The 139146-nt window shown below is 40.6% G+C and overlaps 14 protein-coding genes and 1 long non-coding RNA gene across 27 annotated transcripts; 9 read left to right on the plus strand and 6 right to left on the minus strand.

Moving 5' to 3' along the window:
- Window positions 1–4816: 4816 nt before the first annotated feature.
- tbcd (tubulin folding cofactor D) lies at window positions 4817–30747 on the minus strand. 2 transcript variants are annotated; one of them, XM_085454384.1, is made up of 39 exons: window positions 30049–30747; window positions 29905–29955; window positions 29695–29792; window positions 29470–29571; window positions 29210–29356; window positions 28462–28517; window positions 26609–26741; window positions 25940–25985; window positions 25312–25444; window positions 25077–25219; window positions 24917–24977; window positions 24690–24764; window positions 24491–24585; window positions 19809–19965; window positions 15911–15968; window positions 15794–15823; window positions 15358–15443; window positions 13960–14040; window positions 13787–13860; window positions 13528–13645; window positions 11984–12044; window positions 11866–11888; window positions 11746–11777; window positions 11596–11658; window positions 11436–11512; window positions 11071–11152; window positions 10850–10968; window positions 10661–10752; window positions 10178–10318; window positions 9250–9333; window positions 8853–9011; window positions 8544–8682; window positions 6542–6663; window positions 6370–6447; window positions 6193–6279; window positions 6017–6104; window positions 5199–5308; window positions 5035–5119; window positions 4817–4945 (listed from the first exon to the last, which is right to left on the minus strand). In XM_085454384.1, the coding sequence occupies exons 1-39, from the start codon at window positions 30233–30235 to the stop codon at window positions 4925–4927; spliced, it is 3594 nt and encodes a 1197-aa protein (XP_085310510.1). In that variant the 5' UTR covers window positions 30236–30747; the 3' UTR covers window positions 4817–4924. The 2 variants fall into 2 exon arrangements, with proteins under 2 accessions (XP_085310510.1, XP_085310509.1); XM_085454383.1 differs by having other exon boundaries at window positions 4817–4948.
- On the plus strand, window positions 20492–24446 carry znf750 (zinc finger protein 750). Its single transcript, XM_085454386.1, has 3 exons — window positions 20492–20667; window positions 22177–23442; window positions 23549–24446. The coding sequence occupies exons 2-3, from the start codon at window positions 22184–22186 to the stop codon at window positions 24132–24134; spliced, it is 1845 nt and encodes a 614-aa protein (XP_085310512.1). The 5' UTR covers window positions 20492–20667; window positions 22177–22183; the 3' UTR covers window positions 24135–24446.
- Window positions 30748–30794: 47 nt separating the features above from the next.
- Window positions 30795–33387, minus strand: fn3krp (fructosamine 3 kinase related protein). Of its 2 annotated transcripts, none has more exons than XM_085454391.1 (6): window positions 33188–33387; window positions 32606–32757; window positions 32380–32471; window positions 32116–32198; window positions 31831–31953; window positions 30795–31728 (listed from the first exon to the last, which is right to left on the minus strand). In XM_085454391.1, the coding sequence occupies exons 1-6, from the start codon at window positions 33314–33316 to the stop codon at window positions 31390–31392; spliced, it is 918 nt and encodes a 305-aa protein (XP_085310517.1). In that variant the 5' UTR covers window positions 33317–33387; the 3' UTR covers window positions 30795–31389. The 2 variants fall into 2 exon arrangements, with proteins under 2 accessions (XP_085310517.1, XP_085310516.1); XM_085454390.1 differs by having other exon boundaries at window positions 32995–33355.
- Window positions 33376–39370, plus strand: arl16 (ADP-ribosylation factor-like 16). Of its 3 annotated transcripts, none has more exons than XM_085454394.1 (6): window positions 33376–33530; window positions 34956–35011; window positions 35091–35207; window positions 35304–35419; window positions 35576–35705; window positions 39307–39370. In XM_085454394.1, the coding sequence occupies exons 1-6, from the start codon at window positions 33455–33457 to the stop codon at window positions 39325–39327; spliced, it is 516 nt and encodes a 171-aa protein (XP_085310520.1). In that variant the 5' UTR covers window positions 33376–33454; the 3' UTR covers window positions 39328–39370. The 3 variants fall into 3 exon arrangements, with proteins under 3 accessions (XP_085310520.1, XP_085310518.1, XP_085310519.1); XM_085454392.1 differs by lacking the exon at window positions 39307–39370 and adding an exon at window positions 35904–37296 and having other exon boundaries at window positions 35576–35767; XM_085454393.1 differs by lacking the exon at window positions 39307–39370 and adding an exon at window positions 35904–37296.
- epn3a (epsin 3a) lies at window positions 37298–47463 on the minus strand. 3 transcript variants are annotated; one of them, XM_085454388.1, is made up of 11 exons: window positions 47182–47463; window positions 44736–45464; window positions 42930–43024; window positions 42278–42355; window positions 41706–41798; window positions 39875–39958; window positions 39645–39750; window positions 39295–39450; window positions 39099–39173; window positions 38770–39006; window positions 37298–38267 (listed from the first exon to the last, which is right to left on the minus strand). In XM_085454388.1, the coding sequence occupies exons 2-11, from the start codon at window positions 45301–45303 to the stop codon at window positions 37972–37974; spliced, it is 1788 nt and encodes a 595-aa protein (XP_085310514.1). In that variant the 5' UTR covers window positions 45304–45464; window positions 47182–47463; the 3' UTR covers window positions 37298–37971. The 3 variants fall into 3 exon arrangements, with proteins under 3 accessions (XP_085310514.1, XP_085310513.1, XP_085310515.1); XM_085454387.1 differs by having other exon boundaries at window positions 39621–39750; XM_085454389.1 differs by lacking the exon at window positions 42278–42355 and having other exon boundaries at window positions 39621–39750.
- Window positions 47464–51557: 4094 nt separating this feature from the next.
- On the plus strand, window positions 51558–52997 carry rasd2a (RASD family member 2a). Its single transcript, XM_085455449.1, has 2 exons — window positions 51558–52214; window positions 52326–52997. Exons 1-2 carry the CDS (start codon window positions 51677–51679, stop codon window positions 52841–52843), a joined length of 1056 nt encoding a protein of 351 aa, XP_085311575.1. The 5' UTR covers window positions 51558–51676; the 3' UTR covers window positions 52844–52997.
- Window positions 52998–54411: 1414 nt separating this feature from the next.
- On the minus strand, window positions 54412–58850 carry rsad1 (radical S-adenosyl methionine domain containing 1). The gene is made up of 9 exons (XM_085454396.1): window positions 58710–58850; window positions 58455–58588; window positions 58174–58378; window positions 57277–57642; window positions 55899–55962; window positions 55666–55813; window positions 55352–55406; window positions 55152–55255; window positions 54412–54916 (listed from the first exon to the last, which is right to left on the minus strand). Exons 1-9 carry the CDS (start codon window positions 58848–58850, stop codon window positions 54805–54807), a joined length of 1329 nt encoding a protein of 442 aa, XP_085310522.1. The 3' UTR covers window positions 54412–54804.
- LOC146711532 (GTPase IMAP family member 4) lies at window positions 58835–63623 on the plus strand. Its single transcript, XM_085454399.1, has 2 exons — window positions 58835–58940; window positions 62367–63623. The coding sequence occupies exons 1-2, from the start codon at window positions 58835–58837 to the stop codon at window positions 63389–63391; spliced, it is 1131 nt and encodes a 376-aa protein (XP_085310525.1). The 3' UTR covers window positions 63392–63623.
- Window positions 63624–63748: 125 nt separating this feature from the next.
- Window positions 63749–67554, plus strand: btr02 (bloodthirsty-related gene family, member 2). Of its 2 annotated transcripts, XM_085454397.1 has the most exons (7): window positions 63749–63935; window positions 65635–65907; window positions 66002–66079; window positions 66186–66428; window positions 66524–66650; window positions 66745–66771; window positions 67010–67554. In XM_085454397.1, the coding sequence occupies exons 2-7, from the start codon at window positions 65638–65640 to the stop codon at window positions 67552–67554; spliced, it is 1290 nt and encodes a 429-aa protein (XP_085310523.1). In that variant the 5' UTR covers window positions 63749–63935; window positions 65635–65637. The 2 variants fall into 2 exon arrangements, with proteins under 2 accessions (XP_085310523.1, XP_085310524.1); XM_085454398.1 differs by lacking the exon at window positions 63749–63935 and having other exon boundaries at window positions 63945–65907.
- Window positions 67555–69277: 1723 nt separating this feature from the next.
- Window positions 69278–70222, plus strand: cldnk (claudin k). The gene has a single exon (XM_085454400.1). The coding sequence runs from the start codon at window positions 69278–69280 to the stop codon at window positions 69923–69925; it is 648 nt and encodes a 215-aa protein (XP_085310526.1). The 3' UTR covers window positions 69926–70222.
- A 3721-nt stretch (window positions 70223–73943) lies between these two features.
- On the plus strand, window positions 73944–85474 carry hgs (hepatocyte growth factor-regulated tyrosine kinase substrate). Of its 6 annotated transcripts, none has more exons than XM_085454401.1 (20): window positions 73944–74130; window positions 76767–76851; window positions 77027–77102; window positions 77276–77368; window positions 78023–78146; window positions 78412–78464; window positions 78582–78650; window positions 78803–78927; window positions 81653–81767; window positions 82317–82415; window positions 82518–82613; window positions 82754–82792; window positions 82898–83062; window positions 83156–83369; window positions 83463–83635; window positions 83716–83856; window positions 84110–84293; window positions 84439–84575; window positions 84675–84857; window positions 85039–85474. In XM_085454401.1, the coding sequence occupies exons 1-20, from the start codon at window positions 74094–74096 to the stop codon at window positions 85150–85152; spliced, it is 2322 nt and encodes a 773-aa protein (XP_085310527.1). In that variant the 5' UTR covers window positions 73944–74093; the 3' UTR covers window positions 85153–85474. The 6 variants fall into 6 exon arrangements, with proteins under 6 accessions (XP_085310527.1, XP_085310529.1, XP_085310528.1 ...); XM_085454403.1 differs by having other exon boundaries at window positions 83159–83369; XM_085454402.1 differs by having other exon boundaries at window positions 81656–81767.
- Window positions 85475–86533: 1059 nt separating this feature from the next.
- On the minus strand, window positions 86534–88590 carry LOC146711536 (methyltransferase-like 26 B). The gene is made up of 8 exons (XM_085454409.1): window positions 88553–88590; window positions 87842–88408; window positions 87547–87749; window positions 87208–87370; window positions 87068–87127; window positions 86925–86992; window positions 86762–86840; window positions 86534–86680 (listed from the first exon to the last, which is right to left on the minus strand). Exons 3-8 carry the CDS (start codon window positions 87744–87746, stop codon window positions 86633–86635), a joined length of 618 nt encoding a protein of 205 aa, XP_085310535.1. The 5' UTR covers window positions 87747–87749; window positions 87842–88408; window positions 88553–88590; the 3' UTR covers window positions 86534–86632.
- A 52-nt stretch (window positions 88591–88642) lies between these two features.
- mrpl12 (mitochondrial ribosomal protein L12) lies at window positions 88643–93730 on the plus strand. The gene is made up of 5 exons (XM_085454407.1): window positions 88643–88833; window positions 91120–91318; window positions 91417–91491; window positions 91688–91825; window positions 92651–93730. Exons 1-5 carry the CDS (start codon window positions 88775–88777, stop codon window positions 92765–92767), a joined length of 588 nt encoding a protein of 195 aa, XP_085310533.1. The 5' UTR covers window positions 88643–88774; the 3' UTR covers window positions 92768–93730.
- A 3084-nt stretch (window positions 93731–96814) lies between these two features.
- On the plus strand, window positions 96815–103364 carry slc25a10a (solute carrier family 25 member 10a). Its single transcript, XM_085454410.1, has 11 exons — window positions 96815–97180; window positions 97711–97830; window positions 97923–98037; window positions 98132–98180; window positions 100016–100057; window positions 100161–100204; window positions 100373–100443; window positions 101440–101532; window positions 101613–101690; window positions 101869–101925; window positions 102038–103364. Exons 1-11 carry the CDS (start codon window positions 97091–97093, stop codon window positions 102137–102139), a joined length of 861 nt encoding a protein of 286 aa, XP_085310536.1. The 5' UTR covers window positions 96815–97090; the 3' UTR covers window positions 102140–103364.
- Window positions 103365–105168: 1804 nt separating this feature from the next.
- LOC146711539 (uncharacterized) lies at window positions 105169–107548 on the minus strand. The gene is made up of 2 exons (XR_014920174.1): window positions 106279–107548; window positions 105169–106144 (listed from the first exon to the last, which is right to left on the minus strand). It is a non-coding gene; the product is annotated as an uncharacterized LOC146711539 (long non-coding RNA).
- Window positions 107549–139146: the final 31598 nt, after the last annotated feature.

Raw genomic sequence — 139146 nt, forward strand, 5'->3', positions numbered from 1 at the left:
TCCTACGACCAAGCAGCTGGAAGCACTGTCATGGATGAGCTCATTTTGGCCGGCGTCCAAACAAGAGGCGAGCCAGACCCCTGAAGTTTGAGCTGTCTCCATGAAGTCACTCTTCAAGAGCACAGAGCATCAGCAGGACAACCTCTGAAGACATGCTCACAAACACAGAGAATAACTGAGGTTCATTCAAGGCCAGAACGATAACAGGAAGAGGAGTTACATCTGAACTGGAGCGGGGCTGAAACTGCTTGCTTCAAGACCAAGAACCACATGGAAAGTACTGGCAAAGGGAACCCCCAAGACAACAAAAAAACCACAGCTTCAACAGATGTGATCAGAATAAAGAGCAGAGACAGGGTTAAGATTTGTGGCACAGCTTCACCAACTTCCATGTTGCAGGAAGACGATAAGATCGCAACAAATTAAATCTCTAGCAGCACATGCAGTATATATAACAACTTCAGTGCCCTACCAGTGCACTTCAGCTTGCGGCCAGGAACAATGACCGACTCTAAACCGCAAGATCAAAGCCCATCGTTGTTAGTGCGTCAATGACCAATGTGCATGTTGGTCTTTGTGATTGTCTGTTTTGTATTTTTTCAAGCCCTGTAATTATCCTACTTAAAATGCTGCCTGTAATATGTTTTATGATTATGAAGAAGGCCATAAGCCGAAACTTTTTGGCCAGCCAATAAAACTGTTGTATGCACTAAATGTGTTAATGGGTCTACAGCTTCAATATAGAGTGAGAGAGCAAAAAAGCTTTTCTTTCAAGGCTAAATTTAGTCTTATCATCATACTCATAACCAAGCAACTATGAATACACAACAAATCTTATCGGACAGAAAAACCTTGACAATTCTAAGTGACGTTAAGTAAGCAAGCCTGAACTTCTTTAATCAAACAAACAGTGGATGGAGGACATCGCTCAGAAGGCAACAAGAAACTCTCAGCAGTCATTTGATATCATTTTAACCCAAACAACATATGTGACTCACAAGCTCCTGACCTGCACTTTTAGCCAATAAGAGAAGAATCGTAACTGTCCTTCACTGCTCACAGGTCAGATAAGTACAGTTGAACAATAAACAAACACAGTTCTTTGTGAGGATGCAAGTGCACAGAAATGCTGCACACGCACTATGAATAGTGAATGGGGAATCTGGGAGGTGCTGGAGCCAATAACAGCTGTCAGCCTCCTCCAGGTCAGCAGTGATAAGGAAGGAAGGCTAATTGGATGGTGCATGCTCTAACAAGGGCGGTCAGTATTCAGAAGACACGAGCCCGGGGAACTCTTTCACATGCTACTGAATAAGCTGGTCACACTTTAAAAAAAACCAAGAGTCTATTATACAAGCAAATAAATGAACATTTTATGGAAAAAAATCTATAAGATAATGTTTTCTAACTAACAAATGAGGGAATTAAAAATACCACCTTTCCGTTCCATTAGCCAAATTATCTACAAGCACATGTAAGCATTGTCGATATAAAAACACACCACCCATTAACCTGTGGTCTACAAAAAGGACACAGGCTTAGCAATTAAGCCACATTCCCAAACGTATCCAACTGCCTCCATATCCAAATGACTATAATTCCAAACAACGTGGTAATTTCCTCGGCAGAGAGCGCATGCCTGGTGTGCTGCTGATTATGGCTTTTTGAAAACGTATAAAGACGGTGGTTTCCTGGAGGGAGACCGCATCAGCTGTCATATTCATAATTATAGCATTTCTGCTATTTCTATCAATCTTATGATTATCGTATATCTGCTATTTCTATCAGTCATATAATTAGGTCTTCTGTCATTTCTACCTAAACTTTACTTCTGCAGTTTCCTAAAGTTTTCTTAAAGTTCACGATCCATGACTTTTATGACATTTGGGACAGCGTTTCTCCTTTTTTTCCGCAAGCAACACAGAATTTTTCTGATTGTGGAGGACGACGTGGCTGAGCACACAGTTTGGAGGATATTGCTGAACAGAAAGCAAAAATAAAGGAAGAAAAGCCTTTTTGTTTGTCAAGTCAATTTAGACTTGAGCACATGGAGGATTGTGGATATACCGGACAAAGGATGTTGACTATGGAGTTGCCAGGCAGGAGGAAAATAAGAAGTCCACAGAGGAGGTTCATGGATGAGGTGAAAGAAGACATGCAGTGGGTTGGGTTGATAGAAAAGGATGTTAGGGATAAGATAATCCAATGTGGCAACCCTTTAAGGAAGCAAGCGAAACAAGAAGAAGCAGCTTAGAAAATAAAAGAACTATCACTTCTAGTTAAGCAAATTCCATCTCAATGTATGCATTTATAATATATTAAAGGTTGTTCTGGAGGCTTGAACTTAAAGGAACACTACTTGTGACAGTGGCTTGATGAATTTAGGCCCTTTACAGCCTGGGCTTCACTAATGAAGCTGACTAACAAGCAGGAGGAGGGTTTTGCTCCCTCACCAGGTGGCCATATACACAAGGACCCAGCAGGAAAAACACCTGGGAATAATAAACTTTAGCACCATCTCAGGGCTGGGACACACTGAAAGCACAGTAAAAGCTTTATCCATAGAACATATAATAGATAGTTAAACTGCATAAATGCCAAAATTAGAGCCATGAATCTCCAGATTAAATGGCTTCTGCCGCGTGGTGGTTATGTGGTTATTAGGCCACTGATGGCAATAGTATAAATCAACAAGCAGAACTGCTTTATGGGACTACTGGATTTACAAGATTTTTTTTAAACCATTAAATATGACATTTAATATTCTATGTATTGTACTGCAGTAGTAATATAAAATCAATTACCCGTACTATGACGTCAGGTTCAATCCACGCCGCGCTGGCTAAGAGAAGTGCATGCTTGTACTGAAAGACATTTATATGCCGTCCAGTTCCTTTTACCCCAGAAAAGTACTGAGCAGGTCAAGAAACCAAATGAATAAACAAAAGGTTATCCAGAGGGCAATTAGCGTAACACTCGCCTCTGTGTTCACCACAGTTGAGTCATTGATTGTGAGAGGGGAAGTGAATTTTGATTATACATGCTTCTGTGATGTTGATAGCAATCACTGGATCATGAGGTAAATTAGAAACAAACTGTTTTCTTTAAGCCATAACAAGTGTTCAAACAGAGCCTGACATTACTGATGAGAGAAAAAAAAGCGCACAACGCCCTCACACCGTCCTCCTGCAGGGAACAGCGACACGACACACAGGAAAAGAAAAGAAAAAAGGGGGCTGAGGAGCGATCGAAATCTTATCTACGTTAGGGAAATTCTGCGATGATCTGGTGATGTTTATGTTTAACCATTTATGAGTAACTCTTTCAGGCAGACTACCAAACCACGTTACATACAGACACACCTACAAATCGCTTCATAATCATTAATCTAAGCAAACTGCATTGGATAAAATGTCTAATAATAACCTGAACAGCTGAAAGTGCACAGGAGCTCTTTCTTAATGTCGCACCAAACTGAATCGACGAGGAAGACGCCTCCCTCCCCTCTCCACTCCTCTAAAAAAAGGCCACCATTGTATGTGAAGAATTACCATGGATACTGCCGGCGCACTGTAAGCCTTTTAGAATTATTAGCATTCCTCTCTACCCTGAGCACTGTAGCAAAGCCGCTCTCTTTACGGTCAATCCGCCTTGAGAGAAACAACATTTCTTTCATTAGCAACTACAGGAATTTCCATCTGGCTGGGAATTAATTAAAGTCGAATTATGGGCCGCGGCAATATTGGCCTACTCAGACAAACTCAACAACGCCCGTGGAGGGTAAGAATGAATGTGGCCTTGTTAATGAGCAGGATACGAGGCACGGCCACTTGTCAGAGACACTAATTCAGAAGTTATTACTCACTCGTTATGAGACAAATCATGTCATATTTAATAGACCTATTTATAAATGAGCCGAAGTGACTGAACGGCTTTGGCACCATTATTGCTGATTCAAGAAACATATAAAGCTAATGGAAACAGCTGAAGCATGGCTTTCATATAAAATAACCTCAAACTTCATGTTATATTTCCTGATTTTGTCATGTTGATTTTCGATTACATAAACCACCACGAGGGGATTTTTTTTTCCAGTCATGGTTTTGTGCCGTGGAACTGCTGTTTAGAATATCATAGAGTTCATCCGTGAAAGAATAACTGGAAAAAATATGTCACTAATGATCTGGCAGCACTTGCTGAAATACACGGAGCCAAGCAAATCATAAAAAAACTTTTTTCTCTATCCATTTTAAACAGGTCAAAATACAGATCAGTTTCCACGAGAAAGGATAAATCTAGTTACATTAATCATATTATACACAGCACAAAAAAATGTAATGCAATATAGTGATTACCAGCTTAGGGAGTTTCTACACTGTGTGACTCGCAATCAGAAGCACGTAATTTGAAAATAATGCAACAATTCTATCTTTGTGAAGGAAGGTGTCGGACACAATGTGGCTACTATCAGCCTCTGATGACAAAGGCTCTGTACCACAGAGCACCAGGGAGGCTCTGCTATCAGGCCCCGATACTCCTCTAGCCCTTGGCACTTCCACCGATGCAGAAAAAGTAGGTCTGCGTAGGCCTCAGTGAGATTCCACGGTGTGTGCCAACATGGCTAAATGAAAACATCCCCCTGGAGTGTACGCAGACTACAGTTTAAGTTTCATCTATCTGTGTCATTCCAGGTGCAGATTACAAGTAAACAGCTCTACTGAAACCAAAGTGACATTAGGCTGTAACCAGAACGCACGCAAAGTGATAGAGATATAACCTTTATGCAGGTGTGTCTTAGTAATAACAACACAACAAATCAAGTAATTTCTTTTATACATTTATTGTATTTCGACTGTTTCCATGTGTTTTATTGGCAGTTAGAAGAGCTACCTGACATGGGGTGTTCTTCATTTCCTGTGAGTGATCAGGAAACCTGGACAGGGCCCTGCTGATTAAAGACAGCAGTTAGGATCAACTCAATTCAATTTGTTTGCCTTGTGCTCTAAACTCTCAATAATTACGCTAAATGGTTACCTTTGTAACTGGTTGTGGCCTGGGGACTCCTAACCAGTCGCAAAGCTGATTCCTATGTGGCCGAACTGTGGCGAGGTCGCTTTCCCTGGAAAGGAGCATGGCAACATTTTACATACTGCTTATAGTCAGTTTATTTAACAGCTGCCTCCAGTATGACTACTTACCAGTTAGTGTCACTTAGCAAAGTCATGGCATCATCCAACACCTCTGGATCAACAACATCATCGTAGGTCAGAAGCATCTCATACATCTGGCTGGCTGTGGTCTTTCTTATCTACAGTTGTGAGAAATACAAATTAGAACAAGAGTCAATAGCTATTCTAGCAATCAGCTATGCTTGATCCAAACATATAAACTGAGAACTAGACCTGATGACAATAATCATCACCCTGCATGTGTCCAAAGCCACATGCATATCAATTCATCCATTCATTAAAAGCGAGCACGTTATGCTCACATTTATTTTTATTCTTGGACTCTACTTGAGTAGCTTTGCATGATTCACAGTTCAAAAGGATTCATATATCTAATACTAATACAGTTCTGTTGATACACTGTCTGGAGGAAAAAAAGCTGTTTTAGCTCCTCTTGCTTTGAGGCCCCTTCCTTCTGATAGGTTGCCTCTCACAAACAAAAGCTTTGATCAGCAGGTGGGTGGGGCTTATGTGCTCACTGCCAGGGCTTTTCAGAGCAGAAGAAACTAGAAACTGTGTTTAGAGAAGTCTGAAAGCCAATTTTACACTCTATAACAGCGTGACAAAATAAGGAAAAGCACAATAGGTCCCCTTTAGTCCACTCAAAAATACAACGTGATGGGGCTCTAGTTTTCCTTAGAGCTGGCTATAAATATACAAAAAACATAAACAAAGCTGAATGTACAGTAATTAGGTGTTGAGATCTTTCCACCTGGATGAAACTGTTGATCAAAAAAACCCAACAATCCTGCTTCAAGGATAGCGGTGCACGCTCCAAGTAAACCTACCACAGGAAATGAATGGCAGAGCAGCAGCAGCAGCTGGGACAAAACCTTCTTTCTCACCTCACCTTGGAACTGGATCAGCCCACATAAACTGGGAAACACAAACCGGCATAGTCAACATACATTTAGCTTTAGCGATTTGCATCATGTGTGCATTTATCAGTGAGACAGAGACTTACACTGATATACATGCTCGCAGCTTGGAAATGTCTTTGGACTTCTTGAATTCTTTGCAAAGGGCCAAAAGGTCCACACAGAACGGATGACTAAGAAAACACAGGCAGAAAAAGTTTAGCTCTGACAAACATCCACATTTAGTTTAATACAAAGAAAGAAAAACAAATCACAGCACTCACTTCTCTTGCATGGTGAATATTTCGAAGCAGCTGTTAGCAAGAATCTGATTGAGCATCTTAAGAAAGGAAACGGACACTCTAAAAGGAAAAGAAAAGAGAATATATGCAGCTTTTACAAGTGTAATGTACTGAAAACAGGACAGATAAAAAAAAGCCTCACATCATCACGTACCTGTCATTGTGAAGATTGTCTCTGAAGATCCTCAGCAACGTTTCTCCAAATTGTCCCAGAGCAGCACTATCGCTCTGAATCAATTTCAGATGGTCAAACAGAGACTGGGAAGAGAAATGCACCTAAACAGAAACAGAAAAAACTAGTAAATATATATAAAAAAATAAATAAAGTGTTATTGTAAAACAGTATGATGTCACAGTGAAGATGAAGTCTGAGCTTTTTGTATATAAAACTACATCATTTTAACTGATCATACATAATAACACCCAAGTTTTGGCCACTGTAAGGTCCGTGTCTATAGTTTAATGCTTGTTCCAAATGGAAAAAAGTGTCTCACGGTGTTTAAGAGACAATAAATTCAATAAGACAGGACAGATTGACAACCCAAGAGTACGTGTACATGCAGTACAAAAACACTGCCGTGTTACGACTCTTTTCCTGTCATTCAAAGGCAAAGGTAGGAAATGTAAATAGAAAAAAACTGAGAAAAAACAGAAACCTGGACTATAATATTAAAATTACTGTGAAGTTATTGCTGAGCGAGTGCAAACTTGAGGAGCCTGGGAAAGAAAAGCATCAGATATTATCAGACCACAGCGAAGAAAGTGTCAAATCTTGACATTTGCAAGATAGCAACATAATATAGTTGCACAATGCCCTATAAACAGAGTTACTAAGAAACTCTTGGCTGAAAATCTCATCCACATTAATGCACATATATACACATAATAATAACAGTTTTTAATGTTTCAGTGGTTAATTTTCTGTTTTACGCCTCCAACTTTTTTCTGTTGTGTGGCTGCTCTTTTTCAGGGTCATGTGGGCCATCTACGTCCACACAATTCCTGGAAAGTTGGTAGATGCTTCATGTCTCTCTGGCCTGTGTGAATATGTGCCTGTGGTGTGAGAACAGTATTCTTGGCCCATGGATTGATGCAGTCTTGGCTCAGTTTCCTAAATGCAACCCTGTGCAAACATATCACTACTTCTCATCTCTGAGGATGTATCTGCAGTAAAAACCATTGGAAGACCAGGACGAGAGCTTGATTGCCTCTTGGGGAATATATTTAGGCCACCACTGGAAGACAAGTTTGACTTTACTGGCCCCACTGCTGCTATTACAAGCATTAAACTTATTTTCTTTAGTACATCTATAAACACTAAAAGCTAAGAAATAACCTAACTGGCTCCAATTTGTGTGTGCAAGTTCTCCTCCAAGTGATTGGTTTTAACAGGTTAGGTCATAACAGACGAAGGGGGGAAACTTGATCAACCCCAGCTGAGTCTCCCGACTGACGTTGAGTAAAATATTAGGACAGGAAATTAGCTAAACTCCAGATACAACCTATGGGATGTTCCCATTTTGAATCTGTAGGTAAGTCTGACTCACGCTTGGCCATAAAAAAGACAAGACGTAATCAGGTGGAGATGAGTAACATAGCTGGTATCAATGACTCGATGGACTGCCGTAAAGGCAGGTGTTATACGTCAGACACGAGATCAGAGTGCATCAGACTGATAGCTCCCCCTGCTGGTCTAAACTCAACCTGAGTATCAACACAAATCTTATTGTGTGTTGATCTTATTGTGGGATGTTTAATGCTGAAAAGTACATTTCTATAATAAGCCACTGCTTTATTCTACGCACAAATATCATTAAACATCTACTGGACTTCATTAAAAACACAAAAGCCCACAATAAGAGGTGCTAAATTTGTCCCTCTTTTCTGAGACGACTGAGTTCTTTAACATCTACCGGATGATGTCTTTCGAGTCTGTGTTAGCCAGTGCGATCCCCTTTGCTGTGGGAGCAGACTCAGGGTAGTGGACAGCCACAGAAGCAGGAAATCATTCCTACCGGTGATCAAACTTTACAGCTCAATAGGTGAAAATCTCTAAATCCCTCACTGCCAACCTTTTAGACGTTTACAGATTAAAACTATCACCCATCTGCACATAACAATGTAAAGATTTGACAATATTCAACTTCTCCACCTACTGTGGACTCTGTGATTCCTCCCACAGACACGGTGAGCCCCAGCAGAGTGTGGTACTGATACTCAAACAATCCCAGCAGCTGGGCGATATACTTGAAAGCGTGAGATGGAGCATTCCAGTTCAGAGTGGTTGTGGTCTCACTGAAACACAGAGCAAATGGGTCACAGATCAGCAAATAAAGCTGTCATCTACGAAACACTGTTAAACTGCATGTGCATGTGCCAAAACCGACCAAACACAAAAGGCTGGTTAAAATTATAGCAATTATTAAAGCTCCTAAAGCTACTGGTTAACTGTGGTAGTGACTCACATGGGGAAAATGCCCAACAGCTCCTCTCGGTGGGGAATGTGAGGTACTACAGGATCTGTGCTGTGAAGGAGGTAAAGGAAGATGGTGCCAGCGTGGGCTCTGTAGCGATCAATCTTCTCGGCAGATTGCTGGGCCAGGCAGCACATCATACATTTCACCCTACATACATTAGTGTGAAATAAAGACAATGAGCACTATCACTATTCTCTCACAGTTGTGTTTATACAAGTTTTGCTGCCATCAAGACTTAAGAAAAAAGATCTTGAACTACAAGAAGCTCAAAGGCAACATTGGATATAATTTATATGACAACAATAAACAGTAAAAGTAAAGTTGGAGAGCCTAGAACATACAGAAAAAACAGAACATATTTAAATAATTAAAGATTCGTACTCACATGTCTGCTGAAAGGATTTCTGGAGCACTGCTAGCCACCAGCATAGTCACATCTTTCAGACTAGTCATTGCCGCCTCTCTGACCCTGAGCAAGTGACACACACAGTATATTTAAATGGCATGGGCTTGAATAAACCCCACCACTTTCTATTAAATCTATCAATCTATTACTTTTTTTTAAGGTAATCTAAATGGACTGGAACTTATATAGTCGTTTTCTACTCCATCTGGGCACTCAAAGCGCTTTATACTACATGCCTGATTCACCCATTCACTCTTACTCATTCAATCACTTTTTTTTCTATGCTTAAGTGCTTTCTATCTAATGTTACACACATTCACCCTCTGATGGATTCATCAAGGGATCAAACCAGGGGATCAAACCACCAACCTTCCAGTCAGTATTTGAACTGCTCTACCTGCTGAGCTACAGCCGCATAAACAACAGAAGACCGTTGCAGTTTTACAGGATTCTGCAGTTTTACAGTCAAATTAGTTTCATGGCTAAAGGGCACAATTTGTTTATGTGAAATGCTGATCAGGGTGTTTATTCAAAACTTAAACACAAGCAACTTGTGAATTCTTGATTATATATGATGAAAATAAGGGAAGGGCTGTCTTCATTCAGTGTTATTACGAAAGAAAAAAAAAAGATTGCAGGTAAACAAGGAAGAAAAGCGATTCAAGAGAAAGAAGAAAATAACAAGATTACTAGACAGTGTAAAGCAAGCAGCCCATCCCATGTTGGAGACAAGTGACAAGCCTGGTGACATTCCAGGCGTGTCGGTAACCGTGGCCTGGAGCTACCTGTGACATGGGCACGTCCCTTTGTGGAGGGACAGAAGACCAGACGTCTCAATGGGGAAGAATTCTTCCTCCCCGAGGCGGTTAAAAGAACATATGTGCCTTTGAGGAGCAATTTCACTCACCAGGCCCCGACATCCCCTCTGCTGTCGGTGGTGTAATCGACCATACTGGAGAGGAGTGCGCCATACACCTCATCTACATTTGCAGAGCACAGGGTAGAGTCCGGAGAGCCTTCAGCACATGCGCCTGCTTTCACACTCACTCTGGTGGAGAAAATGAAAAACAGTTTGCAAATCAAAACATAATTTAAAAGGACAACGAGAAATATACACAAACCACAGCAAAGAAATTAAATTTGAATTTTGAGGAAAGATGCTATCGGAGAAATGGCCAGACATGCCCTTCAGGTCCTGCAGGTATAGTCGGCCAATTGTTTATTTTAGCACCACTGTCTACATATCCACGTGTTTAAACTAGCAGGCAAAGAGCCGAGGACAGACAAACAAACATAACAGTGCACAAATACACACCAAAGAAACAACAGGGTAGAAAAAAATGTAGATAGAAGATGAGAAGGCAATAAGCGTGTGCATATGAATACTCACTGAGCTACTGATGTGATTGCATCTCTCCTCGCCTCAGTAAAAGTCCCTTCCTTCTGGGTTTCAGCGCACAGCTGCCGAAGGCCTTCAATGATCTATCGCAAACACACAAACCAATTTATACCTAAAATGCAGAGACAGCTAGATGGAAAACAGCTTGAAAATGAAAGTGTGGACACACTTCAAACACACCTGCTTCAATTTGCCATGGATCATAAATTTTGGCAGACAGCCGAGGGCCAGGGCAGATCCGCAACGAGTGAGCATCTGTGGGTTGTTAAGCCCTTCAGTGTACTGAGACACCAGAGCATCTAAACATGTAAGGACACGGACATGTTACAGACATTAACCAAATCATACAGATGAAATCCATATTTGGTTATAGAATAATGAGAAAACCATAGCTAAGCTACCTTGCATTTGTGGGTCAGCCTGGCCTGGACTGGCCTGGTAGTACTCCTCACACAAGGCAGACAAGGCTGATACAAGTGCAGCCTGCAGACACAGGAAAGGGAAGGCCAGAGAGTAGAAAACAGAAAATAGTCCACAAATAAACAAATGGTGACAGTATTTGATTCCACAGCTTTGAAAATGACCAAACTAGTACACACTCTGGTGGAGCAACCACTTTACCTTATACTACAGATACCTGTGTTTTGCTCTATTGATTGGTTACAATAAACAGATATAACTGACGTATATAAATGAGCATCATCATTCTCACTGGTTCCTGGAATGACCTCAACATTAGAGAAGAATGAAAAGGCATTAAGCTTACCATAATGCCATCCTTTGCTCCACTAGAAACAAGATGAAGAGTCTTTATGGTGTCGTCTATAATCCACTGCCAGCCAGCTGTAACATAATACATACTGTTAGCTGTGATGTTGGAAAAAAAAAGAAAAGCAAAACCTCAGTGCTGTAAAGAACTGCCTTACTAATGATGGGGTCGTTCTTGAAAGGCATTTTGGACAGGGACAGCTTTTCTATAAGACTACAAACTGTGAAAAAATAAAAAACAAACAATCAGGAATCGTCAGCATGTCATGCAACTATTTTTTAAATTCCAACTTTGAATGTAAACTTACTTGCTGGTCTCATCAGCTCTCCACCAAAGCCCCTATGTAACAAAATAAACATAATTGTAATACGAGTAATATATTACTGATCTGCCATACTGCAAAGCTAAACAGATTATTTCAGCATACCTGTACTGTTTTCGGTCGTGTAGCTGAAAGTGGGCCAACAAATTTAAATGAGCAAGAAGAGCAAAGTTTGTTTAATTTGAAGTTAATCTTGAAACTATTTTTAAGTTCATGCACTTACCATTTGGTGAATGTTCTTTAAAGCATCCACACATTCTGGAGAAATCATGTCCACCACAGTCCTATGGGACAAATACAAGCCCGATTTTAATAGTGCCATCATTTAATGTGCCAAAGGCTTACAGGGCACTGTCAAAGCACGCTGCTAAAACAATTACATGGACACTTTGAAAACACATCAAATCGTTATGGGTTATCTATATTGATAAGGACTCAGTAATGTGTTAGTAACAAAAAAATGCCATATTCAGGGAGTCCATTTTACTGAAATTTGTATGGCCCGATGTGCTTCCATGCATGCCTGACAACATCAGGGCATGCTTCTAATGAGATGAAAGATAGAGTCCTGGGGGAATCTCGTCCCTGATTTCAATCAGGGCATCACTGAGATCTTGTACTACCTGGTGGCATCAGATTGACCAAAATATAATGTACCAAAGGTGCTCTACTGGATTTAGGTCAGGTGATTGTGGGGGCCAGTCAAGGGTATCATCGTCCTCCAGGAACTGCCTGGACACATGAGGTCGGACATTCTTGTCCACCAGGAGAATGCCAGGACCCAAAGCGCCAGTATAGGGTCTGGCAATGAGTCCAAGAATTTCATCCTGATACTTAATGGCAGTCAGTGTGCTGTTGGCTAGCCTGTAGAGGTCTGTGCATCCCTCCATAGATGTGTCTCCCCAAACCATCAATGACACACCACCATATACTGAATGATGTTACAGGAATCAATATTTTCCTTGGCTTCTCCAGATCCATTCACGTCTGTCATGTGTGCTCAGGGTGAACCTGCTCTAATCTGTGAAAAGCACACGGTCCTGCCAAATGTGGTATTTTATAGCAAATGCTAATTGGGCTACGAGCACGGGGTGCTACAGGCTGTAAGGCCCTTAGGCCAGCCTCATGAAGGCTTTTTCTCATTGTTTTGTCAGAGATATTCACACTAGTGGCCTGCTGGAGGTCATTTTATAGGGCTCTGGTAGTGCTCATTTTCTTCCTTCTTACACAAGCAGATAGGCGGAGCAGATATCAGTCCTGTTAAGGGGTTAACGACCTTCTACGACCCTGTCCAGCTCTCTTACAGTAACTGTCTGCCTCCTGGAAACTCCTCCATGCTCCTGAGACTGTGCTGGGTGATATAGTAAATCCTTTGCCAGTGGCACATATTGATGCGCCATCCTGGAGGACTACCAGTGAAACCTCTGCAAGGTCCAGTGAGGTATGGCCTCATGCTAGCAGTAGTGACACTTAAACTAGCAAAATGCAGAAGTGGTCTGTAAAACCATTCCTGTGTTGGGGGTTGTGTCATTGTTTCCCCTCTAGTGCACCTGTTGTTAATTTAATTAACACCAAAGCATGAGAATCAAACCAACAACCCCCTCTGCTACTTAAACGACCACTTTAATATGCCAGAAGTTTAACTGACTTAATGCTTTACTCTGATTAAAAAGTGTTTTTAACCCGTGTACATTAAGGTTTAAAAAGAAGTTTCAGTTCTAGACCAACCCTAGCTAATGCTACTTTTATTGTGTATATAAAGCCTACCTGTTGGTTTGAAGGCCCACTTTGTACAGAGCATGTGTGATCTGCCCGCAAGCCTGGATGGCTCCATGCCGGCCATGGAGATCAATACCCACGGCCATTTTCAACAGCTGCGGTAAAACTGAAACCGAGCAGGGAGGGGGAGTATAAAATTTCCACTCTTTATTTTTAATTGAAGGTTTCATTCAGTTTCATAAAGCATTTAGCAGTTGAACTAAAAGACAAACATTGACTGAGGAACAGGTAGGGTGACATTGTTTACCTGTTGCTGCCATATAATCAGGCACTTGAGGCGTCAAGTTGTGGAGAGCTTTAGTGGCAAGCTCTCGAATCATACTGCAAAATATATACACAAAGATAAATAGATAAATAAATAAGTGAAAACAAAACAGTGTCCTTTTCACATTTGGCAGCATTATTAATGCAAGTACTTACCCATCCCAGTGGTTGATCTTCATAGCTACTAAATGGTCGATCATGGATTTGGTGTACTCTGGGAAACCTGCTATATAGACACTTTGAGACAAGTAATAAAAAAATAACAACACACATAACAGTTTTATGCATGTTTTGGTAACCAATAGAATGCAAACATCAGTTTAGCCACACTTAAATCACATCTGCTATCACTGTGCTATGTTCCTTCCTCGTTCTGTATTCATTCATGCCCTGAGGCTAGCATCTTTATTCGTTTTCACCGCTTAAATGTTTACTAAGTTGGTGACACATTCCTGCCAAAGGTGCAGATTCTTGTAAAGGCTAAAGTTTTTCTGCACTGGCTTCAATATACACTTTATCAAATGTGTATGTGTATATACTGGGTTATAATATTAAGATTTTTGGTGCCGTTACAACTCAGTTACCTTAACCCAAGGTCATGTGATGATGTGATGATGGACTGTACACTTTATGTAAAAGGTTCATTTGAAGCGAGTGAAGAGTGGAGCCCATTGACATAGCAAAGATGAGGTGTGCTCGTGTTGTGGCAACTTGTCAATCACAAGGTAGCCACTCCCTGAAGCATGCCATGGTTTACTGTCTATTTCACTCTGAATAAGACTGCAGTGCACACAAAGACCAGTTTGCTGTACTGAAAAGGTCTTGAAACTGATTAATCAAGAAATAAGGAAAGTGTTTACTATAGTATAAAATGGAAAAAAGTGTAATTTTCTTATAGACATAATAAAGTGTGACCTTATTTTGTCATCAGTCAAAGAAGAATCCAAGATTATGACATTTCTGGACAGGTTTCTCTTTTTAGAGTGGGAGGCAGGGTCTATCTTCTAGAGCAGCGGTCCCCAACCCCCGGGCCTCGGACCGGTACCGGTCCGTGAGTCGTTTGGTACCGGGCCGCAAGAGTTGAGGCTCGGGTGTGAAATGTATGGTTTTCAGGGTTTTTATCGGTTTTCAGCGGTATTTTGTCATCGTTTTTATCATTAACTCTGTTTTCCTGGGTCTTTTCACGTGTGTTATGAATAAATCTTCTTTTTTTCGGTACCGGTACTAGTTTTATTTTGTTGTAATTATCCGCGACACCTTAAAGGCCGGTCCGTGACAATATTGTCGGGCATAAACCGGTCCGTGGCGCAAAAAAGGTTGGGGACCGCTGTTCCAGAGAGAGAGTACACAACCCACTTTTGGCCCGAATGATTTTTTTCTTGCTTGTCACTTATAGTGAGATAAGATATTTTTAATTAGGGACAACACACATAAACAGTAATGTTAGGAAAAACTGAGATTTAATTCTGTGCTGTGCCAGTGTGAAAAGAAAATGTATTACCTGTTTACAACATTTATTTTTTAGGCTACTGTGATTTGTGCAGTGTTTCTTACCTGATGTTCAGGTAGCAGTTGTTGAGATTACCAACTGCATAGTAGTCTGCTGTTGTTAAGATGTCAATACCATGAGGAAATGTCCCCTATTGAGACACAAGAAACCAAGAAAGTGCTGAGATGTTTCTACTGCATTTCATTAATTAAAGGTTGCTCATATTATTAAACACTGAGCTCATGATTATGAGATAGAAAACACACAGTTAGGTTCCAAATTCAAGAAACGATCTCACAGAGTTATTGCTCGAGGTCTACTTGCAAATCAAGCTTTTGCTGGTGCCCTGCAGCCATACTGGGAGGCTATTTCTTTACTTAAAAGGTTCTCACTAACAAGGCAAGTTTGAGCATGAGCTAGATATTTGGCAACAAATAAGCTTCAAATCACAGCGATTCTGTTAGTCACAATGTTCATGTAGTCAATACTGAGGTCACAAACCTGTCTGCCGACATTCTCCTGGAAGGCAGCCTGGGACAAAAAGAGACAAAATGAACTGCTGTCCTGTAACTGTATGTCTTAGTTAGGAAAGCATGGGATGTCGAAAAGAGAACTTACAGATGCAGCTCTGCGGCAGTTAACATTTCGATCAAACACAGCAGTGATCAGCAAAGCACTGCAGAAAGACACAAAGTATATGTTAAATACATTCAACCGCCACCAAACGTGTTGGAGAAGGTAATAACTTTTTCTTGTCACAGGGCGTTAAGTAAAGATGAATCAGCCTTCTTGTACTTTGTTTTTATAATTTTTCTGCTTGACGGATACTTCAATTTTAGAAAATTCTGTAGTTAACGCTTAAATACAGTTTTTATGCATATGGAATTAAAAATATACTAATATAAATGTTAGACTGCCCCATTCCTGTGAAATTAACCTCAATCTTCACCAACAGTGTACAGATTCTTATGAGCGCACAGATGAGTCAGATGCTAGGTTTCAATTACATCATTATTGCAAACTGTGATTGTGAACCACAGATTCTCAGCACAGACGGTAAACCATAATATGATTAAGCACGACTGCCTTCTGACCTAAATATCCCCACACCACGTTTAAGTGGGGGCCAACCTGTGACAGGCTGAGACTGACTGCTGTTGTCCTTTTTCCCTTCATGTACCCAGCTTCAGCAAGATCCCAGCATGGAGATTTACCAGCTGCCCAATTTGGCTATGCTAACTGCCCTCACCCTGAGGGTTTAGAAAACAAACTTCCTGGCTGAACTCTAGACATAAAGCTTACTCTAAATTACTTTTACCACTGCTACAATTAGTATATAGTTTATTTATTTAAGTTAGTAAGAATACAAGTGCATGAGTGTGCCCCCAAGCCACTGACAAAAGTGAGTTTTCTGTGAATGTCATCAAGCTTTGATGAATAGAGCAGGAACCAGCTTGTCTTAGCATTGCTGCCAAACGGCGACCGAAACCTACAACAGCAGGCGAAACCTGGCAGTCCTGTAGGCTAGAGAAAGGGAGGGTGTTGTCGCGACTGCTGATGATAATTTGCAGGGGTTCAAACTGACACTGCAGAGCTGGTCTGCACAGTCACAGGCCACAGGTCCATACATGCACACCAAGAAAAAGAGCTCAAGGATGAGATAAACCATTACTATTAACAAAGACTGAACACATGTCAATGGGTGATGTCGTACTTCTCTGCATGGTTGCTCATTAGATGGGAAAATCTCCCGATCTTGGTTTTTATTTTTAGAGCTAGTTCTGATTTTAAAGTGAGGCACATAAAACATTTTACTCAGCAAGTACCGTCTGTTAATGTTCATGTAAAAACAAACAAACAACGATTTCAGTACTTCTTGCCATGCCCGTATAAGCATGCTGCATGCAAATGAAGTCTTAACTAAATGCCTGCAGTTTTAACATAGCGGCTGCTGCAGCAACATGAGGGGAAAACATGCAGAAAGAAATGCACTTCTAATAGAGATAATGCAGTCTAAGGTAACAGAACATAAAAATCATTTTTATAAATTTGATGAGGATTGTAGGAAAAGACCAGATTTTGGTTCCTTGTTTTTCTAAAATAAATTTCCCTTCATGCTGCACCAGGGTTAAAAAATACTGAGATAAACCTTTCTGCACCAAACCTATAAACCTTCTGTTTTTCAGTCAAACACCAAAACAGAGCAAAATGTGCTCTTTAGCAGATATGCTAGATAATACTCCAAATGTCAACGTCCTGCAAACCAGGAATGCAGATCTTTAGATACTGGATCTCATTTCAAAACCGAAACGTAATATAAAAAGTTCTATGTAAAAAAAAAAAAAAAAGGACTATAGCCTTTATTTAGCATATAAAGCCCATGTTGTGCATTTGCTTTAAAAACAACAACAACAAAAAAGTACTTTTCCCACCCACTGCCTCAGACAATTGGAGCTTTACTGAATCTATTTGATTTTTACAACATAAAAATCCAAACTTGTAGCCTATTCTAAATTGAACACATGAAAACATTATCAAATGGCGATGTATGTTGCCTGTGTGGGGACATGCAAGACTGATATGACACAGAAAAACTGGTTTGAGGCAGTAAAAACACCTTGCAGTTTCTATGCAAATTGTAATGATAATGTCACTCCTAACAGCTGCAATCAAATGACTTGACTGATTACTTGACATGTCACGTGCACCGATCTCTTGATTTCAGCCGGTTCTTTGCAAAATTTCTATCCTCCATTTTCAACTGTATTATATTAATTAGAAAGGTGTTTCTAATTCTTAAATGCATTAACTTTAAACTGCTCAGGAGGATAAATGCTGACTTTGCTTGAATATTAAACCGCAGCAAGGTACTGAAGGAATCTAATGAAACTGGAGATAATTCTCTAAGTAATTATTTTGCATTTTACTAGTGGAATAACGATAATAGTTTTCCTCTGGGGAAATGAGGTTTGTTATACATTTTCTATAACAAGTGAAATTACTTTGAAAAAGTAATTAATTATAGTTACTAGTTACTTCTTCAAAAAAAGTAACTGAGTTACAATATTCTAAAAGTAATTAATTACTTGAAAAGTAACTATTGCCTTACTTTAAAAAAAAAAATGTAACCCTCTGGGGTCCAGGGTATAATTGGCCATTTTTCACTACTTTTGATGTTTCCTCTACATTTCACCGTTAAAAACTATTTACTTTGCCTTGATTGGTATCATTGTTTTTCAGCACAACCTCACGTGTTTGAATTTACAGTTATGTTTTCATTTTGATATACTGTATTAACGCAATTGATCTAAAATCAGACAAAAAAAACATAAATTCCAAGTAGAAAAGGTCTTTTACTGTAACAACCACAAACATGTTTATTTAATCATATTTCATAACTTTAAATGCAAATATAAATTGCCAATTTTAAAATCATATGCACAAGTTTTGCAAACAACAAGTTATTTGCAGCCATTTACCTTTTACCCTTTTTAAAAAAAAACATTTCAAACTATTTACAGAACAATCAGCTGTTCTGCATTCAATAAGATGCCACACAAATTATTTGTGCCACTCCAAAAAAATAATTTCTGTCCACTATAAAGGAGAACATCACAGCTTGATACCTGCAGATAGCAGTCACCTCATTGCTCGGACACACAACACAAAACTATCCACAACACTACACACTAACTACACAAGACAACACATTAACTACACACTCCAAACACGCTAAACGTCACAAATCTCTCACATCTCAAAACTGGCTCTCTCTCTTTTTTTCTGCTCTCTCTCTCGCCATCACTCCTAAAACTTCCCCCTATTCGTAAACAACCAAATGTCAGGTTGCCATATCATTTTTTGATTGGTCGACATTTTTCCACCAACTCGAAAGAGGTGTTTTTTGTTTGTTTGTTTTTTGGTCATAAGCAGAGAGTGCTTGCTAGCGCTGTCCTTAGACCGTAAACGTGATGAAACTATTGAGGAAAAATGCGTATATATTGTTTATCATGACTCTGGTTTTACGTGGCCTATCAACACAATTTAAAAACTGGTATATATCACCTTGTTGCTTTGTCATCTTTAAGTGGTCATGTGATTGGGTTACCACAACTACTTTATTCTTCCTCAGTCAAACAGCAGCACTCATGCGATTGTTTTGCCCCCTTAGCTCCAGGTGTTGTGCAAAAAAGTGATCGTCGGCCAGAAAGTGATTGCCGCCCGTGGGAGCGTGCCGCTGCTTAAAGCTGTAGCGCCCAGATTACTTACAGCTACTTCCGTGCAACTGATTATAGGTGCTGGAAGCTAAACACAGCTTCAACCGTCTGTTTGTTGAAAAATAGTAACGCGACCGCGCCGCATTTTCTTGTTAGTAACGGTAACGGCGTTGTAACGATAGGAATTGTAATTAGTTAGATTACTCGTTACTGAAAAAAGTAACACCGTTACTTGTAACGCCGTTATTCCCATCATTGCCTATGTGTAGCAGTGTTTCATGTGTATAAGGGAAGGTTACCTGGCAATCTGAGTGACAAAAGGTTTGAGCTCCTTGGGTTCATAAGCCCTCGCAAAAGACCAGCAGACGTAGCAGGCAGCATCACGCACATTGGAACCAACACTGCACGCTCCTCTCTTTTCCTCGTAGATTAGGGACTTGATAATGAGTGGCACAACTGCAAGCAGACACCGCAGTGAGATGAAAAGTTGTCAGAAATGTCCAAAATATATATTACACAAACTGCATGAAATGTTTTTGGTAAGCAAAGATCACTACTTTATCTTCACAAAGCTTGACTTTTGCAATTCCAGATTAAAGGAGAGTAATACAACATGAAAATAAGCTAGCACCAGTTCATAAGACTTTTCAAGGTCAGATTATGAACAATATAGTAAGTGCATGTTATTTAGGATGATTATCAAAATAAATCTGTTTCATAATAACAGAACATTTGTTTTAACAGAAAATAAAAAGGACTAATAGGAGAATAAATGGCCTGCCTGCTATTAAACTTTATTTAAAACTTCATATACATTATTTGTTCAGTTGGAACCAGAAAGGGGAAGAAGGATTGCAACCCCCCCCCACATGTAAATCATTGCTTGAGGCTTGACTAATACCAGGTACATCAGTGTTGCCCGAGGGCCTTGCTGTTTAGATGAAAGCTCCACCCACAGGTGAGACAACTCCTCAGAGATAGAAACTCACCACACAACAAATATCAAACACATTCATGATCACACACACACGTTCACCCACTCTGAACTCCGAGCACGTACCGACGGAGGTGTCCTGACCAGAAAGTGCCGTGCGGCGTGAAGCGTGGAGCAGCCCACTGGATAAAGAGGATAAGATACTGACCCTTTGGCTAGAGAAGGTAGGGTTTGTTTTGTTTTTTTCTTTTTTTGTCTTTCTTTTATTAACACTAAACTTATTTTCAGCACTCTATCAAAGCATTTCTTTGCCAATGGATAAGACTGACTGTGATTTGTAATGGTGTTTCTAACCATTTTTATTGGCTGCATAAAGGGTAGGGATAACTGTGCACCTGCTACCTCTTGATCCTAATTAGTCCCTGCTCAGGCTGCAGTAACTGAGCCACAGGTAAATATCTGAGCTCTGCAGACAACCTTTTAACCAGGTCTAAAATACTTATTTAGACAGCAGACAGACAGCCTTCTTTAAAGAATATCATCTTTAAAAAACTAAACTTACCTGATCTCACTCCATCCAGATTTATTTAAAAAAAACAAGTAAGTTTAGATCCTTTATTTTGTTTTTTGTTTTTGTTTTTTTAAAGCTGTATTATAATGAAAATAAAGACTTGTTATAAGAAGACTTTCGAAAGACTTTTACTTCTTAAGAAGGGAGTGGTTTTGCATGCTACCACAGTTGGGACAGAAACTCGAGTGGCAACTTCTTGCAACAGCGCATGACAAGCAGGTTCCTCTGAGTCCGCCCACCAACACTGAACTTACAGCTTTAGGTGATGATTCGTTTCAGAAGCCTGAAGTGCTACAGATGCCATCCTCGTTTGCAGACTTACTAATTGCTGATATTGTTCAGCTAGCGTGAACGCTGTATCACAAGAAAAACTATTAAACAATTACTTCCAATACTCATGCGTCTCCTGAGCTGGTGAGCTCATCAAGTGATAAATTCATCCCGCAGGTGTAGTCATGGGAAGCAGGTGGCTGGTGGTTCCCACGCCGACAGCGCAGAGTTTAGTAGATTGAGAGCGAGAGAGGGAGCGAGCTTGTCTCTACATGCCCTCGAGGTTTGTGCTAGAAAGTGTGTAGTCTAACTGTCTAGTGGATTAGCGACTCTCTAACATTAGAGGCGTGATGAGCAAAGCAAGTGCGAAACATGTGGAGGTGTTTGCAGGCTGCCGTCAATCAACCAAAACGAAACTAGGACAGAACTGCATCTATGCAAACGTGTGGCAACATTTTTGCATATGGTAGGCTACTTTACATATTTGGGTATATTTCTGTTTGGTGTCCAAAGCACTGTGAAGTTGCAGAAATACATTAGCCCGAGGGCTCTGTGTTTTGTGCAGCTAGAGATTTTCTGGCTGAGCAGCTGAAGAAACACTCACCGAAAAATCAACCACTTTTTACGGTAACCAGTCAAACAACTTGAGCAGGCTCATTACTTGACAGCAAGCTTGGGAATCTGGTACAGAGTAGGGTTGGGCATTTGGATGGATTTACTGGCCATCGGCAACTGGCCTAGTCCATTGACATTTGTGACTTTTTTTGTAAGACGGGTGTGTTTTGTTTTTTTTGCCGATTTATTGGCATGTTTACTTTAGAATAGAGGTACTTCAGTAAAATCTAAACCATTACTAAATCTCCAACTATGACACGCTATACTCTTCTTTCAGAATCAAGATGGAGACTGTTCAAGAACGCAAGCCAAAAAGACCCCACTATATTCCCCGACCACCAGGCAAGCCTTTCAAGTACCAGTGCTTCCAGTGCCCATTCACCTGCAACGAAAAGTCCCATCTTTTCAACCATATGAAATACAACTTGTGTGAAAACTCCATCTCCCTCGTATCACAGAAAGGTGGGCAAACAGCTAGACAGATGAAGGCAATGGCAAAAGCAATCCCTCCTAAAACTAAGGATTTAACAAATGCCCAACCAGCAGTTCAGAACAACACTCCAGAGAAGCAGGGAGCTGAAGAGAAGAAAGCTGAGAGCACAGATGACACAGAAAAGGTCGATGTAGGGTGTGACAGTCCAGTCATCAAGGACAGTCAGAGTGCAGCAAATCCAAATATGGTTTCAGAGACACAGAGCACGGAAAGCAACGAGGAAAAGGATCAGACGCGCCCATCTGCCTTCTCACCTGTCACACCCAACCGTGACGGAGCAGAAGCTTTCAAGACACCTGTGAAGCAGACCGAGGACTTGCAAGCTCCTGTTCCCACTTTCAACCACCCACGCTTCCCATGGAGCACGGTTTCATCATCCATTCCCTTAAAATCATTCGCGCCTCTCTTGGTTCCCGAATATTCTCCTTATCTCCAGCCTGATCGGCCCCTATATCCACCTTACTATCTTCCAGGAAATCACCATGTGAATGAGCCAAACTCTCCTTCCTTTCAGGCAGATTTTCTGGATCCCCAGAGGCCTATGGTACAACAACCAGTGACTCCAGCTAACACTTCCCCATTTCCCTCTTTCCCATACAGGTACTGCCATCCTCTTCACCCAGGGCACCCTCTGCCTTACACTCTGTACAGACCCCACGAGCTTTCTATGCCAATTGCAGGACACAGATATATTCCTTTGGATATGTATGGCCCAACTTTTGGCCATAAAGACTATGACTTGTACATACATTCACGTGCCAGTCTGAACCACCCACACACTTCTACACAAGCAGAGAGCCACCACGGGCAAAGTGGAGACAAGGCAACAAGGCTGAGTCCCAAAGAGGGCAGCTCAGCTCTGGGATCCCCTGACAGACCCAGCCAAGCTCACATCATCCAGCGAGACATCGAGGCGCTGCAGTACACCAACATCAGTGAGTCACAGATCGGCCCACAACTAGGAAACACGTCTACAGCGGTGCAACACATCAAAAATGACTTAAGACCAGAGGAGTGTGCAGAAATGTCAGCTCAGCACGTAGACAGAGGGTAAGCAAAATTCAAAATTTTGGATGTATTAATTTTAAAAACGTTTTTGTTTCTATTATTGTATTGTTATGTTGTGTACATTATGGTTTTGGCCTTTCCGTTTCAGATTAGCTGCGAACAGCAGATTTTCCTTCATGTCTGATTCTGATCCACATCCTGAAACTTCATCAGAGCGTCATGAAGTCGACAGCACAGATGATATGGCTCCCCTCAACCTCTCAACAAGAAACCAAGACAAGGAAAACATTCAGTCTGTCGACAGACTGAGCTGCTCAGACACAGTGAAATCAACAGAGCATGAGTCGCCCCTGAACCTCAGCCTCAAAACTTCTCAGACCAGCCCTGTATGCAGCTCTCCAACAAGCACTTTAGAAGATCTTCAGCAGAGCTCCATTGAAAAGCTGGATGAAGAGCCTTGTGACCAGAGGCAGACTGCAGCTCTAGCACTCTGTCAGCTAGCCATTGCAAGCTCTGCAGCGTCTTCACGTGACTTCAGTACTATAGACGAGCCCTTGACAGATTCCACAGAAGCTAAAAGTCCTGTTTATCAAGAGAAGAGCAAACAAACGACCAGGGCCAAGGCAACAGCAATCAAAAGACCACACAGTGGAAAGGCTGAAAACAAATGCCATAAACCCAAGAGAGTAAAAGCGCCCGGACGGGTTCTGAGGAGGAGATCTCGTTGCTGCTAACAACTAAACTCTGACTATAATAAGGACTATCTCTGATCTAAAGTCTAAAAGCCTCATTGATAATGGACTTCTTATTGTATTGATTTAGCACTGAAAGATTTAACTGTTTTAGCCAATAGCACTGCTACAAGGTTAAAAATGTAAAATGTTACACTGTTCTTTTTTTTTTTAATCTCAGAAATGACTTGAAAAGGTGATGAGCAAATTTTGCAAGTTTTCTAAAAGTTGAACAATTTTGTAAAGCAGACAACTGTAAATGTCATGTCATATGTATAAAGATGCTTAATAAAATAATAAAAGTTGTTTACAGTAGTCTGTGTATCATACATTAAGTATTGAGATATTAAATCACCTACCATCTGTCAATCTGGAAGGCAGCAGCAGTCCTCTTCTACCCAGTTCAGCAAGTGCCAGGCAGCCTCCATGCCAAGCGTTGTCTGTTTCCTGGAAGCTTCAGGATCAAAACACATGCAAAGCATATCAAAACGCAGAACATTGCCCCTCTATGAGGGGTAAGTAACAGAGAGAGCCGAAATGCCCCAAGCATGAATGTACCTGAAGCAGTCCAGCACTGATCCAACCACCTCATCTGCCAGCTCCTTGGGAAGCCTTCCAGTCACCCTCCCAATGCTGAGGGGTTAAACAACATAGATTACTGTAACACAACAACTCTTTCTCATGATCTGCTTTTGACATGTCAAAATACCAAAGACAAGCAGCAACATGGATGCGTTTTTATAAACAGTTCAGGTTTTTCAAGTGTCATATAAAAGGTTTGTTACCCCTTTGCTGCAGACCAGCGCACGATTGTTTCCTTATCTTTCAGTCCCAATAGCAGATGTTCTGTAGAATAACATGCAAATCAGATTTTTTTATTTTATTATTATTTTTAAATGTTTTGTAAGGACAAACATTTTAAATTAATTGGAAGCAGAAACTTACCAATGACAGTCTCCACTTCCTCGGGAATGTCGTAGTCCTCCTCCTGTTCTTTTGTCTCCACTTCAGAGGTCGCACCAGTACTGTCTGCAGCCGATTGGGACATGGAAAGGTTTGCTGCTAAGGATCGGTTGCCTCTCTGATACCTGAAAATTTTGCATATTACAAAAAAGCACACACACAAAATGCATTTCTGTGTTTCTGCTTATTTTAAAAACTAGCTGGTACTAAATCTGACCTCCAAGCGGCCAAACGGGGCTTTAAAAAGGTAAGGCCGAGCCTCTGGGTTAATTTGACACCAAGCTTCCTCAGCATGGCCTCGCTGCTCTCTGACAGATGCTTCTTTTCCAGACACTGTAGAACTGCAGGAGCTGAGGAAATTTATTTATTAAATTTATTACATGAGCGAACACACAGGAATATAAAAAGTTTGTGGAAATTAATACTTAGATTGAAATATTTTCCAGGTAGTGAAGCTATTAAACAATTAGTTAAACAACAATCACATGCCAGTTATACAAGAGACAGCATGTCAGTGATTCTTTTTATTTATTTATTTTTGTCCCCAAAATGAGACTGTAGAGCAGGGGTAGGCAACTCCAGGCCTCGAGTGCCGATGTCCTGCAGGTTTTAGATGTGTCCTTGATCCAACACAGCTGATTCAAATGGCTAAATTACCTCCTCAACATGTCTTGAAGTTCTCCAGAGGCCTGGGAATGAACTAATGATTTGATTCAGGTGTGTTGACACAGGGTGATGTCTAAAACCTGCAGGACACCGGCCCTTGAGGCCTGGAGTTGCCTACCCCTGCTGTAGAGCAAAGTCTTGCTTCTTACTTTGTGCATGAACAAAGAAAAGGAACCTACCATACTGCAAGAGGTCATCTCGTTTTCCATGCTTGAAGAGCTTTGCCTGTAACATAGTTTGTTTTTTTTAATGCAGCTGGTACATAGCTGCACTTTTAAGCATCTCCCATTAACCACAAAAACATGTAAGCTTGAGTTCTGAAGTCTTGAGACTAAATGCACAGAGCCAGTTTTGAATGCCCTAAGCAACACCTTGGCTCCAGGTTCATTTAGCAAACATTAAGTGCAAAGCGACGCTTTTTAAAAACATGCTATACAAGTTTACGTGCCAATTATACAACATTCATGTGCATGCTTGTGGGATCCATTAGATCACCTTAGATTAGACAAAGTGATCTAAACGTAGCTTATCAATGAAGGTGTAACATGGGAAAAAACTTCTGTTGTCTTAAAAAAAAAAAAAAAAAAACAAGAAACGTTTTTCTTAAATCATTAGATGAAATTGAATTAAGTCACTTGAAGCAAGAGATCCCACACATGCAGCAGGTGCATAACACACCTGCTAAAACCACACAGGCTATTGTGTGAAGCATACCAGTCATGTCAGCTCTTGTAAGTCCCCCTCGACAGGTTTTTATACACACAGACTACACTGTCTTCAAACACACATACACACACAGACAAGTATGCACACAACATACAGGCTTGAGTGTGAGCGCATATGTTTACCAGAGACTGCAGAGCACCATCCAACACCACAATGTTTCTTAATGATTGATCATTGGTCTGGGATATAGTGGCTAGATTCCAGTCCAAAAAGTCTCCGAGGCGCTTCTGTTTCACATCAGGGCGAGTCACGAACCTGCAGAGTCATGTAAAATAAGACAACACCATGAAAGACCAAATCGCTGACACTAAATATAACAAGAGCAATCTTGCCCTCTACTGGATAAAGACCTGATTACAGATCAATAGTTTTAAATTGTTTGTTGGAATTTACTTCGAATCTGAGATATATTTGTAACCAGGGGCAAAATGCTTTAGTAATGATCTTGTATGGTTTTCAGTAAAAAACATATTTTCACAAACATAAAGGTGCACAATTAAAAACATCGTAACTGTGTTTTTTAGCTTAGCTTTGAAGCAACACACTGTAAAATAATTAAGATTATGGTCATTTGAAAAATACCCTGGTTTCCACTAGACTGAAAGTGACTATGATGTCAGCAGCACCTGAAACACACACCATATCTTAAATCTAATACTGCATGCTACACTCTCCACTCCAACACACAGATGTCTAATGGAACAAATACCAGAAATAATTTATTAAACAGCAGGGGGAAACATTATTAGATCATAAAAAACTAAGTTTAAAATAAAGTCCATAAGAATTTGAACAATGTAAATCACTAAAAAGATTTTAAGTCAAAGAATCAACATGTGGTTGAACTGCAGACTTTCAGGTTTAACTCAAGGGCTTTGACAGAAATATTGCCTCGACAATATTACTACACTCTGCTCAGATTCAACCAAATGCAGGTGCATATATCCCACCTAATGCTAATGATAAGCTTGCTATGAGCGAAATCCATGCGGCCACTAGCAAACAACAACCTGTACACACTGAGGCTGCATTTATTGTAGCAGGTGACTTCAACCACTCCAACCTAAAGACAGTATTAGCTAAATTTTATCAACATGTCTCCTGCCACACAAGAGGGGACAACACAGGACAATGTGTATACAATTGCAATTCCTTTTCTGATAACATATTTTATTCTGTTATATATAGTATTTTATTCTATTCTATAGTATATAGTATCTTATTCTTATTATCTTATCCTACTCCAGTGTTTTTCTTAATTTTTGCTACTGTAACTTTAGACTGTTCACTTTCTGCTGTGGTACAACAAATTTCCCATGTGTGGGACTAATAAAGATTATCCTTATCCAGGACAGCACGGTGGCACGGTGGCTAGCACTGTTGCCGCACAGCAAGAAGGTCCTGAGTTCAATTCCCCCATCAGGCCGGGGTCTTTCTGTGTGGAGTTTGCATGTTCTCCCCGGGTACTCCGGCTTCCTCCCACCGTCCAAAGACATGCAGCTTGTGGGGATAGGTTAATTGGATAATCCAAATTGCCACTAGGTGTGAATGTGCGAGTGAATGGTTGTCTGTCCCTATGTGTTGGCCCTGCGACAGACTGGCGACCTGTCCAGGGTGTACCCCGCCTTTCGCCCTATGACAGCTGGGATAGGCTCCAGCGCCCCCCGCGACCCTGAAAAGGATAAGCGGAAGCGAATGGATGGATGGATGGATATCCTATTGCTGGAGCCTACACGGTAACGCCCCTCCCCCACCTGGGACAGTCTGATCACCTTTCTTTGTTTCTCCCCCGAATATTCACCACTCATCAATCGTGTGAAACCATTAGCGAAGACAATCAAAGTGTGGCCAATGGGAGTAGGTTGTGTACTCCACGACAGATTTAAAAACATGGACTGGAGCATGTTTACCTCTCAGGTATGTTACTAAAAACACTGTTTAACTTTAAGTGTCTGTGTGGTATTTGTCCACTTACTTTGATACCAATACAGATGCAGCATTTCTTGCACTGTCGCTCACAACTAGATAAGACTGTGGAAGAAAAAAAATAGTGCGATTATTCATACTGTTTAAAAATACACAAACACATACTGTATTATGCAAATTTGAAAAAATTGACAAAAATCTTAAATGACAAGATTAAATCTAGTGCCAATATCACACTGCTGGATTTTCTTGTTAAGGAATCTCTGGTGGATCAGTTTGTACAGGAAGGCATATATATCATCAAAAATCAAGCCGCAACACTACATAGCGACTCCCAAAGTGTGGGCAGGGACCCCTGGCGGGATGCAAAGGCACTGTAGTAATAGAAATTCACCTTAAAATTACTCTCAGATATGTACAGTTAAATATTTCTATAAAATTAGTTTATGTATATAAAAAACTGGTAATATGAGATGGTTTACTCCTTATTCTGACCTAATTTCACTACTCTTGTACTGAAGTTTGTGTCTCAGTGGAAGGTGGGTCACACATTGGCCTTAGCACTTTACATATGACTGAGTAGCATTAGCTATCTATAACCAACAGCCTTTGTTATGTTTTTTAAATAAGTTTTTCAAGGAAACACATCACTTTCTTTCTTATTTTGATTTGAGTTAAAAATTTAAGACTAAGTGGGCCCCATGCGATTTTCTTTTTTAAGTAGGCCACAGCACTCTTGACTTTGGCAATGGCTATGCCAAAACATAAAAACATCATATCACTTTGGTATAACTAACCTTGGCAATAGCTAGAATGCGATCCATGATAGGCTCTCTAGCCTTACCACCATCTGACTCGAGGTGGCCATCCAGACGAGAAAGATCGAAGGGTATGAGGCAGGTCATAGACAGCCATAACAACAACATGTACCGAGTTTCCCAAGTCTGGAACAAGTAAATAAATAAAGATCAAAACAATATACACTATTGCCTATAGGTATATGTAACTGATGCATCAGTGTGAAGCTATTATTTTTCCCTTTAAACTAAAGCCTCACCTCAGAGTCACTGGGATCCTGTCTGGACATCAGGTCCAGAACTGGCTGGACATCGGCCACCTCATGAGGAAAAAGCTGCATGAAAATTTTATAGCCTCTGACCTAACCAGAAATAAACAAACAACGTGCAGGATTAGTGAATCTGCTGCATAAGACATGCGTGAGTGCAATCACATTGCGGCTTTTATTCAGTGCAGTCAGGAGGTTTTTAATGAGAAAACTGACCTTGCAGATTACGTAGAGGAACTTGAAACACAAATGAACCAACGAAGGTGGAGACTTTTCACTCCTTATAAAGTCCAGTATCATATTTAACATCCATTCTAAAATAAAAAAGGAACAAAATAAGGAAGGAAGTGTTTTTATAAACTGCAAGCTCCTTTGACTTTTTATAAACTGAGTGATTTTATTTGTAAATTAGCTGTTGTAGTGTACCTAGATGAGGGTCCAGCAGATGAGGCTGCTCTTGATATCTGTTCATTATTACTGCAGGGAGAAATTAGCAGACCATCACGTCTCCAAACTAATCACTTAAAATTGCTTATCTTGGGGAAGCTGATTTATTTGTGACCGTCTCACCTAGGAACCTCTCTGTAGTAGACTCCCTTGGCCCCAGGTCTCCGTGGACCTCCGGCAGGCTGGAGATGAGGGCTGTGGTCTCGCCTCTCTCACTGAAGCTGCCCAGCACACAAGTCTGCACAATAGCGTCCGCCTCTCCTCCTCCTTCACCACCGGAAAACCCATTCTCCGTCTCCGATAGAGGCATTATCGCAGACCTTTAGCACGAGTATCTGTTGCAAGTTATGACAGGTTTAGCTAGCTAATATTAGCATTTGTGCGAACAAATAAAAGCGGAAAGGTGGAAATTATTCCAGGAAACTGGTGAATTGAATTAAAACATATACTGATAAGATGCGTAGGAGGTTCAGAGAGTATAAGCGCGAAATATGGCAGCTCTCAAAATTACATAAACTTCACTGGACACAACTATTGTTGATGTCTATAACGATGCAGCTAGCTGTTGTAGTCGTACCCCGCCCCGGTACGGCAAGCGAGATGGCTCACGTGGTTAACAGGGGCGGAAATTAAAGTCCCAGGTCACGTGTTCTCTAGACCGTATTAATGCAGGATATGTTTACTAACCTTTTACTAAACAGTTATTTGGGCTGCTGTGAAGTTGACCTAATGATGAAACATTTCTATCCAAATGGGATTGTTTTTCTTTTCCATGCCTCCATTCACAGGGAATTAAGGTGTGTAAATCTAGTGTGTAAAGGTTTTCACACTAGATAAATAACAAATTCAGCAGGTCTGGAAAAACACAATGGATTCGCTTAGGATTTAATAATGGTTATACCATGCACAACAAGGGCTTGCAATGACTCACTGTTATACAGGGATATTTTGTAGGTGTAGTTAGTATGCCAACCTTTATTCCATTCGTAGCCATTCTACTATAATGTAGATAAAATATAAAACATTGCATCCATAGTGAAAGTCAGATTCTGGTTTGTTCTACCTGCTTATAAAGGATTCCTCAATATTAACATAAATAAATAAAAAACAATAATTTTTAAGTTCAGTCATTGGTGTGCAGTACAGACTTCTGATTTGCAAGTTTTGTTTAATTTATGTCTATAAACAAACTACACTTAATTCACTGTAACACCTTGTGCAAAATACAGAATTTATTTGCAGATTCTGTTTTAAATATTAGGAAGCAGGAAAGTGTCAGATGAGCTGGCAGGATGCAACTGTTTTTTCTATGTTAGGTCAGTATTTTCTGCACAGTACAGAAGACATTAAAGTGTTAGATGTGTTGTTTAGTGTCTTCACACACTGTTTTTGGTCAAATAAGCAAAATCGCATAATACTTCAATGTAAGACTGCAATGCTTTCTAAGAGTGCCTGTGAGTGTGTTTATTTCAGCAGGGTCTTCATAACTCTTATGGAAGAACCTTTGTAACCACCACCAAAGTGGTTCCAGTGATTCAGGTAGTGGAAGAGTTGGTAAAGCTGGTTCCTCTTTGCAAATCCTGGTGCTTGGGGAATCTTGCTGTGGTATGCAGAGTAAAAAGCACTGTTGAAGCCACCAAACATCCCGGCAATACCCAACTCAAACTCAGAGTGGCCGTAGAAGGAAGCAGGATCGAAGATGACTGGGCCGTCTGCACATTCTGCCACGTTTCCTCCCCATAAATCTCCATGTAGGAGAGCAGGGACTATCTCCACATCTTTGAAGAACTGAGGGATCTTCAGCTGGAAATAAGAGACACAACATGCACATTACAATGCTGATACAATCATAATGTCTTGTGCAAAATATGTTTAATTTCAAACAGGATCAAAGGGAGGTTGCACCTGTAACTCAGCCCATAGTTCTCTGGTCTCCCTGTCTCCATACGATTTCTCCACCATGTTAAGCTGGTGCTGTAGCCTCTGCTGGGTGTAGAATGGAACCCAATCACTCTGCCATTGATTGTCCTGGAGAGGTAAGAATGAGAAAAAACTGTGATGCTGCTGAAATTCACTTTAACATCTTGAAGATTTGACCAAACATTTGTAACACAACTTAGAGACATCAATACTGTACACCCTCCACTAGAATGCAGACACAGTATATAGACACATATACATTGGCTTTACCTGTGGCAGATATCCACAGCATGTAGTTACATGGAAGCCAAATTTTTCAACAGCAGCCACATCTGACTGCCCCGCTCCTTTTCCTGCATATATAGCCGTAATATTAATAAACAGTAATCACAAACTTTTTACCTTAAATTTGACACAGTTCATTATTATTCATTGGTGTGTGTGTGTGTGTGTGTGTGTGTGTGTGTGTGTGTGTGTGTGTGTGTGTGTATTATCCACATTGTGGCATCCTAAGATGAAGTTAAACTGAATTACCCACTGTCTGTTGCTCTTTATTTAATTTTTCCAGTTGTTTCTTGTTGTGAAGATGCAGATCTGCCATCTTCTCTCCTAGCTGTTTTGAGTACCTGCTCATTGTGTTTAAAAATCAAGTATGTCATTGAAAAAATATTTTGCTCAGTGTTTCTAAAACTAAATTCATCTGCCCAAATTCTGCTTTAATCTGCACTAAAGAAAAAAATGTAGTCAAGAGCTCTCTTACTTGCTAAGACTGTTCATGTCCAGATGTTCCATCACAAATACAGAGCCTCCTGTGTCAAGCTCAATCACCTTTATGGGCTTGGGGACTTTCACGGTTTCTGTCTTTACAATAGCCTCCAGACTGGCCATTTCTCCATCAAACATCAGTTTGGCCTGGATAATTTAAAGACAGGACAACACGGTCTGGTAAACACAAGCTTCAGTAAATGTGAATTTTTGCATTGTTCTCCACTCCACAACATCTACACAAAGTCCACGGACAGTAGTGTGGTGCAGCTGCTGGATCATGTCCCATTCATTTAAGTCCCGAGTTGAGCACACGCCGAAAGCCGATCATGAACTGAATGACACAACAGTTAAAGAAAATGAAAAACTAACAATAACAAATACCTCACTCTTGTGATTTATCTTTACAAACACTTTCCCAGTGTCAGTATGATAACTCTGTCCCTCGCTGATGCATCCACCTCCAGCATGACCAGCTGATTTCAGCATGGTTGTCCCCAACTCCCTCTTTAACTTAGCTTCCATGATTATTTATCATCAGTTCCAGGACAGTTACAGCAGGACTAAAACCACCTACGCATCGCAAATGCGGGTATGAAAGTCTTTCTGACAGTTTCCGTTGCGGCAGCCAACCAGGACTTTGTCCCGAAGCAGGATCTTGTTTTTCTTCCGTTATGTAAATAATGATTGAGTAGTAGCCAATCATAAACAAGTCTGGGTTGATTGATTTCTACTTTGCCCAATAGTTGCGACGTTTGTCCGGTCACGTGAACGTCGCCATGGTGCCAAGTGAGGCTACAGCTATACGCTACGAGTTTAACTATGGTTCTGTGGAAAAACCGGCATGACCAGCAAAGAAATGTGTTTACTCCTCGGAGCGACCGGTGTTGGAAAGACGTTGTTGCTCAAACGTCTACAAAATATCCTTTGTGGCCATGTGAATTTCTTTGACGTAAAAGGAAATACTACCAAATAGCTTAATTAGCTAACTAATTTAGCCTATGAGCTTGTGTAGTACTTAAGTTGCTAAGTAATGGACGACCAGGGTTTGTATATCGCCTTTCCCAATTGCCAAATGTCGATACCCAGTGTTATTTTATCTTGCATCGGTATGTGTACAAATTCATTTTCATAATAAGATCTGTAAGAGAGATTATTATTACAATATTTAAGCTTTGGTAGCCCTTATTAGTCCAATAGTTTGGAAATTCACATTACAGCAGAAATTAGTGCTGTACTGTAATGTGAAATTGTCAATGGTCAGAAAGTGGATAATAACAGTAATAATTATAATTATATAAAACAATAGGAAACATGTACAAGATAGACGAAGTATAATTTAAATGTGTGTACATATATGTCGCAGTGATAAAATAAAATAACATCTTTAGATGCCTAGAAGCAAAAAAACAGAGCCCCAGATGATGCTAATAGAAGATGGAGTGTTGAAAACAGTTGCACACTGTGATTTATCAGTCCCCAATGTGTGCATGTGTAAGTATACATGTGTTTTACTGCTGCGGCTCTGCTGGATGAAAAGACCTCCAATATTGCTCCTTTACACACCGTGGGTCCAGCAGCCTGACGCTGAAGAAGCTGCTCAGTGCTGTAAGAGTGTCCTGCATGGGGTGGGATGTGTTTAGCTACCATGCTACCTGTCACTTACTACCTCCACTGGGTCAAGAGGGCATCACGTTGGCACTCTTGGTCTACCTGTTTCAATTCTTTTTGACCCCAGTAGAGATACTGCTGCCCCAACAGACCAGCACCATTACAGATAGCTGTTGGAACCACAGAGTCTTCAGGAGCTTCTCCTGCACTTCAAAAGTCCTTGGCATACTTACCAGATACAGCCTGCTCTGTCCTTTTTGGTAAATAGCATTTTTTTTGATATAGTCCACATTCTCCATTTCGTAAGTGGAGAAGGATATTTGTGCCTGTGGACGTTCACCACCAGCCCTTTGGTTTTTCCAGTATTTATCTGGAGGCAGTTCTCGTTCACATAGCTATTTCAGAGATTGAAAGGGAAGTGATCTGCAACAGCACAAGTTAAACACTATCCTCCAGTTGCCTAGATTACATGCATGGGGCCCATCGCATATAAACTTAGCCCAAATTGGTGGATTATTAATAAACTGTCATCTGAACAGATGACGTGATTTCATTTGTGAGGTGACAAGTCAACAGTAGTCTCTCAGCTGTGACATCACCAACCTTACTCATAACAAATATTCAAGTTCTACTTTCATAGCTCATAAAATATTGCGTAAACATTTCAAAATGTTTTTCTTTAAAGCTGATAGCAATGCTGTCTCCAGTCGATTTTCCTATCAGATTTCATTTACAGTTTATCGTACATGGTTTAGATGAATTGGGGACACCACCTTCAACTCTTCCCACAGTAAGTACTAATGGACAGTTCAAAGTCTCTGACACCTTATCCGTGTAAGTTCTCCATCTCCAGTCTTCATTCTTTGTAGGTAGGAACCAATCTGACAGATCTAACCGTGAAGAAGAAGAAGGTGACTGTGAGAGAGCTGGGAGGCTGCATGGGCCCTATATGGCCCAGTTACTTCAAAGACTGCTCCTCTGTCATTGTATGATCTTTGTATACATGCTGTTTATATTTGTAATATTCAATATGGGTTTACTAAATTGAAGTACTTGAGTAGATTTCTTTTGTTTCTCCATAGTTCATGGTGGATTCGGCCAACATTGCTCAGATATCCTCCTCCTGTATCCAGTTGCTGTCAGTACTGTCAGCTGAGCCTCTGAGCAAGGCCTCTGTGCTTATTCTCTTCAACAAGAGGTGACACTCGTAGAATACACATCAGTCTCTATTAGTGTTTTACCATATTGTACAGGATCTCTAGCAGGTTTAATGCAATTTGTATGTAATAAGGAAAGCTAATAATACCACTAGGAAATTTTTGATTTTCTTTTCCAATTTTATATTTTCCCCCAGGGACATGCCTTGCACTATGAGCCTTATAGAGATAAAGTCACTGTTCAGGATGGATGACATTGTTGCATCTGCGACTCAGCCAATCACAACACTGGAAGTCAGTGCCAGATCTGGAGAGGGACTTAAAGAGGTGATGAGCTGGCTGGAGTCCGTCACAGTCAAGTGACATACGCTTACTGATTACTTCATTAGGTACACAATTACTCTTTCATGCAAATATCTAATCAGCTAATAACATGGCAGTAACTGAATTAGTTTAAGCATTGAAACATGGTAAAGATGATCTGCTGAACCGAGTTCTCTGGGTTCTCTGGCCTTGTTGTTGTAGATGATCAGAGGAAAAGGAGACCAGAGGGGCTAAGAACAGGAAACAGGCTATAGTTTGCACAGGCTAACCAAAGTTAGACATCAAAGAATTGAAAAATGTTGCCTGGTCCAGTGAGTGTAAGTTTCTCCCAGCAATTTGGATGGTATTGTTACAATTTGGCATAAATAAAATGAAAGTATAGATCCACGCTGCCTTATATCAGAGGATCAGGCTGGTAGTGGTGTAATGGTGTGCCGGATATTTTCTTGGTACCCTGCACCCAGCAGGATAACGCAGTATGTCACAAAGCTCCAGTCATGAACTTGACAATCAGTTCACTGTACTCAAATGGCCACAAGAGTCACCAGATCTCAATCCAGTGGAGCAACTTCAAAGTCTGGTGCAAACTCACACCATGGTTGTGCATATGACAGATCTGCAGCAAATACATAAGACTGTCAAGTCAGTATGGACCAAAATCCAAGGAATGTTTCTAGCACCTTGTTAAATAGAATTAAAACAGCTCTGAAGGAAAAATGGGTCCAACCCTGAACTAGTGAGGTATACTTAATAAAGTGGCCAGTGACTGTGTGTGTGTGCGTGCGTGCCAGTTTCTGTATTTGTATCTTATAATAGTGATACTGTTTATACAAAAAATGTTCTGCCTTTTGGTCTTTATGAGCTTATATGCTACTCTGTTGAGGTTTTCATGGTGTGTTTCTCGTGTAAGAGTGTTTATCTTTGGTAGCACAAAGACATAACTGTACATTAGGCAGAGTGAAGAGGACGAAGTGATAGTATAACAGGATCAAATGATTGTCTCATTTGCAAAGGTCTTACTTTCATGCATTTGTTATTCGACGCAGAGTGGGAATCTGAGGTATTCCTGATTGATACGGTCACTTATAAGAGTTCCTGTTTTCTGTTATGGCTGTTTTCCATGGCTGTAAATCACGTGAACTCTGTCTGAAATTAAAAAAAGCTCTTTCACTTCAGATTTAATATAAAAATTAAAAAAAATGAGTAACAACTCTTATAGAACTTTATGAAGATTTTACAGAATATTTTCTCATGTAAGGCATTCAGTATTTATCTTTGTATATGTTTTTTTTCTTAATGAAATTTGGATTTTGTGTATGAACTTTGTTTTCAGTGTATGTGGATGTTATGTTTTAATTGAGAGGAGCAGTTTTTTGTGTTTCTTTTTTGGCTTATTGTCACTTTTTTCTGTTTATTCTGGTAGTGATGCAATGTAAGAGGTAATATTGCTGACTTCACCACCAGCAGGGGGCGCAAACTGCTTATGAGACAGTGATACCGAGTGTGTTCCTGAGTCGTCATGATTTCATGTGGCATGTATTGATACCAAGGGAAATGAGTAAATGCAAGTGAATAAACCCATGTGAAGAACTGAGCAGTGTTGTAAATACACTCCTATATTTGGTGAAGTCAGTGGTTTGCAAGCAATGAATAAACTCATATTCATACATTTTTTAAGGTTACTTCATATGAATTATTTGCTCACAGTCCTCCCAAACTATTACTTCATTCGCCACTTGAATTTCATAATAGCAGACTGGTATACACTGATTTTCCCCCACCAGCTCTGTTCCAGCCATATACCAGTATGATGCAGTACTTCAAGCAGCGAACAGGTAGATGTGCACATACCGAGAATGTGTAATCAGCAGTGACCACCTAAACCTGTAATGCATCTTCCCTCTACTTACAGCTTAGTTTGTTGACAGCAAAATATTATCAGACCTTTTGTTTCTACGTTGTAGGGTATGACCTTGAAATTGTACTTGACACTTAGTAGTTAGATTTAAAAAAAAAAAAAAAAGTGTTATCTCTGTTGTAGTCTGTTCATTAAAAGAGGAGCAGGATATGTTGCTGCAGTGAAGAGCAGATTCAGCTTGTGTCTACCTAAAGGTTATTGTGCATTACAAGAATATAAAAACAACTAAGAATAGGTTTTTCATACAAGTCCATTGGGCTGTAGTTTGGTGTGCAGTTAGAGCAATATTTCAAGAGGACAATTTAGTGAATTTCCATTTTTCTAAAATATTTTTTCCGGTTTAGTTTGTCCTCATAAGAAGGGGTTTTGACTGCTCTGTGCGGCCTGTGATCCCTGAGCACTTGCTGAAGAGAAAGGCAACAAGGGCTCAGGGAGCCTCACTGGCAAGTCCAGTCCAGGATGGGTGGGGTGAGTATGTGACGACGGGATGCTGGCACCCGGATGACTTGTAGGCAGCGGCAAGGAGGCACTGTATGGAAGAGAAGTGGCGTGGGGAGCCGTCAAGGCGGAGCCGGTGCCCATTTGATTTAGACTTAGTTTCGGCTGATCTGCTTGGAATGGATTGCTGGGTGAAGGAGCATTCAGGCCTATGTGAAAAGAAATAAAGAGGAAAAAGTCTACTTTTAACACCTATTCAAAGTTTATTTTTTCTAAAACTGAGCCTTGAACCTGATGAGTCAATGACCTCTTTATGTCTCTCATGACGCTACAGTTTCAAGCACACACTGTTCCCAAAACTCATCTGAGATTTAAAAGGCAGGAACAAAAAAAACCCTTTAATTCTCATTCACAAACCAACTGGAGATCACAAAAAACAGATACCAGCAAGGATAAATGGAAAAATGGAAATATCTAGCACTCTGCACATGGGGGTTTTACTGCAGTCGTTACATGGCAGCGGATTATCACTCCCCTGCATTTACCAGTACATGGCACACACTGGTAAATGATTAACACTGCCAGGTGGTGGTTGTGCTCATCTTATGCACAACCAGCACCTGGCTGATTTGAATACAATGTTTTAACTACTCTGTATGTCCAATAACAAAGTGCAATGACTGCACCTGCAGTCAATAATACAAAACATACCTGATAAAAACGGGTTCTTGTTCTTGGCTGATGGGTTTCCTGGGATCAAGCTGTCCAAGTTCACCAAGGAAGCTGCCGAAGGGTCCAGGAAGGACTCGGGTGTCCGGCATGTTCGAGAGCTGGGGTCATTCAGGCTTTCTCGAAGACGAGAAAGGTCAAAAAGCTCAGGGCTGTCCTCTCGCCCACTAGCCCCGTTCACCTGACCACCATCCATAGCGTCATCAAACAGATCAGCATCTGTCAGCAGAAAAGTAGAAAGACAAGTAAGACTGCAAGTGGAACCAACGTACAAAAAGTAGAACAAGAATAGCAGATAGTGTATTGTTTACCTGAGGGACTTAGAGTTCGGGGAGCAGGTTCTGTAGGTGCTGATCTTCCTAAAGGCGCTGTGAACAGATCAGCTCCTGACGAGGATAAAAACATGACAGAAATGCTATTTAACTTTCTGTGGAACATAGGTAGTTTTTAAGATATCCAGGTGACGTCTTTATTTTAGTTACCCTACTTGTAAGTGAAAACACTCACCTGTATTTGCAGGCAAAGACCATACAGGACTGAGGCTGGAGACGTTGTCCTGTGGTGGATCCCAGGGGTTGGCTGGAGGTTCCCACGGTGGGGGAGGGCTATTTGAAGGTGGAGGTACCATCCATGGAGAATCAGCTCTTGGAACGCGGCTGCCTTCTTAATTAACACACAAATAAAAGAGTGTTAGCCGGTGAGCAGTTCAAATTATTTTGTAGGTACAAAAAGCAGAGAGTTTCATGTAAAAAAAAAAAAAAAAAAAAGATTCTTCATCTTCATACGATTCCATCTAAAATAATATACCATGAACAAGCCAACTCAAGGCTCACCGAAAGAGTCCCAATGGTCTGTACCTCCAGCCCCAGCAGCTGCCTGGTGTGAGGCATTATTCCACCGATGGTCACTGGGAGGCAGATCTGTGGGTACTGCGAAAACATCTACCAGGTCCATAAAGGCCGTCTGACCAAATTCATCAAAGAAAAAAACAAAACCAGAAAAAGTTTATATTTCAACATATATTTTGACAGTATTATTGAATGTTTTCATAGTCATATACTACTGCTTATGTTTCAAGCTTTCATACCCCGCCTTTTTTCTCCATTTCACGTTTGCTCTCGTCCAGAGCTTTCTGGAGCAGGGACTCATCTCCTTGGCGGCTGAGCTGCTCCTTTCAACAGATAAAAGACACACGTAAGCCTTTACGGGTCACATATTGTCACATCACACTATATTTCTCATTCAGTGACGGTGCACAGGAAAAATAGATGGCTTGCATTTTTCCTATGCAACATATGTACACAGTTGGCAGAAACCAGAAAATTCCCTGGCCAAAGAGAGGACAGAAAGCAGAGCATCCCTGTGATCTCTAACAGAGCAGTTCTATTGTGTTACTATATAGGAGTGTAGACAGAGAGGGTAAAAAAGGGGGAGGAAAGAGACAAAGAGAGTGAGACAGGAAGCGGGGGTCCAAAGGTTGCCGAGATAATACAACAAAGTGAACGTTATACAACTTTTTCAAACAAGGCAAAGAAAAGGAAGCAGAAAGTGTGGCAATAAGGTACTGTAAAGGTTGTATGGGGGAAAATATAATTTAAAAAAAAATACAGAGAGAAAGGATGATTTAGGACAAGTGGCACTGATCATATAATGGCTTATGTTGTAACAGAGGACTGAAATTAAACAGGTAATATTCTCCTGAGCTATTCAGGAAGCAAGTCTGAATTTACATTATAAATAAAGTATTGTGCAAAAGTTTTGACCCACATTTAATTTCCTTATATATATATATATCACTGGGATATAAAGAAATAGGCAAAATAGTAATGTATTCATTTATGATTTATTTATTTAAGATGTGGAATAAGATGGCTTGAAATACAGCATATATAGCAGCTTTCTTTCTTCTTTGGATGTTGGCTGTCTTTACTTCTGTTCTCTGTCAAGATGATCTCACACTGTTACAATAATGGTGAGGTGTGGGCTCTGTGGAGGTTAATTCATGACCAATAGTGTTCCACTGTGTGTTTTTCTTTGCTGGATTTTTCCTGTTTCTTAAGAACATGATAAACCCTGAGACACATTGGCGACCTGCCCAGGGTGCACCCTACCATTCGCCCTATGGCAGTTGGGATACGCTCCAGCCCACCCATGACTCTGAATTGGATAAGCAAAAGAAGATGGATGGATGACTTTCAGATGCTTTCCATTTCCTTTTTTAGTCCTTCCACTTCTTTTGTCCTCCACTTGTCTGATTTCCTTAAATTTATAATGAACACACCGCACACCATGCTGAGATATGGCGAGTTTTAGCTAATAGCTTTGTGGGAATCACCTTGTTGGTGCAAAATGATTCTTTTTGGTTTGTCAAACCGTGTCATCTTTAGTACTTTTCATAGATTCAACTAAAGAAAATGGAAAATTTTTGTGACTGGAAGTGCCAAAATATACCATTTACAGTTGCTTCTTTGCTAAGTTGTCTGTGTTTACACAGCACTGATTCATCACTTGAGCAGGCTGCCTTTTTTTTTCTTTTTTTTTTTGCTTAAATGATTGTTTTTTTTAAGCCACGTAACACTACCAAGAAAATAAAAATCCTTTAATAATGAGTGGAAAAAACAGTCAATGTCCAAGGAAAAGCTTTGAAAGACCTCCAAAAAGTCTGGAGAATTATGGCTTAAGACAACTTCAAAAAATAAAACAGTTACAAGTCTGGTTCCGTAGAAGCCAGAAATGAGGGGGTGGCTCAAGTCTTTTGCACAGCACTGTAATTCAAACTGAAGTGACAAGTGTGGTCACCTGCACCTTCATTTTTTATAAATAACTTGTGAAAAATGTCACGACAGTTCTTACTGTCTATTTCAAAAGTGCTTAGGAAATGGTTCAAGTCCTCTCACCCACTCCCCAGGACACTCTACCTGCTGGTGCTCCTCCTTGCTCAAGCTCAGGGCCAACTGGAGCTGAGTTTCCTCGTCCATATCCAGGGCAGCAGCAGGAGCGCGTTGGACTGGCTGTGAAAGTGTAAACCAAGGAGGGATTTACAGTCAGCTTCCATTTTACCAGAAATAAAGTTGGGCATCCTCACAGTACTTCACAAGCAAATTTAACAGGTTTCCCAATCAATGTGAAGGAGCCAGTCCTTTGCCCTTCCCTGGCACCACACCAGAAGGTCAGCAGCACCAGGTCAGAGCCTGAGATGTGTGTCTCATACAAGTGTACTCAGAGGAAACAACTTATGGTTAGTATAAGAAAAAACAAAGGATGAAACCACAATTGGTTAATTTTTAGAGAAAGTTGCATATTTCTTTGCTGTTCAAAAGTGAGTGAGTGAAGGGGGGATAGTTCAGTTGTAGGAAGGAGAGAAAGTGAGTAGGCATGCAGTTGCTTCTGTGAAGGAAAAACACTGGAATGTGATACTGGGTTAAATGTTTAAACCAAGGGACAAAGAAAAAATGCAAAGGTAGCTGCATCCCTCCCAGTATACATGTACCTGGTGGGCCTCCTCTTTGCTGAGGCTCATAGCGATCTGGAGCTGGGTCTGCTCATCGATATCCACTCGAGGAGGTGGCTAGAGTTACACATGAGGGAATTGGAGGAAGGCAAATCAAAAAAAATGGTAAAAAAGCATGCTTGATTTTGCTGTAATGATAGGCTATGCTGGAAAGAAGAGAAACAGATCAAATGCCTTGGATTTCTTATCAAAAATCACAGCCGATTTGTTTGATTGCTGAAGTGGAAACTGATATGCACTCTAATATATTCCTACAGGAGCTGAAGCAGGAAGTCTCCGAGGGCAAAGCTGCCCTTGGCATGGAGACCGGGGCGGGCTGTGGAAGCTTGAGAGTGGATCAATGCACACATTCTGTCTGGCTTCTCACTCTTTCGCTCCCAGCTTCCTCACTCTGCTCGGTCATTGTTGGCTACATCAGAGGTTGAGCTGATGATATCATTTTCTGACAACAGTTCTGGAAAATACACAGTCAGGAGCAACGCTTCACCACTGGGGCAGCTGTTTAATGTTTTACTACAGCATAAAATGTCAACAACAAAGCGAAGAAGCCTCTTTCTGTCTGGCGCATGTGCCTGTAAGCGTGAAAGGTTTGTGCTCACTGAAAGAGCGAGTGTGTTGTGTGTTTTTGTACCTTTTCACTTTCTTCTCGGCTCATAGCCAGGGCCAGCTGCAGCTGTAGCTCCTCTTCGCCACTGGTTGCTGGCCGTGCTTGTTCCAGGTCTGGAGCTAGTTGAGGAGAGAAAGAGCAGAGGGGAGTGGGTTTTAGGGAGGAATGGGGAGCCATAGGATGAGAGAAACATCAACAGATGGAGGGAGGAAGGGGATGCAAAGCCAAGAAAGAAACACTTTAGGGTGATTTTTAAGGTCAGAAACGAGCTGGCACTGTTTTTGCATGTTAATTTTCCATTGCCTGTTGTTAAGGGCCTTTGATCACATTGCTTGCCACAGTCTGCCTGCACTGAGAACAATGGTGTGGCTGTGTGGAGAGTTCGGCTGGTGGTGGGGGAGAGGAATGGATGGATTGGAGTGGGGCCCACCTTATTACCCCGAATCCTCTGGGCCAGTTGGAGGATTCAGGTCCAGATTTGAGAGAGGGAATAGGGAAGGGGGTCGGGGGGAGCTGGCAGCTTACCAGTCTGGGTGCCAGGCTGTGGGTCACAGGGCTAAAAGAGGGAAGCAGGCCACACGCTGGAAAAGTCAGGTCTCGGAAACCAATCTTTTCCACCGCACTGCCCCTCAATATCCCCCGTCTGAGCTGGAATACTTTCTAGCAATTAGCTGCTGACAACCTGGTGACCCCCTCCCACGGTACTAATCATTATCATTATCATGGAATCTTCTGGAAATCACCAAAATATCCCCCCTTTTTATAGTTAAAATCAGCTAGAGAGAAACAACAACAGAGGACTGGTGGGGCTTTCTAAATCATCTGGGGTTTCTTTATCCAATTCCTTGCTATGATTTCTGGAATGGATAGGAAAGCCTCCTTCAAATAAACCATGCTATTTTTATAGTATCTCTGAACCACAGAACCAGAGCTAGGAATTGGACACTGGCCATGTGCTTCCGCTGGCACTCATTCTTGCTCAGAAAAGTATGCTAGTAATTTGTATTAGGTGGAAAATCTGTTGAACAAAAAAAAGAAAGAAAGAAAATACAGTCATATACCGTCTTGCGGGTATACAGTATTTACTTTTCCCTCATGAAGCAAGCCACAGACATAAAAAGATAAACATCTGCCCTTGAGACACCACAAGGGCAAAAGTTACTAACGGCCTTTTTAAACAACATTACACACAAAGACCACACATTTGCCAAAGTATAGTACAGACCAGTAGCACCACATTTATAAATGATGCATTTAGCTTTCCAGTTAGAGTTGTCACTTGTAGCTGATGAAGTCAGTGATACCATCTCTCCTCAGTCGCACACTGAAAATTTCAGTCTTATATCATCAACCCATCTAATGACCTAAACACTTAAGTGGCAGATGACAGAGTATCACCTCAAGCAAACATGCTGTAAACCTGTGTTGGAGTGAAACAAGCACACATTGGGCCTCTTCTCTATCATAAATCCAGTTTAGCTGCCAGACAATCAAAGGAATGCAGATGCCCAACAGTGTGAAGAGAGCAAAACTGAAACGAAATCGCAGTCAGTTTATGCATGTCAAGGCTCGGAAAGGTGGAGCGTGAGTATTAAAACTAATAGTGTTTTCAAAACTACCTTGAAAACAGGTTTTGATTTACTTCATCACATAAGAGTTCAGGGAACTTATCAGATGAACTCATGACCATTTTAACTTGTGACTTGCCATGTGAGTGATTCAGAAAAATGACAGCTCCCGTGCAAAAGGAAATATTCAAGTACTCAACACTGTGTGCTTTGAGTAATGTAATATATAGTCTGTAGTTACACAACAGCCCCTGCTACTCACAGTGGAAGGAGGAAGGAGAGCTTCTGCACCTGACGCCCTCATCACTCGGGTATCCTGGGTAAGGAGGAGGTAAGGGACTCGAACCTAAGCTACTTGTGACCCCTGTCATGCGTGTTTTGGTCTTCAGTGCCTGGGTTCGCTCCTTCTTTAGCTTTTCTTCATCCCTCAACAGAGCCACCAACTGTTTAGCCTTTTCCCTCACATTGAGGCCCTGGTCACGTCCATCTCGATCTAAGTACTGGAAGTCTCTCAGTGTCTGAATGCTGTATATGTTGTCCCGGCAATCCCTGGCTACGCGCTCAGACCCTGTTTTGATTAAATAGTCCAGTAGCGTGAGCGCCTTGTAAACATGCCTCCAGTTTTTGCCGTGATCATTGAGCCTCTTCCAGACCATACCCATAACCTCGGTGAAAGCCACAACATTGAAGGTCAGATCTGCAATTTCAGCCATGAGCGAGCTGGAGGGTCCCCAGGGGTCGTTGGAGGTGGCCTCTCTAACCTTTATCTCGGCCTCGGTGTAGTTGTTGACCATGTTTTTCATTTGGCGGCGGATCGATGATGTCTGCATGATGGCAGCGGTGTTTAACAGGTAGAGGAAGAAAATCTAGCAGCAGCAGGCCAGCCCACTGTGTTGCTTCAAAGGAAAACGGCTTGTTCAGCTTAATGGAAAAATGCGGTTAAAGGGAAGGCCCAAAGGTGACTTCAGCTGTGTCCACAAGTGTGCTCCTTCTGGAAGAATAAAAACATGATTTAAGCATATGCATATGTAAAATAAGAATTTCACATAACTTGTCAGCTTTATAACTCCTTATACATCATCTTCTGTCTGCAATTATCAGCAGCATTAGTGAGCTTGCCTAGCTCTCATGTTTTCCCACCCATTATTAGTGTTTGGAAGGAGAGAAATAACTCCACGCCTCTGAGCAAAGTGAAAAAAAAAAAAAAAACACCTGATCTCGGTTTTCCCCGAATTTACTTGAAGACATGGGCGATGGCTTAAGGCATGCAGTGCACTGTTCCTAAGCGGGCAGCCACCAGCTTGACAAATATTTGCTATATCTTATTTCATTCGTCACTTTTGCTGCTAATAAAAGCACAGTTTTGTGTCATACCAAACTCACTGTATCTGGGACTACTGTTTAATCTGCAGGTGTTGGGCATTATGAGAAAAGGGAGGGGCTCCACCTCCCCTGCTGGTCTGACCTGGTTACATCATCATGACAGCGGTGGTGGGCCTCCCATAACTAACGAAACACCCAGTGTCCTGTACATGTAAGCATATGTCTATCTGCCTGAATCACCAAAATGTTTTTCTGCAGCAGTTACAGAAAATTATGCCTTACAGTACATGTCACTTTGTCCTGAACTTTGGATTGCTTTGTCTTACATAGTCAGGGGAATCATAAGCTAACTGATAAGCTTCCTCTCCCCCACATAAAGGAGTACAAAGATGAGTGACAGCCCAATCACATCAGTAGGACTTACAATAAAAAAAAAAAAAGTAAAACAGCAAAAATTACGCTTGAAAATCTATTGTGTTACACGAAATATGAGCACACTGCTACTTTTGTCTCTCAAAAGATTTAGCTGTACCTTTGACTGTACCAGGATAAGAGGGAGTGAGTGAGTCTATTTCTGGTTCAAAGAACAGCAGGTTCAGTGATCAATGCAGGCCCGGTTCACTGCTTAGGCCCTTCTTGAAACTACATAGCTGTGCCCAGAAAATAAGAGAAAATGCGTTCTTCCTATAACTTTCTGTCAGTGGAAGTCAGTTTAAAGGAAAAGGTGGTTTTATGAGGGCTAGCAGAGGAGAAATGTTTAACAGAAGTCAGTTAAAGTCTCTCTGGACAGATTTCTGCCTCTGTTAATGTGGCAAAATGAAGACGATAAATTCTTTTTAAGTCAAATTTTGGCACCTCGATTTCGTTAATTATCACAAAGTTCAAAGTACAGCCAGGAAGAGAAGCAGGCCCAAAACATTAACACGCACAAAAACACAACTGATTTTCCATTTCTGACCTTGACTTGACCATTTTCAAATTTGGAGCATTTAAACAATTAAAAAAAAAAGAAAGAAAAAAAGTCCTGCTTAAATTAAAAGAACGCGATCTATCCGCACTTATAGGACGCAACCCCCCGCCCCAAATAAAACTGCTCCCAGATCGGGCCTACATACCCGCCCAGGTATTCTTCACTGCGGGCTACAGCCGTGAGAAAAATCACTGACCCGCTGGGGGAAAGCGCGGCTCTTTTCCTGGCATGCTCTTTCTGTCCCAAACTAGGAAGACCGGGGCCATTATTGCGTCAAATGCGATGATCGGGTAGGTGAAGTATGTGACCGTGACTCAGCCTTGTTTCCGAGTTTAAAAGTTAAAACCCCGATAAAACGAAAAGAAACCACGAAAAACATAAAGATCGTCTCCACCGTGTCCACTTTCCCTCTTACCTTCATGTCATAGCGCGTCAGTGGGGTCCCAACTTGGGGAAGCTTTGGGTAGAATAAGAAACGCCTCCGCCTCTCGGCATATCCCGTAGCTGTCGCACAGAGAAGAACTAGTGGAGAAAGATATTTAAAGCCCAAAGCAGTCAGCGAGAAGCGCACGGACTGTGTAAGAATCCCAAACTACGGCGCGGAGGCGGAAGCTGCTGTTTAGTTTGTTATCAAACTAAGTTGTGTGTGCTTATCACAAATCCAGGCACTGAGCCTGCAGATGGCACAGCCCCCTATAAACACGCGAACACACACAGTAAAAATGGATGGATGGAGAGAAGGGGAGGGAGGGAGGCCTGCTCGGTGCATGCAGAGTCAGACTTAACTCTTTCACTGCCTGATGGAAAATCATCTGTCGTAACTGAAGCAGGTGATCACAGCACATGCTGAGGAATCTCTCTTTTTCTCTGCCACAAACATTCACAAGCTTAAAACAACTAGAACTGTGTGTAATTTGCGAGTGGTGCAAACACACAGCTAGACCGATGTACAATTTTGTACTGTGAGATAAGAACAAATAATCTAAGCCAGGCACAGATCTTTTCACAGAAAGTCAGCGCTGCAACACTTTTTGAGTGAACATGCTCTCCCATGGGGGAGTGTACAAAGAACTACACTTCCTTCCCACCAGCTTCTTCCATGCATTCCTGCTCTTTACTTATTTATTACCACTAATGGGTTCTTGTCTGAACTCCCATCCTTGTGCATTAAGACCTCAATCTGCTCTGTATTCACTCTGGCTTGGACTCAGACAAATGCACAGTGTAATCTGAGGGTGTCTGTATGAACATACAGTGAGTGCAAAATGATTATCTAACTAAAGGGAGAAGCTGCTGGCGAGAGAGCAGCGGGTCTTGTGGTTGACTGAGCAGGATATACAGGAAATACCAGCTCAACCTTGTAACAACAAAAACACTCCTGAAGACAACTGAAGGGCAAAGTGCACAGGAATTAAAATGTCATCAAGCGATATGACGTATGATTTGGGGTTTAAAAATAATATATATCTCTGAAATAAGTGTGTACTGCCCAGCCCTGTGTGTAGGAATGTACTATTGCTTGCTGCAGCCGCCCTGTTCACTTTCACTGATCCAGTCAGTCAAGCTCATTTCATATACCTCTTTCAGCCCTCCTCCTCTCTGTCTTTATTTCTCCTCAAAACAGATGCCTGAACATTCTTTGTTCCCCAACAAAGGCGTGATGAGGTCAGGACAGGGGGGACATGCAGGCGAGGGCTGGGAAAACAGAGGGGGAGGAGAGAGGACGGCCAGTGATGACGTCATGCAAGAAAGGCAATCAGACTTCAAGTGTGTGTGCACATGTGTTACTTCTGGAGACATTAATCTATTAACACAGTCTTATACCTCCTGGGGACACCTCCATTACAGTGAGTGTGTATAATGTAAATTACTACACTGAAAGGAAGACTTAGATTATGGTGGTTATAGCTATAGTAAGTCTCAGGGATATTAATATGACATCCTATTTCATCAAAAAAAAAAGCTGGATTTTTTCAACTGTATAGTGTAATAATGCAAAGAATTTAAATATAATTTAACCATAAAGTTTATTAAAACTGTTACAGACATGATTAAAACTAAGAATTTGGCACACAAGCCTAATTCCCAAAAGTTACCAGACTCTGTAAAATGTAAATAAATACAGAATAAACACATATTTTATTCACAGTGGAACATAGAACACATATCAAATGTACAATTATAAGAACAATATTAGCTCCACTTTGAATTTCATGGCAGTCTTTTGGGAGAGGAATGTTGTTCCATTCTTGTCCGACAGCCCTTGGTCTTGTTTCCGTATTTTATGTTACAAAGACGGCAGTGTGTCCCAGTGATGTTCACATATGGCTTCTTCTTTGCATGTCAGAGCTTGTTGCAGATTGGTGAACCTCCGCCCATCTTCAGCTCTGAGAAACTGCCTCTCTAAGATATTCTTTTTATATCCAATCATGTTACTGACCTGCTGCCAGTTAATCTCATTAGTTGAAAAATGTTCCTCAAACTGTTTCTTTTTAATGTCACTTACTTTTCCAGCCTTTTTGTTGCACTGATCACAACTTTTTGAGAGATGTTGCTGCTATTAAACTCTAAATGAGCTCAAATTTTCACAAAAATGTCAAATGTCTTTATAGTTTAAACATTTATATGTTTTCTATTATATTGTGAATAAAATGTGGGTTTATGAGATTTGCAAATCATTGTATTCTGTTTTTATTGACAGCATATTTAAAAGTATTTGAAAAAAATATATGCTTAATTTAATTCAGTACCAGCAACATATTTTTTTTAAAAGCTGGGTGCTGTGACATCAGAGCTAAAGAAGAGAGCCTTGTTTTCAGTGCACAGTTCTAAGGTTACATCTGTGATCATGTGCGGTGCTGCAAACAGCATGGATAACTTGCTCATTTGTGAAAGGTCCATTAAACAATAATAATAAACAATTTGAATAGGTTTTGGAGCAACATATGCTGTCTCTCAAGGAACATTGTTTTTTCAGGGAAAGCCTTGCTTATTTGAGCATGACAGCACCAAACTACATTTAGCATGTAGTAAAAGAGTCAGCAATCTAAAGTGGCATCCAGACCAGACCAATCACAAAAGGAACACACCAGGGAGGATAAGACACTCTGACTAAGAACTCTGACAAAGGAGGGCTCAGGCTGTTGTTTAGGTAAACTGCTACATCAAGCAAAGAATGCTAAAAACAACAGCTAAAATAAGAGGCCATGCAAGACAAAGGAGCAGGGTTGAAAATGGGTGTAATGTCCTGTAATGTGTATGAATTGGAATAATAATTTACTTTTAGTTAATTGCTGCTGCAACAAAAGCAGCATGACGTGCATAACCATAATCAATTCCTTTCCACTGGTTAATTAACTAACTTCATCTGTTTGTCTCTGGTGCCCTCTAGGGGCAGTGTTTTTGTCTCCTTCTTATGTCCTGAAAACAAAAAAGAAAATCTGCAAATTTTGCACAATGCGAATCTCAAGTATATGCTCTGATCAAAACCAAAGATGCACTAAAATACGTGGATTCGTGTTTCTGCTCACTTTATTAAGCTCACTGTTATTGTTAATGGAAAATTTTACAATATAATTTCGAAAAACGCAAACTAGCTAATATATTCACGAGCTCTCTCAGACTTTTGCACCCCATTAGTATTTCTAAAAGTATATCAGTGTTCCATTATGTACTGCTGATAGCACCTATTTAGAAACCAACCATCTACTAGTACATTATCAGCTACTATGGCTGCTTATACATTATTCATCACAACATGGTTTTCAGCTGTAGCACTAAAGTGCACTTATTAGAGTGAGACTGCAATCTCCATGGCGATCAGCTAGTCTTGTATATATAACTGCATGTTTTTCAGGTTCAAGAAAGAAACCATTATGTGGGCTGTCCATTCAAAGTGTCCTTGGATTTTGAGAATAGTTTGATGGAGGGAAAAAAAAGGCTTTGTATCATGTTCTAACTTCTGCACTGAGCTCACAAATGATTTGGTATGCTCCAGTGATTCACCTTCTCCCTAAAACATCAGCATATCTCTCCTCCAGAAATACAAATTTGATTTATATGTTAGTGTACCGTGGAAAAATAACATCAGCTTTCTGACTCCGGAGGTTCTGCAGAGGACTCATCGCCAGGTCATCTATGATTCATAAAGCAAAGAGTTGCTCTGTTTCAAGCTTCAACACTCGAAAAAGTCGTGAGGAATTCAGAAAATAAAGGGACTTCCAGAGTATGCGATCACAGTTCAGGAATAATAAAATCCGTCATGCACAGATTTATGTCGGGCGGTGCAGGGATGTGTTGTTAAGTGGGATTTGTTATGAAAACACTGTGGAACTGTTAAATAACAGATATAAATATATATACGGCAAATGGCTAATGTCTCCGTGACAGCGTTTCAGGAAAAGAGGATAAACAAAATTAATTTGCGCTCGCACGTCACACCTCAATTGTCCATGATATTGGCAATTATCTGTACTCTGTCTACCAAACATTTACCCAGAATTAGACAGGAAGCACCTGCAGGTCAAATGCTAAAAATAGAAACGTGCCAGAACAGATCAGAGTGTTTCGTGCCCCCCCCCCCCCCAACAAAGTAAGATCGTAATTTAAAACAATCCGGATAACTTTCAGAAAGCTGCAATGCACCAACTGAAAAAAGTCTACTGTATATTTCTAGACCAATCTAGCACTTTTGTCTTCCTCCAAAGGAATATTTTTCACAAGCGGGGGCCGTGGGGGGCTCCGTGCTTCTATAAAAGGAATGCATTTTGAATGAGCCTGCTGACGCAGAAACTGTGGGTGTATAAGAGATGACACTCGGCTCTGTTTCGCTGGACACATGGGAAAGCAACTGGGTTGATGAGGTTGTGATTGCCTCTCGGTGACTGGAGACTCTTGAAAGAGCACAAGAGATGAACACAACTGAGAAGTTTTATCTTCCCGTTGATGGCATTCTCGAAATGTTGAACTCTCTCACCGGGCATCTACAATCAAGCATTACGCACCCAGATCTTCAGAGCACCTCACTCGGTCCAGTGCTCCAGCACCCCAAAGTCTCAAACGTAGCGACAGGCATGGGGCTCGTCAAAAAGGTTAAGGGGTGCTGGAGACAGCAGGATACGAGGATAGTTGTGAGTAGATCCTCAAGTTCTGGCAATCGGCAAGTGTCGGCTGATCGACTCCCGAAGAGGTCCGTGGACCTGCTGGAGTTGCGTTTGACCAAGCCCAGAAATTGTCATAGAATAGTTGTGCTTGGTGCGCCCAGAGTGGGTAAAACAAACATTCTCCGGCGGTTCATGGGGAAAGACTTTGAGGAGAGCTATGAGCCCACAATCGAAGACTTCCACAGAAAGCTGTTCCACATAGGAGGAGAGGCATACCAGGTCGATCTTCTGGATGCGGCAAGTGAGAGGGACTTCCCTGCCAAACGCAGACTATCCATCCTGACAGGTTAGGAATCAGTGCTGTATTAAATCTGTTTTTAAGGGATGTTGTTTTTTTATATTTTGAAAATGAATGCTAACTACCTTAATTTACATCTGATGTTCTTTGTCTCTCCAGGTGACATTTTTCTGCTCGTCTTCAGTTTGGATGACAGAGAATCTCTGAGTGAAGCCTGTGAGCTGCTCAGCGAAATCAAAGCTGCTAAGGCAAAGTTGCTGAAATTAAAACAGCCAGTGAGAGTGCCAGTCATTGTATGCGGTAATAAAGGGGACTTAGACTCAGAGAGAGTCGTGAGACGGCCAGACGTGGGGAAAATCCTCGGCGAGGATATCCCATTCTTCGAAACCTCTGCTAAAACCGGCACCGGGCTGGACGCGATGTTCAGAGCCCTTGCCTCTCTGGGTGGACTACCTCACGAGACTAGTCCATCGCGACATCAGGTCATACCCATCCTCACCTACCGGTCGCTGTACGTCGGCCAGCGAGGCAGGAGGGGTAGCCGTACGCGGGTACTCTCTGCGCCCTGTGCCGCAGTGGACCCTCTGGCGCGCCGCCCGAGCTTCAACAGCGACCTGCAACTCGTGCTTGGATCAAGCACCAAACACAACAAACCCGAGAAGTGTCAGATTCAATGAATTGTGAGACTTCTCGACAAACAAATTGTAGTAGTACGCTGCAATATGGTATACGTAAAGAGTTATACTCTGTAGCACCTGGCTGGACCAGTGCATTCTTATCGTGTTTTTTTTGTATATCCCTGTTCTATAACCCTGTAATAAAAGCTGAATATTTCCAACTATCTTGCGTGTTTTGTGTCCTTGCTTTCCATCCTTCCGTTTGTTACAAAAAATTTAAGAATCTCTTCACAAAGAGACGGGCACGGCCAGATTACGCACACTGACGTAAGCAGTCAATTCTCTTCGAGTGATGATGTAAAAACCTCGAGTGTGGGAGGGAGTTCAGAGCCATGGGTGGATGATTCAAACGCAGACCTTCAACATCTTCCAGTATCTGTTGTCAGTCTCGAGAGTTTTTGCACGGTTTGTTTAGAACGCCCACGGCTTAGTGAATGGCTTAAAGTACAGAGGTGCTACAATGCCTATTAATCAGCCGAGGTGGTGTACGCGCTTGTGTGTCACCATGGCAGTTGGAGGAAACAACGAGTGATAGCGCATGATTTATTAAAGAGGGGAAGGTGGGCGAAAGGAGAGAGACGGAGTGAGATCAGCACCATGGAGAGAGCACAACGATTATTCAACTCGGCATTTAATATTACTGACACTGACAAGAAGTTCAGTATATTTGCTTAAAATAAACCTCTCCAAACAGTAAAACTGAAGTGGATCAATAAAACCCACTTTGGAAAGATAAACTAAAAGTTTATTGACAAATTTGTCTGGTACATTCACAAATGAGCATCAGAATGGGAACGAAAGGGGATTTAAGTACCTCTGATCACAGTGAACCCATCTTCTAATGGCTGCTAAGGCTTAAATCATCTCAAACTGGTGCTCAACATGCCTCCAGTCACCAGATTTCAATCTACAAACAAGGTTTAAAAGGTGCCGATGTACCCGCATGTACTTTTTAAGTGACAGGGCACTAGCTGGGTTTTCAATACACAGTTGAATCATAAAGATCTGTATTTCCAGACCTAGTTCATGGAAAAATAATAATGTCTGAATATGTCTCATGACAGTAAAGTTCCTTGAGATAAGACTCAATCCTTTTAAATGGACTAAATATTTATTATTTATTCTCTCATGAGGGGGAGTTTTATTGTATGCACAACACAAATGTCTCACTTCTCTCCAGGAGTACCACATTTCAAAGCTCTTTTTAGGCAAACTCGACAGTGATTACGAAATGTAGAGACTTACAAGTGAGCTGGGATCAGTTTAAAGCTATATATATATATATATATATATATATATATATATATATATATATATATATATATATATATATATATATATATATATATATATATATATATCCCTTTACTCACCAGGAAATTAATGTTCATCCATCTGGTATGATTTCCAGGGATTTGAGAAGACATGCAGCACCTGCAGTGATATCAATCAAGTCCGAGAACAAAATGATTGCTTACTCGGAGGCTTTACTTGGTATAATATAATTTGTTCACCCTCTAAAACTTCCCACTCACCGTGTACATTTGCTCAAAAGACTATGACATCAATCCAAAATAATTTCCTGTTTATTGTCAGAGGTATAATTATGATTAAACGACAGCAACAGCAGCAATTAAAGCTTTAGTGCAAAGTGTATCCGTTGTAGTAATGACTGCATGAAAGCATCTGGAGACTTAAATCCAAGACTCGTTCTAACCGGTGGGAGAGGCAACACGGACATAACACAATATGCTCGATCGCTGCTGGGCTGCAGTCATTAAAGATAAAGTCATGTTTGCAATGGTATGGAAAATGATGAAGAGCCTTCACTAACACGTTTAAAAGGTGTACCAAACAAAACTGTTGGTTTTTATATGTTTTGACAGCCACGAGCGTATCTGCTTTATAAACATTTGTGTCATTGAAGGTTGGAGGTGTTCTTGGTTTGTCTGCCAGCAGACTCAGAGTGGTCCCTGTGAGGCTTTGGGGGAAATTTGTCTTTCCAGCTCCACCAGGAGAGCTGGAAGGATGCTGTCCAGTAAGGCCAGTCCTTCCCAGGAGCACCTCAGACCCCTGACAAGGAAAAAAGAAAAAAAAGACACAAATGATTTAACCTTCAAGCTGTAGAGACGTTTTAAATACCGTGTGCTGGGGAAATCAGAACAGACTATTCCCCTTATTTTCTGTCACCTCATGCACCAAACAGTTATATAATAAGGGAAATATTATCAAATAATAAAAACAATTGTTAGGTTGGCTTCCGCACAGGTAAGGAAACTTAAAGAGAAAATTAAACATCATAAGTCACCTGTCATCGAGAATCAGCTGTCCGCTCTGGAGCAACTCTTGGACGACAATGGATTCACCAAAAACTTCATCAAGGCCAGTTTGTGGGCTGAACATCTCCCAGTGCTGTTAACATAATTTAAAAAAAAAAAAGTCTCTGCGAACTGAACATTATCTGCCGTGACAGAAAATACAATGAAAGATTTATTTTGTGTGCTTTACCTTATGATTAATGCCCTCAGTCATTCTCATTCCCATCACCAACACCACCTCCAATCTGCCAAGCAAACATCTTTCATAACTTAAACTGAATACAGAACAGCAAGGACAGAACAGAAAGAGTAAAAGGCCTGAATACAAGTCTCATAATAGCATCTCACAAGGACAGAATGTTTGAGAGAACAAGCACATGTGCCACGGCCTCAACGCTCAGTGTGAGAAATTACACTGTGGACTGTCTCAGACTTCACTGCTACATTTCACATGCTCAGAGCATTTCTGGGCATCTGTCTCTGCCTGGAAGTGCAACGGCGTACAATTCAAGATGGCCAAGCTGAAGCCGCCTCCGCGTCCCGTGTCCCCAATGCCGCACTTCACGGATCCACACGTCAGGCTCCAGAGTCTGGGTCCGGGCCTCTCGAACAACACCTCCCTCCCCCAGAGGAACAAACCGCCCATGTGCTCCTGTGTCAGAGACAACAATATAAAAAGCACAGTTTCCAACAGGAGCATAACCGGAGTGATTTAGTGCTTTACATCTAAGTATTACCTGGGCCGACACCGATGTATTGGTTGCCTTTCCAGTAGCTGATATTGTGATGACTCACTGAGTTCTACATTACACAGAGAAAAACATTTACTGAGTGTTTATGAGGGAGAATAGTAAAACTGTCATATTACGGAGATTTAATGAAGACAGAAAACCAAACACAAAGTTAAAAAGAAGCTTAAAAATACAACTTAGTAGACTCTGCTGGGGAAAAACAATATAAATCTTTGGTTTTCGATAGAACTGGACATTTAAATCTCGCTCAATAACCTCGAAAACATCCGATGACTCTAAATTATACAAGAAAAATATGGATGCCTATAAAACAGAGGACTGAACATGTAGTTTGTTGTACGGATTTTGTTTTTTTACAATTAAGAGTGAAGGAAGACTTTTTTTTTGCATGAACTGTAAACAGTGAAGCCACTATCAGTCAGATTGAGATGACTTGAGCTTTGTGATATGGCACGTTATTCTGAAAGCAGTCATCAGAAGATGACGACACTGGTCGTAAAGCGATGGACACAATGAGTGACAACACTCACATAGACTGTGGCGTTCACCATTATAAACCACCAACAACCTGAACTGTTGCTACAAGGCAGGATGGATCCATGCTTTCATGTTTATGTCAATTTCTGACCCTACCATCCGAAAGCTGCAGCAGAAATTGAGAATCATCAGATCTGGCAACATTTTTCAATCTTCTATTATCCAATTGTGGTGAGACCGTGGGAATTGTAGCTTCAGTTTCCAGTTGTTAGCTGACAGGATGGTATCTGGCATGCTTCTTGAAGATTTGGGGTGGTGTGCAGTCAGAGATGCTCTTCTGCAAACCTTGGCTGTAACGAGTGGTTATCTGAGTTACTGTTGCCTTCAAGTCAACCTGGTCATTCTCTTCTGACCTCTTAACATTAACAAGGCATTTTCTACCAAGGAAGTGTTGCTGAGTGGTACTTTCACTTTTTCAGGCCATTCTCAGTAAACCCTAGAGATGGTTGTGTGGGAAACTCGCAGCAGATCTGCAGTTTCTGAAATACTCAGACCAGCCTGTCTGGCACAAATAACAATGCCACATTGTGAGTCACTGAAATCAGCGCTCTTCTATTAATTCTGATGCTCAGTTTGAATTTCAGCAGGTCGTCTTGACCGTGTCTACATGCCTAAATGCAATGAGTTGCTGCCACTTGATTGGCTGGCTAGGTATTTGTGTTAATAAGCATTTAAACAAGTGTACCAAGGAAGTGTTTTTCTTTTATTTATTTTCTCTTTTCATTCTCCGAACCTTCCTTCGATTTAACATATCATTTTTGTGTATAAAACGGATGCATGATAAGGTGAAGCGTTAAAGTACGGTTTTGTTACAGCAAAGACTTACATGTCTTGCAAAATTCGACACCTCGTACTGTTGAAAGCCGTGCTGGTGCAGAGTCTTCCTGGCGCGCTGGTACATTTCTGCTGTCACATCCTCGGAGGGCATCGTCACTGCACCGCACTCAACCTGTTTAAAAAGCTGAGTGCCTCGCTCCAGGGTCAGCTGGTACAGAGACACGTGATCATCACACACCCTCAGCAGCTTAGACAACTCTATTTCCCAGGATTCAACGGTTTGTTTGGGACGTCCGAACATGACATCCACCGACACCCGACCAGGGCACAGCCTCCTGGCCTCTTCGATAGTCTGCAAAGCCTCGTGGGAGTCGTGGTCTCTTCCCAGACTTTTCAAGTCATCATCCTGCAAAGACTGAAGATAGAAAGTTTGATCAGAGTTGTTCCATAAAATGAAAAAAGTTCTCACCTTACCCTTTCAGAATCAAATTATTAATGCAATTTTCAGAGTTACATCACCTCATAATACATATAAGTGGGTCAACATTTTTGAATTGTGTTATTTTTCCAATATTATCGAGTCAGGAGATAGACAGATGGAAAGATTAAGCTCTGAAAACACATTTAAGCTCTGTTCCAACTGAAATCTACAATATAAAATCCAAATTGCAATTTTCATTGCATGCAATTTCATGTCTATGATGCAGAGCAAAAGAAACAAGCACTGGTACCCTAGATGTGTGATTTGGACCTGACAGGACTAAACTTCAAAAAGTGCGTTTTAAATAAATGTCATCACACAGAAGAGGGAATTTAAAAAAAAACATGAACACAATGATAGGCCTTGAGTGTAACGTTGCAACCAACCACTAAATGCTTTGAGTAAAACAGCTGGAAGGCCCTGCTTTTCCATGGGCTTTCATGAGCACCCGAGGATTACGCTCACCTGGACCCCGATGGAAAATCGGTTCACCCCGGCACGGCAATAGTCCTCTAACCTGGACTTTCCCGCAGGAGTGGGGTTGACTTCGAGGGTGACCTCGGCCTCATCCGAGAGATTCACCTGCCTGGAAACAGTCTCGAGGATCGCAGCAAAGATGGAGGGGTGGGCCAGGCTTGGAGTCCCACCTCCAAAGAACACTGAGGTGATGCTACAAATGAAAACCAGAGTGTGATCTCAGCTGCAGTTTACAGTTACTGATTGTCAGGTTTAATAAATGCACATACCAGGATACTTGACTGAGTCGCAGCAGTGTCTCAGTCTCCATCTGAAGGCACTTAGTCATGATATGGTCATTGTTCTCTTTGGATATGTACTTATTGAAATTGCAGTAGGAGCACCTCCTGAGACAGTAAGGCCACTGGGGGAGGAAGAACCTTATAGTCATGACACAGCCCACTTATGCTTAAATCAGGTGAGTCAACATGCAGTTACGGATACATGTGCGCGTGATGTTCTCAGAAAAAGAAGCTATAGCTCACGTGCACATAAAGAGACGCGCGCTCTGTGATTTGTGGAGAAGCCGCACATTCAGACACATCTTCGGTTACTTCTCCGACCGAGAAGTGCTGCAGTCGGGGAGGGAGGACACGACTGACCGCATTTAATGTGCGTCTCATCATTTTGGAGACAGCGTTTGTTTCGCCACGGGAGATTACATTCTCCGACCCGAACCAGAGGTTACTTCAATACCCGGCTTCATCACTCAAACGGTATGCGTTTCTGTGACAACAAAGTAGCTACAAAATAGCGTAAATTCACTTTGTATTTACGCTATTTGAAGGTGCCGTCAAGTCGCTCCAACCGGAAATACATGGAGCGATTTCCTCTTCATGTTCCCGGTTTGGCCACAGCGGGGCGCTGTTTTACCACAGTAAGAAATACCCGAAGCACAAGAGGGTCAGCCAGGTTTTTAGGTTTGCAACATTTGCTTTTGGTGAAAAATATGTATTTTCACACAACATCTTTTCCAGTTTTACCCAAAACGTGAAAACGTTGCAGCGGTAAGGATTTAAATATATTCTAACGCTAAAGTAGAAATGGAAAGAAACTCCTTGAACTCTTGGGATTTATTATATAACCATGTATGACCTTTACAACCATTAAACACTACGATCAATGTTATGTCATAACAAATCTCTGTAAGTACCATCTGCAGTTATCATTATTATCGCAACATTAATGAACTCCTTGCTTGTGTGGGACTTGCACATGTGTTATGTAACTATGAGACTATCAAAATTAATTATTTCTTTGTTTTTCTTTTCTTTTCTTTTTTTTGACATTTCAGGTCTAACTGTAATACACTCATATTTATATAGCATTTTCCACTCTAACCACTCAAAGTGCCTTTAAACTTCATACTGAATGGCCCTAGCCAGGATTTAACCAGGAACCCTCTCTCTGTGAAGTGAAATTGGTAATCATTGGCATCAAGGCACTCTTTGACCTCTGCTTGTCATGTAGGGTTATATATTATAACTCCTATTCTTTCTTTGCACTAACCTGGTCAAATGTGGCCCTTGAACTCTGTCACCACCACCCCATAACAGACAAGGCACACACAGTTTTGAAGTTTCAAGAGTCCCTAAAATTCATAGTTTTCCTTGATTTTACTAATGGTAGTGAATCTGAAATACATTTGGATAGATACAGGTCAAATCTGACCCCAAATAGACTCACTATATATAAAATTTGCAAAAGAATCAAACAGTATTAAATATTTATAACACGTAGGGTATTTTTGCTGTTGTCAAAGTTTAAATGGTTCAAATTTGACAACATGCTGGAAGGTGAATAGTATTGTTAGTACGTATTCTATGATTTAGAGGCTGATTTTAGGCTATTTCTGATTAAAATATGATTTATATGGGCCTTATATTGAAAATGATGCAGTTTATTTAGGAGCCTATGAATCATAAGTAATCTTTGTTGGGCACACCTATTCAACTGCTTGTTATTACTTCTAGGCTGAACTACATTCAGCATTATCAAGATGTCCTAAAACTCTCTGAAAAGGTTTCAGCTGATCCAAAATGCTGCAGCAAGAGTTCTGACAGGGTCCAGAAAGAGACAGCTTGTCTTCATTGGCTCTCTATTAAATCCAGAATCGAATTTACAATTCTGATCCTATCATAAAAGGTCTTGAATACTCAGCCCCCACTTTATCTTAAAAACCTCACAGTACTCTATCACCTCTACAGAGCACTCTGCTCTGAGACATTGGGAGACAGGCACACTCTCTACTTTTAAGATTAGGCTTAAAACTTTTTTTTAAGGCTTAAAGTTTATAGTTAGGGCTGGATCAGATAACCCTCAGTCCTAATGTAAACCTTCCCTTTGTAGGAAGGCTGCTTGGGGATTCCCACAATGCTCAGTGTTTCTTCTTAATTTACCTTTTTAAGTGTTTATACATCACTCAGCATTTAATCATGAGTCATTATTAATATCTGGTTCTCTTCCACAGCGTGTCTTTATGCTGTCTTCCTACCCTCACTCCCAACTGGTTGCGACAGATAGCTGTACCTCCCTGAGCCTGGTTCTGCTGGAGGTTTATTCTTCCTAAAATGAAGTTTTTCCTCTCCTGTCACCAAAGCCATAGCTCATGGGTTCATATGATTGCTGGGGTTTTCCTCTGTTTTCTCTGTATTATTGTATGGTCTTTACCTTACAATATAAAGCGCTTTAAAGCTAGAGTTGTTGTGATTTGGCAATGTATATAATTGAATTGAATAATACAAATATCTGGCACCAACTCAGTGGACCGACACATGTAACCATAGTCAAGACAACCTAGAGACTTTCAAGGGTATGGTTGGGCTGATCCACTGGTAGATTATGTGGGAATTCTTATGAGCATAGCTGATACATTAAATAAAGACACAAGTCTATATTTGGAAAATAAATGTGTGTCCCACTAACACACGATGAAACTAACTAATGAGATATTGATTTTTCCGAAGCCTAGCACACAGACAGTAACACAGCCTAGAACAGCTGCTTTAAAAACGGATTATTTTTTAACTAAAGATTAAAAATATAAATCAGGATTATAGGCAATAAATGTCTTCATCATTCTGATATGACTGCAATCATGGATCCATGTCGGTGCTACTCATCATCAGATGAGTGTGATCCTCACTTGATAATTCAAATCAAAACAAATAACGCATGCATGTATACCTGCTCTCATTTTGTTGCCATGATGCCAGGTCTCTCTTGGAAATGAGATTTTTAATCTCAATGAGATTTTTACCTGGATAAATAAAGGATTAATAATAATAAAATTTACTGCAATATAATTTCCAAAATAAGACAGTGTTCATACATTCAATCAGTAATAAATCTAAAGCTTTAATTACACATAGATTAATATTAATGTCAATAAATGTGAATATGTTCACTGCCAGCTTCCAGCCCTGAGGTCATTTTCCACTTAATGTAAAATCTAGTGACCAGTTATCTAATCAGCAGATACAGTGAGGCAGACAGAGGGAGAGACGAGAAACACACAGGAATATATTTTCACCGAACTCAAATGTGTGAAGTCGGTTCAAGGAAAGGTTTTAATAATTTCCAAATTAAAAAAAAACAAACAAACTACTGAATCTGTGATGTGAAGCTGCCAAATGGATACAAGGAAGAAAGGTAGGCTTTCCATTAACCATGAAAACATGACAAAGAAAGGATTTGATGTGGTTTCTCTTTGCTCTAGGCACAAAGGCACAAAGGGGAATATTCTCAAGTTGCATGTCAGGCAGGGATTGTGGGAAAATACCTAAAGGTGGAGAAGGAGGAGTTGAACCTTGGGTTTAACTTTAACAATAAAAATCAAACTACCCTACTTACTGTTAGATTTTACTGCACACATGTACCATAAGTTATGTTCAGAAAGTAGGATGAACCAGACACATGCACACACAGCCCTTTTCAAACATGCTTTGCATTGCATTGATATCAGAAAAAGTATAAAATAAGACAAACACAAACAATATGGTGTTAATGATGTTAATTGCTGATATTGTAGCTTCTTTTGACATTTTTTTTATTGTTTTCTGAGTTTATTACACACTTAAAAAATATATCTTTATCAATCTGATCCCAATTGAATTTCTGTTTTTTTTTTTTCATTTTTAAAGGTGGTGCCATAGAATTAAGGCTCATGGTGGTTGGTAGCAGTGGACCTTCTCAGTTCCTACTAACCAATTCCATACTTGGGAGACAGGTGTTTTCTAAGGATGTCACCAGCCTTTCTGGCAGCATAAAGAACAACGGTGAGCTGGCTGGTAGACGAGTGGCAGTGATCAATGGACCAAACATCTATGATAAGGATATATCTAAACCTAAGAGGAAGATGGAGCTAAGGAGGTCCAAGTGCTTATGTATACCTGGTCCCCATGCATTTCTTGTTGCCTTTGACATGGAGAAAATCTCCCCCAATGATGTGAGAACCTCCAGACTGATGAGGGAACGCTTTGGAAGACACTGTCTGAGACACGCCATGGTCCTCCTGGCCTATGAAGGAAATCAGAATAGAGCTGCCTTGGAAGATAGGGTGAAGAAGACAGATTGGCATCTGCGAGAACTCATCGAGAAGTACGGTGGACGCTTTCACCTTTTCAACAAGAACTGGAGAGATCGAAGTCAGGACAGAGAGCTGTTGAAGAAGATAGAGTTGATGGTTGCCTCGTTAGGAGGAGGCTACTTCTCCAGCAGAACTTTCCAGAAGGCAGAGGACTGTGTAAAGAAGGAGGAGAATAAGCTTAGGAAGCAGCGAGCAGCAGAGATAGAGAAGGCATGGGCTGAGATGGAAAAGCAATACATGGAAGAGGAGCTGTACTTCCAGAAGGATGCCTATACGGCTAATATTGGCGCAGAGATTAGAACTCAAGCGGAGATCGACAACAGCTGGCTCAGGACGTCCCTAGTCAGAGGCCTGGGGACGGGTTTTGTTGTGGGGGCTGTGATGGGTGCGCTGGCCGGGTCTATAGAGGGCCCAGGAGGGATGGTTCTCTATGGGATCATAGGTGGTGCAGTGGGTGGATCAGCAGGGGGAACAGCACAGGTGGCAATAAAGCATATGGACAACAGAATGGCCCCGACTGCCAGACTGAACTTCAACTCAATCTTTATTAACCGCTTCTTTGCAGCTCCTCGTACATGACAAAGGGAACTGACTGATGACCTGATGAAAATAAAAAACTTACTCTTTGTATCCAACTTCTGGTTAGGTAGCTTTCTGACTTACTTGATAACAAACTAGATAGCCGTCTTAAGCCCTCTTTCATCTCAAGAACATACGTGTAGTACGAGACTATTTCGACAGAAAACTTGAAAGGTTTCCAGTGGCATCAATTCAAACTGTGACAACCAGTTTAAACTATAAATAGGCCTATTATAAATAAATGAAGCTGTGATTTTAGCACATTTATAGCAGATTTGTGTGAACACTTTATATTTTATTCAACCTCCACCTCTTCCTGGTGCCTTGCTGTGGATTAGTTGAAGTGCAACTCAAATAACATGTAGGGCGGAGTCTTAGCTGAACACGCCATTGTCTAAAGCGCTGCCACTTTCCTAGACAATCCACATACCTCAGTACACCTGTTCAGTGTGAACCAGTGAAGTTTCTGTGTATTATTAACTAAATTAACAAGTACAAGCCATACAGACACCGCTCCTACCCAGAAAAGATCGACTAAGTAAAGGTAAGATCACATTTCCTTTAATACTTTTTAACAAACGTGTCTGTTTTCACAAAGTTACCTGTGTGCTGATTTCATGTTAGTCCTCTCAATCTTTTATGGCCATGTTGCATAATCGTAAACTGTTTCCTATGTTACAAGGGAGTACAAGGGAGTCTGAACTGAGGATTGCACATTACATTAAAACGATCTTGAGAATTTAGTGAGTTCATTTTTGTTTTGAGTAGTAGCTTCCTCATGACACAAGAAAACTATTTGGCAAATACCAGTTTGACTGCATATTTTGCTGCCTCTGTTTGTTATCTATCTGCTGGTGCTCACACTGGCTGTGACAGTGGCAATTAAAACACGCAGAGATAGAAAGAGATAACGGGGTAAAGTTCAACAGCAGGGCATTAAAGTATAATCATGTCCAGTTGTTTCTGCCTCTTTAGTCTGTGTAGAATGAGAGTAATCCATTCTGTATGAGAACACAATGTTAAAACATGACGCCCTGAATTCCAGTGAAAATATTTCTGCCATGAGTAAATCCGCCTTCTCTCACGCGAAATGTGAGCTGAATCCTGAATTTTTACTGTTGTTTAATAAGCATGGATTTTAAAGTCAAACCTTAAGTATCTGTGTCTAAAATCTTGGGTTGTGGTGGTACTAAGGTGTCTGAAGTGTGATTAGAAAATATCCCACAGGTCATTGCACCAACACCACCAACCTGAACTGTTGATGCAAGGGAGTGCGGATCCATGCTTTTGTTTACTCCAAATTCTGATTCTAACATCTGAACATGGCAGCAAAGTGAAACTGAGAGTCATTTGTCCAGTCTTTTATTGTCTAATGTTGGTGATCCTGTGCAAACTGTAGCCTCCGTTTCCTGTTCATGGTTTACAGAAGTGGCACCTGGTGTGGTCTTCTGCTACTGAAGCCCATCTGCTTCAAGGAGATGCTCTTTTGCATACTTTGGCTGTAAAAAGTAGTTATTTGAGTTATTGTTGCCTTCCTTGAAGCAGTCTGGTCATTCTCCTCTGACCTCTCACTGGATACAATCTCTTTTTCAGACCATTCTCTGTAAAGCCTAGAGATGGTTGTGCAGGAAAACCCCAGTAGCCCAGGGTGATTCTCTGCCAAGTACTATGCTACATCGAATGTCATTTAAATTACGTTCTTCCCCATTCTTATGCTCAGTTTCAACTTCACATCATTCTGACTATTTCTACATGCCTAAATGTATGAGTTGCTGCTATGTGATTGGCAGATTAGATATTTATGTTAACGAGCAATTAAACGGACTCACCTAACAAAGTGGCCAATCAATGTATGACTAATACACTTGAAAATTCATAAAACATACGATAAGCATCTTGTAATATGAGTAACAGTGACTAGTACTTTTGATACTTGTGTACCGTCATAGTGCGCAAGTAAAATCCTGGATGCAGGATTGAGCATTTACACAATTATGTGTTAAAAACACAAATCTACTTTATAGTACTTTATAGTACTTTTAAGTTTGGACTGTTAACAAGATGGTTTCATTGCATTTGTTTATCAAACGACTTCTGTTGGCACTTCTCACTTACTCTTAGGTATCACTTTTGGTTTAGTCTTTGCTTTACTATTCAAACACAACACTCCCTTAAAAGACTTCAATATGCACAGCAGGAAAAAGCTCTGTTTCTTACTTTTTCTGACATAATTTCTTTTTCAGATCATGGCCTCTACCATCTGCTTGCTCCCTGAAAAGCACTTCTTGTGCTTTCTGTGTAGGGACATCTTCACCAGCCCCGTAACCATACCATGTGGACACAGCTTTTGCTTGTCCTGCCTGTCCAAATACTGGACACGACATCAGTTGAAATACTGCCCTCACTGCAGGAGACTGTTCACAGACAAGCCTGATCTCAGTGTCAACCACATACTGGCAGACATATCTGAAAACTACAGGAAGTCTCGACCACAGAAACCACCAGATGAGGAAACGGTACTCTTTTGTCTGTTATCTAATAACAGGTAATCTAATCTAATAAATCTAGTGTATTTTTGTGTGCTGATGCAAATCGTTTGCACATTCACAGGTTATAGATGTTAACCAAATGATTCAGGAAAGGGTGCAGAAGATAGAAAGACTGAAATACTCTCTCGGGCTACAAAAGGTGAGTGGAAATATCTATAAAATTTAAACATGTATAACATAATTTATATTTTTTCTTTATTTTCCTTTGATCTGTACATCATTAAATGATGTTGCTGTCCAATCAGAACTCTTACCTCAGAGAGGTGCGAGAGAGTCAGAAGATCTTCTCTGCACTTGTAAATGCTATGGAGAAGAGCCATAAAGCTGTTGTTGCTGCAATTGAGGAGAGGCAGAGAGAAGAGGAGAGCAAGGTAGAAACACTGGTCAAAGAGATCGAACAGGAGATTGAGGAGCTGAGGAAGGAGACCAAAGAACCGGACCCTCAGATCTCTGGTGATCAGAGTGACGACTTGAAGCGACCTGCCAAGGTAAGTTATCTCCATCTACTGCCAAATGCATGATGATGATGATGTGATTTGAAGCATAATTGTAAAATCTTTCCAACACTGCGAATGCTATTTAGCCCTGTGAGATGAAGGACTGGTCCAAGGTTACCATAGAAACTGATCCTTGTATTGGAGTCACCAGAAGAGCACTGTCAGACGTGTTGGAACAAATAAAGTTAGAAGTCAACAGACTCTCCAAAGCTGGTGGGTGGTGCTGTTTTAATCTTGTGTGCATCATATCAATCTTAAAAGATAAATTCATTGACATTCTTTTTTTTCCCCTGTTGTTCATTTTTAGAACTTAAGAGAATCGAGAAATACTCAGGTAAGGTTCTCGCTGTGCAGAAATACATTTTATCAACTTTACAAAAATGATTAGGGATTGAAGATTATTTTTGTGGATAATATCAAAAATATAACCATAATTCAGCTTCATTTTGAGTTCAAAATTTAACTGCATGAATTTTCAGCTGTTGTGAATAGCTGAAAATGAACGAGCACTGTTTGACTAATTCTTGACTTTTTGCTCTTTTTCTCCTTTCTTTGCTCTTTTTTCTTTTTAGTGGATGTTAACCTAAGTGCTAAAACAGCAAACCCTTTCCTTTGGGTCTCAGATGACAGAAAGCAGGTGAGGCACACGGATAAGCTTCAGGAAGTACCGGAGAACCCCAAGAGGTTTGACAGAGTGGGAAATGTTCTGGCCAAAGAAAGCTTCGCTGGCGGGAGGTGCTACTGGGAAGTGGAGGTTGGGGAGAAGATAGAATGGACCCTAGGTGTTGCCAGACAGTCCGTAAACAGGAAAGGCAAGTTCACAGTGTGCCCTGCAAATGGTTTCTGGACCTTAAGCCTGAAAGCTGGAGGCCAGTACATTGCAAACACCTCTCCTGTCACCCAGTTGGCTCTAGACCAACGACCCAAGAAGTTTGGAGTGTTTCTGGATTACAACGAAGGTCGTGTGTCCTTCTACTGCGCAGACTCTGGAGTCCACATTCAGACCTTCACGGATAAGTTCACAGATCGGCTCCATCCATTCTTCAGTCCTGGTCGCATGCATGGAGGCAGAAATGCAGCTCCTCTAGTCATCTGCTCAAGTTTTTGCAACATCTAAACCTCATTCCAGTTTAAAAAGAGTTACTTGTTGGTTCTTGTTATCTCCTTAATATTTATCTAGCGTGATTAATGTGTTTATTTATTTACAAAGCTATTGAACAATGAGCCACATTTTCCCTGTCAGAGCAGGCTACTGAACAAGATGGTGCAAAAGGACTACGTCAGTACACTTGAAAACTTCAATGAAACGCATAAACAGACTGAAAAAAGAAAAAAGTGTGGCAGTAAATAATAGATGGCTGTCATAAATGAACAAGTGAGTGAAAGTAGAAAAAAGAGGATTGCTGAGTTGGATGGATGCGCGGGGCTGCAGGGTTGGGACAGAGGTTGACGAGAAGCAGGGAAAGCGGGGGGGAGGGCACAGTAAAACAGCAGGGCATTGTGCCCGTACACCAGGCACTGGGAGACACACTCAAACACATTCACGCATTCACACACCGACACAGTCGTGCACAGAAGTGCGTGCTTCAGCCCACCGCCACACAGACACACTGGCATCTCGCAGGGCAGCCCCATCTCCAGTCCTGTCCTGGGTGTTGGAGCTGAGAGACAGAGAGCCTCCCCTGCTCTCTGGCCTTCCTGTTGACTGAACTGAATTCTCAGGGCTGTCATTCACAACTTCAGGCATTCACAGCTCAACTACAAAACCTACGGAGCTTCAGGCAAACCGTAAACTGTGAATCATCTCCGGGAGGAGCAGTGAAAGTTCAGCGACCTCTATTTCAGGTAAATATTCCTCATAATAACCATTTCATTAATATTGTTTGGACATTTCCAAATGTCAGAAATGTCTTCACTATGGCTTAAGAGCAAATTAATGCTATGTGCTTTGTTAGTTTGTTAGTTTCCAACACATGTATGCACTGGAAGTGGCTTTTCTTCTGTTGTGTTATCTGCAAAACTTCCTAGGAATGAAATGGACATTTTAGTAATGAGATCTGGGAATATTCCAGGGCCCTCTGTTATTTTAATATGGTTTATCCACTGTCATCTGCACCAAACATCACAATAATCTTTCAGAATTAGTTTTACTGGAGTCAAAACTCAAACTAAATAACTGAACTAAATAGTAAAATGCATCCCATTGGTCCTCAATGTCCTGCTGCATATGTATCGATCTTGTTATGAATGGATCGTATAAACAGTATTAGTAAAATTGTAGCTGTAACAAACAGAAGACACAGGTTCTCCTGGCCCACTCTACAGGCTTTCATGAAAGCTGCTTGTGTTCCGAGTCTCCTCATGTTTTTCTGAGATAATCCACCACCCGGCAAGGCGTAGCTCGACACCCACAGTCATGTCAAAGAAAGCTATTCTCTGCAGTTCTTACTGGAATCTAACAGGCCTCCCAGCCTGATTCCAAATATTTATGATAACTATATGCTCCAATAGTCTTTTCATACTTTACTAATGTTATGCTAGTGGTTGTTGTGGTAAATAACAACAGCATGTGATGTAATATCCAGTGTGTCTCTGAGCGTTTTCTTGCACTGCTTGTTTGATTACTAAGAGAATAACCCGGCTGGTGCGACTATTTTATGTTTTGTTAATTTTAGGATATCAATCCACATCAAACTGACCTCATCAACGCCATCATCCACAGACGGCGGAGTGGACCACGGCATTTCGAGCAATATAGACTGTCACATTTCTTTGTGGGACTATAAGTTTGGCCTGTGCAGAGACTAATATATCAGAGACAAGTCCATCTGTCTTTCGCCATGGCTACCACGGGCATGCAGTTGCTGGGTCTGATCCTTTCCATCGTGGGCTGGGTGGGTGGGTTAATAGTTTGTGCCATCCCCCTGTGGCGGGTCACCGCCTTCATCGGTAACAACATAGTGACAGCTCAGATCATTTGGGAAGGCCTTTGGATGAATTGCATAGTGCAGAGCACAGGTGAGATCCAGTGTAAGGTGTACGATAGCTTGCTGGCTCTGCCCAGCGACATGCAGGCCGCCCGCGGCCTCACTGTGTTGTCCATCCTGCTCTGTGGCCTGGCTCTGGCTCTGGGGGTCCTAGGAGTCAAGTGCACTAAATGCATCGGCGTAAACAGCCTTAAAGCCCGCATTGCTCGCATTTCTGGCTCCCTTTTTGCCATCGCGGGGTTTCTTTACCTTGTGCCCGTCTGCTGGACTGCCCACTCCATCATCAGGGATTTCTATGATCCACATGTGGCAGCTCCACACAAGCGTGAGCTCGGCCCTGCCCTTTACATCGGCTGGGGGGCATCAGCCTTGCTTCTAATTGGGGGGTCACTGCTCTATGCGGGGTCAAGTCCTCCCGGAATCCCAGGCTCTCCCACTTTCAGCAGTGGAGAGAGCAGTCCACGCAGGGCACCTGCCACACAAGTCAAAGGTTATGTCTAAAATGTCTGAAGACCTTCCACAAATCCACCCCGAATGATGTCAAACCTGTCTTTTCTCCTCTTGACATTGATTCATGTAATTATTTTTTATTAAGTGTCACTTTTCTTTTGTTGTCTTGAGAAACGTCACAGGAGGCTGAAAACTGAACTTGTTTTATTATGTCATACCTGATACCCTTCAATAACACTCTTTCTCTGTCTGCCAGTTAAATACAATAAACGTTGTATGCTCTGTGGAGGAAAAATGGTGTGTGTTTACATTTGTACCATTACATATATTAAAGCTCCTCAAAATACTTGTTTTACAAGGAAAAACCTTTGAGTCATTTATGTAAACACTACGAGGGGTTCTGCTGAATGGAGAAGAACAATAGAACAATGGAGATGTGTGTGCATTAGCATGTGGTGCCATATTTTTCAGTGTGTGTGTGTGTGTTGTCCTGTCTTCCATCTCATTTTCCTTATCTGAGTTACTCTATACGGCGGGAACAAAGAAAAATACATGATCCTTTTTTCACTTCATAAAGATCCTGCTATTTCTTCTAATAAAATCACACATTGCTCCAGCAGATAACTGTATGATAACAAGCAAAAACCAGATTGAGCCTGAATCACTATCTGTCTTTGCATGTGTTCATGTAGTACAATTCCAAGCACCATCTTTATTCATGAGATATTATCCTTGTTCTTAAACCTGATTGATTGCACTGTAGGTGACTGTAAATATAATTGTAGTTGTGCGGGCATGCATTAATCTATCAGTTCCTTTGCTTTCTGTCTGTGACAGCAGAAGACAGAGCAACACAATGCCACTCTATAGAGCATTACAGCACCACAATAACAATAGCCACTAGTGTTCCAAGTGCCAGGTAGTGACTCACACATGACCTAAGTAGGCCTTTACCAGTGCTGGTAGAGTAATGATGTGAATACTGTAAGTCTGTGGCATTTTACTGTATGCTTACAAAGAAGACAACAGAGGGAGACGAGTGCACTAGTTACATTGTAAATAATGAATGGAGTGCTTCAAAGTGGCTTCGAGGTATGGTGTCAATGCAGTTCTTAACAATGACAGTAACAAAGAGTTAACACAGAAGTTGATTACATGAAAGTGAATTAATGAGTGTATCATTTACAAGGAGGCGATAACTGCACACGTCACTGATGCATTTGAGACTTTGGGCAACACTGATGTGTGTCCAGTTCATCTCAGATCTGCTTTCTAGAGCTCTAGAGTTCCCTGAGTAAATACAAACACTGATAATTGTCTGTGAAGTCTTTTGGTGTGAGTGCTGTAGTATGTGTGAAGTGGGGTATAGTTCTTTTCTCTTTCCTTAGGCTGTAAAAATCAAGGGTACATGTGCAGAAAATGTGAAATAAAGACAAACAAACAAAAATGATATTGGGATTTGGTTGTTTCCAAAGTCAACATAACCTTAAAATAAATGTAGCCTAATGAATTGAAGAAAAAAGAAACGTTTTTCCTAAAGATATTTTCATAATCGCATATGTATGTTCAAGTTTTAACATAATTTAAAACCACTTTCTTAAAGTCAGATTCTATTCATCGTTCCTCCATTTATTCGATTCAAGTTCTGGCTGGCTGGAGCCCATCTGTCTTAGGTGCACTCTGGACAGGTCACCAGTTCCACATAGGAAGGCCCCAGTTGGTCTGTGGATTTGAACCCAAGATGTTGCTGCTGTGATCATCACATCATCATCATCACCCTGCTGCCAAAGTCAGATTCCTACATGCAAACTCTTACTCAGATAGAAGGTATCAAGAAATAACTCACTGTTTGTCTGTGTTAGACCGTTACATAAAACTGGAGGATTTTGATCATGCTTTTAAGTGATTTACTGCATGTCAAAATGTCCTGGAGTGCAGAAAGATGATCATGAAAATCAAAACTGCCATGGGTGTTTAATTACATTTTTGGATGTTATTGTGCCTTGAGCACCAACTAATACACATCACTTTACACTTATGAAAGTTCAATTTGCTTTATCAAAGAGCATAATTAGTGTGAATGCTTGAAAAGCATTCACAGTATTGTTCTTCTAATCTTTAAACTATTTTATTATCTATTCCGTACGTTTTTTGTACTCTATCTCCTTCAAAACCGTTCAACTTAGAAAAACCATTCAAACACCTTCAGATTCCTCTTCTTTTGGACATGACTGCTTCTATTTTTCTCATTTTTAACATTTATATTTTTAAAATTATTCAACTTTTTTCAACAAAAATTTCCCATGTATTTCAATGGAGAGACGCTTCAAATTCTCATTCAACTTACTCTTCTTTAAACTGTATCTACTTCCACATACATTGACGTAGAGCCACCATTCAAACTTTAAAACGAAGACAAGACGTTCAACTATCCAACTTGTATTTATCTTTTCAATATCTATTATACTTTTTCTTCAGTTCCAGTTTAAGTTTCATGATGTCTTTTCACCCGTTTCAGAGTTTATAATGGGTGTGTATGGGACGGAATGTTGGGGCTAGAGTGAGACAGCTCAACTGCTAGAGTGAGAGGAGCAAAAAAATTAATCTTAAAATCTTTTTTAAAACTGCTGCTGTGTCCACAGCGTTTACTGTACAGGTATGATTTTACCCTCAAAACGTAGCCATCGCTGTCCTCTTTCATCCAATGTGTTTACTATTGTACTAGGTGTTATGGTTCTTTCATAAATGTCACCAATGCACAGCCTCCTCCCTCCAACTCTTCCATAGACTCTAATGTTAAAATGGCTCAGAAGGTTCGTTTGAAAATCAGAAGTACAGGGTGTCTTTACACTGTCACCACGTCCATATAATATACTCCACAGGCATGAAAACTGAGAATTCAGTAGACTAGACATTGCTGTCGCTCACGGTGAAAGAATTTCGTCAATACGACTTGTACTTTTCATTTGGGAGCGATTTGTTTGGGGCTGACTTTTCTGTTCATTTTAAGCAGCAAAAGTGAGGTGCATGTCTGTGTCCGTGTATGGAGCCATTGGGTGCAGTCACTATAGCAACCAGGCTCACACGTGTCTGCTTTAACGAGCTCTCTCTCACTCTGCCAAGATTCATCTTAAACACTTCTCTTTCAACTGCTGCTGTGTCCACAGTGTTTGCTCTACAGCCATCATTTTACCCTCAAAACGTATCCATCGTTCTTCTCTTTCCAACACCGTGTCTTTCAAAAGCTCAGAGATGTAAACCTTTAAAACTGTGTGGATCCAAGTGGAGGGCTTACATTTTAGTCATTCAGTGATTCAAAGAATATGACCTTTTAATATTCTTTCAGGTGTTTTCTGACTCTAAAGTTTCTTTTCTCATTTCTTAGATTTTTCTAATTTACAATTAAAACATTTTCAGCTTTTTTCCAACTTCTTCTTCTGTGTAACCTTCAGCTTTTAGCAGTTCAGCACTTTTGTTTTCACGTTAAATTCGGGTTTTTTTTTTTTATCATTCAACATTTTTAACTCAAAATTCAGCAATTAATTCATTTCAGTACATACATTCAGATTCAAGCATTCACACTGCAGTTTCTTCAGAAAATGCACTTTCTAGTTCTTCTTGTTCTTTTGGCTGCTTTCTTTAGCGAAGAATCTTCTCTTTTCCCTCTGCCTAGCATCTCCATATTCAGTATCCTTTGTCTTATATAGCCACTATCGGTCCTCTGCACGTGTCTAAATCATGTCAGCCTTGTCTATAAACTGCTCAACATGAGCTGCCCTGTCAGTATTGCCTCAGAACCAGTCTCTACTGTAATTCCACCCTCACCTTAAACCAATCTGTCACTCCTACCACACATCTCATCAATGACTTGCTGATAATGCATATTTTTATTTAGATTTCTAAAGCGGTGTCTAAAGTCTAAGCGATTTCTAAATCATGTCAAGGTTTCGCTTAACAATCAATCAATCAATCAATCAATCAATAAATTCAATAAATTAAAAATAATAATAAAATGCACCCGTAATTGCGCATACTCGCCGCGAGAGGGAGACATTTCATGCGTGTCGCTGTTTCTGCGACGGAAGTGGGAAGTCAGAGGAGGCTGTACCTGCTGTACAGCTGTGCTCCGTGGCTAACAGCTAACCTCCGTTGTGAAAGTATCGGGATCCGCTAATTAAATAAGTCATCTCGACAGCCACTCTGAGACTCTGACTTTAACATGGGAAAAGGTGGAGGCACATTTGAAAGGCTTCTCGGTAAGTTAACAGCACATGCGTAAGTTGAGAGTAAAATAAGCAACTATAAGGCAGAGTGCGATGTTTTCCAGCGTATTGTTTTGACAGTCGATCGGGCTGTGGCTCCCAGGCCAGCTAGCTTTTTTTTTTCCTAGCCTGCTAACAAATTCGCTGCTATTGTTCGAAGGCCAAGAAATGCTAAGAAGTTAGCTGAAGCGAACAGTTTTAACTCAAAGTCTGGTCCAGTGTTATCGCCTTGCTTTTAGTTTAGCTAACCAAAGCTGTTGTTGTGTTCCTGTGCGTTTCATACACGGTAATATACGATTAGCTGTTACTTCACACATTAACTACCCCATATCCAAGGAAACCAGGCAGACAAACACAACGCTGGTATTCGTGAGGCGCTCTGTTGTCCTGAGTTTTTTTTTTTAAAGACCACAACAGGTTGATTAGTTCGCTGACACATGTCTATAATTAGCGACTGGGATACTTTGTGATCCACGTATAGACCTACGCTAACGTCAGATGGCTAATAGTTGCTTTTACTCCATGACTAATCATAGAAAACAAGGCGTCTCTGTCATAGCATGTTTCAACAGTTACCTTGGTTTAAAACGAGTCCCAAGTGAATTTCCAGTTATGCAACAACAAGTTTCTTGGGCTACAAAGATGAGCAGGTTAACTAGCGAACCTGGATGAAAAATGTATACACCCAGTAAATGTCAAATTATTTTGTGAAGTGTCAAATGAATACGCAGCTGTGCATATTGATTACTATTAAACAATTTTCAGACATTTTAGGTCTCTTTAGTTCAGCTGGAGAGTTTTGCCTACTCTGCCAATGTAACCAGTAATAATTTGATATTTGAGGCCTAAATATCAAAGTGTTTGTATTAAAACCATCAAATAGGTTATAAATCGTGTGTTTGATTCTTCTTACCAGTGATGGAAATGGTTTCAGAATTTGAATCCATTAAATATAATTCCTGCCGAACTTATCGTTGCAGTCCCAACTTGTTTTTCTCAAGGATTCAAGGGTTTTTATTCCATTTCAAACGTGTGTATTCACATGAGTTGAAACTAAATTTAGCACTCAGGTCCCTGTTTAACGCCAGCAACAATGAGAACACACAAGAGAACAATATACAGAAACAAGGAAGAGAAAACATATTTACAGTGTCATAGAGAATGAATAATCATTTTTTAAGGGTATGGAGGATATTGCAAATGCACAATTGGTGTCTTTGTTACGATTGGCTAGGAGAAGTAGACACAGAAGCAGTCTAAAAGCATGGTGGTTCTGCTCTTGATACTCTGTGGCCTCCTGCCTGAGGGGAGGGGAACAAACACTGCATGTGCTTGGTGAGTGGGGTCTTTCAAGATAGAGGAGGCCCTTTTCCTGTATCTGCTGGCGTAAATGTCTGTAGTGATGGGGAGGCCCTCAGCAGAGGCGTTTTCTCTGCCGTCCTCAGGACACTCTTTCCCCACAAATCTGCAGAATAGGTTTAAGACTGAGCTAACAAGTTCCTCGTACTGCAACCTCCTGAAAAAGTGGAAGCGTTGGTGTTGGTGTCTTAACCAGGACGGAAATGTTGTGACACCAGATAGGGTTTTCAGTGAGATGTACACTAAAGCTGGTGACCACTTCCACAGTTGTTCTACTGATTTGCAGGGGCGGAAGCTAGTCTTTGTCCCTTCTAAAAAGCACACTCATCTCCTTTTTTTTCTTGAACTTGATGCAGAGATACTACACCTGCACCACCTCTGCAGTTGTTTACCCCCTGCCTGTAGTCAGAATCATTGTTGTTGTTGAAGCATAAATTTTACCTGACGTTCAAAGTATAGAAGCAGATAAAAAAATAAAAAAAAAGTCTGAACTGAGTAATGCACACCTCTAAACCTATGATCAGATTCGCAGTTTTATAGCAGATGTCATGTGTATTTAAAACATTTAATCTTTTTAAATATATTTAACTCAATTAAACCACCATTATGTGTGGGTGATTGCTGAATTCACAGCACACATCCTTCAGTTTGACATGTAATAAGATGATATTTGGTTCCTAAAAATTGGGCAGTTTTTTTTATTTTATGATTTGCAAACAGGTCGTTTGTTGTGCTGAAAGTTGGATTAGGTTCCACTTGTATTTAGAAATGCAAATCAAGACCAGGTTTCATCTACTAAATGCATCGCAATCATATGCCAAACAGGATTATCACTTCGTGCTATCAGTGCTTTCCTGTTTTCCCCACAGTTCCGCAGGGCATAACAAATGTCAGACCCAGGACTGCAGCGCTTTGGCACACCTGAATCATATGCAAGGCTATTTTCTTTCTGACAGCTGAACTCACGGAAGCATCTGTAGCAATAAAATATTTTTAGTTATCCCTGCTGATGATGATATAATAAATAAGTAGATCTCTATTATATCATTAAGGTTTGACACCTCAAACCTTTTGTGTGGTAATAGTTTGATATCATACAAAGATCGATCTGGAGTCCTACGTTAATAGCAGGAGTACAGATGTTTCTATAAAGATTAAAGCATGTGGAAGAAACGTTTGTTCATGTGTAACTGCCGGTGCAGTTTTGTGGAGCTGCTGTTGTAGATGCCATTTGACAGACATGCATGTTAAAGCTTTCTGTACTCATGCAGATAAAGCCACCAGTCAACTGCTTCTGGAGACTGACTGGGAATCCATCCTGCAGATCTGTGATCTCATTCGACAGGGAGACACACAGTGAGTGATTCTGTCTTCTTCCCCTCTACAGTCACATCCTCCAGCAGCTGAAGATTTAATACAGCTTCGACTATTGTCTTCAATGTTTTTGAAATAAACATACTTGAGAGTTTGCTTATTGAATTTATGCCAATGATTCTGCATTAAGCGATATCTGTGTTTTTTGTCCTTGCAGAGCTAAATATGCCATTGGGGCCATTAAAAAGAAGCTGAATGACAAAAATCCACACGTGGCGATTTATGCACTTGAGGTAAGATGTGTGGAAAGTATACAATCAAAAATACAAAATCTCTGTTGCCTGTAAACATAGTTTGATTTTTGCTTTGGTTGGTGTGTTCTCTTGCTTTGTCACCTAACTGGGCAATAGTAGACTTGGCATCTTTTGCGTTGGGTTGTTGAGAATAATGCAGCCTCACCCTTCAGGTCTTGGAGTCAGTGGTGAAGAACTGTGGCCAGACGGTGCACGATGAGGTGGCGAGTAAGCAAACCATGGAGGAACTGAAGGAGCTACTTAAGGTGACATTCATTTTATCTACTCCCTGTCTGCTCAGTTCCCACCACACTCTTTTCAATGCCATTCAGAGATGGCCTGTGTTGTCTTCTTACTGTGAAGCTTAATTTGTTGGCAGAGGTCAGGCGGAGTGGTTGCTTTGGCTTAATCAATGAAGAGTTTTAGTCTTTATTCAAACCTTTATTCAAACACAGGCTCCAGATTCCCAAAGGTGTACATGTTAGAGTGATGTTAAAGTGAGCAGCCACACAGTGGTCTGATATTAAAGTAGTTGATACTAAATGAACTTTTTAAAAAACAGGTTTAGCGTCTTTACAGTGCTTCAATTATATATTTTGGCTGGAGGCTTCATAAGCTTTCCCCCTCTCCTATGACTGCTCACTCTTTCAGCTGACTGGATTACAGCATGAGCTAGCAATATTTGATTGGATCCTAACTGTATCATGTGACACAGGCTGTATACCTCATGCTGGTTTCAACTTCCTGGTGATGTCATTGCCTTGTGACAGGAGTCTTTTTTTTTTTTTTTTTCAGATGAAAACAAGGGACTTCCCACCTCACAGTGTTGATGAATTCAGTGTGTTATTTGACAGTAGAATTCAGAAACAGGGAAAGTAGACCTTTTTGCTTTAATTGTGTGTAAATTCCTTGACTTCCAGAAACAGACGGAACCAAATGTCAGAAACAAGATCCTTTACCTGATCCAGGCCTGGGCTCACGCCTTCCGCAATGAACCCAAATATAAAGTGGTTCAAGACACCTATCAGATCATGAAAGTGGAAGGTAAGCTTGAACGAGCCGAGTGCTCACATCTGAAATGAAACCAAAGGATCTCTGAAAGCTTACTGACCCAGAAAATGTTTTCTAACAGGCCACTTAAAACTGGGTGATACCAGTTCAGATGATTTGTAATGATAAAAAACTGATTTTATTGATTCAAATTTCATTGTCAAAAGGTACATCAGCAGCTAGAAGTTATTGCCTCTTTGTGATTTTTTTTTTTTTTGTAGCTGTTGTAAAAAGATTTTCTGCTTTTGTTTGTCTGCAGGTCACGTTTTCCCCGAGTTCAAGGAGAGTGACGCCATGTTTGCTGCTGAGAGAGTAAGATATTTTGTGTTTCTTGTTTTACTGATGTGTGAAGAGAGTTATGTTTTTGTGGCATGTGCCCCTTACATTGAGAAGTAGTTGAGTAATGTGATGTCTGCTTTGTTTATCTAGGCCCCTGACTGGGTTGACGCTGAGGAGTGCCACCGGTGCAGAGTCCAGTTTGGCGTTATGACAAGAAAGGTAGGCCGGGCCTGCTTGTAACTAGGCCACTTGGAGGTTTTATGGTTTCCTTCATTTATTTGATGCTGTGAGTGTGTGTCTGCGTGTATGCGGTACCTTCTCACGGCGCATGTGTGGAAATCAACCTCATTTTGTGTCCTGTGCTTTCCCAGCACCACTGTCGAGCCTGTGGTCAGATTTTCTGCGGCAAGTGTTCGTCTAAGTACTCCACTATTCCAAAGTTTGGGATCGAGAAGGAAGTGCGTGTGTGCGAGCCCTGCTTCGAGCTGCTTAACAAGTGAGTCCACAGATGTGGTGATTAAAATGTTAGAATTAGTGTGAAAAACAGGCTGTGTGTAACATGGTGGCCCTGGATAGTACAAGTGTTTATGTCTCACAATTATCTAGGGTGCAACAGATTAAACACAATGAACACGTGATTGATTTTATTCAAGGTAAAAATGATATGTAGCTGTGATATGACTTGTAAAAAATGATTAAGGGTAGTGATGAAAATGTACTAATGAGTGAGAGTGTGTTTTGAGAAGTTGGAACAAATACCATTAAAGAAAAACACGGAAAGACTTCTAATGAAAAAATGGTATGTAGATATATGAAGATAATGCCGGTTTTAAAAATAAACTATGTAAACGTATGCAAATGATGTCTGCGACTGTGTAACGTGTTCTGAGGCATGTTTGCACATGTTTGGCAGCTGATACTGAAAGACTGCTGGTAACACTGGGTGAAACATGCTGTGTAGTCAACTGCTCCAAGCAGTCGTTAAATTGTCTCACTCGCAGCTGGTAATTCACAGGACAATGCAGAAAGATTTTAGCTGGACGTGTCAAGCTAAAATCAGGAAGTACTTAGTATGCTGCAACATGAGTAGTTAAGTTTTTTTTCTAAAAAGAAAAGAAATACATGGATTGTGAAAACATGCAGACTATGTTTGTGAGCCTGTCTAGTAAGTAAGTAAAGTTTATAAGGCTTTTCACAAGACATGTTGTCACAAAGTGCTGTGCAAACAGAATAATTATAATGAAATATGATAGAAAATTAAAATACAGTTAATAGCAATACAAAACCAGGCTCAAAATAAAATGGAGATGATTAATAAACAGTGTCAACAAGAGCTTGTTTAATACGTTTTTAACTGATGTCTATCAGAATGAACAGCTCAGAAAGCAGTTCAGTTTCCTTCTTTTGGCATCAGAAGAAAGTAAGAAAAGCGCTGGCTTTTAAAATGGACTGAAGCAAAGTGGAAAAGTGTTCTGTTGTCAGATGAATTGAAATTTGAAATTCTTTTTGGAAAACATGAATATTATATCCTCTGGACTGAAGAGGAGGTGGTTTGCTATCAGTGGTCAGTTGCATTCTTGATGGTACTGGGGACCTGGCAGCCTGCACATCTGGAAAGGCATTATCGGCACTGAACGTTTTTTAGAACAACATACGCTCCTAGCCAAATGACGTCTTTTTCAGGGAAGGCTTTGCAAGACAGTAGTTGAAGAATATGCCTGCACTCCATACCTTTCACTGATTGAAAGCAGCAAAGAACACCTAGAATCCCACATCACACAGGAATTGGACAGCATTCCTTAAGAAAAATGTTTAAGTGCAAAAGAAAATAATAAATAATACTGTATTATAAAATAAGTTATGCAAACAACATAAAACGCCTTGTTTTATGTTGTGAATAACATTTTAATTTATGCCTTATAAATTAAAATGTTATTTCCTTATTATAAAACTTTCTTAAATTAGTAGCAATAAAACAAGTTCTGACAGTATTATATTTCTTGATTGAGGTAGCGCTAATGTGTATGTGTGTACACACACGTGAGCTAGTGAATGAGTGAGTATGTGTGTGGGATCCTTTAAAAGAGCATGTGGCGGCTGCAACAAAGCAAAGTGAGCATATCAACAGTTGTGGTTTGAGGCCGTTTTTCCTGCAGCAGAAAACAGACATTCTGATGATGATGATGATAATATTATTATAATGATGATAGTATATGTATGTGTGTGTATATATATCTGTATTTTCACTATCTCTTCCACAATTTGGGGGGGGGGGGGCAATCTGGACAAAATTTGTATGAACATCATCGCACATACAACAATAAATAATGTTGAAGTAATTAGAGATGGCACGATGCCACTTTTTTATGTCCGATACTGATATCATAAATTTGGATATCTGCCGATACCGGTATGAATCCGATATAGTGTATTTTTCAATCAATAAAACAGGTTGTTGTTTTTTTTTTTTTATATCTTGCTGCATTTTGTATAAGTTCATACTCACGTTTTAAAAAAACAAAACACTAAAGCTATTCTGTTATACCTGTATGCAAAAAATACACTGCACCCAAAATATTTCATAGTTCAGCAATACTGATCAATCTAATAAACCTGAACCTACACGATCCTCCCTATTCTGGTATTTTAAAGAGTACTTAGCAGAAATATTAAACAACCTAACTAATAGGGTTGTCAGCTCCCAGTAAAAAAAAAAAAAAAAATAGGGAACCACCCACCCTCCGCCTCGTGATGCTTAATCGACGTAATCAACTAGAAGTAATAAATCAGACATTAGGACATTTCAGCTTCGACTTCAAGAAATCGTGATATGCGTCTTCACTGTTTCCTGTTATTTATACACAGAACAAAGAGCTGATGAGCCAGATGTATTGATGATAAGGGTTGTTGTTTACTGTTTCTCTAGTGTAGCAGCTTTCTGTATGTTAACTGGGGAAAAATACTTAAACACAAAAATAACAGAACTTTAGTGAATAAGAACGACAAACTAAAAACAAAGGTGTGTACCATACTTGGAAGCATTGTTTGTCAGTGTGTGTGTTTGGATGGAGATCCGAAATCCAAATGGGAGTAACTTGAAAGTGTTTCCCATGATGTTTTGTTGTATTGTTCTCTCTTTGGAGTGCTACTGTTGTTTCAAGCAGCATGCTTGAAACTCTGATTTACAAGGTTATTTGTCCTCCCTGATCCCTCTTCCTTAGCAGCCACCCCTCCCTCTCTCCTCCACTTAGGAAAGCTGAAGGAAAAGCCCCTTCCTCAGGCTCTGCTGAACTGCCACCTGAGTACCTGACCAGCCCACTGTCCCAGCAGTCACAGGTAATAATTTGAAACTCTTTATATCAATCACTGTCTTTCTAGATTTTTTGTTTTTGTTTTGTTACCTGTTAAATATAGGACTTAAATGATTTTCGAGTTATTATATTGTTGTTGTTTTTTTACATTTTAGACAGCTTTCTAGCCTTTTTGGAAAAAGTTGCTAAAATTGTCACACTGGAAATAAATAGTCATGTACACCCCATCATTCATTAGCTTAAAGAACCACCTTTACCAGCAATCACTTGAAATCAGTGTTTTCTAGCTGACTTTAATTCCCATATTGCTGTGGAGGAAATTTGTCCCAATCTTTCCTACAGTGTTGCTTTGGTTCACTGAGATTTGCAGGCAGAGCTCTCTTAATGTAATTCTACAGCATTTCAATCAAGCTGAATGTCTGGGCTTTATTTGTGGTCATTATGAAACCTTTAGTGTTTTCTTTTTCAGCTATTCTATTGTAGATTTGTTGTCATTTAGATGATCCAGTTGCAGCCAAGCTTTCGCTGTTGGACTCTCCTGCTATATATTTCTCCTGCTCTTCTTTCTCACCAGATGCCCCCCAAGAGAGATGAGGCTGCCCTGCAGGAGGAGGAGGAGCTGCAGCTGGCCATAGCTCTTTCTCAAAGTGAGGCTGAGGAGAAGGAGCGAATGGTGGGTTGCTAAGCTGAAATGCTCATTTTTGGGTATGGATGTGTTTGTTTTCAGCTAGTATATAGAATAAAAGCTGACACACAGCTGAATGCTCAATTGCAGAGACATAAGAACTCGTACTCGATGTATCCCAAAACCGATCCCACCCCAGTGACTTCCTCAGCTCCCCCAGTCAGTACCCTCTACACTTCCCCTGTGGTAAGGCTGTTTCCAGCAAAATCACTTATACTCTACAAAACATGTTTTCATGATTTTAAAAGCATGTTTGAAAGATTTTTATTATTGTTAAGCAAATTTTAAAATGCATTCTTTTTTGACTATTATGAAACACATTGCAGAACTCCTCTGCTCCATCAGCTGAAGATGTAGATCCTGAGGTACATGTGGTATATTGCTCTTCTCAAATGTTAGCAGTATTGCTGATTAATGGAAATGCTACACCGTGCTTTTAAAGCTAATAAGGAAATATGACATCATTCCAGCTGGCCCGTTACCTGAACAGAACATATTGGGAGAAAAAACAGGAAGAGGCTCGCAAGAGTCCCACCCCCTCAGCCCCTGCCCCTGTGACATTGGCTGAGCCACTTCCGGCAATCAGTCAGCCCGTGGAAAGTCACGTCCCTGTCCAGCCTGTCAACATAGTGGAGGTATGCTGAAGTTGTGAGCTCTAAAAAACCAAAATCAAGCTAAACACAAATGAGCCCCTGCTCATGGTTTGCCCTGTTCATCCCCTCTTTCAGCAGCAGTACCAGAATGGCGAATCAGAGGAGAACCATGAGCAGTTTCTGAAGGCTCTGCAGAATGCTGTCACCACCTTCCTGAACCGCATGAAGAGCAACCACATGCGTGGGCGAAGCATCACTAACGACAGCGCCGTGCTCTCACTCTTCCAGTCCATCAACAACATGCACCCACAGCTTTTGGACATCCTCAACCAGCTAGATGAGAAGCGATGTAAGCGTTGGCCTTGTGTAATTGTGTCCATGTTTATAGATTTCTCTCTCCACGTGTCCAGGCTCTGAACTGTGATGATCTGTGTCTTGTCAGTGTATTATGAAGGGCTGCAGGACAAGCTAGCTCAGGTTCGTGATGCTCGGGCTGCTCTCAACGCACTCCGGGACGAACACAGAGAGAAACTGCGTCGCGCTGCAGAGGAAGCGGAAAGACAGAGGCAGATCCAGCTGGCACAAAAACTGGAGATCATGAGGCAGAAGAAACAGGTACTGAACTGAATCTGTTCAATGAGAGTTCAGATATAATAGGCCATTACCATGCTCACAGGTATTTCTTTGGACCGCAGGAGTACCTGGAGATGCAAAGACAGTTGGCCATTCAGCGCCTCCAGGAGCAGGAGAAAGAGAGGCAGATGCGTTTGGAGCAGCAGAAGCACACCATCCAGATGAGGGCCCAGATGCCTGCTTTCTCTCTTCCCTATGCCCAGGTACACATTTTATACTCCATCTGGCCTCAGACTGAACTCAACCCAAGGATAATCTAGTCAGTAAATTCACTTGATATTGCAGAAACCAAATGTCTCAATAATAGCAGAAATATATGAACCTAAAGAATAAATTTCAGCTAATGAAACATTTTTTTAGATTTCAGCAGGAGACTTTTTATGTTTTTGAACTTTTTTAAGTTCATTGTAATCTTTTGGTGAAATTTTAATGCTGTCTTTATTTGCTGTTATGTAGATGCAGTCTTTGCCCCCCAATGTCGCGGGAGGGGTGGTATACCAACCCGGTGCTCCGCCCAGCTACCCAGGCACTTTCAGCCCCGCTGGTTCTGTGGAGGGTTCACCTATGCACAACATCTATATGAATCAGCCAGGGCAGACTGCACCAGCACAGTACCAGGCTATGCCTGGTCCTACCACAGGTGAGGAGGTTCACAAGAAAAAGGATCAGCTGAAAAGACAAGAAATCTACCAACTTTGGTCATCTGGTGTTACAATTAGCGATATGATCTAAAATCTTAATCGTTCACTACAATGTTTTGTGTTTCCTCCCCCCCTTTCTTTCAGATCCCAATATGGTTAATGCATACATGTACCCACCTCCAGGAACTAATGGGCAGCCCGCTCCTCCGCCTGGTCAGGCTCCACCCACAACTAGTCCACCCTACTCCACCTATCAGCCCACACCTACGCAGGGTTACCAGGTCTGACAAAGCTCCACTTAAATTTTCTGATTAATACATGAAATGCCACAAAAACGTTTAAAGATGAATGCATCTCACTGTTCTCTGTGTTTTGTGCAGAATGTGGCCTCTCAGGCGCAGAGTATGCCCCCCATGTCCCAGGCACCCCCCACTAACGGTATGGGTTATATGGGTTACCAGCCATACAATATGCAGAACATGATTTCAGCATTGCCGGGACAGGACCCCAATATGCCCCCCCAACAGCAGTACATGCCAGGCCAGCAGCCCATGTATCAGCAGGTCAGTTGTATATTTATGTATTTGAAGCTTCTGACAGACTAAAAGTTAATTGGTTCAACTGTCATTCACAGTTAACGCATGAAAGCTTTCTTTATTTTTATCTTTGGTATTTTTATTTAGGTTATTTAAATGTCAGTCCTGGCTAATCTTCCTATTTTTACTTGTGCATTCATGCTGCTAGGTTGCTCCCCCTGGTGGCCCCCCGCAGCAGCAGCAACAGCCGCAGCAGCCGCAGCAGCAGGCACCTCAAGCCGTGCCGGGCAGCGCAGAGGCACAGCTCATCTCCTTCGACTGAAGGGCCTCACGCTGCTGGGTCTAACACACTACAGCTCCTCTCCCTGTTTGGTCTCTTTCTTCCCTCTCTGGACTCTGAGGATACCCTCTGGAAACACACACATAATTCCCACTTTCCACCTCGCTGTGATTTTTGTGGCAACGTGAAATATTGTGATGATGTTGCAGAACTGTTGCTCTCCTTGCCTCTCCCCCGCTGAAGTATAAAAATCAGGAGGGGTGAAGCTGCAATGGGAAGCGCCATAACCAAGAACCTTCACCCTCTTCCTCCTCCTTTCCAGCTGATATGTATGTAGTATCTCCTTATTAAATGAATAACTGAAGAGCAGAAATAGTCAGTGGTATTAAAGTTACAGAAAATATGACCATTTAGGAGATTAAAAAAAAAAAAAAAGAGAGAGAGAGAAGAAGATGCAACCATCCTTTGTCTCACATTTTTCTAAATCCAAATTTGCATGTTGAAATTTCAGTTCTTTTCTGGAATGGAAGCAAATTATTTCAACGTGTTTTAACAGTTTAAGAAGTGACTGAGAAACATCTGTATTCACTGTTTAAGATGCTGTTGGTATGTCTGAAGAGTGACAGCACAGTCAGACACCTGGAAAAAATCTCACTAATGCATAGGCAGTAGTTTTCATATCATCCCTTCTCATAATTACAAATTAGAGTCTTCTTTTTTTAATGGGGGGGGGGGGGGGGGGGGGCATTTATTTGTTGTGTGCTGCTTCAACTGTGTGTTAATATAGTTTCAGAGACGATGCAGGGGTTAGCACGTTACGGGAAACTGTTTAGAAAATTAGCTGGGTGGTTGTTTTGTCTTCATCAATTATACTTAATTAACTAAATCATTAAAAATCCACAATTAGTAACAAAAAAATATTCATACTAAAAGCAGTCCAGCAGTTCTAATAGCATCTTGCATCCCTTCTGTTAAAGCGACTGGTGTTGCCGAACATCAAGTGCCATCACAAAATTGAAGCATATGAATTTAACCTGTAATAAAGTGCAAGTTTCCTCCAGGAGTCCCAGCCTACATTCTATTAGTTGTAATTTTCACATATACAGATGCCTGCATCGGGAGTACATGTGGGCACTCTTTCAAAAGTCTGCTTGAGTATCCAGAAGTGAAGAAAAGCTTGCAGAGCAAACATGATGTGCTGCATGTATGTATCACACACCCAATCAGTGGTTTCTGTAACTCTTCAGTTGGCATCTGTGAACTTCTTTATTCCAACATACTGATCTGACTTTGAAGTAATTTTAAAATTATATTTAATAAATATCTGGTTCTTACTGTCCACGTGCCTCGACTTGTATTTTGTAACCACACACAGAGGAGGGTTTTTTTTTTTTTTAAAGCTTTTATTCAACTATATCCATTATCAGATTGCAGAATTGTCTTACAAATATAAAGACTATAGACTTACACTCATAACTGATGTGAACTAATAATTTAAAGTCCTTTTGGTATTTTGGCTTCTTTAGAGTTTTCTGAAGATGAGGCATTTGTAGTATTCTTCCATCTCAATCTAAAAGAAGGAAACATTACAAGTGTAAAAGACATGCTGCTGGGAGGTGGAATCGCCTCTAAGCCGAGATACATGACTTACTATCCGCTCCATACGCATCCCGTTCCCATAGGCCAGCTGTCTGAGCACGTCGATATCTGGAAGACCCCAGTCTGGATTCCTGTATGCAGCAGAACCAAACATGGTCCATATCTTATCCTAACAGCCAACCACATACACATATTACCAAATAGCTGCTACTCACATTTTTCGTAGCTCCTCATCCAGCTTTTCATTACAACTTGGTGTGATGATGCCATTAACAGCATACACCTGAGAAATGTTTTAATTTGACATCAGTTAGTAGGTTCAGGTTTATTTGTAGTGTAATTAACTATCATTACATACCCCATATGTTATCAAAAGGCCGTTTTGTTTGAGGATCTGTCCTGCTCCACTGAACACTCCCTGAGAAAATGATAAGTAAATAAAATACTGTGGGGATATATCTCAAGCTCTTCAGTTGATTTATAAGCAACCAGGCCTACCTGGGCTGTTTTGAAGGAGCTGTATTGCAGTAAATTAATGGAAATAATAACGTCACAGGAGTTGTGACTCAGTCCTGCCCATTTCTCCCACGGATCACTGGCATCCAGGTGAACAGGTGGTAGCACCGTCTTTGCTTGGGTTGCAGCAATATATGCCTTGATACTGCCAACAAGGTGTGTACGAGCTTCATTTTAGATTTAATGTCAAATCCATAGACTTCAACAAATCACTTGTTTAAATAGATCATTGATTTAACTGGAATATGTTCGTAAATCTTTCTGTCACACATAACTATACTGACACGTCAACATGGCAAGCACTTTCTGAAAGGCACAAACCTCTCTAGAGAATCCTCTTTGATGTCTGATGGCTGCCAAATGACAAAGGGCATCTTCTGAGCAAACCGTATGATATGCTGGCCAGTTCCAGAACCAAGCTCTAAAGCAAATAACTGCCTGTGTGACTGGCTCTCCAACACATCTTCGAGCACTGAACAAACACTCTCCCAGTTCCTTTCAGCCTGAGGAGACAGCAGCATGGCCTGAAGGAAAAAGAAAAGAAAAGATGTGTGCCTCTTTTATCTAGCATTGCACTCCCATGCATTGCATTGTTCTCTTAGCGGATGCTTCTTACCTTTTATTTGCACTGGCGATAAAGGCCAGTGGAGGGAATGGCATGTTGGTGGAAGACAGTAGCAGCAGATGGGTGGAGAGATTACCTGGTTAAGAGGATTTCCTTCATGCTCCTTCCCAGTGTCCAAGTGCCCAGCATTGGTACACTACAGGTAGGACATATGCACATGCACAGCAAATAATAGGACAGCTATAGTCTTGAGTCACCTCTTATTTCTTTCTACTTTGCTTGCAAGGAGCCAGTCCACTTTACATTTTTAAAGTGGTCTTGACCAATAATTCTCCAATTCTGACTTTTCACTCATTTACTATTTTTTTCTTTTCTTTTGTTAAGCCTTGTTAAGAAAGTCCAAACACAGGACCTCGGATCTGGATCTGACATGGTTTCGGGCTGAATCTGAGCCAGTGGTGTTGTGGATAATGTCAAAGCTGATGAATTCTGAACACAGCAAAATCCCTTCAGATGTTGATCCACTATGCAATTCCACCTGGAAAGCATGTGACTGTAACAGCTTAATTTTTGAGCATTAGAATGATCCCAACCACACTGCCAATGCAGTAAAGACACCTGGATGGAAAAACAGATAATGGAGCACTATGAGTCATTGCATGTCATTGAAGTGATAATGCTAGAGATGGAAAGATGAGACTGGACATATTATTATTATTATTATTATTATTATTATTATTATTATTATTATTTCAAACTTACTTTCTTTCTGTCGCTCTCTCACGCACATTCATTGTCCCTTGTGGGCTCCCGTAGCAGTTGAATTGAGGTTTTTTAACAGTTCACGCAATGCATTGTGGGTAGGTCAGGAGTAGAGGGGACGCCATGTGCTTTTGAGGCAGAGGATCCGCTGGAAGGAGACGTGTGTGTGATAAATTTGTCTGTTTCTCAGAGAGAGGACCACCGGCTCCATTTACCGTCGGCATGTTCTGCACCAGCCGCTGCCTCCGCACCGCGCTGCGAGCCGCAGCCAGCACGCATCGGTACGTAACAGGCGGAGTACACCTGTATCCGAGTGTCTGCGGCTTCAAGGGCAGAGAGCCGGCCACTGCTGCCGCTTAATTTGGATGGAGAACACGATGTTGTCTTTTTAATTCGTCTAAAGACAGACGATGCGCGTTGTGTGAGCACAGAAATGAGTTTAGTGGTTTGCGGCTGTGTGCTAAGTAGGTTAGCCGACGTTAAGGGTTCCATCGCAGGCTTCAACTTGAACAACGTGACCAATTGAGCCCTGCTGTCCGACTAATGACACAAAACGCAGTATACCTTCATGGCTTCGTCTTAAAAAAAATCTAAGAGAAGCATGGCTTTGACCTTTTTTTTTTCTTGGTCAAATGGGACTTTTCTGGTATTTGACAGTAGTAAAAATACTCTGGGTGATTTTTTTTAAAACATTTTTTATAGCTTGATAGGCTACATTACCCTGTTAAAACTGACTAGAGTTTTAACTGGGGTTTTTCGGGAGTCTTGAGACTTTCAATGCCATGTGTGTAAAAGAGGCAGTTGTGTCTTAAAACAGACATGTCCAGACTGTCAGCTGGAGATTTTATGATGTAAGCCACCATGGCTTGTCCTGGAGCGCTTCTCTCTCTTCATCCTTATCAGGACCTCTCAGCCAAAGCTGTAGTTTCCTCCAGTGTCGCCCTGGTTACATGGAGGCTGACTGCCCTTTGCACAACTATTTTTTTTATTTTTGTATTTATTAAATTTTTTTTTTTTGCCTGCAAGTACCCAGGGGTTTGTTTGGGGGTAAAGGGACTTAAATTTTGTAATCACAAGTAGAATGGGAAGCTTTGGGGGTGGGTTGTCCACATGCCTGACAATTTGTTGTAACCATCAGACACTATAAGTGCATCGTCTGCACATCCCTCATCCAACTGGTCTCCATGCAATCAATGAAGAGCAACTGCTCAGCTGAGCTGTCCACGTCTGTTATTGTGAAATTCCAAGTCTGAGATGTTTGAGAAGGCATGAAGAACCACCGTGCTGTCAGTTTTACTAACAGGACTGAGCTTCCTGCCCCCCTTCCACAGTGCATTTCTAGGTCTGCATACTTTCTTTGATTACAGTCCTGCATTCATAGAATAGTGAGGTTGCTAAACGATGATGGGTAACAAAGAAGATTGAGCTGATATATAACCTTTGTTATATAATGCAATTGTAACCTCAACAGGGAAGGTGTAACACAGAACGGGTAAATAAATTGCATCTGTGAGGGTTATAATTCAGTTGATATTATTATTGTACATTCTGCTTACATGAAACTTGATCGTGTTCCAAAGGTTTTCAAGTTGGATATTCGTGTTGCAGAGTGTACTTTTGTAATAAACCTACAATATTCCTGAAATCTGTCCTTACTGCCAGAATATAATGGTTGATTTCTTAGCTCACAGGTACTTGCCGTAATGTCAACCAGTCCTGCCCGCCCTGAGCAACCGCTTGTGGGTGGCTGTAGCTCAGGTGGCAGAGCAGGTCAGCCACTAATCAGAAGGTCGGTGGTTCGATCCCAGGCTGCCACCTGGCTGCATGCCAAATATCCTTGGGCAAGATACTAACCCCGTGTTTGCCTACTGGTAGTGGTCAGAGGGTCCGGTGGCGCCAGTGTCCGGCAGCCTCGCCTCTGTCAGTGCGCCCCAGGGCAGCTGCGGCTACAATGTAGCTTGCCGTTGCCTGTGTGTGAATGACTGAATGTAGTGTAAAGCGCTTTGGGGTCCTTAGGGACTGAGTAAAGCGCTATACAAATGCAGGCCATTTACCATTTGTGCCATCTCGCATATAACATACAACAAATCTCTTCTTACTATTCTTACCAGGGATGCGTGACTCTCCAACCAAAGCTAGCCAGTACCTGCAGAATCCTGCCAAATCCTTTGTGGTGTGGTGTTTTTGTATAGCATTATTTGCTGATGCAAAACTGGAATTTCAGGGTTTTTGCTTGCCAAATTACCATAATTTGTTTGAGCTGTTAAACTGCAAAGCAATAAGCATAAAAGTGTCCTCCAGGTGAAATAAGAAAGCAAACCCATTTCATAGTAATAGCTACTGTCTTTACACAGTGAGAAGCTTGAGGGGTTATTTGGTGGTTTGCAAATTGAGACCATTAATTATGCATAAGTTAGGCAGTCTGCACTCTAAATGTAAGAAGGATTGTTTTGTAAAGCAGTAGACAAAGTCAAATTATGGCAGTGGATGATGCCAGGTGTGATCCACACCATACTGAATATGTGGATACAGTCTGCCGTTTAGCTAACCGCTTTTCACTTTCCCAGGCAACAGCTTCAACGGCAGACACCAGCCTTATGTGCTCTCAGACTTCTGAAAACCAGTCCAGCCTCGTCTTCAGATGCCATCGCCACCCCTCCTCTAGATGGAGCCCCCAAACAGTATTCCCCCAAAATCCAGCAGCTTGTCAGTGACATAGCCAGCCTCACCTTGTTAGAGGTGTCCGATCTCAACGAACTCCTCAAGGTTTGTGGGAAACCTAAAACCACAGTGCACTTTGTCTGAGCTTCTTGCTGTCCGTTTGTGTTAAATGTTGAGTGATAACTTGTTTGTCTTTACCACAGAAAACTCTGAACATTGAGAGTGTCGGAATGATGCCGATGGGGGCGATGGCGACATTAGCTGCTCCTGCAGCTCAGGTATTGATAATTGTTTTTAAAGGGAAGTTCTGAAGACTGCCTTATAAATCATTAATGGCTTAAGTAGCAACATACATCATTATTCTTCTTTTTCAGATGTCTAGCTTAAGAATTTAAAGCCACTCATAGTTGATGTGGCCAACGAGGCTCCGTGCGCACAGTTAAATGACCTCGATTGTGTTCCTTTTGCAACTAGGCTGCAGAGGAGGAGGTGGCACCAGCAAAGAAGGAGAAGACTCACTTTACAGTAAAATTGACAGAATTGAAAGCTGCTGAAAAAGTAAAGCTTATAAAGGAAGTGAAAAACTGCATCCAGGGCTTGAATCTGGTGCAGGTAAGTCTCACTGTTGGAGCTATTTAAGCGGGCTTATTGTAGCTTTTGGCAAAAAGCAGTGGGCCGGTGTTAGAATGTGAGATATAAAATGTTTATGAGATGACGCTTTGGAGGTAATAATATGCATATATTATTACATAATAGTCTGCAAAATCAGTCCAATTTATTTTGTGAATCAGTTTCAGCTGCTTTGGTGCAAATGAAAATCTCACTGCTGGTAGCATAAAACAGTACATGCAGTCCAGCTCATCCAGGATGACACATCCATTCGTGCTGTTATGAGTAGGTTTGCTATGTCTCCCAGCATGTTCTCAAGAGTGGTGAGGTGATGCAGGTGGGCTGTTACACAAGGAAGGCTGAACAGGGCTGTAGAAGGATATCAAGGGCATCAGTGTCTGCTCCTCTGAGCAAAGAATTGTCAGTCCTACTACATGACCTCCAGCAAGCTCGTCATGTGCATTCCTCTAAACAAACTGTCAGAGGGCACGTGGGTAGCATGGGTTGACGTCTTTTAGTGGGTCCTTTGCTCACAGAGGTTGTCTGTGGTGTTGGCTTTGCAGTGAACCTGTTGTCCCTTTATTTGCACCAAAGTGGGTGAAATGCATTCCCAACAGTTTCTAACTTGACAGATTGATATGAATTTGTTGTATTGTGGTGATCAAGTGTTCCTAATTTCTTTCTTTTTATTGTGAGCAGTAACTACAAGCAAACATTGTGTATAGTGTAATTTGCTTTGTCTGCAGTGTTAAAGCTTCTCAAAGCACAAATTTGTTAATTTCACTAATTGTTTTTTTTTTTTTTCTCCGCCCTCTTTATTTGAAACAGGCTAAGAAACTAGTGGAGTCTCTTCCACAGGAAATCCGGGCCAACGTATCCAAAGAAGAGGCAGAGAAATTAAAAGCAGCCCTGGAGGCAGCAGGTGGCACCGTGGAGTTGGAGTAGATCTCGTCTGCCCTTATGCCCACTGTTCGCCATCATTTTACTACTCATGCACTTCATCCTTGAGTTTATTTCTTTTTATTTGTTTTCTTTCCTCCCTTTTTTTTTTTTTTTGTACGACAAAGACGTGGATCGTAAGAGAAATGGAAACAAATGCCTTCTGACATTAACGCCGTCCCCTTACAACGTCAGGTCGGGACGGCACAGCTGAGACTGAACTCTCCAGCACGCAGCCTTCGCAGATGTGCCGCCGCACTGTTTGGTGGTTCGCTTGTCTGATACACGTGTCACAAACAAGCTAAGGAGATTGGTTGGATGCAGAGTAACGCCTTTTTCAGACATGTAATGAATAACGTTGCAGTAATGGCATTGTGTCAATCGGCGGTCATTGATCACATTAATGTTCCTCTGGTTTCTATCTGACCTTCCTGCGACAGACTGAGAGAACTTCTCTCTCTGTCATTGTTACAAAGAGCTGCATGTGCTGCGTGGTGTTGCAGAGAGAGCTGTACCCTACCCCCCCACATGCATGCTCTAAAAAGCTTTCTTCTGAATTAGGAAGAATGCTTGAATCATATTCCAAATTAGAAACGATGTAAACGTTTCTGCTTTTAATTGCATTCTCCTGTGAGCTGAGTAACTCGCCAAAGATGCATGCATAGTTGCTACGGTTGAAATTTATTGCGTCCAGAGGCGTGATCAGGGTGCTGATGGACACGAAACCATCACCACACCAAGATGCTGTCAGATCAATGGGAAGGAGCGCATGTCTGAAAGAGGCTGAAATTACTTTGTAATTCTTTGTGTTTAATCTTCTCACAAGGTTAAATCTTGTGGTTTCCAGGTTGATACAGATGACTGATGTTGAGGAGCACCAGATACTGTGTGTAGTTCAGAGAATGGCAGGGTTGAGTCCAGATAAATCTCATTGAAATGTTGTTAATGTGATTAAAGTTGAAATAATTATTTTGCTCTTATGTGTTATTGGTCGTGTGGCTGAATTTATGGAAAACTTGATGAGTGTAATCAAGATTTCATGTGTGCTGTGTTGACTGAACATTTATAGTGGAACAGTGAATTTCACTAGATAATGCTTTACTGCGGTTGTCCACCAGAGGTCTTAATAACGCTGGATAACAGCACTTGCATGTCATTTTGTTTCTGAGTAAACCTTAGTGTTGAAATGAACAGAAATGAGTAGGTTTTCCTAAAAGAGGGGAAAAAGCTTCAGTATCTGTGATGATGTATGATTTGGAGAGAAAGTAATTTACGCCATTTACACTAACTGGACACTTAATTAGGTATACCTTCCTCTGAACCCCTTTTGCCTTCGGAACAAACGGTTTTCATGAATCTGTGCAAACTCTACTTTTAGTTCCCTGCTCTTAGCTGGCATAAGTGGCAACCAGTGTGGTCTTGTGCTGCTGTAACCCATGTGCATCAAGGTCTGATTTGTTCACAGATGCTCTTCTGCATACCTTGGTTGTAACAAGTGGTTGTTTAAATTATTGTTGCTGTCCTATCAGATGAAAGGAGACACTCATTCTCTTCTGACATCTCACACTGAGATGTCAGAAGAGACCTTAGAGATGGTCGTGTGAGAAAACCCCAGCAGATCAGCAGTTAAGTACTCGGTCCAGCCCAGCTGTCATTACGAGCTATGTCACTTTCAAAGTCCTTTAAATCTGCTTTTCATTCTGCCCATTTAATGTCTACATGCATTTAGTTGCTGTAGGTAGACAATCTTATTTTGTCTGCAACTACTTGGAAAAACAGATTAAAAAAAAAAAAAGTCAGCATGTAAAGAAGAAAAATTATACACAGTTATTTTAAAACGAGTGTTGGACTGCTCTTCCTCTTGGAGAATCTGTCTCTTCAATGGGGTTCACATAAGGAACATAAACTGCTAACCCTGCACAAAATCACCTGCAGACTGCTGACTGTGAAAAGAAAAACCTGAAGAATATAAACAATTTCTGATTAATTATAGTGATAGGAGAAGGTGAGGAGTCAGGTGCTTTGTACTTATGGACACTAGAGGTTGCAAGGACATACATGTCAAGAAGTATGTAGAGAACATCGAAGGGGCTCAATTTCATACCTGCTATCATGGCAGTATAATGTTAATATAACAGTTTTTTATAGTGCTTTTTCACAGTAGATATGTTGGCTAGTTGTTTTAATCAAGTAGTCTCAGCAATTTTTTGTAACTGAAGCATCAGGAAGGATTCAGGACCTGGGAACTGATGTGTTTTTAGCACAAAGAGTGCTGAGGATAAACAGTGGAGTATTTCACTCCTGTTGGATTGGTGAATATTCTGGGCTTATTGATCCTTTTGGGCTCCTGTATCGGTCCAGGTGTTGAAGATTGCTCTTATATCGTTTCACTGGTGGAATATTCCACTTTGATCCTGGGTGGAAGAAGCTTATCATTGGGGGAATATAATTAATGGGAAATCCCTAATTGTGAAACACCACAAGTAGAAGGATCGAGTGATTTCATTAACTCTGTTTCATTCCCCGATGAAGGTATGTGTGCCAAATCATGACGGAGTTTTGCTTTTAGTTTTTTTTAAGGTTAAACCTAAATGTAAATTTTAGTGCTTTGATAATTTAACATGTTTAGTTTTTATGTCAACACTCGGACTTAATCTATCGTGACACATCTAAATCTTAGAGAGAATACAGTCTGTTTTTACATCTGTCACAAGAACAAATGCAAAGCACAGATGGAGAGCAGGAAGAATGAAGACAGATGTGTACAGATGAAACATGAGAAAGAGCAACGCAACATAAGTGATTAAAAACTCTGTGAAGAACATGTGAAAGAAATGGCTTGTCATCCAGTTTTCCTACAGTGAGGAGGGAAAACCCTTTAGTCCTGATGAGAGTCGTAGAAAATTGTCCTGGAGAATGAAAATGATACTTTGCTGTGTTAGTGATGATGGCTTCTGGCTGGGTCATAGCATTGCAAGCCTGGCCTGGACTGCTGAAGGAAGTCACCACATCAAATCAGTGGCAGGTTTCATTTTAACTCACTTTATGATAAAAACAAAATCCAGCTGTATGCAATTTAATGCAGCAATTTAGCATAAAGCAGAGGGCAGCAGCATATCACTCTCCTACACTTCAAGTGACTGAGGTCAGCCTACGGTCCACCAACTGCAGACATCCAGCATCAATGCAATATAACATCCATATAGACCTAACTCCTAGTTGGTTCTTGTTATTTAATCTCAGTGTACCCTTAAAGATTTGGATTCATGTGCAGTAGATTAATGTCTGCAGTCTGACTTGATTGCAATCTCAACCGGTGTAGCTACAGCCAGCAGAAAATAATGGAGCAGGCCTGCAATAAATCCTATCAACCATGAAGGTTAAGCCTGTTGTTCATTCAACTTCATTTTTATTCTGGACCTTGCAGTTATCGTTTTGCCCATCTCATTTATTTCACAGACGGTAGGCCAAATTGCAACCACCCCCAATCTGATCAAACAGCTCCCTAAAAGAGGCCCAACAACAACAACTCATGTTAAAGCATTAGACAGAAACCTAAATCTCAGTTCTGACTATTGCTAGCTGTCATTACCCATTCCTGCCTGTGTCTGCTCACATCTTACCTTTGCTCCAACTTGGAGTGGGTATCCAGTTGCTGTTTGTATCATCTGTCATGAGTGCCCCCCCTCTGAGTCAGCCCAAGTGCTGCTGTGCCAGGCTGGTCATTCATAGCACTCATTTAAAATCATGTCATGTTCAACAACCCAGACGGTTGCATTAGCTGTAGAAACTTTCAGAAAAGTATAAAAATAATAAATAATGTTGCTGTGCATCACTGACCCATTGTTCAAAATGTTGTAACCTTGTAACCTTTTGTGCTTATGACCTGAAGTCTGAATGCTATAATTAGACAAATCTATCCTTGACAAATATTTGTTTAAACTTCGAGACCTTTGCTCCATGTCAGTGTGTCGGCCACAATTTCAAAACTACAGCAGCGGTCAAGCCCGCTTACTATTTTTATATTGGTCACGTACACTTTCTCCCATGAACCAGCTGCACCCCTCTTCTTCTTGGCACACAAACATGGAGTAAGTACAGAGGGACACTCATTATATTTGTCTGTCCACTGCTTCAAAAGAAACAAAAATACAGATTTACATTGAGATGACTCCCGTCGACTTTTAAGATGAATTGTGGCCACGCATCACCAGAAGTGCTGAGGGGAAAAACGATGAAAGGAGCACCCTCGGGCAAAGTTGTCCTTTGAGCCTCTGAGAAGTCGACCCTTTGGTTTTTTCCCCCTCTAGAGTTTGCCTCACTGACAGCATGCAGGAGAACCGTGTCTCTCGTTGGTATTTTGGTGGGGTCTCGTCCAGTGCAGCAGCCTGTGTAACCCATCCACTGGATTTGATAAAGGTAAATTATAGAGCTTATCGAATTTGAATTAACACCAGAGCACAATCCTTCCATTCGGCAGAGACAAAATAGATCCAGATAGGCCTCACTGATGTGTCTATTTTGGCTATTTTGGTTTTCTATTTACTTGCTGATGATAAAATTTGGAATAATGTGTTGTAGCAATATTCATTTTAGCAGTTTCTTAGAATTTCACTTGGTTATTATGCAGCCAAATTGCCTTTATATTGGCAATCATTAGGCTTGCTTTGATTCCTTAAGGTGCTTTAAATGATAGTAACATTTGTAGTGTATGTTTAGTGGCACAGCTTTTTATTTCTTGCAGCTATTATCGCTATTATCCACTTATTGCATTGGTTTTCTTTAATTTAGGATGCGGACTGAATGGTGCTGGTAATATTAGAGCGTGAGATATATTTTCAGACTAGATATTAACGGTTTTAAAGACAGGAACCTTACATATATCTAAGGCCAATTCTCACTAAAAGTGCCACTGACTCTTAGTGCTGCTTCCTTATGGTTGCTTCCAGGTCCACTTGCAAACACAGCAGGAAGTGAGGATGAGGATGATTGGGATGACTCTTAACGTAGTGAGAAGAGAGGGTTTTCTGGCTCTCTACAGCGGGCTCACTGCTTCCCTCTGCCGGCAGGTCAAAAACAACACTCATTTCCATAAAACCTTTATCAGCCGCACACTCTTCCTCTCTTTGACATAGCTGTTTTTATTTATTCATTTGTCCAGATGACATATTCTTTGTCACGATTTGCCATTTACGAGACCGTCAGGGATAAGATGAAGAGAAAAAATAAAGGTCCTATGCCTTTCCACCAGAAAGTCCTCCTGGGTGCCTTTGGAGGTAAATGGTGGAAAATAGCTTACATTTTATTTAAAGATGTTGTTTCATTTTATACTTAAAATTGCATTTAAAGATGTTGTTTTTCCTTCATCAGGTTTTACAGGTGGTTTCATTGGGACCCCAACTGACCTGGTGAATGTAAGGTGAGATACAGTGTTTATGTCTTTGTATCTGTTTGCACTTCACATGTAGAATCGAATGTATTTTTGTGGTTCACCACATAAAAGTCATAGTTTATATTTTATAGTTCAGTGCATCCACTACATTGCTGTTTAAGGTCTAAATTTGCTGTCATTCCAGCCGTGAGATAAAAGTGATTCATTTTGTTGTCAAAATGCTTTAATAGTTATAATAATTCTATGAATATTTAATATACATTTAAATGGAGATTAAATTGAAACTGAATCATGAAACATATTACTAATAAAAGCCTACATTTATTTTTAGTTTGTTCTGGTCCATTTAAGTGGCCGTTTTATTATCTTGAGCATTTTAAAAATGTTGTTTATAACTTTTGGGGTTTTGCGGTTTCTGTCCACCGTACTTTTGTGCGAGTGCTTGATGACCAAAAAACAAACAATAATAGAAAAAGAAAAATACCAAAAAGTAACAAAGGATACACGAACACGGATCACTTCATTAGGTACACCTGTCCAACTGCTCATCACAAATATCTCATCAGCCAATTATATGAGAGGAACTCAGTGCATTTAGACATGTAGACGTGATCAAGATGACCTGCTGAAGTTCAAAGAGAACATCAAAATGAGGAAGAATGGTGACAGAAGCGACTTTGAAGGTGGTATGGTTGTTGCTGCCAGGTAGGCTAGTCGGAGTATTTCAGGGACTGTTGATCTTCAAGTAATTCATTGTATTGGATAGTCGCTACATAGGCCTTTACCAGAGTTGCCTCAGTTGTGCCGACTGGGAGCTTGGGCTGTTTTACCCTGTGCTTCTTAGGTTATTCTTTGCCTTTGGAGGAGCCACACTAAACCAGAGTTCATAGAATGGTTAAAGACACTGCTTCCTGTGAATCACTGATGGTAAGGAATAATAACTGTCAAGGAAAGTTTCAGCAAGAGTGGATTGAGGTTGCAGAGAAAACAAAGGACAGAATCTAACAGACAGTTGCCCTTTCTCTTTTGTGCGTCTGCTAAGTTTTACACAACCCCTTATTTATTTTGTTCTTAGTACTTGGATACTTTTCTGTCTTTGTATTTCTCCTTACTGATTGCACAGATGTAACCATGTCCAGTGTATGCTATTTTGTGTTTTGATTGTTATGAAAATTGAAAATAAATAAAAGAAAAAAAATGGGCAACAGAAGGTTGGAAAAATGTCTGGTCTGATGACTTTTTCCGCTTTGACATTTGGATAGTAGGGTCAGAATTTGTCATAAACAACAGGAAAACATTGATTCATCCTGGTATCATCATGCTGCTGCTTGTGGTGCAAACGTTGGGATCCCTATTACCAGCTGAGCATCATTTAAATGCCACAGGCAGCCTGAATATTGTTGCTGAACATGTCCAGCACGCACTGTATCAAAAAGGTCTCCAGGGCTCATTTGGGATGTGGTGGAACAGGAGATGCAGATCATAGATGTGCAACTGACAAATCTGCAGCAACTGACATGGTGCTATCTTGTCAATGCCATGAAGGCAGTTCTGAATGCAAAAGGGGTCAAACGTGGTACTATCTAACAAAGTGTCTGTGAGTGTATATATATTTCTAAACACAAGTTAAGGGGTTAAGGGGTTTCTAACATAACATCCAAAGTAGGTACCTGTAGAAATGTTGTGAAGTGAAAGGAAGATAGCTGGGGAAAGTACAAACTACACAAGAAAAAAAGTTGTGGTGGCATAAAAGCCTTCCAATTTTAGATGGTCAATTTTCCCAGAGTGCAGAAGCAAGACAATCAGTGTTAAGGCTGCACGTGCTGACAGACAACCGGCTTTGAAATCTCTCATCTTTACAGAATGCAGAATGACGTCAAGATGGCAGCAGAGTTCAGAAGAAAGTAAGTGCACGAAAAATGGGAATACATCCTGAATCATAATTACAGACAATTATAGTTCTTTCCAAATAACCATATTGTAAGATAGTTTTTTCCCTTTTTACAGTTATGCTCATGTGTTTGATGGGCTCTTACGTGTCTGTAAGGAAGGTAAAGTCCATAAAAGCTTCTACCATTAAACGTACCATTAAAGCTTTATTTTTATTTCCTTTGTATGTTCTGTCACAAGTTTAAAATCCACAATCCTTAAACTCAAGAGAACAAATACTGACTAAAGATTTCTTTACAATGTTCATCCTTCTGAAATGTGCTTTTTAGAGGGGCTGAGGAAACTGTTTTCTGGTGCTTCAATGGCTTCTTCGAGAGGTGCACTGGTGTCTGTTGGACAGGTAAAGTCATAAACTGCCCTACAAGACAACAGTGACTGCAAATATAGTGAAACTGTGAATTTTTGAGCAGTAACAGCAAACTGTAAGACAGAACCATAATGGCCTTAATGTTATAATTTTTATGCCCAACAATTATTGCCATAAATAAATCTGTAATGGCTAAATATGCAGATAGTCAGCTGATTAAACTGTGTTTATTCAGTTTTTCTTAGCTTGTTATGTAGGGAAATATATTTTAGAGGCTACGCATAAAGTTCAATTAAAAAAATCTATACATTTAAATGTTGGTATTTTTTAAATTTTAAAATCAGTCAGTATAATCCTAAAAGTTATACTGCATGTAATTATCATGCAAAATGCCAAAATTCTGAATACTGCTCAGACCAGTAAGTGCTGTCAAAGAAATTCCTTTTTCTCTGGCAAAGAGAAACTACCAGTTGGAGACAATCATGATCACTAACGAGATGTTAACAGGCCTTGGTGTTGTTAAGTTAGTAAAAACATTGTAGGGCCTTCAGCGTCACTTATTAAGATTTAAGTGAGCGTATGTAAATGTTTGAGCCTGTGTGTATACTTTTGACCCTGCATGGATTGGAGGAAATCCTAATAAATTAAAACTTGTGCATCCAATTCTTGTTTTTTAATGTCTTTAAAGATCTATGCACAATCATTCCACCCTGGAGAAAGAAAACTTCAAAGAAATCATTAAAGGCCCTAAATCACCATGACATTTATGCCCATGTTGAGTACCCACGAACTTCTGACCACAACTGTATATCCACTGTGTAGTTTGCTCTTGTTCTGTGGCAGGAAGGACACAGATTAGCCTGCAGCATTTAAACCAAAACTACATTTTGGGTTTTAGGTCTATTTCACTGATATTTTTTTTAAGTATTTTCTTGGAAATTATACACTTCTTTAAAAAATAAAGAAACAAAACAGAAAGCCATAAATGCGAGCCAACTTACGCAGCACATGTGTGTTTTGCTCCTGCAGCTCGCCTGCTACGACCAGTCCAAAGAGTTGGTTCTGGCTACTGGTTACTTGACTGACAACATCTTCACTCACTTCCTGGCGAGTGTGTTTGCAGTAAGTGACTCACGTCTGTCATAGCATAGCAAGACAAACATCACATGATTTTCTGAAAAAAGCCCTCTGTTCTTGCGCAGGGTGGCTCTGCTACAATCCTCTGTCAACCACTGGATGTTGTTAAAACAAGATTAATGAATTCAGAAGTTCAGTATGGGGTGAGTGTCTTTAAAATGACTTTTCCTGTTATCTGGTTTTGCAGGAGAGTTTGGCTTATTTAGGTCTCTGAGTTCTCCCGCCCTCATCACTCTGATGTTATGTATGTTTTATTCATTGGTTATGGGGAAAATGACACAGCTTGGCATGTCTCTTGTGTGTTTTGTCTCCTTGTTGCAGAGTGTGTCTCACTGCTTAACAGAAACAGCAAAGCTGGGGCCGAATGCGTTCTACAAGGTGGATGTCACATTCACGCAGACATGATGTTTTATACAGCTCTTTCTAATTATGTGCTGTAGTAACCTACAGAGTATTAAGACACTGAAATAGTGCTTTGATTTGTGTCCAGGGTCTTGTTCCTGCAGCTATCCGCCTCATCCCTCACACAGTCTTAACCTTCATTTTCCTCGAGCAGCTGAAGCAGCATTTTGGTGAGATGGTCATTACCTGAGGGTGCCATAAGATAGTTTTCCTACGACCACGGCTATTCCTTCAGGATTTTAGTGGCCCTCCATGCTGCACAGGTTGATCTCGACAAACTGAGCTGGGGTTGAGTGGAACCCTCAAAAGTCCGAGACGGAAAGAGAATCTTCATGCTACGTTTTTCCATCCATAACACATAATCAAAACAACTTGTGTAATAACACCCAAAGCTCCAGACAAAAACGTGGTGACGAAACGTGGTGTTTCTTAAAAACGGAGACGGTTTAAATTATTTACATTCACCACTGTGCTACTTCACTTGTCATGAACTGTGCAACTATAAATATCACCTAAGGTTATATAAGGCTAATAAAATAATAAATGGATTTCCATTAAATTCAAAACTGTCTCTTGAATGAATATCCTGAACCTGACAAATGAATCTTCATGCTACAAAACCTCCAGTGCCCTCTGGGGGACAGTGTTACACTGAAAAACAGCCTGCCAATATATTTATATAAAGTGTATTTGTAATTATGCAGATTGTCCAAGGATTTGGTTCAAGACAAGACTGTTTATTTTCATATTATGGAAGGAATGTGAGGGCGGGACAGTAGTGCAGTGGTTAGCACTTTCTCCACTGCCTGTGCAGAGTTTGCATGTTTTTCCCTATTCTGCCACTGATTTCCTGCCACAGTGCAAAAACAGGCATGCTAGGTTAATTGGTGATTCTACATTGTGAGCGCCTGTGATGGACTGGACCCTGCCTCTTGTGCTATGTCAGCTGATGGAAGAGGCCCCTTGGATCCATAGTTTTGTTGGAGAAAATGATTAGAAAGGAAATCTGTGGCAGAAGCGTTACTTTTTCTCATTTTCATTAGTCAGGATTGAGAATATAGTGAGAAAATAAATGATGGGCTTTATGGAAAAGAAAACAAGGCTGATTCAATTGTGAAAACAAGCTTGTGAGACACTCCCTTGTCAGTAATTTGTCTCTTTATTTACTTCTCTCACTGCATGAGTGCAGTTATTGCTGGACACATCAGACATCCTGTCAGGCCTCTTTTAAAAAGGAACACTTAACCTCTTAGACAATTAGATTCACTTGAATTCATTATGACCGTGCTTTCATTAGACACTCAGCAGCTTTTTAAAACAGGAGGCCGGCAGATTCGTGTGAAGACAAAGACAAAATTTTTGCTTAAAAAAAAGACAGAGAGAAAAAAAAAGTTGTGTGCCATGGTTCAGCAGCTGTATGTGGGTTTGTGGGTTCATGTTATTTAATATCGTTCCAGGTATTATTTTCCTGAGCATTATATTGTACAGCGATGCACAATCCATCATGCTCAGCTTTACAAGACGAACTGATATCTTTTCCATGTCCTATGGTTTACTCACTGCCTGTATCAGTGTCAGAATTTGAGTGATGATTCTTGTCTTCGGGATCCAACAGCTCCACGCTTGATGCCTTTTCCATGATGTATAGTCAAACAAAAATCAGATAAACTTTCCTTAAGAAGTCCAGCCCGCTAAGTCACTGATATCACCAAGAGATTAATGCGTAAGTGAAATCAGCTCTTTTTGATGAAACTTTTATTTATTTATTTTTTGCGGTTAAAGGTTAAGTTTCAACTTGCTTATTCCTAACTGCTGCACAGGTTACACGACCCCGTGAAACCTGTGCAAAAAGTCATCTAATGGTGAGCCGGTTATTATGTGCGGTTGTCATGGTGCTTGACGAAAGAGCAGCTTGATGACATAGGTCAGTAATGATAGATAATGCACTGCATAAGAAGAGTACATCTGCTTCCTTTTTTAGTGTATATCCAGATTTACTTTGCTGTGTATGAAAGAGTCAGACAGTTAAAATAAAAAATTATTAAAAAGAAGTGTAGGTGTTAATTTATAAAATAGAACACTTTTTTCTTTTATAATATTAATGTATGAATGTATTTCAGTATTAATTTATTTGCTTGCAAACAGTACTGAGCAGTTGTATAAGTTTTAGATAGATAGCTTAGCCAGCTGCCTCAGGTCTCTAGAAGCAAGCATTTCTCTTGGATGTTGAGCCTCCGGATTGATTTGCATTAAGAAAAATGCTAAATATAAAATTCAAAGAGATTAATAAAGCCAATCAATCGATTATCCATTCATCCACCTGTCTTCTTCCTCTTCTCTCAGCTGTTATGGGGCAAAAAAAGTGGAAAATTAAATATAAATAAATAAATAGGGAAGCATATTAATAAAAAAATGATCTATTTCTGTCACATTTTTAATTTAATTGAATGCTCTGATTTATTACACTTGTATTATTTTTATAAACTGATTCATTTAGAAATTATTTATTTTTTGTGCCATTTTCTGCCCTTCATCACTCTGAAGCCTCAGACGGCGGTTTGTGCTTGATGTTTTCTCTTTATCAGGCACTCTATCGCTGGTAGAGACTGACCGCTGCGCCCGAAGACATCCACCGGGGATGCAGCTAATGATGGCGATGATGATGCACACGCACACACGGACAGAAACACATATCGCTTTCTCATCTTTCTCCGTTTACCTTTGTTTCTGGATGCGGACGAGGAAGAGATGTCAAAGTCTGGTTTGAAGCTGAGAACTGACAGACTGAATGTTTTGGAACGGTTCTGACAACAGAAACAGAATTTGAGATTTTACAGTGAGGTGAATTGTTATACCAGATGTTGCGGGTTCATATCTCAACACGAGGAGAAGCCATTTTCATCTTTGATTTTTACCCAACAGGATGCTCACTGTATATATGAACAAACAGGCTTTTTAAAAATATACATTTTTATATTTTATTATTTCTCATTGGCCAGTTTGTTGAAATAATAATCTTTTCTTCACACTGAGAAACTGGGCTTGTGCAGATATAAGTAAAGTAAGGGCACAGACAAGGGTTTAAGTCTTTTCCAAAACAGCATTAAGAAGGTTTCAGTTAATGTTCAGTTAGCATCCACGCAAAAAACCCCAAATCAAACTATACAACCTTGATAGTTATATTTCATGTTTAATTTCACTTTTTTTTTCCCAGATGTCAGTCTCAGAAGTTGTCACGTGTGAGTCAAAGTTTCAGGCTGTTATGTCTTTAAGATGCTGACAAATTGCAAAACTCTTCTGCAGCCTTTAAAGGAAAACACTGACCTGACCTCATTCTCTGTAATTGTTTATTATTATTATCATACTAAAAGTAAGTTGAGATTATTCGTGTTTAAAACATTTCTGGATCACAACATTTGTTGAAAAAAAATAAAATCAACAAGCATGTTAAAACCGGGCATGATTTCATGTCTCTCATGTCAGCTCTGGTTCAATATATCCATACCCCACAGTGCTGGCATGCAGCTGTTAACAATTTAATGCAATAAAGATTAATTTAATTGCATTACATTTTTGTGTGTGATAAGATCCAGAGGGATAGCAAACATCCAAGTAATTCATATGTGGCCTTGATTAAATTTGAAGTGGACATTTGCATGGAATAATGTGCAAAGCGCCTTGAGGCAACTGTTGTCGTGAATTGGCGCTATATAAATAAAACTGAATTGAATTAAAGTGTCTGGCTGCACTCTTTAAACAGCATGAAATTTTAATTAAATGCACTGGGTATGGCCAAGTAGGCCGGTTAGTCCGAAGCGTATGAGCTTTGCAGTTTGTTATACCTCCGCTGTTAAGCCTGGACCAGCTGCACTGTCACAGTTCAACAGTCTTTTAACATCTAAGAAACCAAAAAAAGCGCTTTTACATTTCATCTCACTGCCAGCTGTGGTAATCCCTTCTTTTCTAGTTTCTTCCCTCCTTTCATCTTACTGATCCATCAGAGTTTTCCTCAGCTTTCCTGGACTCTCACAAGGTAGTTGACAGTCCTCTGTTCTTCTTCTCTGCACTCTGCTGCCAGCTGCTTCAAATGTCAGATTCTTCCTCTCATGGGCGATCTCTGTTTTTCCACAGGCTGGTCAGCTCAGTCAGTGCAAGCAACAGTGTTAGACTTCAGTGAGGGTGAAGGTGGGAAGACCTGCCAATTACCAAAGTGATCATCCAAACAGCTTAGCAGCTGAAAAACACCAAGCCTGTGAAACTTTAGATTTCGCAGCATGTTTTTTAAGCAGTGTGACCGCAGACATAAGAGAAAAGCAAACCTATACGTACAAAAATGTTACACTCTGTTGATTTTCTTCTCCAAAATACAAATGCAAGATGACAGGGTTAAATCCAATATTTTCATCTGGACCCCTGGTTCTTTGTAGTATACAGCAGCAGCTTCTGGACTGGATTGGAAAAAAGGATGAGATTTTAAATCACGGTGCAGACTAATATCAGCAAGATTAGGATTTCAGTCCAGCACAAAAGGAGCTGTTCATTCAGTGAACGTTAATTACTAAGCTTGTTAATAAAAGCACACATCTTGCTTGTTCCATTAAAATTAAGAGGTAAAGAGGAATGAGTCAGATTGACTAAAATTTTTGTCCTTATCATTCTTTAGACATTATTATCTAAATTCATCTTTTTTTTCAACACACAGCCATCAAATGGACCTATTTAATGTTTGTTTAAGCAATGACAATTTAAAATCGGCAGTAAAAATGATGGTTAGCATATTTCCAACTTTTAGAGTTACAATTGATTCTTTATTAGAAGTTTTAAAGCTGATGAAAAGTTGTCATTTCGCCTGGCAAAACTGATCCGTCACCAGCCAGAAATTGTAACACTGCTTTTGTCTACCTCTGTCTGAAATCATGGATTTAGTTTTTGGAAAATTTTAAGGTCACTTTCAAGTGGCTAATCTGTTACTATTATCACTATAATTTAAAAATGATACCAGAACTTAGATCCCCTCTCACTGCCCCTCCCAGAGTCAAAGTTTGGTGCATTTCCTTAATGAATCCTTCTCTTATCAACCCTGCGTTGTTGGCTGGAGATGATTTTTCCTACACTGTCTACGTCTGAGGGATTTCTGCCAGCTTGCGTTGGACTGGGTCACGGCACCACCTGTGCCATGCCTGGCTGGCCACAGCAGGTAGTGCTGAAAGCTGAAGGTGCTTCAAAACCACTCTCAACTGGGCTTCATGACACTCAATGTGGGCAACAGAGGGGCCATAAATCTGCAAAATTATATTTAAATAGAAAAATAACCAAAATTACACTTCCCTGGTTTTCATTCGACAATAGTGATCTGCCTTTCTTCCTTTCTTAAAGCTCATTTGCTGCCAGTATCATACTGGGTGGTAACAGCGCTGATCTCCTCGGTTTGGAATGACGACAGAGTTGAGAGAATGAGCGATGGTTTCACATTATGGAAAAGTTTGTGGGATGGAGTGTGGGAGCCAGGCTTTTCACTTGAGGTCTGACTGTGGCTCTAAGCCTGCATGCCTCCCCTCTCTGCTCCGGCCGGCAGCCCTTTGCAGCCAGAAGAGAGATATTCACATAAACAGGAGCGAAAGCCAGGGCGGAGAAAATCACCAAAAACCTTATATAAGGAGCAAAGTGACTGGCAGGCCAGAGAATCAGTGAATTGTAAAAGAAGGTGGCAAGCAAGCAAAACATTACACAGACTTGTTTACTTGGCAATTATATACAGTGGGGCAAGAAAGTATTTAGTCAGCCACCGATTGTGCAAGTTCCCCCACTTAAAATGATGACAGAGGTCAGTAATTTGCACCAGAGGTACACTTCAACTGTGAGAGACAGAATGTGAAAAAAAAAAAATCCATGAATTCACATGGTAGGATTTGTAAAGAATTTATTCGTAAATTAGGGTGGAAAATAAGTATTTGGTCACCTCAAACAAGGAAAATCTCTGGCTCTCACAGACCTGTAACGTCTTCTGTAAGAAGCTTTTCTGTCCCCCACTCGTTACCTGTATGAATGGCACCTGTTTGAACTCATCATCTGTATAAAAGACACCTGTCCACAGCCTCAAACAGTCAGACTCCAAACTCCGCCATGGCCAAGACCAAAGAGCTTTCGAAGGACACCAGGAAAAGTATTGTAGACCTGCACCAGACTGGGAAGAGTGAATCTACAATAGGCAAGCAGCTTGGTGTGAAAAACCAACTGTGGGAGCAATCATCAGAAAATGGAAGACATACAAGACCACTGATAATCTCCCTCGATCTGGGGCTCCACGCAAGATCTCATCCCGTGGGGTCAAAATGATCATGAGAACGGTGAGCAAAGATCCCAGAACCACACGGGGGGACCTGGTGAATGACCTGCAGAGAGCTGGGACCAAAGTAACAAAGGTCACCATCAGTAACACACTACAACGGCAGGGAATCAAATCCCGCAGTGCCAGACGTGTTCCGCTGCTGAAGCCAGTGCATGTCCAGGCCCGTCTGAAGTTTGCCAGAGAGCACATGGATGATACAGCAGAGGATTGGGAGAATGTCATGTGGTCAGATGAAACCAAAGTAGAACTTTTTGGTATAAACTCAACTCGTCGTGTTTGGAGGAAGAAGAATACTGAGTTGCATCCCAAGAACACCATACCTACTGTGAAGCATGGGGGTGGAAACATCATGCTATGGGGCTGTTTTTCTGCCAAGGGGACAGGACGACTGATCCGTGTTAAGGACAGAATGAATGTGGCCATGTATCGTGAGATTTTGAGCCAAAACCTCCTTCCATCAGTGAGAACTTTGAAGATGAAACGAGGCTGGGTCTTCCAACATGACAATGATCCAAAACACACCGCCCGGGCAACAAAGGAGTGGCTCCGTAAGAAGCATTTGAAAGTCCTGGAGTGGCCTAGCCAGTCTCCAGACCTCAACCCCATAGAAAATCTGTGGCGGGAGTTGAAAGTCAGTGTTGCTCGGCGACAGCCCCAAAACATCACTGCTCTCGAGAAGATCTGCATGGAGGAATGGGCCAAAATACCAGCTACTGTGTGTGCAAACCTGGTAAAGACCTATAGTAAACGTTTGACCTCTGTTATTGCCAACAAAGGTTATGTTACAAAGTATTGAGTTGTATTTTTGTTATTGACCAAATACTTATTTTCCACCCTGATTTACGAATAAATTCTTTACAAATCCTACCATGTGGATTCATGGATTTTTTTTTCACATTCTGTCTCTCACAGTTGAAGTGTACCTCTGGTGCAAATTACTGACCTGTGTCATCATTTTAGGTGGGGGAACTTGCACAATCGGTGGCTGACTAAATATTTTTTTGCCCCACTGTATGTAAAGCCAGATTTCATCCCACGTAAAAGCAAAAGTTTTTGTAAGCTATGTACCCCAGCTTAATTTGTGTATGTCTACTTGTGAAGATGATTTTTTTTTTTTTACAGTTAATGGCAGAAAAAAAGACGCCAAAAAAGAGGCAGTGACATGTAATAAAGATAATGATGAAAAGCAGCAGGTTGTGTTCTCACTGAAACAGCTCAAATCAGAGCAGAAAAAACAGCCCATTAGTCTGAGGCAGCAGAGATAAACAGCTATGCAGAATTTCTTGTTTTTGTTTTCAGAAAACTTTTATGTTAATAAGGCGCGTCAGCCTTTTTACTTGAGGGGGTCCCATTTTTAAATAGACTCTCCACATCCAAAGTGGAATAACAGACATGTTCTTCAGCATTAAATGGTGATATTCTCAGTCAGACCAATATAGTGTTTGCTTGATTTTTTGAGAAATCCATTTTCATATGTACAGTATGAAGTTATTCAGTCCAAATGACTGACTGCAGCTTTTCATTTATCACAGTGCTTAATGACATCAGTGGACGTGCACAAACTATTACTGGAGCACGGTAATCTTATTGCTTATTAGCCCAATATAACTGAGCAGTACGTGAAAATGAACCCTGTTACCTTTAGCTTTCACATAGATAGCTACAGCGAGCACTGTTCAAGCATTTAGATCTGCAGTTTCTCCACAGGAGGTCTATCTCACACTTTTTTTTTGTTTTTCCTTTAGCGTAAGAATCTTCATTTCTACATATATTGAAATTGAAATATGCCCGATATTTACCCGAAACCCCAATCAATACAATCAATCAAGTTCCCACTTGTTTTACTTTTGGGAGGAAATGAAAGCAGCTCCTGCTCCTTAACACAATTAAGCTTTTAAACTTAATCAAAGTCAACTGAATAATGATGCAGACAACGTTGAAGTCATGTTTTTAAACTAGTTGCAGATGTCATATACTGGTATCCATCTGTGATCGGTTCAGTGCAGCTGATGTAAGAGCAAATATAAACCAGTGACGTTTAATTTTATCACATAATCACTACTTATTGAAGCAATGTTAAGAAACAAATTGGCGTTCACGTGGAAGCTTTTTTTGATGGTAAACGAAGCATGATCTTAAATCTCATGTGTTGATTCTGAAAGGTGGCATCAATGGCTACTTACTTCATAGCGAGCTGATTACTGTATGCTCTTAGAGCCCTCTTTTCCTGCGGTGGCAGCAGGAACAAAGCATTTCCCTCCTAAGCAAGCTTATTTTCACCACCTGTCCATTATCCAGTTAGCTCAACTTAAGGTCATAGCCTTCCAACCTCTGGTTGCTAGGGAAACATATATTCCTTGACCAGTTGGCAAGTGGCTGCTGGTTGATAGTAGAGATGGCACGATACCACTTTTTTATGTCCGATACCGATTCCGATATCATAAATTTGGATATCTGCCGATACCGATATGAATCCGATATAGTGTTTTTTAATCAACAAAACTGGTTTTTTTTAAAATATCTTGCTGCATTTTGTATAAGTTCATACTCAAGTTTAAAACAACAACTACACTAAAGCTATTCTGTTATACCTGTATGCAAAAAAAAAAAAATTTCATAGTTCAGCAATACTGATCAATCTAATAAACTTAAACCTACACCATCCTCCCTATTCTGGTATTTTAAAGAGTACTTAGCGTAAATATTAAGCAACCTAACTAATAGGGTTCCAACTCCCAGGAACAACAAAAATAAATAAATAAAAAATAGGGAACCACCCCTCACACTCCACCTCATGATGCTTAATCGACGTAATCAACCTTAATTTGATGCAGTGTGAAAAAAAATGCACAGAAATCAATTATTTTTCAAGAAATATTAAATAGATTCAACATCTTTCTTCAACAAAATTGCAGACTGCACAGATGGTACCTTCCCAAAGGAGAAAGTACTATAGCTTACTAGGGTATATTAGACTTAATAGTTACTATATACAGTAATTGACTTCTATTCATTTTACATCAAATTAAAACTTTGGGTGTCAGATAATTATTTATTAAAAGCTAGACATTTTAAATGAGAATAAGAAAGAAAAGTATGTCTTTGTGCCCCCTTTTCCCTGTTAATGCCCTATCGGCCCCCCTGGCTAAACTTTGCTAGATCCGCCCCTGCACAGTTACCAGCCGTCAGCTACAAGCATGTAAGCATATTTTATTTGAAGATCTTCAGACTATTACATCCAGTTGCAAGTCTCTCTAAATGCAAAAACCCACAAAAGATTGCTTTACAGATAAAAGTCAGCCAAATAATTCATTTCTTTTTTTTAATAGTTAAACTGAAATAATCTAAATTTTATAGCACACCTGCCCATAGTATGTAAAACACTCCGCTTTATTGCTTGTCTGCAGAAGGAATTTGCACTTCTAACCAAACACAATTGATATTTTAAGTAATGTAGATGAGACAATTCCCAAATTTTCCTTTTGAGCAATCATTCCACTTTTACTGGAGCATGGCACAGCATCAAAAACTCTATAATTCAGTAACATCCCCTACATATATAATTCACAATGTGTTAAACATAAGCAGCTTATTTATTTTTGGGTTCCTGTTTCTATTTCTCTAAAAAAGACTAACGTATCTCTGTGAGACATGGTACGGGTTAAATGAAAATAAGCACAGCAGTTTTGCCTTCACTTGAGCCCTGTTCACGCTAAACTGGTCTGACTTTTATTCAAATTGATTTCTAAAACAAGTCTCTTTCCCCAGTGTTTTCCTGTTTCTGACAAAGTTCTATGTTTTGCATGAATTTGCCGGAGGACAGTTCTTAGCACATAAGAACAGTCAGATATTGTTTTGTCACCATGTTATGAAACAGTTGCTTTCATTTCCTTTCCGTCTATGTTTTTCCCCGTGGTCAAATCAACTTGATTTAAAATTCGCCTATAAGTGCATATTCCAGATGATAGAAATAACACCTGGCATTATAGCCAAAATGTTCTTTTGGGTACAAACTACATTACAAACCTAATATGGGTCCTCTATTAAACAGCGGAAGACCAGAGTTAGTGGAATATTGTTTTGCTCACACTTTGGCCTCTGATAAAGAAGCAATCCTGAGGGAGGCGGATGTTAGTCATTAGCAGATCCAGCTGTCATCAATGGGAAAATGAATTTTTTCTGCCCAAAGAGTGACAGGTCATAAGGTTGCAGACAAAGTGAGCTCCAACAAGCCATGCACAGGTGACAGATAATTCAAGTGTGGCATTATTTTGCATCCATTAGTGACTAAAGCATTGTTTCTGTGGTAACCCATTAGCTCAAACTCTGTAGCCAGCATTCAAGTTAAATCTCACTTTAACTTTTTAGGGCAGAAATAACACAGTGAGAATCAGTTGCTTTGTATATTGCAATGGTCTATTTGAGAAATTTTAGTCAGGATTTAGGGCAGGTCATAAGCCAGAACTTGCACTAAATAGAGTTTTAAATTATATTTTTCCTATCTTGCTCTCTCTGTGTGTCTCTCTACACCTCCTGGATTGTCCTCAATCTTTAAATTAAAACAACTGCTTAACAACTTAAAAAAATGGGCTGTCAGTTGAAGTCTGATGCGAGCTTGGTTTTATTCTCATCATTTTAGGGTTTCATTCAAAGGGGACTTTATCAGTCATTTATTCATTTTCTTATCCCCTTATCCAATTCAGGTATGCATTGGGCCGGTGGGGGTGTACAATGCGCAAAAGGGAGAGTACACCTTGGGTGAATCACCAGTCTATCACAACACAGGCGGAAAGAAGTCCTTAGCCTATCACATTCACACCTGCTGACCGATGCCAATGATGTAATTACCCAGCTACATTTCCGAAAGAATGCAAAAGCATTGACATATATTTTTCCTTCCTATGATAGGCCAACGGGCAGGGCAGAGATAGATTTTGGTAGCCCGACTGGAAAAATCGCTAGTCCCGGGACGTCGGGCTAGCGATTTTGCGAGCCCTGTATCTGATTGAGGAATCACTCATCTTTGGAAAAGAGAGTTTATTACAGAGAAATGGCTCTTTCCAAAATAAAAGCTATACTTCTTCTGGGCTATATTCTCAGCAGCATATTAAACATATAAGGAGAATCCTGTGCTAACGGCTGTCTAAATGACTCGGGTAAAGTTTGTAGCATGCGTGCTTGTTGTTTGTCGGCATAAATGTGCAGTCATATTCGTTGTGTTCCCACTAGTGCTGTCAGCGTTAATCTCGTTGAAATGACGTTAACGCCACAACACGACAAATCTCCGTTAACGAGCTACCGCGGATCGCCCGTGCATGGGGCTGGACGGCCAACACATTAACGAGCTAACTGCGCTAACACACCCATGTAATTGAGCATTGCGTGGCACTTCCAACATACTGTTTTACTTTAGTCCATGACTCGCTTACCTTCAGGGTCATACGTCACATGAAAACCAAAATAGTTCCAAAGGCCAGATCTGAATGAGGGTGGGGGAGGTTCAATTTCCCATGTTGCAAGGAGAGGTTAACTTCTGTCTGGCTAGCTTGCCCTGTGTCACTACCCGATCCGTACCGGAAACCCGATCGGTACCCCGCATGCGCAAATCTTACGTCACTTCCTCTCTTTGCCAACATTGCGACATTCAATATATTTGATTGATACGGTTAGCGCCCAGTTAGCTCCTAGCATTTCTCAACAGCTCTGCCTCCTTTTCGACTGCCCGGGACATTTAAACAATGGATAATCCGTATGCAAAGAAATTCATGCTTTTCTCCTCAACAGACAGCGTCCCCCGATTGAGCAACAGCGCCGTAAAATAAGAAGAATGGCGCCTAATTACAGAGTTAATAATGCAGACTTTGTAATATCTCACGTGTAGATTCATCAGCCAGATTAAGTGTTTACTGACAATTGACAGTGATAGCGCACATCATCATCACTATTCCAACAATCCTCTCCTCACGGACAAGCATAAACACACTCGACTATCGCTAAATCAGATTTAACACACGTTTGTAATGACGACAATTCAGTTTATAATAGGGTTTATTCGCTCGGTCAGCAGGTGGCGGTATCCTCGTACACTGGGGAGTAAACTGCCATTAAACGAACAGAAGAAGAAGAAAACATCTGCACATGCGCGGGTACGGATCGGGTAGACCCGATTTGTACGGTCAGACTTTACACATGCACAGTAAGGATCGGAGAGTCCTGATCCGTAACTTTCTTTTTATTTTTCGTTTTTGTCTACATTGTACTGAAATGCTTCATTATTGCAAACATTTTAAGATATACTTGTTATTCTTAACATCTTAACTCTTACTCTGACCCATAACTATCGTAAAACGCTACGACCGGAAGTAGAAACCTTTCGCGCATGCGGGGTACCGATCGGGTTTCCGGTACGGATCGGGTAGTGACACCCTGCACTCAGTGAATCTGCGTTCGACTACTCCGCCTAGGCTGCACTATCGAGCGCAGATCCACTGAGCGCTCAACACAGACAGCATCGTCAGAAGGAAAGTTGATAAAATAAATTAAAAATTTTGTATTGTTCGATACATATGCGTACCGAACCGAAAGCACTGTATCGAACGGTCCAATATCGATACAAGTATCGTTGCACCCCTGATATATATATATATATATATATGGTCACTATATATATAAATATGGTCACATACATATATATATGTGACCATATATATATATATATATACATTTATATGATGTGTGTGTGTGTGTATACACATATAGATATATATATAAACTAAAAAACTATTTATGTAAAAATGAACAGAAAAGAACATGACATATAACCTCTGTGACTGCATATGCAGTCACAGAGGTTATATTAAAAATATTCATGCTGTTATGGATTATTTTTGATGTGTCAGGCATTCTACTCTTTTATAAAACGATGATCTACAAGAACTGCACATATATCTATTTTATGCAGTTAAATGTTGTAATTAGATTGATTTATGGCTCTGTTTAGTTTAAAATTCAGCACTCTAGTTAAACTAATGAGGTGCCCTTTGTTTTGTGTTGGACACAGATGTAGCCAAAAAAGGTGAAGGAATGTGATGTACTCTGTGTGTGCGTTTCCCACTGTGGGCTCTTGATGACAGTCATTCAGATACAGGAGTGGCTGGAATGGAGGATATGTATGATTGTGTTACTGCTGAACATCAGCCTCTCTTATCACTCGGGTTACTTATATTTTATGGTACTCAGTTGAAAATTTCCCAGGGGAAGGAATGGAACCGGTGAATGATCCCAAAATAACACTTGTGAAATATGACTGGGCCTGAATTGAAATATTGCTGGTGCTTATCAGCTGCAGCCAGCAGAGCATGATTACTACAGACTCGCAGTCGAACAAGGTGATTTCTGTCTGAATCTAGCATCTACTGCTGCTCCAGAGCCTCTGATGAAAACCTGGACTCGCCATCACATAAATGATCCCATTAATCCCAGACGCTGGAGGACAACAGGCCACTTAGACCTGTAATTGTTTAATTATCCCTGCTGAGAGTCGCTATGAGAAAGGACATTAAAACCTGCTGTGTGGAAATGATGAAAACATAAACACAATGCGCATGTAAGTAAGTGTGTGTGGTCTAATCCCTCAGCTGGATGCTTATAATTGCGAATCAGATTGTTCACTTCCTAATATCTTCCAAGAAAGAGAGGTTTTGAAATCCTGCTGATCCAGTTACAAACTGAGCTCTTGTTTCAATCTGAGTGACAAGAAATTGAGACACATAAAACAAACAAAATTAAAGACAATATGTGCACAAATTTGTCATCAGACCCACAATGCTTTGACCGACCAGTGACCGAGGTGTGCTGGATGCTTGCGTTTGTGTTTGAGTTATTATTGTAGACTTGCATGTCAGAGAGAAAACCATCTCTGATCTTTTCTTGGTGGATATCTGACTGGACAGAAATGCTTCAACCTGTACTCAACCCAGTTTTGCAGCATTACATTCTTCCTGCCTTTAAATTTTTCCAGCAGGACAATGCCCAGGCTCACACTGAGTAGTACAGGCCTTTCTGGAACATAGGCCAGCATTTGGTCCCAATATGTGCCTGGGACATGCTGGCTAAAAGAATTTGATCAGAGGTTGCCACAACCAATGACCATTCCACAGCTGCAGGCTGCACACATCCAGAAATGGAGAGCAATTTCTATGGGCTCAAAATGTGGTCATAAATATTTTGTACTTGTAAAAAAGATTTGTATGTGTAAAAAAGATTTGTGTGTGTAAAAAGAATTTGTGTGTGCGTAAAAAAGATTTGTATGTGTAAAAAAGATTTGTGTGTGCGTAAAAAAGATTTGTGTGTGGACTTAGAAAAAAAACCCCTGCAAGTTACAAGTACGGATTTTTGACCCTATTTTTCTTCCCTTCATCTGATTGGTCAATGTCATGTCAATCACAAATGTAACAATCCAATCAGAGAACAGATGGGTTTGGCTGTCGGAGGGGCGCTGTTTTGAACTGCAGGTCCTTGAAGGGTGATACCGTTTGAAGCTGGAGGATCGCTATATAAATATCCGATAGCAGCTAGGTCCCCTAACTTTCAGTAGCTGTTGAAAGGATAAAGTTGTGGTATATCAGTGGTTAGAAATAACATTATTACTTTAGGATTAATTTAACACAAAGTCAGGGCTGACCCAGGACCATTGCTGTGAGTCACAGTGTGCAGCATAAAAGTCCTTTCACATCGGATGCAGGATACGCTGCTAATGCTAACTAAAAGCAAAGGATCCAGAATTTGTTACGCTGGCTGCTGGGCTCTGTGGGTTTTTGCAGCAGCTCTACCTGTACTAGATGCACCTGCTCCTTGTCTTTTCTATCTCTGACTTTATGTCCTCTACAAGAGTTTTTTTTTTGCTAGTTCTTCAAATGTTCAATAAAAACATGTATGCTAATTCATAACGAAGAAAGCTTTGTAATGAAGACTGTCATTTCCAAAACACTGCCCGCCCCCACCCCGCGGTCCGCAGCGCTGTTGAAAAGGCTGTGGAAGTCCCTGTATTAAACACGTAGACCTGTGACACAAAAATCACCAAACTCGGACGACCACAGACTGTTTTCCTTCGTGGTGATGAAGGAAAAGGCTGGGTTGGCATGTAAAAGGGCATTTATTCCCTTCAAAGACCTGCAGTTCAAAAAAAGCGCCCCTCGACAGCCAAACCCATCTGTTCTCTGATTGGATTGTTACATTTGTGATTGATGTGACATTGACCAATCAGATGAAGGGAAGAAAAATAGGGTCAAAAATCCGTACTTGTAACTTGCAGGGGTTTTTTTTCTAAGTCCACACACAAATCTTTTTTACGCACACACAAATCTTTTTTACACATACAAATCTTTTTTATGCACACACAAATTCTTTTTACACACACAAATTCTTTTTACACATACAAATCTTTTTTACGCACACACAAATTCTTTTTACACACACAAATTCTTTTTACACATACAAATCTTTTTTACGCACACACAAATCTTTTTTACAAGTACAAAATATTTATGACCACATTTTGAGCCCATAAATTTCTCAACAGCAGATGGACACTTGCTTTGCCTTTCCTATTGCCCTGCTTCCCATGGCGATGGATAAAACACTGTTGTAATCCAGCAGGTGCTAGGCACCTGTTTCAAATGTTATCTGCTCACTGAATATATTAGTGTTAGAAAATGTCACTGTTTTTGTTTAAATAAACATTTTCATAATTTTACAAAGCTCAGTTTATTTCTTACCACTGGAGATTTAGCATGCACGTCTTTGATAGATCTCTGCTGCATAATGTTTCTTTTTCTCTGTTTATCACTCATTGCAATGGACTGCCAGCTAGATGTTAAAGGGAAATGTATGTGACTGATAATAACTCGTAACAGTTATTCAATCAGGCTGATAACACATTCGTGCTGAGTGTTTGTGAATATGTGAAAGTGACACGCCTTTAAAGGTGTCAGCATATCTCCTCTTTAAAAACACTGTTTTACAAATGCGTTATTGTGGATGCAGCCTGAGAGTGTGCCTGGCAATCGCTTTCCAGCTTCCATCACTGAGTAATGATTCCCAGCAGGCACCACAAGAATTCCACAATTTATGTGGTTAAAGTCAGCAGCGGCACAGGCAGGAGCGCTCACCTTTCACTGCATGAACACTGCATGTGTGGGCAGTGGAAATATGTTTGCTCATACATTCACTTACATGCAGATGGATCATGCAAATAGACCATAAATGTGCTGTTTTATTTGTAATCTGAGCCATTGTTTGTTTTCCATTTCTCACATGATGAAATGGACCTGAAACCTTTAATCAAATTGTGTTTTAAGAGAAAAACAGACACAAGCTTAAAAAAAAGAGCCGGACCTTTTGAGAAATACCATTATATTTATTTATGCAGCCCTCCCTTCATTTTCTAACTGCTTATTCAGTTCAGGGTCGACTTTTTGAAAGACAGGGTGCACCCTGGACAGTTTATTTATTTATGAGAGTTATAGAAAAGTGAAAGTACTCTAATGTCTGAAGTAAGTAGGACGCTACCACCAATAGTTGGCTAGTTTGATGACAAGAAACAGTTGACCTTTCTCTCCCTGAGTGGTTTGAGCTGTACAGATCTGGCAGTTGTTCCTGGATGTTGTTGGCTTTTACTGGGTGAAGGTAGTGCACCAAAAACCTCCTACTGATTGCTTTGGTTGGTAGCAGATTGCCTGTAATTTTTCATGCTTGTCAGTGAATACCAACTAATAGCTGAACGGTATTAAAACTAGAAAAAGTGCAAGGCTACAAGTGGAGAAGATTTGCCTGCAAGGTAAAAGTTGTCTTCAGCTCACAGAGTAGCAAGAGAGTATTTGTAGACAAATCTGTCGCCTTTTATCCGTCACTAACTATGCCCACAGCAATATACTAGATATCCAAGTCAACTCAAACTCACTAAACTCAAAATGCACTAAAACAGACTCATCAGTAGGGATGGGTACCGGTGTCCGGTGCCATCATGGCACCGGTTCTGACATAAATGGTAGTAACCAGACCGAAAAGCAGCGCACATTTCGGTGCTTTATTTCGGTGCTTTTTTTTCCTGAGCTGTGACACACTTCTAGCCAATAATTTTACGTTTCCGAGGATAGTAGGCGGGTCCAGGTACGTACGTTCTTTTAGAGCAGAGCTACAGATTAAAAATGCCCAAGGCGAAGCGGTCAAAAGTCTGGCTGTACTTCACAGCAAAATATGCAAACTCAGCAGCCTGCAACAAGTGCTTTAAGCTGATACTGTGATACTGTCAAAGGAGGTAACACCTCAAATCCGATGAAACACCTGGCGACGCATAGCGTTTTTTTAAAAAGCCCAGAAATGCGCTGTATGATAGCTTGCTGCGAGACCTCACACCGAGCACATCTACTGTGCGTGGGTTGCCTGTTATCGGACCCGGAGTTAGCAATATCCCCCAAAAACCCCGAAGAGGAGAGTCCTGGCCCCTAGCCCTGTCAGTGTAGCAGAAATGACGACGGATGATGATGGCAGCAGCAGCCGTTCTTCTCTGCGTGAGTAGCTTAATGTTGTTGGTGTGTAATTTACGTTGAGTAGGCTAACCACGTTATTACATTAATGCATGTAAGGTGAACTAGCAAACATCATCATAGCTACATGCGGCTGTCTTCTTGTTTGATGGCAGATACTCCCTTCACCCTGGCCAAAAAGGCTAAAATGACCAAAGAAAAAGTGGAAAACAGTTAAACATGAGAGGTTTTGGACAAAGTTTGTGTTTTTTCCATTGATTAAGCACTGCTTCCAGCCAAGAGTGATACCATATATGCCCCATAGCTGCAGAAAAGGCTAACATTGTTATCTTTTTACAAAAAACCAGCTGAACATGAGAGGTTTTTGGACCAATTTTGTGTTCTCCATTCTTTGAGCACCGTTTGAGCACCGGCACCGTTTCAAAAGTACCGATTTGGCACCGGTATCGGATAAAACCTAAACGATACCCATCCCTACTCATCAGTTAAAACAAAGCCATCACCAAGACTGCTTGAACTAGCATATGGATGCTGTCCACCACGTGTAATGATACAAACGATACAACAACTCCTATTAAACACAACTTAGCAGGTCTTAAAAAAAACTAATGAATTTAAAAAATCCTCCATCTTTTAAGGCGAGCACCATAAATCCTGCTAACACGCCATAGTTGCTTCATTTTTGCCATAGCTACATTTTACAGGGGTTTTGATCTATTTGTCTACTCGGTAAGAAGACACTTCTCTCAGTGAATTACTATAAGCTTTTAATTCATATACATGGTGAAGATGTTGAATTTGAATGATGCATCTAAGGCTACCCTTTTATTTTGTATATCAAAGTGTGTAATTATACAGTCTGCACAAAAATGTACTTTTGTCCATTATAGACTATCAAGCGCACTTTCATATGTTATTGCAAATAATTAAAAGCTTGGGTGAAAGCTACTTTACAGTCATACTATTTGCTATTTGGAGCAACAGGAAGAAGCCCAGCAACTCTCTACTAATCATTCTGCTCTCACTCTTCTGCTGCTGCTTTTGTTACTGTCCAGGTCTCTGTTGAGTTTAATGGGCACCGCACACAGCCCCTTACACCCACAACCACAGCAAGGCAAAAAGATCAATTACATCGTAGCAGAACCCTTTTCACCTTCACATACCCCCAAATCCAGATATGCATGCATGGAGCTGAATAAAAACAGAGTAAAAACTTGCAATAGGGGAGAGCCATTAGCTAGCAGGGCAATCATCTTGTCAGGGATAATGCTGGTGCCATGGCACGACCAGTACTGTTAGCACAGGCTCACATAAGGGAAAACAGACTAGAGAAAATAGTGCTTGAGCATGCTTTGAACTCTTAAAGTAGGAAGCGGGTTCTCGAAGGTCTATAACAGAGGATTGGAGAAAGCACAAGAGTTTGACCTTTTTAAAATGATATGCAGATGAGCAATCCTGAGTAGCTTTAAATACATTCATGGAAAACATAAAAGGTCATAACAGGGCTCTTTTGATGTGGGCAAATGTAGCATTTCAGAAGTTGGAGATGGTAATTTACAAACATCTGCTTTTATAAGTGTAAGTGTGCTGTATATGACATGCACATAATTAATGTGTGCATACAGCAAATGATTTTAATATCAAGAATCAATGCGGAAACTTCATGTTAGCTACATGAGATTGTGATATATATTAGTAAAAAACTATTAGTAAAAAATAAATAGATGTTTAATTTTCTGCAAGTAACTGGAAAACCTATTTCTAGTAACTCAGCTATCAAATTTTATGTATAAGTAAGATGAGCCGCATGATCTTCTCATGATCTTCTCATAATAATTTGGTGTTTTAGTAGGAAACCTGGATGCTGCTTTGGTGGGTGAGACCCCCATACACATTTCTGCAGATTGCAGGGATTGCAATGACACTCCCCAAAGCAGCAGCCATCCCTTGCAAAACAATGCGCCCAATCATAGTACAGATCAGAAAACACTTGGAAGCCCAAATTTTAATATGACTACCATCCGTGATCTACTCACAAACAAGTTATGTCTTCAACAAACTGTCAGTAAAAATAATTTGTGGGTTATAATGATGAAGGTATTTATTAGGGGTGCAACGATACTCATATCGATATTGAACCGTTCGATACAGTGCTTTCGGTTCGGTACGCATATGTATCGAACAATACAAAGTTTTTAATTTATTTTATCAACTTTTCTTCTGACGATGCTGTCTGTGTTGAGAGCTCAGTGGATCTGCGTTCGACTACTCTGCCTAGGCTGCACTGTCGAGCGCAGATCTACTGAGCGCAGCACAAGCTAGCAAGACAGAAGCTAAGCTCGTTGCAACATGGCAAATTGAACCTCCCCCACCCTCATTCAGATCTGGCCTTTGGAACTATTTTGGTCTTCATGTGACGTATGACCCTGAAGGTAAGCGCGTCATGGACAAAAGTAAAACAGTATGTCGGATGTGCCACGCAATGTTCAATTACATGGGTGGGAACTACTGCGTTAGCGCAGTTTGCTCGTTAACGTGTTGACGCCGTCCAGCACCACGCACGGGGCGATCCGCAGTAGCTCGTTAACAGAGATTTGCCGTGTTGTGACGTTAACATCATTTCAGATTAATGCTGACAGCACTAGTGGGAACACAATGAATATGACTGCACATTTACGCCAACATCATCCTAGTGCAAAGACAAGTGGAAGCAGACAAAAACAACAAGCACGCATGCTACAAAGTCATTTAGCAACTAATCCAACAATACATACAAATATTAACAATGGTTTAATTAGAGAGAAACACAGTTTAAATAACACTTCTAAATAACTGAATGAAGCAGTTTCGGGCAGCGTGACGTATAGGCACTTCTTCATGTTCTTCAGTTTACTGTGCTGTCTGCAAGACAATACAGTCCCAATCTCCACTTAATGGTAACTATGTGACTATCTAAAGAAGATATGCCTTATTTAGATTATACTTGGCATTTGAAAACACTCAGCGTTTTGTGTTTCCTTTTGGTATCACCTTGTGTTTTGTGTTGATTCTGATTTTGGTATTAGTTCTTAGGGTTTGGTTCTTGTGTTTAGCGCTTTAGTGTTTTATCAGCCCTACCTGTGTCTGTCCTCTGTGCTCTGTTCGTGTCCCCGAGTTTGTGTTGTTAAACAGTCTGTGAGTTTCCTGTTTTACTTTGTAGGTTTGTGTCTCGTTATGCACATTGGTTCCAGCTGTTTCCCCTCCTCTGTGCTATTTCCTGATTACCTGGTGTGTGTATTTATAGTGTGTGTCTGCCTGTGCTCCTCGTCACGTCTGTGTTACTCCGTGTCAATCTGCATTACTCTGTGTAACCCGGTGGTCATTCTGCGTCTCTCTGTCATCTCTTTCTGTGCATTTTGCTCCTCATCCCGTGTCCTTATGTTTCAGGGTAGTTTTTAGTTTTCCCCAGTTTAGGTTTGTTTACTCCCCGCTCTGCTCTTCCTGTTTTGCCACTTTTCACGTCTGTAAATAAACATTCACTCGCACTCCAGCCAGTACCTACATTTTGGATCCTTTTCTCTCTACACCACACAACTGCTGCCCCAGCCGTGACACTCAGGAGAATGATTTTTGTGATCAGTCACAGTTTGCTTGAGAAACTTGTTAGTTGAAAGTATCTGCTAAACCAACCCATCAGTGAAGGACAGCAGAAACATACAGACAGTGTTAGGGTATGGTATGCTTGATCTCTGGATGGACTCTAAATTCTGGATGGAGTATAAATTAAAATAAAGTTTCAATAAAAAATGTATTTTATAGTAAAGCTATTTCAAAGTAAGCCTAAACATGCTAATAGACTGAAAGGTAAAAGCTGCCACACTTTGAAACCACATTATATAGTAAGACTTGACTGTACAAATAAAGTTTACTAGATAGTTCCAGCTTATAGACATGTTATTGCAGTCCAAGGGGCCCAGATGGTGAGTCGACAGCATATGTTGAAGAGCAAGATTGGCAGAGTCACACCTGAGCATGACAGAAACTGATTACACCCCACCCTTTTCTCCTCTTGTTGGACATGTTTGATCAGCTGCCGGACATTATCCCGCGCTCCTGTTTTCACTCCACACTACTTGGACAGCTCACCTGATACCACTCAGTCTGCAGTGAGGTGTGAACTGCACCATTTCCTTTCGCCAGGACTGAATTATTGCTACCTGCTTTCCAAGGATAACTCCCTGCCTTCTTTCTCCCCTGGTGTCTAGTTCTCATCACAACAATACTCCCACATGCCTCACAGTGTCCAAGCCGAAGAGTCAAACTGTCGCAGCTGTGAACTATTTTGACGTCAGATTTAGGTGAAATATAGAAATAGAGAAACCACAAGGAAGTTCAGGGAAATGGGTGTTTTGTCAAGAAGAGGATTCCTGGGAACTGAAACTGTCAAGCAGAAAGGGCAAGAAAAGTTGCAGGTGCTCAAACAGAGATGGTATACAGAGTGCAACCATTACACAGCTACAGCCTTGATCTTATAAAATTGGCAAAATATATGTAAAAAAATTAAATAAATAAAAAGTAACCAACCTTCCATAACTGATAATAATAAAAATGGATGGTCTTTTCTACCACTTATACTTTTCCTTTTAGTTGAAGTTTCAGGTCTTATCTACATCTCTTGAACTTGATTCCTAAGACATTTAAGTTCTGTTTGGTTATTTTTTAAATTGCTTTGTATGCATAGCTTTTTCTTTTTACATAGTGACATATTTTTGTGCTTTCTTGCTCATAAAAATAAAAATAAACCGAACTTGTTCTTCTTAAAGATTGTCCGTCACTTTGAAAAATTAAGCTTTATTTACCAGCTCATCTGCACAATCTTTGAGTCTTTGCTAGAGTTATTCTTCTGATCAGGGAAGATACAGATTGCAGTTGGGGAGTTAGAAAAAAAAGTACTATGAGCAGTGTAGCAGAACAAAAGGAAGAAGGCATCCTGAGCCCTGCTGTGACTGAGAAAATAACAGGGAGGACTCAAGTTGAGACACAACAGCAGAGAAGTAAAAAGAATGTTTGGGGAATTATTGTTAAATGAAACCTATCAGGATTTTCCTTGTAATCCTTAATATACACATACTGTGCAAGTCAACTGCACATACGCCCTAATAAATGCATGACACAACATGGGAGAGCCACCTCGACAGGACAAGACTCAACTATCCATCCGCATAACACAATGAATTATATTCTACTTCAAATACTTTTAAATAGATTTAAACCTGAAAATTAATATTTTATCATATAAAAAAATATGCTCTGGATAGATGTAGTTGGAATTTTCTGAAACTGATTAAAACAGGAAGTTATGCTGATTACGCAATGCCAACTGGAGGGAAAAGGAACATATTTGAAGAAATAGATTTTTCAGACATAAGGCATGTAATTTCTTTGTTCCATTTCACAGAGGATCAGTTTATTATCGAGGGAAAAGATAAACGATGATGATGATAATGATGAAAATAATGCTGATGATCCTGAGAATATCCTCTTGCAATGCTCCCTGTCTCCAGCTCCCCACAAACACAGACACAAACAAACACATGCATGCAGCCGTTCATTGTTTCTAAGTGCTCATTTGCTTATAATCAAATCACTTTCTTTTATTGCAATTAAGGTTCTCAATGCTTAAGTATTTCCTGCAATTTAAAAATGCAATAACTATTATTCAGAAAATGAAAACTGCAGTGGTTAACCATTAATAACTGAGCATCGCTGACACCCACTGACTCTTAATGGCAATAGACTGCGTTAATGGCCGATTTGGGATCATTGAGCATATTCAACATCGAGACTCCCTAAGGACATTTTGAAGAGTTGCTAATTAGCATTAATCTGTCAGACTTTAACAGAGCAGAACTTTAACTATCTGAATGTGCTTCGTCAGTAATACGCTCTGTGATACAGCTCCACACCTCCACCCACATTCACTGTTCATAGTTTCTCAGTGCTATAGTTTTTATGTGGACGCTTAGAGTACATGTCTGCTCTAAATTCTTTAAATCCTGTAATTTCTAGTAATTACAGTAATTACACTTTCTCTAAATCAGCTAATTCTTCCCTTAGTTTCTTTGACGTACTACCAGTCAAAAGTCTGGACACAGTTCCTCATGTTTTTTCTTTATTTTCATGATTACTTACATTGTAGATTCTCACTGAAGGCATTAAAACTTCCTAACAGTGTCAACAGCAAAGCACCCCTACACCATCACACCTCCTCCTCCATGCTTCACAGTAGGAGCCATGCATGTAGGGACCATCCATTCACCTTTTCTGCGTTGCACAACGACACGACGGGAACACCCAAAGATTTCAAATTTGCGATCATCAGACCAAATCACAGATTTCGCAGCACAGATGTAATGCCCATTCCTTGTTTCTTGGCCCAAACAAATCTCTTCTGCTTGTTGCTTTTAGTAGTGGTTTCTTAGCGGCTGTTTGACCGTAAAGGCCTGATTCACCTGGTCTCCTCTGAACAGTTGATGTACAGATGTGTCTGCTAATGGAACTCTGTGTGGAGTTTATCTGGACTCTAATCTGAAGTGCTGTTAACTTGCGATTTCTGAGGCTGGTGACTTAGATGAATTTATCCTCAGCAGTCAAAGTCTCTTTGTTAGTCTCCCTTGGGAGAAATTTGCTTTGGACAGAGGGGTTACACTGCACAGACCCAATACACTCTTCCATACCATCACAAAAATGATAAATACATACATAGATAAATAAAAATGTTTAAGCAGAGGTGACTCTTGATCTTCCTTTCCTGGGGCGGGCCTCATGTGAGCCAGTTTCGTTATAGCACTTGGTGGTTTCTGGACTTGGGGACACATCCCAACTTTTAGCAATTTTCTAGACTGACTGACCTTCAGTTCTTAAAGTAATGACTGACTATCGTTTCTCTGACTGGTTCTTGCCATAATATGAATTCTAACAGTTGTCAAATAGGACTGTCAGCTGTGAACCAACCTGACTTCTGCACAACACAACTGATGGTCCCAACCCCATTAAGAAGGCAAGAAATGCCATAAGTGAACCCTGACAAGGCACACCTATGAAATGAAAACCATTTCAGGTGATTACATCATGGAGCTCACTGAGAGAAGGACAAGGGTTTGCAGCGCTGACAACACAGCAAAGAGTGGCTACTTTGAGGAATCTAAAAAATAAGACATATTTAGGGTTATTTGTCCATTTTTTCTTTGCTATAAACGATTGCTACAAACGAAAGAAAAACGATTACAGGTCACCAGAGAACTTCAATCTATACACCTAAAAACCACAAACCAGGCGAGAAATTTGGGTGTAGTGATGGATGCAGACCTAAACTTAGAAAAACACATTAAGACAATAACAAAGTCAGCTTACTATCACCTCAAGAATATTTCAAGGATAAAAGATCTGATGTCTCAACAGGACCTGGAAAAACTAGTCCATGCATTCATCTTTAGTAGGCTTGATTACTGTAACAGCATCTTTACAGGTCTACCTAAAAAATCAGTCAGACAACTACAGCTCATTCAGAACTCTGCTGCTCGAGTCCTCACTAAGACCAAAAAAGTGGACCACATCAGTCCAGCTCTGAGGTCTTTACACTGGCTGCCTGTCCGTCAGAGGATAGACTTTAAAGTTCTGATGCTGGCCTATAAAGCTCTGAATGGTTTAGGACCAAAATACATCAGTGACCTCCTGACCCAGTATGAACCTTCCAGATCCCTCAGGTCATCTGGATCCGGTCTTTTATCAGTTCCCAGAGTCAGAACCAGACACGGAGAAGCTGCATTCAGCTTTTATGCTCCTTATATCTGGAACAAACTCCCAGAAAGCCTCAGATCAGCTGAAACACTCAGTTTATTTAAATCCAGGTTGAAGACTCACCTATTCTCAGCTGCATTTGAATAAAGCACCAAATCCACACTTTTAAGCTTAAATTTCAAAACTTACATTTAACTACTGATTTTATCTATTGTTCTGATTTTATCTGTTTTGATTTTATATACTTTTTTGTTTGTTTGTTAATTAGTTTGTTTGTTTGCTTGTTTTAATCAATTTTAAATCATGCTTTTATTTGTTTTTGTTTCTAATGTCTCTGTAAAGCACTTTGAATCACCTTGATGTTGAATTGTGCTATACAAATAAACTTGCCTTGCCTTACATAATTCCATATGTGTTCATTCATTGTTATGATGCCTTCATTGAGAATTTACACTGTGAATAGTCATGTAAATTACAACAATTAAATGAGGAGGTCTGTCCAAACTCTTGACTGGTATGAATATATATATATATATATATATATATATATATATATATATATATATATATATATATATATATATATATATATATATATACATATATATACATATATATATATATATATATATGAGAAAATGGCACAAAAAGTTGAAAGCTAGACTGAAATATATATATATATATATATATTTCAGTCTAGCTTTCAACTTTTTGTGCCATTTTCTCATGCTATCCTAGGGTTCATTGCTTACTTTGTTTCTGTTTGTTAGACTTTCTTGTCTAAATAACATTACCAAGGAATTGAGCATTTATAATGTGGCTTTCAGATGTATTTGAGTTCCTTCTGGGAAGAAGTTAGGTTTAATTCTCCTTAGCCAGCTGATATTTAAAGTGATGCGCCGTATATGCTGCATTTGGGCAAAACTGTGCATGTGTAAAGAGGAAGGAGAAGAGTTGAAGATTATCCCTGAAACTCTTTGGTGGCTCCATCACCACAAAACACTGTAGCTTGGAAAGACTAAACCTCAGGCCAGAACATTAATGCCATCCACACAAGGATGGAGGTACCCAGATATAGCCGAGAGAGAGAGAGAGAGAGAGAGAGGGGCATAAATAATGGGGTTTTTGTCTGCAATCAAATGGTCTGACTGCACTGACTATGAGCAATTCCATTACAGTAGTCTGGTTCCCATGGCCCTGTAAACAACCCAGCCCAGTCACAGTGGTGATCTCTTTAGTCGGTGAGCACTTAATCAAATTCTACTCTTCTAGTAGGCAATTGTGCAGCCTTCTAAGATTTATCTGTATGCAATTTAAATGTGATTAGACTTGCACTTTATTTGTTAGATATAATGGAGGAAAATGAATTAGTGTGAGCAGTGTGAGCAGCTGGTATATTTTTAGCCCAATAGATGAACATGCCCTAATGAAATGTGACTGAGTGAGAAAATAGTGAAAATGTAGCATGACATGTTCTTACCTGTTGTAAGAGTGTGTGTGTGTGTGTGTGTGTGGGGACCTCTATAATTAATATTTTTACATGAAGACATGACTTTATTTTATGAAAGGTTTGCTCTTAGTGACACACCCTGAAAAGGACCGGCCAGGTTTGCAGTTCTCCGAATCTTTGCCGAGTTCTGAGTCTTTTTACGTGTAGCCATCTCAGAGTTCTCTCAAACAGATAAAGCAAATAATTAGTGTAGTTAGTTAGTTAGTGTCATACCATTGCGTGATTGATTTCCTGTGTGGCCCAGCACAGTCTCAAGGGTGTGGAAAACATATCAGGGTTTGAAAGATCCATAAAAGAGCATCAACTCCCTACAAAGTGATTTCCAGCAGGGAAACATATTTATATGTTTCTGACCAAGCTGATAAATAAACCTACTCCACGACGGTGGCATGAGGTCCCAACATCCATCAGTGGGATTTCTGCTCAATGACCCAGAACAGTGCATCTAAACTGGTGTCTGCTGACTGATTGCTGCCAAAAAACAACCTGTGTTGTACAGTAAATTACATTCCCACTATACAAATCCAATGTAAATTTTCACACACAGAAAATTATGTTGTTCGTGTTCTTTGTTAACATAAAAACAAAACATGAACCTATACAATACATTATCTGGTATACAATAACAAGCATCACTGCTCTCCCTGAATATCTGGGGCCATGAAGCCCTTGAACATAACAGTGTGCCTGATGCTGTCAGAAGAGGGACAAGTGAGACAGGAACTAAGGACAGAAAAGTGCCCTAGCTGATGTCAGGGATGTATTGCATGCAGGATGTAGGAAAAACAATTATCAGTTATCAGCCCAAACACTTATCAAACCCATGATCTCAACCTTTGTGGCGTTGTGCTCTAACCAACGGAGCCAATTGAACATTTATTGGAAATTAAACACAGAACAGGCTTTTGTTTGGAGGACAGAAGGACAATTGTTACAAATGATGACAGTCCTGTGTCCCATTAGAGAACACGTTGGCCATCGGGTCCCGTTGGCTTTCAGAGGGCCCACAGTGCGTGTGATTGGTTTGAGCACAGCAGAAAAAACAAAAAGAGCTCCACATATAAGTAGCATTTTTTTTATTCGTGAGTCCAGCAAGAAAAATGTAATTCATTGCTGAAATGAGGAGACATGATGTCTGTACTGAAAAGTTCTTGAAAAACCTGAGGCTTGCTGTTGTGCTTCATGTTTCAGTAAATGTTGTGTTTGCTGATGCGTTGTGGTATAAATGGTATGGTGCGAAAAACAAATGAGAAACTGTCAGTAGAGATGTAGTGCGTCTTGCTTTTTCATTGCCGAGGTGCCTGCCCATTGCATGTTGACGGCAGGATGAACTGCTTCTAAAATTATTACATCTTCTCTGTAAATCCACAGGCTCTGTGAGATCCATGCCAAGGGAAGAAAATGGATGTGCGGTAAGAGCGGCTGCTGTAATAAACCAGGTCCTTATGTAAGTGGAGACGTGATGTCCCTTTTACTCACAGGGTGAAAACCGCTGCTTCCCTTCAGCAGACGCTATCCAGCTTTTTCTCCCCTGGATGGACATGCTTTGGCTGCTTGGCTGTAAGCGAGCTGATTTTGCTTCACACTGGGATCCTGTTTGCATTGTTTATTTCTCTTTGACACATGCAGAGATGAAGAAGATGATGTGGGGAGGAATGCTTGATTCAGGCCATTATCAAGAGAACTGGTGCTTTGAATAAGCAGTAGGAGTTCTGCTTTCTTAATGAAGGTTCCCTGACTGAGCCTCGTAAGTGCGGTTACTTTTAATTGATCTTAAATAAAGGTTCTTTCCATTAAAGGCTCCCATGGTGATACAAAGCAATTTTTAGCTTTCTCTAAATACCCTTGAATCATTATAATCATTACATAATTCAATTCTTACAGAGGCCTAAGGAGCTTAGACTACGATGACCTGGATGACTGAGAACCTTCACAGACAATTCTTACAGAGATATAAAAGCATCCCGGTGTGTGTTTTGTCACCTGACAGGAAAAAACCCAATAACTTTACTGATCCTGTCACTCTCCATAGTGCCATCATGAGGTTCAAATTACATGACGTTTCTAAATGTTACATTATGATATTATACTACACCCAGACACACACACCTTTTAATAAAATGTAATAGCCAAATGTCACCATTAGATTAACATTTGCCCCATATTTTTGCTCTACAGTGTATCACCTAGAAAAAAGTGGCATTCATTATCTTCAGCTAGATATTTTTGTGTTTAGTGTTAATCAGCCACAATTTACTCAATGTTACCATCTCCATTGTTCTTCAGCTCTAATTGCCACTTGCCTTAAATACTTCTGTCAGCTCTGTTGTAGATTCTTACTCCTGTTTGCAAATGTGGCTGAGATAGCAAATTTCATTAGATCTAACAGGGGAAAAAAACCCACACTCACACAGCAGTGAATGGATGTACACATCTAATCCTCCTAGTTTTTCTAGAATTGGCCACAACAGTAAATCCTCCCCCAATTTGAAGACCTAAAACCACAGCAGTGACTCATGTAGTCATTTCTGGCCTGGTTCTAGTCCATCCATCTTTCTCAAGGTTGTGTGGTTTAGTAAATCCGCCTGTTAAGTCTGACTTAATCCTGGGTCTGGCCTTCAGTTTCCAAATACAAATAAACACTGAGGCACACCTGAAGGTTAAAACTGGTTTCAATTCCCTCAACTGCAATAGAGTGATCAGTGCAGCTGTCTTAGGGCTTACAAAGACTTGTCATCTCCGAGACAATTTGGGCAACCATGAAAACAAGGCTTTAGGAGGGCAGCATGATTATAAATACCTCGCTGGATGAGAATAATGTATTTTCCTGAATGAAATATCCCTAAATCACACACATGCACGTAAAAGATAACTCTGGGTAAAATGATGAAAAGCTAGCCAGGTTTTTGACTATCAGGAGGTAACAGAGATAGAAAAGAGATAATGATTTGCTATGAAGTTGCTTGCTGACCTTCAGCAGCACTGAAGGTCAGCCATTGAGGTGCAGCACAACAAAGACACATAAACGAGGTAAAAAATGACTCCCAAGACCCTCTGAGATGACACGGCACAAGGTTGTGCGTTCTGTGTGTTCTATGCTTTTAATCATATACCAAAAAACAAAAAAAAAAAGGAAATGGCCAGACACGTTGAACTTTTCAAACATTCAAGTTCTGGTGTCTGGTATATAATGAGCTTGGGAGCTATATGACTTTTTTCAGGCTTAGAAACACCAGGGAAAAAAAGCATCACATATATTAAGGTACTAAGCTGTATAGACTAGATACAGTAGTTTATTTTTTCACTAAGGGCAGATGGTAGGCACATTATCACCACAGTAATGGCATATTGTACATCATTGCAGCGGAGCAATCCTTGGCACACAAGTGCTCATACTGGTGGATGACACCAGGCAGGTAGGGTTGATAGCCTGGAGAGTGAAGTGCCCATGTATTCAGCTGCATCTGCAGGTGGGATGTTGGATAAACCAGCGGATGTTTCAGGTGAGCAGCCTAATCTTTCTTGCTCCGATTAAGAGGCAGGCCTGCAGGCAGCAGCTGCCAACCAGAGAGAGGTTGTGCACCGAGACAGGAGTCTGTGGTTGGGGGATGTGGTTTCATGGCAAGGGGGAAATGGCTTTTTTTGTAATCAGGGGGTCTTTTATTTGATGGGCTTCACGGAGATAATGAATGGCTTAGAGATAAATTGTTTTTCCATTTTCACAGAAGAAGACCTCGTGGCTCTTTTTGTGGGATTTGAACACGTCTGGCCCAAGAAGAATAGTTTTTTTTCTTTTTAAAAAAAAAGAAAGCGTTATGACATGTAAATGCTAAATACACATCCATTCTCTGAAAGGCAACTACAGCATGAGATGCCAAATATATTTATATATTTCAGTCAAATTAAAAGGAGTCTAGACAGTTTGGACTTTTGGAGTGTCGTGGTGTGTTGATTTTTTCTTTTTCTTTTTAACCATGAAATTGTTTGCAGTTTTCTTTTTTTAATTCTCCAGTGTTTCTGGTTTAGTCCTTCCCTTACTGTTTGTGCATCAATTCAACTGTGACAGAGCTGTGCATAAATCCTGTTTGGTTAATGAAACAAAGCGAATGACCTCTCTGTAGAGCATAACAGTCAGGTTATCACTCTGCAGAACTCTGGTGGAGTCACTGGTGGTGGGGATTTAGTGTGCTCGCGGGTCCTGGCACACGCGGTGAGGATTAATGAGCAGACATGAATTCACTGCAGGCGCTTTACCAACTAAGCAGACAGCTCATCTCCAATGGATAATCATTCATTTGTTTGCATGTTTGTTTACATCTCCTGCCTCGGCAGGGGCTGGGGGGGGTTGGGGGTGGTTACATTGTGCATCAGGGGCGATCGTGGCTCAAAAGTTGGGAGTTCGCCTTGTAATCGGAAGGTTGCCGGTTCGAGCCCCGGCTTGGACAGTCTCGGTCGTTGTGTCCTTGGGCAAGACACTTCACCCGTTGCCTACTGGTGGTGGCCAGAGGGCCCGGTGGCGCCAGTGTCCGGCAGCCTCGCCTCTGTCAGTGCGCCCCAGGGTGGCTGTGGCTACAATGTAGCTTGCCATCACCAGTGTGTGAATGTGTGCGTGAATGGGTGGATGACTGGATATGTAAAGCGCTTTGGGGTCCTTAGGGACTAGTAAAGCGCTATATAAATACAGGCCATTTACCATTTACCATCAGTGTTCACTCAACAGGCTGCTGAGCACAAGAATGTGCAGAGAGTTGGAAAAACAGCTTTAATCTCTTGGCAGCTTCAGTTCACTGGACCTGTTTCTTCAATGTAGAGCGGCAGCAGGTAGCAGAGGAGTGTGCTGCTGATGTAGAACCTCACTCAGCAGTCTCACAAAGTACAACGAGGCCAGACTAAAGTGACATGCCCTTGCTAACTTTTTAATACGGCCATCAAAGTGGTCATGAACCCTTGAGCAGGACGTTACGCCTCGTCCTTTAGGTGACGGTCAGAATAAAAAGCATATAGTCCAGTCAGAGACCCCCATTAAGAAGGTCACATCGATGTCAAGCTGTCTGCTTCTGGCTGCAAAGCTTATTGATTTCAGAAGTCAGAACAATCGATTTGAGCCAGGGACATGCTGCTTAGTCATCACCGTCACACAAACATGACTGCATGCCATATTACAGGAACTCAGCTAAGTGTCATTATTATTAAGAGCTTCTTGTGTCAGGGGAGATGTGCCCTAAGAGAGTGTGATATTTTTAAAAGTAAAGTGTTAATTAGAGCTTGAAGGGAGGTGAACACCATTTATGAAAAACACTGAACTGCTAGTGAGGTACAGCAGTTGCACTGGCTTTCCCTGAGGTGAGGCATTACATGCCTCTCTAGGAAACTCTGTTCAGTTGCCCAGGCTGTAATGATTGCTGTCATCTCCCAGTAAAAGCATGAAATACAACAGCATTAGTGTGGTTTCGGTTTGCCACACACCATAATTACCAATGTCCTTGCAGCAGGTTTTGTAATTCAAATTTAAGCATGCAACACTAAATGCCCGAAATCCCTGTTATTGGAATGTGATGAAAGACTGGGCCATGTTTGTTCCTCTTTACTAGTGTTTTATGGATTTCTCTATGCTCAAATGAAACACACAAAAATAGCAAGAATACCTAAAAATAATAATAATAGTAATATTAATAATTAAGCCCCAAGGCTGATTGCTTGAGAAAAAATCATTTGATTTAGGTGTAGAGTGAAATCACCACAAAACATTCTCCTTTTATGACCCTCGTGCCAACTTACTTCCTGACCTCACCTTACAGACTCAAATCTGTCTCCTCGTTGCTGACTGAGCTTCAGCTTTGACTCAGATAAAACACAGGGGACGTGAAGTGGAATGACTAGGAAACTAGAACAAATTCATTTGGAGCAGAGCTATGTAAAGTGACTGTGTACCACTGTCAGTATTCCCTTGCAGCTTCAGGAAGCTTCATTACTTCCAGCGAGTAGGTTGTGTTTTCCTTGTCAGCAGGATTATGTAAAAATTACCAGGCTTACTTTTTTTAAAAAATAAAACTTTCTGAGGAGAAGGAGGATGGGCAAATGATGAATGCACTGAATTTTGGTGCTGATCCAAATCATGAATAGTTTCAAGTAATCTTTTTGTTTATTATTATTATTTTTCACGCCAATGTTGAAAGATAGGGCACTGACGGCGGTTGGCGCTCCCTGCTTGCCCTTCCAGTTGTCAGTTTGAATTGTGGACAAACTTTTGAGCAGCAAGTAAAAGCAGCACATTCTATTCTTAGGCAATTCAAGATTTTTCAGCTGTCTGCACACATTGTCTTTACAGTGGTCAGAAAAAAGGCTTAGGGTGTTTGTCTAATACCATTGTTTCCACTCAGCGATACAGGTCGGCCCCTGCCAAAAGGAGATGTTTTATCCAAAGCTTCTTGGGCTAATAGAAATGAACCCTCTGGTTCTGCATCTCAGTATTGTTCCCCCTTAGTATGCAGTCCATCAGTTTTAATCAATCCACGTGTCTGAAAAAACAGAAACCTCTGCTGTAGGGATGGGTACCGGTGTCCGGTGCCATGATGGCACCGGTTCTGACATAAACGGTAGTAACCAGACCGAAAAGCAGCGCACATTTCGGTGCTTTATTTCGGTGCTTTTTTTTTCCTGAGCTGTGATACACTTCTAGCCAATCATTTTACGTTTCCGAGAATAGTAGGCGGGCCCAGGTACGTACGTTCTTTTAGAGCAGAGCTACAGATTAAAAATGTCCAAGGCGAAGCGGTCAAAAGTCTGGCTGTACTTCACAGCAAAATATGCAAACTCAGCAGCCTGCAACAAGTGCTTTAAGCTGATACTGTGATACTGTCAAAGGAGGTAACACCTCAAATCCGATGAAACACCTGGCGACGCATAGCGTTTTTTTTAAAAGCCCAGAAATGCGCCGTATTTGATAGCTTGCTGTGAGACATCACACCGAGCGCATCTACTGCGGGTGGGTTGCCTGTTATGCAACATCCCCCATTGTTTTTTTCCATTGTTTAAGCACTGCTTCCAGCCAAGAGTGATACCATATATGCCCCATAGCTGCAGAAAAGGCTAACATTGTTATCTTTTTACAAAAAACAGCTGAACATGAGAGGTTTTTGGACCAATTTTGTGTTCTCCATTCTTTAAGCACCGGTTTGAGCACCGTTTGAGCACCGGCACCGTTTCAAAAGTACCGATCTGGCACCGGTGTCAGATAAAACCTAAACGATACCCATCCCTACTCTGCTGTAACATCTGCATGTGTGATAATAACAAGCTGTTATTCAAAGTTATCAACTTATTTATCACTCGCAGGTTAAAAAAAAAAGTCAATTTGATGTGGATTTCAAACTATATTAAAGTGAATTAGTGTCTTTTATAAAGGCAGGATGAAAGTAATTGAAGGAACCATTTATAGCTCATAAAACTGTTTTCCTGTCAATGCAGGCTTTATTTAAGGCTATTAATTTAGCTGTTACATCCTGATTTGAGCAAATTACTATAAGTACTCCGGGAGTCTTTTTCTATTCTAATCTCCTCTGGAAATTATGAAAAACTAGACGAGCTGAAGAACAAAGTGTCTCCAACTATTAAGCTGACCTGACATCTTAAATTAGGAAAGAACTTTTTGTTATCTGGACTGTTGTGCAGCTGATTGATTCCAGCTTTGAGGGGCTCATTTAGTCTGTTGAAAATATGCATATTACTTAACATAGACAGAGGATGGCATAAAAACTGCAAACAGACACGGCACACTGTATGCTTTTTTGGTTAATCTTCCGCATCATAGCTTCTAGCAGCATTACTCTTTTTTCCATTTGACAGAAGCTTGTAGTTATTAGACTTCCATCCAGGCCAGTAAATTTACCCAAAGCCATGTCACTCTGTTTCAGAGCTTCTGCTGTAAACCACCACACTGTCTCAGATATTGGATTTATTGAGCCTAGTGTGTGTTTGGTGGCTACAATCTGATTACACATTTATTTAATTTAAGGGGGTTGTAGGGGTGTTGACAGATCATCAGGCGCTGGTGAGGGATATCTCCAAGATGAGGCCGTGTGTGAGGTGCCAGTGTGTGTGTGTGTGCGTAAGCTGAGAGAGTCATCTTCATATTACATGAACGGGTTGCTTCCCAAATCATGTGTACCCATGGGATGCTGCTCTGCTTGAGAGAGACGATAACGCAACCTCTCAAACACAGCTAATGAGCACTAACAACCTGAGTGATGATGCTCATGCATTAATCAAACCAATGAATCCGGTCTCTCTCCTCACTCCTGCGTCCTATGAAACTGAGTAAATGATGCCAATTTGGCTGAGCAGCTTGCCAGCCTTGAAACATGAGGAAAATGTTTTTTCATGGATCCACTAGGATTCTGCATCAGATGTGTGCCACTTATTCATATCCTGGGATCTAAACGATGTGACAAACATTTGCAGAATGTAGTTACTGAAAATTATCACTCACTCCTGCTCTTGATGTGGGTGAGTAAAAGTTTGATTAAAATCAGTGGGTGAATAAATGATGACACTTTTGTTTGCGAACAGTATTATGATAATAAATATTAGTGTTCAAGCCAATGACTTTACAGTGTGGCTTAATGAGGAGTTTGATGCTTTTTTGGTTGGTGAAACTGTTACTTTTATTGTTGTTTTACTTTATATATATGCTTTAAAATGAAGTCAAATCTACAAGGCGCAGACTATGAATCAGAGCAAGTTTTTTTTTTTTTTTTTTTAGAAAAAATATGTCTTATTTTAATCTTCAATACTATTGTGATGCTGCAATTTCATGTACTTGCTCAGCCAGTGTGGGTGCGTTGGTGTTTTAAGAGTACAGCAATAAAATGTGCTGTAATAATTACTATAGAGTTTGCAGTGATCAGTAGCTACTTAGTCAGAAAAGCCTAGTTAAATCTCAACTGTAGTTTGTGTTTTAACTTAATTAAGTTAGAGACAGATTGTGTGGTGTTCATTGCAAATCTTTACTTCTTTCTTCTTGCATAAAAGACATGCAAGAACATGCTGAGAGAGAGAGAGAAAAGAAAGTCAGAGATTGATATACACTCACTCGATTAGGTACATCTGTCCGGCTGCTGGTGAACATGAATATCTAATCAGCCGATCACATGGCAACAACATGGTGCATTTAGGCATGTAGACATGATCAAGCTTTGACCTGCTAAAGTTCAAAGCATACAAATGGAGAAAAAAGGTGATTTAAGTGAATGAATATGAGTCTCTCTTCTGAGTGTTTCTGCTGAGATACTCAGAAGAGGATCTCTGAATCCACAACACATTGAACCTCAATCCAATAAAGAACATTTGGGATGTGATGGAGATTTATTTCATGGATGTTCAGCTGTTTCCAGCAACTTTTGCCATGAAAATTTAAGGCAGTTCTGAAAGCAATGTGTACCTAATAACATGCTATTCATACTCATTTCATATGAGCAGTCTTAATTTCCATTTTAACAGTCTGATATTGGACATTCTGTTGTCCTTCTGCTAAAGACCATTTCATATTTAACTATAGATTGTTACCTTTTACATTTTAGAATTCTTACTGGTCATGCTGGTCTGAACTAGGAATACATCCTGCTTTTAGACATGCACTTTCACTATAGAGTCTTGACTCAAGGTTATTATTCATTTAGCCATTAAGAAGACTGACTGATATTATCTAATATGGAGATATAAACAATTCAGCACTTTTATCTGATAAGGCTCAAAATATTCCTTAACCATTTATTTCCTGAGACCCAAAGCCCAGTTTGCTTGCTAATTTGCATGCCCTATTTTCACACATGGTTGCTTGGTAAGATATGTAAATATGAAATATTCATTCACAAATGCACACCTTCAAATGCACCTGTTGCCTCTGCAGCTGCGGCACAATGACGATCCTGGGAAGCAATGATTGCACGAGACGTCTGTCAGTGAGCTGAGTGTGTTTTATTGTCCAATCACACATAATCTGTTTGTCCACATCA

This window comes from Copadichromis virginalis, linkage group LG4 (assembly GCF_057382275.1).
Source record: "Copadichromis virginalis isolate Kocher_CV1m ecotype Utaka linkage group LG4, C_Virginalis_male_GT1.1, whole genome shotgun sequence".
Lineage (NCBI taxonomy): Eukaryota > Metazoa > Chordata > Actinopteri > Cichliformes > Cichlidae > Copadichromis > Copadichromis virginalis.

Bases quoted from the DNA above. Each gene is read 5' to 3' on its own strand.
- LOC146711536 (XM_085454409.1), bottom strand. From the start codon at position 87,746: ATGCTGCTGTCTCCTCAGGCTGAAAGGAACTGGGAGAGTGTTTGTTCA. The intron at 86,841-86,924 runs GTGAGTAGCAGC...TGCTGCATACAG, and splicing joins GATGAGGAGCTACGAAAAAT to GAATCCAGACTGGGGTCTTC. The intron at 86,681-86,761 runs GTAAGTCATGTA...TCCTTCTTTTAG, and splicing joins GGATGCGTATGGAGCGGATA to ATTGAGATGGAAGAATACTA.
- hgs (XM_085454401.1), top strand. From the start codon at position 74,094: ATGGGAAAAGGTGGAGGCACATTTGAAAGGCTTCTCG. The intron at 82,416-82,517 runs GTGGGTTGCTAA...GCTCAATTGCAG, and splicing joins CTGAGGAGAAGGAGCGAATG to AGACATAAGAACTCGTACTC. The intron at 83,636-83,715 runs GTACTGAACTGA...TTTGGACCGCAG, and splicing joins TCATGAGGCAGAAGAAACAG to GAGTACCTGGAGATGCAAAG.
- epn3a (XM_085454387.1), bottom strand. From the start codon at position 45,303: ATGCAGACATCATCGATCCGCCGCCAAATGAAAAACATGGTCAACAAC. The intron at 42,356-42,929 runs GTACAAAAACAC...GTGTAACTCTAG, and splicing joins GCCGAGAAGAAAGTGAAAAG to CCACCTCCTCGAGTGGATAT. The intron at 39,174-39,294 runs GTGAGTGTTTTC...TATCCTCGTCAG, and splicing joins GTCTTTGCCTGCAAATACAG to GAGCTGATCTGTTCACAGCG.
- tbcd (XM_085454383.1), bottom strand. From the start codon at position 30,235: ATGCCTCTATCGGAGACGGAGAATGGGTTTTCCGGTGGTGAAGGAGGA. The intron at 25,445-25,939 runs GTAGGTTCCTTT...AAATTTCCTCAG, and splicing joins AGATGACCTCTTGCAGTATG to CTCCTGCAGTTCTACAGTGT. The intron at 15,969-19,808 runs GTAACCTTCCCT...GTCTTTCTGCAG, and splicing joins TTTGTCACTCAGATTGCCAG to TGCTTTGCTGATCACTGCTG.
- mrpl12 (XM_085454407.1), top strand. From the start codon at position 88,775: ATGTTCTGCACCAGCCGCTGCCTCCGCACCGCGCTGCGAGCCGCAGCC. The intron at 91,319-91,416 runs GTTTGTGGGAAA...TCTTTACCACAG, and splicing joins ATCTCAACGAACTCCTCAAG to AAAACTCTGAACATTGAGAG. The intron at 91,826-92,650 runs GTAAGTCTCACT...TATTTGAAACAG, and splicing joins AGGGCTTGAATCTGGTGCAG to GCTAAGAAACTAGTGGAGTC.
- cldnk (XM_085454400.1), top strand. From the start codon at position 69,278: ATGGCTACCACGGGCATGCAGTTGCTGGGTCTGATCCTTTCCATCGTG.
- btr02 (XM_085454397.1), top strand. From the start codon at position 65,638: ATGGCCTCTACCATCTGCTTGCTCCCTGAAAAGCACTTCTTGTGCTTT. The intron at 66,080-66,185 runs GTGAGTGGAAAT...CTGTCCAATCAG, and splicing joins ACTCTCTCGGGCTACAAAAG to AACTCTTACCTCAGAGAGGT. The intron at 66,772-67,009 runs GTAAGGTTCTCG...TTTTCTTTTTAG, and splicing joins GAGAATCGAGAAATACTCAG to TGGATGTTAACCTAAGTGCT.
- slc25a10a (XM_085454410.1), top strand. From the start codon at position 97,091: ATGCAGGAGAACCGTGTCTCTCGTTGGTATTTTGGTGGGGTCTCGTCC. The intron at 97,181-97,710 runs GTAAATTATAGA...GGTTGCTTCCAG, and splicing joins ATCCACTGGATTTGATAAAG to GTCCACTTGCAAACACAGCA. The intron at 100,058-100,160 runs GTAAGTGCACGA...CCCTTTTTACAG, and splicing joins GCAGCAGAGTTCAGAAGAAA to TTATGCTCATGTGTTTGATG.
- rasd2a (XM_085455449.1), top strand. From the start codon at position 51,677: ATGAACACAACTGAGAAGTTTTATCTTCCCGTTGATGGCATTCTCGAA. The intron at 52,215-52,325 runs GTTAGGAATCAG...TTGTCTCTCCAG, and splicing joins CAGACTATCCATCCTGACAG to GTGACATTTTTCTGCTCGTC.
- arl16 (XM_085454392.1), top strand. From the start codon at position 33,455: ATGACCAGCAAAGAAATGTGTTTACTCCTCGGAGCGACCGGTGTTGGA. The intron at 33,531-34,955 runs ATATCCTTTGTG...GATTTCATTTAC, and splicing joins GTTGCTCAAACGTCTACAAA to AGTTTATCGTACATGGTTTA. The intron at 35,420-35,575 runs GTGACACTCGTA...ATTTTCCCCCAG, and splicing joins CTTATTCTCTTCAACAAGAG to GGACATGCCTTGCACTATGA.
- rsad1 (XM_085454396.1), bottom strand. From the start codon at position 58,850: ATGATGAGACGCACATTAAATGCGGTCAGTCGTGTCCTCCCTCCCCGA. The intron at 55,814-55,898 runs GTAATACTTAGA...TCTCTGACACAG, and splicing joins ATACATCGGTGTCGGCCCAG to GAGCACATGGGCGGTTTGTT. The intron at 55,407-55,665 runs GTACGCCGTTGC...TTTGCTTGGCAG, and splicing joins CAGCTTGGCCATCTTGAATT to ATTGGAGGTGGTGTTGGTGA.
- LOC146711532 (XM_085454399.1), top strand. From the start codon at position 58,835: ATGTGCGTCTCATCATTTTGGAGACAGCGTTTGTTTCGCCACGGGAGA. The intron at 58,941-62,366 runs GTATGCGTTTCT...TCATTTTTAAAG, and splicing joins CCGGCTTCATCACTCAAACG to GTGGTGCCATAGAATTAAGG.
- fn3krp (XM_085454390.1), bottom strand. From the start codon at position 33,135: ATGGAAGCTAAGTTAAAGAGGGAGTTGGGGACAACCATGCTGAAATCA. The intron at 32,472-32,605 runs GTAAGAGAGCTC...CACAATGAGCAG, and splicing joins GACATGAACAGTCTTAGCAA to GTACTCAAAACAGCTAGGAG. The intron at 31,954-32,115 runs GTAAAGCCAATG...TTACCTCTCCAG, and splicing joins GCTGTGGATATCTGCCACAG to GACAATCAATGGCAGAGTGA.
- znf750 (XM_085454386.1), top strand. From the start codon at position 22,184: ATGGAGACTGTTCAAGAACGCAAGCCAAAAAGACCCCACTATATTCCC. The intron at 23,443-23,548 runs GTAAGCAAAATT...TTTCCGTTTCAG, and splicing joins GCTCAGCACGTAGACAGAGG to ATTAGCTGCGAACAGCAGAT.